General features: G+C 57.5%; 7 protein-coding genes across 10 annotated transcripts; 2 read left to right on the top strand and 5 right to left on the bottom strand.

Annotated features, from left to right (window-relative positions):
• Window positions 1-5,828: 5,828 nt before the first annotated feature.
• On the bottom strand, window positions 5,829-10,014 carry LOC134387691 (adaptin ear-binding coat-associated protein 1-like). Its single transcript, XM_063110089.1, has 3 exons — window positions 9,522-10,014; window positions 7,237-7,400; window positions 5,829-6,680 (listed from the first exon to the last, which is right to left on the bottom strand). The coding sequence occupies exons 1-3, from the start codon at window positions 10,012-10,014 to the stop codon at window positions 5,829-5,831; spliced, it is 1,509 nt and encodes a 502-aa protein (XP_062966159.1).
• A 194-nt stretch (window positions 10,015-10,208) lies between these two features.
• On the top strand, window positions 10,209-15,446 carry CDT1 (chromatin licensing and DNA replication factor 1). Its single transcript, XM_063112590.1, has 10 exons — window positions 10,209-10,436; window positions 11,147-11,269; window positions 11,359-11,501; window positions 11,935-12,132; window positions 12,225-12,370; window positions 12,734-12,834; window positions 13,410-13,598; window positions 13,974-14,126; window positions 14,206-14,407; window positions 15,110-15,446. The coding sequence occupies exons 1-10, from the start codon at window positions 10,209-10,211 to the stop codon at window positions 15,271-15,273; spliced, it is 1,647 nt and encodes a 548-aa protein (XP_062968660.1). The 3' UTR covers window positions 15,274-15,446.
• A 783-nt stretch (window positions 15,447-16,229) lies between these two features.
• On the bottom strand, window positions 16,230-18,618 carry APRT (adenine phosphoribosyltransferase). The gene is made up of 5 exons (XM_063112395.1): window positions 18,525-18,618; window positions 18,325-18,431; window positions 17,208-17,341; window positions 16,813-16,891; window positions 16,230-16,652 (listed from the first exon to the last, which is right to left on the bottom strand). The coding sequence occupies exons 1-5, from the start codon at window positions 18,602-18,604 to the stop codon at window positions 16,510-16,512; spliced, it is 543 nt and encodes a 180-aa protein (XP_062968465.1). The 5' UTR covers window positions 18,605-18,618; the 3' UTR covers window positions 16,230-16,509.
• A 539-nt stretch (window positions 18,619-19,157) lies between these two features.
• On the bottom strand, window positions 19,158-55,424 carry GALNS (galactosamine (N-acetyl)-6-sulfatase). Its single transcript, XM_063111731.1, has 14 exons — window positions 55,305-55,424; window positions 46,242-46,365; window positions 45,593-45,667; window positions 44,462-44,564; window positions 40,861-41,004; window positions 39,722-39,788; window positions 39,520-39,647; window positions 39,041-39,180; window positions 37,358-37,461; window positions 33,262-33,398; window positions 32,118-32,220; window positions 27,342-27,463; window positions 22,935-23,052; window positions 19,158-20,145 (listed from the first exon to the last, which is right to left on the bottom strand). The coding sequence occupies exons 1-14, from the start codon at window positions 55,422-55,424 to the stop codon at window positions 20,059-20,061; spliced, it is 1,572 nt and encodes a 523-aa protein (XP_062967801.1). The 3' UTR covers window positions 19,158-20,058.
• Window positions 55,425-55,595: 171 nt separating this feature from the next.
• On the top strand, window positions 55,596-59,366 carry TRAPPC2L (trafficking protein particle complex subunit 2L). Of its 3 annotated transcripts, XM_063111093.1 has the most exons (5): window positions 55,596-55,701; window positions 56,752-56,924; window positions 57,831-57,918; window positions 58,062-58,141; window positions 59,162-59,366. In XM_063111093.1, exons 1-5 carry the CDS (start codon window positions 55,669-55,671, stop codon window positions 59,205-59,207), a joined length of 420 nt encoding a protein of 139 aa, XP_062967163.1. In that variant the 5' UTR covers window positions 55,596-55,668; the 3' UTR covers window positions 59,208-59,366. The 3 variants fall into 3 exon arrangements, with proteins under 3 accessions (XP_062967163.1, XP_062967164.1, XP_062967165.1); XM_063111094.1 differs by lacking the exon at window positions 57,831-57,918 and having other exon boundaries at window positions 56,752-56,946; XM_063111095.1 differs by lacking the exon at window positions 55,596-55,701 and having other exon boundaries at window positions 56,837-56,924; window positions 57,713-57,918.
• A 4,207-nt stretch (window positions 59,367-63,573) lies between these two features.
• Window positions 63,574-67,110, bottom strand: PABPN1L (PABPN1 like, cytoplasmic). Its single transcript, XM_063113177.1, has 7 exons — window positions 66,865-67,110; window positions 66,329-66,473; window positions 65,969-66,036; window positions 65,232-65,338; window positions 65,070-65,157; window positions 64,294-64,436; window positions 63,574-63,613 (listed from the first exon to the last, which is right to left on the bottom strand). Exons 1-7 carry the CDS (start codon window positions 67,108-67,110, stop codon window positions 63,574-63,576), a joined length of 837 nt encoding a protein of 278 aa, XP_062969247.1.
• A 6,813-nt stretch (window positions 67,111-73,923) lies between these two features.
• On the bottom strand, window positions 73,924-95,029 carry CBFA2T3 (CBFA2/RUNX1 partner transcriptional co-repressor 3). 2 transcript variants are annotated; one of them, XM_063111190.1, is made up of 11 exons: window positions 94,891-95,029; window positions 91,661-91,738; window positions 88,298-88,539; window positions 88,104-88,193; window positions 83,457-83,638; window positions 82,827-83,056; window positions 80,693-80,778; window positions 80,069-80,267; window positions 79,483-79,551; window positions 77,572-77,762; window positions 73,924-76,035 (listed from the first exon to the last, which is right to left on the bottom strand). In XM_063111190.1, the coding sequence occupies exons 1-11, from the start codon at window positions 95,009-95,011 to the stop codon at window positions 75,745-75,747; spliced, it is 1,779 nt and encodes a 592-aa protein (XP_062967260.1). In that variant the 5' UTR covers window positions 95,012-95,029; the 3' UTR covers window positions 73,924-75,744. The 2 variants fall into 2 exon arrangements, with proteins under 2 accessions (XP_062967260.1, XP_062967259.1); XM_063111189.1 differs by lacking the exons at window positions 91,661-91,738; window positions 94,891-95,029 and adding an exon at window positions 90,463-90,539.
• Between the last annotated feature and the right edge of the window lie 30,369 nt (window positions 95,030-125,398).

Here is a 125,398-nt window from a genome sequence, read left to right as displayed (position 1 = left end):
AGAGCCTTCATATTGGGTTGCCTAGTATATCTCCAAGGCAAGAACTACCCAGAAGTCCATCATGGGCGACTGGATAAGTGTACTGGGCTATGGGTGCCCCGAGGAACATTATTCTGCAAGGAAAATCAACAAACAGAGCCACAAACACAATGCAGATGAACCTCACACACCTAAAAGAGAAGCCAGCCCTGCAGAAAAATATATGGGATTATCCTCAATGCCAAGTTTGAAAACAGGCAGAACCAAACTCTGTTGTTTGTGGATGCAACATGAGTGGAACATGGGAAATAACTAAAAAGAAAAGTGTGTGTGTTTGTGACTGTGGGCTTTCACTTTCGGCAGGATGGGGCCACCTGGGGATGCAATGGGGGCACATCCCCTTTCTCCAGCTCTGGTTCTTGTTCTGTGACACCAGTGGTTCTCAAATGTTTTGGTCTCAGGATTCCTTCACATTCCTGAAAGTTACAGAGGACCCCTAAGGTCTTTTGTTGATGTGGGTCATATCTATTGATATTTACCATATTAGAAATTAAAACTGGGGCCGGCCCGTGGCTCACTCGGGAGAGTGCGGTGCTGATAACACCAAGGCCACGGGTTCGGATCCTATATAGGGATGGCCGGTTGGCTCACTAGCTGAGCGTGGTGTTGACAACACCAAGCCAAGTGTTGAGATCCCCTTACCGGTCATCTTTAAAAAAAAAAAGAAAGAAAGAAAAAGAAATTAAAACTGACACTTTATTATTTTTTTTTAGCAGCTTGCCAGAACGGGATTAGTTCTGGACCACGGTGTTATAACACTGTGCTCTAACCATCTGATCTATCCGGCCACACTTCAAAAGCTGACACTTTAAAAAAAATTTATGTATTACATTTAAAAATAGCAATAATAAACTCATAACTCTTTTAAATTAACTTTATTCCCAAGACAACAAAAAGCAGTGAGAAGAGTGGTACCCTTTCACTTTGTGCAAGCGTCTTCAGGGTGTGGCTCCATAGGTGGCAGCCGGGCTCTCCCAGCCACCCCTGTGCAGTCTCCTGTGATGGTCGCTCAGGTCGAAGAGTGTGAGGAAACCCGGCCTCGCGCAGAGGTGCGGCTGGAGGAGAGAGAAGCACTTTAACATCCTCTCCAGATAATTGAAGACATTCCCCTTGATAAATTTTTGAAAACAATTTTGACCTCATGGGCCCTCTGAGACCGGCTCGACCGCACACGTTTGTGTATCTGAACACGTGGGTTGGTGCGTGTAGCAGACACGCTTGGTGGCCCCCCACCCCCCACCTCGTCTGGAGGTCACTCGCAAGCAGTTCTCGTCCATGCCATGGCTTCCTGGGTTTGTGGGCCTAAAGGGGGAGGAGTCCAGACAGACGTGGTGGGCGTGAGAGGCTGATTCTGCCTCTGCGAGCAGCCCTCCACCCAGGAGGGGTGGCCTTGGTGGAGAGATACTCCAGGGCACCCTCTGCGGCTGCTCCCTGTGCACACACACCTCTTAGCGGCCCAGTCCCCATCTCACTTCCCTGAGCCCTACTTCCTGGGACTGTATACCAAGTAAGTGATTTCCCCCAAATCCTTGACTCAGGATCTACTTCTGGGGTCACCAAATGATGACTGTGCACTATGCGTGCATGTATATATTTCACAATAATAAAACGCCAGCAAATGCCCTAAACAAGTTAATTCTCTAAAACTTTCGATTCTCTACATAAGGATTAAGCCCAGGAAGATAAAGGGTCTGGGGAATCTGGAGCTAAAACTCCCAGTTTTTACCTACCCACCCTCTTGGAGCCTAATGTTCTAGAGCGGTCAGACGCTAAGTGAATAAAGAAGGAAAACTTCTGGCATGTGGGATGCTAATGAAAACACAGAGGGTGTTGGGGCCGGCCCGTGGCTCACTCGGGAGAGTGTGGTGCTGAGAACACCAAGGCCCTGGGTTCGGATCCCATATACGGATGGCCGGTTCGCTCACTGGCTGAGCGTGGTGCTCACAACACCAAGTCAAGGGTTAAGATCCCCTTACCGGTCATCTTTTAAAAACAAACAAACAACAAAAAAAACCAAAACAAACAAACAAAAAAAAAAAACACAGAGGGTGTCACCCGGAGCATGGAGAGAAGAGAGGGCAGGACAGAGGGCAGAGGAAACCTCAAAGGTGAGGGAGACAGGGTCAGACTGGGGGGCACGAGCCATATGGGCACCTGGGAGGACGTTCCAGCCAGAGGAACAGCACGTGCAAAAGTCCTGGGGCTGGAGCAAGTTGGAGGAACAGCAAGGAGGCGGGAGCCAGCATGGGGCTGGGAAGCAGCAGGGTGTGGTGGGACCCATGGGCACTGCAGAGAATCTGGCTCTTTCTCGGAGGAGTTTGGAAGCTACAGGTGGGTGCTGATCTGCACTTGAAGGGCAAGGTGGCCACAGGGAGAGGATGCTGGCTGAAGCCAGCAGCAGCGATGGAGCGAGTGAGAAGCGTCAGATCCCTGAGGTGGGTGAAGGCATGCCTGGCGCATGGATGCAAGACTGGATATGGGGCTGAGGGAAAGCCAACTGCAGGCCACTGCAGGGCCTGGGGCAGCCTCTGGTCAGTAGCTCAGTTCAACCAACACCTGCTGAGCGCCACCTGCAGCCAGACACGGAACAGGCCCTGCTGGAAGAGATGAAGCCAAATGGGCCTTTCAGGGAGCTGGTTGGGGCAGGGGGCAGACTTGGGTTCTCAGACCCACGATGGGACTGCCTAGGCAGGCGGCTGGGCACTGGCCAGTGAGGCTTCAGTTTGATCGCAGCCTGCTATTTGCAGGCTGTGTGGCTGGAAGCAAGTGGTTTGGCTCAACCTCTCTGGCCTCAAATTTCCTCATCTGTGGAATGGGAATACACATAGCATCTACGTCCACGGTGGCTGTGAATCGGACACGTCACCACGTATAAGGTTCTCAGGACTGTTCCCATGGCCAGTCAGTGCACACACTTTGGCCATTAACATTCAGTGCTGTATCCCTTCTCCTGGTGGAGCTTCGCCCCTGGGAGTTCACTACCTCACCTCTGGATGGCTCTTGAGACCTGCTTGACTGCACACGTCCATGCATTTGAACACATTTATGCATGTAGCAGACATGCTTGGGACAGGATCTTCCTGTCCCACATGCTCTTTTTGCAAAGCGACCGTGACCTTGTTCCATCAAAAGGCAGGGCCTAGGTTCCTCCCCTGGAGCCTGGGTGGACCTTTGCTCCTTCAGCCCATAGGATGGGCAGAGGTGGAGAGGCAGGACTTCCAAGGCTCCCTCATGAAAGATCATGTGGCCCTACCTGCACCTTCCTCTGGGGAGCCCTGAGCCACCTTGAGGATGCCATGCCAGAGAAACCATGTGGAGAGACCCCCATTTGACTACAATGACATGACACCCTAAACCAGAACTGCCCAGCCAAGCCTCTTCTGAATTCCTGACGCACAGAAACCGTGATAAATGATAAATGATTATTGCTGTTTTAAGCTGCTAAATTTCGGGGCAGTTTGTTACACAGCACAGATAACTAATACACCCTCCTTGGGGCCATAGATATTCAGCAGATATTTGGATGCCTACTATGTGCCACACATTAGTTAAATCAGGGTATATCCCCAACCTTTCATTCACTGATTCACTATTTGCTACTACGTGTCAGGCACTGTGGGATAAAACCAGACTCCTTTCTGTGGCTTTTCAATGGCCCACTGGCCTCCCCGCCCCCTCAGCATGGGCCATCTGTTTCTGCTGCAGGGCCTTTGGACGTGAGATTCTCCTCCCTTGGGTCATCCTGGGGCAGCTCCTTTTTGCCATTCCAGGCTCAGCTCATGTGTCACACCCTCTGAGAGTCCTCCCTGACTCCTTAGATCTAAAGTAGTCCCCTAAGGGCTGGCCCGTGGCTCACTTGGGAGAGTGTGGTGCTGATAACACCAAGGCCATGGGTTTGTATCCCTATGTAGTGATGGCCGGTTCACTCACTTGGGAGAGCGTGGTGCTGACAACATCGAGTCAAGGGTTAAGATCCCCTTACTGGTCATCTTTAAAAAATAATAATAATAATAAAATAAAGTAGTCCCCTAGTCACTCAATCACATGGCTTTATAAGGGCTTTACAAGGATTTTATTTTCTTATCCGAAATTACTATTTATCTACTAATGTGTTTTTTTGCCATGAGAGTGTCAGCTTTTTTTTATATATATATTTTTAATTACCATTATTGCACCAATACAGCATATGCTTTATATACATGTATCTTAAACATTTTCAATTTTTCAGCAATTCAAATACATAATATATTGTCATCTTGAGAATACAAAGAACACAACACGGAGGAAGACTGAGAAAATAAGTTCCCAGTAGTTAGTCACCAATGATTACACATACTTTCCTTTTAGTGTTTTCTATTGGAATTTTAAAATGTCCTGCCATGGCTCTGCAAAAATAGAGCTGCCTGGAAGGGGAGACAATGAAAAAAAAAGACCCAAAGTTAGAAAGAGTTAAGAAGAAAATCCAGGAGACAGAATATATTTTGAAACTAAATATAAGGACTCCCTTCAGCCAGAGTGTACACATCCAAATAGGTGCTAAGGGAAGATGTTCTATCTTCCCATTCCATCCTCAAAATTGCCCACTAACAAACAAAATAGATAGTACCCATTCATCTGAGAAGGGCCACTCTCTACACAGCATTGTAAAAGGAATGACGGGACAGAGGGAAAGGAGAGTGGTGAAAGAGCAACTTGCTTTTTGGGCAAAACCTACACAAATAAAGCTGTGACTCTCCAGTTCCCTTCACAAATGACAATATATGTAATAGCAACTTTCTACTGAAGAGCTAGATGGTTTAAAAAAGAAATGTTTATGGAAAGGGGCCAGATACCCAAGCAGAAAGGCAAATTGGGTACTGAACAAGAGTTAAGTGCTTTCAACCTCTCTGCTCTGCAGATCAGGTTAAAAATTCTAAACTCTTCAACTTTAGGCCAAATAATGGGGCAAACACAAATTAATGCCATGCTTCAAATGCAGCAACTAGATGGAGCTGCAAGAAATTGAACACTTCTATAGAATATAACTTGGACAGCACAGCCTCTTGAACCTCCTTCATCCCAGAGACATCCCACTGGTCAAGATATTGCGCTATTCAATAAGAGAATAGTGCAGGTGCCACCAATACAACCCTCTTAGCACAGGAAGAGACATGTAAACACACAAGAGGGTGATGGAGCTGCACCCAACACTGGATGTTCACTGAATAGGATAAGCCCGAAGGAGGCTATACAGCAGAGACCCAGGCAACAGGTCTTTCTCCCTACCTACCCCTATCAAAATTCTGAACTTGTAAACACTGAGGTCAGCCTCTCCATTTTTAGAGTCTTGGGTTAGTGAAGAAGGAAGTTTCACGGTTTTTGTCTCCCCTGAAATTGCTAAATGGGGCTTCACAAAGAAGCACACAAGAGTCAATGAGATGATTCTGAAATTAGCTAAAGAATTAAAAAGACAGAGAAAAGTTTCATAGACATTAGGGGTCATTCTCCCTCAAATAGACACTGGCCTTCTGAGCCCTGCATAGTCAGCCACAAACACGATAAGATCCACTGTTCGCCTGCCTTGGTAGTGAGCAGGAGATAACAGATACTCTCTTGGCTGTGCAGCAAGTGACAACATGGGGAGTGACATAAACCAGCCTGAATATAATGGGGAAGCTACAAAAAAGACTGTCCAGTAATTTTGGTTCTGCAGAGGGAAGGGGTTCCTAACTTCCCTTACAGATTGGTGCCCTCAAGGTCATTTTTATTCTTCAAATCTGTCTTTAGTGTCCTGCCAATACTATTCAGAACTAGACCCAGTTGGATGGCTGTGGTGCCTGGTTTGGAACAGAGCTGCTGGATGCAGTGCTAAAGTCTCCCCGCAAGTCATTGCTTGCAGAAATTGGGGCTGGTGCTGGTGTCATGATAGGAGCAGGAGAATCCAAATCTAAAAGGTTATCTGCATCACTACCTCCATGGTTAGATTTTGGAATGGGTGGAGGTGTGACATGATTGCTGATGGCAACTGAGGAGGACAGAGGTGGTATAGTGACCTTGCCTCCAGGTGGGGGTGGGTGTAAGCTTAGGCCCCCAGCCCCTGAAGTCCTGGGCTTAGAAGCACCTCCCTTCTTGGATGTAATGTTCCCAATACTCAACTTGATGATCTGTCCTTCCTCGAAGCCCAGATCCAACTTGGGACGAGTATCCATTTCCTGAGATTCTTTGGAACTCTCAGATTCCTGCTTCACCCACTTGAAGTGATCCTGCGACGAGACATTAAAGTCAAAGGCATCTCCCCGATCTGTGAAGCCAATGCCAATGAAAGCACTATGCCCTGTACCATCCTGGATCCAGATTACAAAGTAGCAGCTGGAATCTGTTACTGTCTCCACAGCAATACCAGGATATTGTTCTACTGGTGCCTGAGCAAAGAGCTCTCCTGACACCTTGTCCTGGAGTTTGATGTCGGCAGTCTTCCCTTCTGAAGCGATTCGGAGGCGACCAGTCCAATCAGGCCGGTCTGATTTCCAGTCAGATGCCCTGTAACCATGGTTGGAGGCCCAGGGCGGAATCCGGTAGGTGCTGACGTCCGGCTTCACACACAGCACAGACTCGTACTCCGACTCGGCCACCGTCTTGGCTCCGCTCTCCGAGAGCGTGAGCTTCTTGAGAGCAGAATCTCACCTGTCTTGTTCTTGACCAGGTGCATAGTTGGTCCTCAGCAGCCAGGGTCCTGGTGGGCACTCGTAGATGTGGTTGATCAGATGAATAAAGGCACAGATTGCAATCTCCAGGTTTCTTCAGGGTAAACGCTAACAGACGAGGTTCTAGATCCTTGCTGTCTGGTCTCTCTTCCCCGAAGGCACTCAAGCCACGCTATGTCCTCTTGGCATTTCTATAAGCCAACATGACCCTTCAGGTGGAAACTGGACCCAACAGAGCAGAAAACGGCTTTCACCTCCCTCATTCTAGACTCTACACTTCTGTTAATGAAGCCTCATATGGATCAACCTTTGTGACCATGCTTTAATCAAGGCTCTTTGGGTTGGAAGAAATGAAAACCCACTCAGAGGAACTTTACACAAAAGAGGCAAGTGTTTGGGAAGGAATCGACTACTTCATAAAAATCAATGGCATCATGAAGCACTGTTGGGCCTCACAAGAGACCACATCAGAAACTATTCAAACCCATCTGAATTAGCTGCTTTGCTTGGCTACTGTCCCTGGGGCCACACGGTCTCTCATTTGCTCTGTCTTCATGCCACACATATGGTAGAAGGCGTTGTGCCCCCAGAGGAGGCCGATGAGCACTTCCAAGTCCAGAGTCTCTGTTCCCAGGAAAAGATCTGATTGGCTCATCTGTGCACCTCTCATCCAGTCATCTGTGACCGGGAGGCAGGGTCACACAGCACCGACATGGCCCTGAACTCTACCACTGTCGTCAGCAAGGCAGTCTTCTGAGAAGGACTCTCCGAGGATAAAGTCACCCCAGATGACATTAAAAATATTGAACAGTCGGACACTGGGCCACCAGATGGACACTGGCCACACACTGAGGCAGGTCCTGAGGCCCCCTGCTGTGCCAGGCATCCCCCTTTCCTACTTGCTGGTCATGAGAAATGGATGTCAGCTGTACCCCAAGTTTCCAAACTCCCAACACTCCAAAACCTGGTCCCTCACCCCACACAGGGCCAGACACACCTTAGGTTCATGTTCTGGACTCTCCAAGACTCCTGTGAACTGTCCCTCTAGGATTCAGCTCATCCCTAGAGCTCATTCCCAGGGCTTGGTGGGTCCTGCTTCTGCCTCCAGGCTCGTGCCCAGGGCTGGCCAAAATGATGGCAGTTCTGTTCACGGACCTCCCTCCCAGGGCCATCCTTGGGGTGGATGTCACTGGCAGTGCTGTGTGCATGTCACGTGGCCAGGTGGGAGGGAACCCACCTGATGTGGTCTCTGTGGTTTCACATGCTGGGCCCGCCTCTGGCCCCTGGTGCAGCAGTCTGTGCTGCTGGAGCCCGCTCAGCATGCTGGGGGCCCTGCAGAGAGGCCTCCTGGCAGCATCCGGTCCATCAACTTACTGTGGAGGGCAGGGACTGGGCTGAGCGGGTGCCATGGAACTAGATGTTGAACAGTTGCTTGTGATTATGTCCAGCTGTTCTGCCTGAGACCAGCTGTTTATTTTCTGAAGTAAAACAGAGTGGGGAACCACCATGTTACTAGGGGAGGAGACAGCTCCCTGCTGAACTTGTGAATGACAACGAGCCATAAGATTTACAAGGGTCCCCTTAGTGAAGTTGCTCTTAAGGAGAGGCTGTGCCTATAACTTATGTTCCCATTACAGCTCCAGAATCTACAAGTTTTCCCTCTTTAATGCATAGCATGCTTATACTTGGAGTTCCACTATGACCCTTAGATCACTTTCTGTCACCTTTGAGAAAAGCCAGGTTTCCCAACTTAATTAGACTAGAACAGAATTATTATAGCTGAAAAGACCTGCACGAGGGCCCTGGCTGAGGCAGTAGTGGGGCTGAGATCCACCTGCTACGCTCACCCAGCCGTGGACGCTGATATGGCTGGCTGCCCTCTCTTTCTATTTTTCACAAAGGTGGCTTATGGGCTACCTGTGTCTCGCTGGAGGTTGCCTGGTCCTAGAGGCTTTCAAACTTTCTGGTCCAAAACCCACAGTGAGAAATACGTTGCTTCAAAACCTTCCATTTTGAAAAATTTCAAAGATACAGAGAAGTGGGAAGAATTTCATAGTAAACACTCACATATTTATTCATTAGACTGTATCATTAATATTTTACACTTGTTTTTATCTTTCTTTTTTAAATGGCTGGCTGGTATGGTGATCCGAACTATGACTATGGTGTTACAAGGCTGTCTCATTTGATGCATTTCAAAGTGTCAGACGTGTCACTCCTAAACACCTTTGAATGCGTGCCATTGACTAGAGTTCAATATTTTATAATTAAATTGGAGGTAAATCTTCATACTGTAAAATGCACAAATGTTAATGTACCCTTAGGTTTTGGTAAATTTATGTACCTGTGTAACACAAACCCTTGTCACCATATAGACTATTTCTATTACCCCAGAACATTCCCTCATGCTCCTTCAAGGTCGATTCCTGCCCCCAACCCCCAACTACTATTTTGACTTAGGAAATGCATTTTACCAGGTGGCCCAGAGCCCACACACCAAAACAAAACTTTAACGAAATGTAGCCTTAAGAATGCTGATCTCAATCCTCGACACTGATTTCTTGACCCACTAATAATTTGCTACCAGCTGTTTACAAAACATGGGTCTAGGTACCGACCCCCTAAACACAGATGGGAAACTAACGTCCCCACCAACCCCACTTTCTCACTGTAGGTTTTAAGCGCCAACGGCATCACCCAGCGGACGTTTCTGTTCTTTATCTTCCTTTTTTTGAACAGGGACCATTCATGCTCCCCACGTCCCGACTGTTCCCGGGACGTCCCCTTCTGGGACCGCACCGCGCTTCTCCGCGGCGGCCACCGCCCGCCTGGGGCGCATCGTGCGGCGGGTTGGTGGCGGGCACCCGGCGCGGCGACGCCTCGGGTCAGGAGCTCCAGGTGCCAAGAGCCCGCGCTCTCCTTCAGTCCCGGCGTCGTGCACACAGCCTGTTTCTTCCTCTTCCTTCGTGACAGCCGGGCAGGGACGCAACTTGCACGCCGCAGAGCTCGCCCTCTGACGAGCGTGCCCTTCGGGGGGTCGGTGCGCTCCGAGCGGGGGCAGCTGTCGACCCCGCACTCCCGCCCGCGGCAGGCGGAGGAAGGCTGCAGTCCCGCGGCGCGAAGGCTCGTTCGGCACCGCGTGCGCGCCGTCTCCGGGGCTGCGCTGGCTTCGGCGCGTGCGCGCGGTCTCCGGGAGTGCGCTCACCTGGGCGCATGGGCGCGGCTCCCCCGGGTCTGCGCACGTCTCAGCGCACGCGCGCGGTTCTCCAGACCAGCGCTCGCCTCGGCGCATGCGCGCGGTTCTTAGTGCTGCGCCGACTTCGGCGCATGCGCGCGGCGCGGCCACTTCCTGCTCCCCGCGCTAGCCTGCTGGGCCGGCCGAGGCGGGGTTGGGGGCGGGGCCGGGGCACGGCGCGAAAATCGGCGGGAACCGCGCGCCATCCCTTTCGCCTGCTGCCGCCACTGCCGCCGCCGCCGCCGCCCGCCATGGCGCAGCGCCGTGTCACCGACTTTTTCGCGCACCGCCGCCCCAGCTCCCGCGCCACGCTGCCGCGGACCAAGCCGGCCTGCCGTACGCCGAGCCCCGCCGAGTCCGCGCGCGGCGCCCCGGCCCCTGCCCTGAGCAGCCGCCGCAAGCGCGCTCGCCCGCCCGCCGACCCGGGGCCCGAGGCCGCGCCGCCCGCGCGCAGGAGGCTGCGGCTGCCGGCCGACGCGGTGAGCGGCGCGGAGCGCGGGGAAACTGAGGCCGCGCGGGGGGCGGGGCACTGGGAGACTGAGGCAGGGCAGGGGGGCGGGGCGCAGGGAAACTGAGGCTAGGGTGTAGGCAAGGGCTGGGGAAGCTGAGGCCCAGGGAGCGAGGGTGGGGGGAATTGAGAACAGGTGGGAAGGGAGAGGCAGGCCAGGCGCTGCTGGGCTGCAGCTGCAGGGGCACAGGCAGGAGTGGGACTCCTGGCGGGAGGGCACAGCCCAGGAGGTGGGATGCAGAGGGGAACCTGAGGTCCCAGGGGAGGACTAGCCTGCTTGGCAAGGAGGCAATTGTGGCTGGAGGAGATGGGTCCAGAGGAGGCCAGGGCCCTATCAGGGGGACCCTGTAAGTGCCCTGTAACCGTTTGTGAGGACTTGGGCTTTGACTCCTCAGGTGGGGAGAAGCCACGGAGGACTTGAGCCAGGGGCTGACTGAGCTGGCTGGTGAATCCCAGCTTATCTATGAGGCTGTGTGAGAGGTCACCCTTGAAGCGGCTATGAGAAGGAACAGGCGAGGTCAGCTGGACCCTGTCCTACTGGTCGCCTTCAGCAAAGAGGCCGAGAACCTGGCTCCCAGTCCTTGCTCGTTCTAGTTAACTGAGAATCTGGAGGTCCTCTGTGCAGAGCCAGGTGCCCCTGGGTCTTGTCGCGTGTTCACCCTTTGGGTCTCTTCCAACCAGGTTTCTGGCCCCAGTTCTCCAGCTGCCCCTGGCTCCCCAGCCCGCCCTTCTCTGGGCAAGAAGATAAAGAAAGCTCCCCTCTCAGCAGGTCAGTTGCCTGGCCTGCCAACCCAGCAGGACAAGGTGAGAGGCTGGACCAGGGGCAGAGCGTGGGGTGGCTGTGGGATGACTGGCTGGCCTAACAGTACTCTGTGTCTCCCGGTCCCTCAAAGGACACCACTGCTGAGCTCAAGTTGTGCCTGCAGCGGGCACGGGAGCTGGGGGCACGGGTCCAGGTGCTGAGGGCCAGTGCCCAGAAGAAGGATGCTGGGGAATCTAGCATGCCAGAGGCTGAGGGACATCCAGAGAAGCCATGGTAAGTCCTGGGTGGCCACCAGGCACCCTGGGAGGCATGGGAGGGCAGGAGCTGGGCAGAGGGCCCGGGGCAGCAGCTTCCAGGGAGATGGTTGGTGTGGTCAGTGGTGTAGAGCACGAGGCCCAGCCTGCTGCTCACCAGCTCTGCACTCAGTCTCCGTCTGTGGGAGGGGGTAGTGACTCCTGCCTCAGTGGGCCCTGCGGCTTTCAAGTGCTGTTGACAGCCAGGGGCCACTGAGCATTGGCTGGGTATCACTGCAGCCTCTTAGGGCTGGGGAGACGTTCAGCTTCCCTGGAAGCCCCGGGGCCGGCATGGCGGAGCAGGTGTGTGAGCACCGAGCTCTGAGGGGTCTCCCTGGCCGAGTGGTCTGCTGTTGGGTGCTGGAGAGGTGTGTGCTTGGTGCTTCTGATGGGGCTGGCTCCCTCCCTGACAGTGGGGAGAAGGCCCCTGCCTACCAACGCTTCCACGCCCTGGCCCAGCCTGGGCCCCCTGGCCTCGTGCTGCCCTACAAGTACCAGGTGCTGGCCGAGATGTTCCGCAGCATGGACACCATCGTGGGCATGCTCCACAATCGCTCGGAGACTGCAACCTTCGCCAAGGTCAAGCAGGGTGTCCAGGACCTGATGCACAAGTGAGCGGGCCTGTGGGGGCTGGGGCTTGGCCTTCCCTGGGGTCTGATGTCAACCTGGCCTGGCACCTGACCCCAGCATCCCCCTCCCATAGGTGCTTTGAGGAGCGGAACGTAGGCCAGATCAAAACTGTGTATCCTGCTTCCTACCACTTCCGCCAGGAGCGCAACATCCCCACTTTCAAGGATGGTGTGAAGAGGTCCGACTACCAGCTCACCATTGAGCCACTGCTGGACCAGGGTGAGTGTGCTGGGCCTGGGGCCTCGCCATAGCTGCTGGGCCTCGGTTTCTACATCTGTAATACCACACATTTTTTGGGATAGGCGTATGGCTTTGGCACTGGGCCTGGTCCGGGACCCATGGTCGTGGTGCTGGGCTGGGTGATTGGGTGGGCCTGGTCCAGGACCCATGGTCATGGGGCTGGGTGGCTGGGGGGGCCTGGTCCGGGACCCATGGTCGTGGGGCTGGGTGGCTGGGTGGGCCTGGTCCGGGACTCATGGTCGTGGGGCTGGGTGGCTGGGTGGGCCTGGTCCGGGACCCATGGTTGTGGGGCTGGGCTTGGTGGGCCTGGTCCAGGGGCTCAGGCCTGGACTCTCCCTGCAGAGGCTGGAGGTGCAGTCCCCCAGCTCACAGCCACGCGTCTCCTGCAGCGCCGGCAGGTCTTCAGCCGGAATCTGGTGGAGCGAGTCAAAGAACACCACAAGGTGAGCGGCCCAGCTGCCAGAGGGCCCACCAAGCTAGGTCATCCCTGTCATGCGGTGGTGCTCCTGGGTGTCTGGGCCAGGCTGTGCCTGAGTGCTGTCACTAATCCCTCATTCAGAGCTTGAAGTGTGCCTGTCATCCACATCCTCGTCTCACCCAGAGCTAAGTGGGCTGACAGCCAGGAGGTGGCAGAGTTCTGAGGTTTTTCTCTTAACCATTCACCATGCTGTCTCATGCAGTGGGGAGGGGCCCACTCTGTGCTTGTTAACACCCGGCTGTAGTAGGCACAAAACTGGGCTGGGTCTCCCTGAGCTGAGGAGCTGGTGACCTCAGCTGCAGCCTAAGACCCCAAACAGGCTCTCAGTGGTGTTTAGTAAGTGCTGAGTATGTGCCAGGCAAGGTGCTTTATCTTTCCTGGCTGAGCTCCTGCGGCACAGAGAGGTTAAGTGACTTAGTCAAGGTTGACCAGATGGAACGTGAACCAGACAGCACTTGCCCGACCCTTACGTGCAGCCTGCCCGTTTCTCAGATGTGCCCAGACTCACCTGGTGGGACCCCACCCCCCCTTCTCCCACAGGCCTTCCTGGCCTCCCTGAACCCTCCCATGGCAGTGCCTGAGGACCAGCTTACACGCTGGCACCCACACTTCAACGTGGATGAGGTGCCTGACATCGAACCCGCTGAGCTGCCCCAGCCACCCACCATGGAGAAGCTTGCCACCGCCCAGGAGGTGCTGGCCCATGCCCGCAGCCTCATGTCGCCCAGGGTGAGACTGGCGGGTCTCTGACTCAGCTTCTCTTGTCCTGGGATGGGGCAGAGCCAGCCTGACCCCCGTGGTGGATATAGGGGCCGGAGGCCTTCTTAGGGGTACCTGACATCTCATCTGGCTTCATCCTTGGTTGTAGGGACCAGAGAGGTGGAGGACGCGTCCTGCTGCCACCTTCCCTACATAGGGGCTGCCCCTGGGGAGGGCAGGCTATACACCAGGACCCCAAGTTGGCAAGCACAGACGGCCTGACATGCTGGAGAGACATGGGGGACTCTTGGGCAGAGAGTATAGGCAGAGTGAGGGGCCTTCTCTGGCTGGGGGGGTGCATGTTGCTTCTCATGACCTCTCCCCTCTGACTTCTCCCCACTGCAGATGCAGAAAGCCTTGAGTCAGCTGGCCCTGCACTCTGCCGAGCCCAGCAGCCCCGGGTCCCCCAGCCAGGCACTGCCAGCCACACCACCGGCCACTCCGCCCACTCCCTCTCCCAGTGCCCTCAAGGGGGTGTCCCAGGCCCTACTGGAGCGGGTCAGTCCACATTGATTGGTGTGTGTGGGGGGGCATGGTGACCTGCTGCCTGCTGACCCGCCTCCCACACCCTCTGCAGATCCGGGTGAAGGAGGCGCAGAAGCAGCTGGCACAGATGACGCGGCGCCCAGAGCAGGAGCGCCGGCTGCAGCAGCTGCAGCGGCTGCCCGAGCTGGCCCGCGTGCTGCGCTGCGTCTTCGTGTCTGAGCGCAAGCCGGCGCTCACCATGGAGGTGGCCTGTGCCAGAATGGTGGCCAGCTGCTGTGCCGTCCTGAGTCCTGGTGTGTGTAGGTCGGGGTGGGAGGGCGTGGGCAGCGTGGCTGGGGCCCACTGCTTCGTGTTCCTGACCAGGTGTCTGCATGGACTTTCTCCGTTCACCCGATGTGCAGCGAGTGGCTGCTGTGTGCACTGGTGCATGGCCCCACACTGCGCCCCCCTTCAGTCTCCCGGGCCCCTGCCTGGCCCCTCAGCTCCCGCTGCGTCCTGAGGGGGCTTCCCTGTGGCTTCCCTTCACCCACTTGGCCTGCTTCCCCGCTGTGCTCAGAACAGAATCCTGACTCCTCAGTGGTCTGAGGCCCTGTGTGATTGGTCCACTCCCACCCAGGCCTCCAGTCACCAAACTCTGAGCACTCGGGGGTCCTGGTCCCTCAGCGGCAGGGCACCACCCACCCTGGGGCTTCACAGGCCTGGGACCCCTTCTCCACGGTGTTCAGCAAGTCCTCGTGTTGGGCCTTGGCTGGAGGGTCACCACCTGCCTCCCCGTCTGTGACGGTTCATTCTTTTGCTTCTTGAGGGCACAGATGGGACTCCAGGCCTGGGACTCGGAATCACCTCGGCCCTGAGGGAGGCCTGTTGGTGGGGCCATAGTGCCCTCACCATGAGGTGGCAAGCAGGCCCAGAGCTCTGGGGGCCTGGGCAGAGGTCACAGGTGTGCTGCCCTGTGGTGGGGGCCGGGCCCAGCCTCACACCCCCTCTGTCCACAGGGGAGATGGAGAGGCACCTGGTGCTCCTCTCTGAGCTGCTTCCGGACTGGCTCAGCCTCCACCGCATCCGCACCGACACCTACGTCAAGCTGGACAAGGCTGCTGACCTGGCTGTTGTCACAGCCCGGCTGGCCCGCCTGGTGCGCGCTGAGGAGGGGCCGTGAGCGCTGGGGCAGCCTCGGATCAAGATGGGTGCAGAGCTTGCCGGCCTGGCCCCCGCCTGTCCTATCCCTATAGAAGCAGGATGCGCCTCGCTCCTCCCTTCCCCACTCCCCTGGAGTCGGAGGCAGGACGCTGGGCTGCAGACTGCACAGCCCGAGTGTCTCCTGCCGGTGTGGGTCATGGGTCTGCCCGTGGGTCCCATGTACGGTGTGTTCATATTAAACTGATTTCTGTGGGTGGTTCTGTCTTTGCTGCTGTCAGGCAGGGACCTTGCTGCCAGTGCAGGGTTGCATAGGTGGTTAGCCACACGACATCCATGTCCTAATCATGGAACCTTTACTGTGAGCCACGTGGCAAAGGGGGGCTTTGTGATTTAAGTTAAGGATTTTGAGGTGGGGAGACTATCCTGGATCATTAGATGGGCCCAATGTCACAGGGTCCTTCCTAGCAGGTGAGGATCAGATTTGAAGAAGTCACCCTGCCAAGGGATGCAGGCAGCCCCCAAAAGCTGGAGATGAGATGCTTCCAGAGCCTCCTGAAGGAGCCAGTGTGCTGACACTGGTTTTAGTACTTGGGATTCTAGAACTGAGATAATAAAGTTGTGCCTGAACCACTAAGTTTGCAGGAATTTATCACAGCAGCAATGGGAAACCAACTCAGGTAGCACGTGCCTTGCAGTTGTGACTTCCTGCTTATGAGCTCTTCATCACCCTCCTGGGCCTGTTTACTCCCCTGTAAAATGGGGCTCACAGCTTGCAGGCCTGAGTGGGAGTCAAGGCTCCTGGCAGGAGGTGTGAACCACAAACAAGCCCTGCCCAAGCCTGTGTGCTGCCACCAGCCTGTCTCACAGTGAGAAGGCCAAGGCTCAGCAAGGTCTGGGTCTGGTACTAGGGTCCTGGGGCATCCCTGCCACTCAGGCTGGAGATCCAACAGGAGGACAGGAGACAGCATATAGCAAAGCTGTTTACTTGTGTTCTCATTTGCAGTATTTGGAGCTGGACCTGCTATGGCCTCGTTTGGCTCTGCTCCAGGCCATCAGCCCCAGACTTGAACACTTTTTGGCACTTCCAGCAAGACCTGTGGGCACTGGAATCACTCAAAGAAATGAATGGATAAAATTTTTGTGTGGGCAGCCACTGGCCCCTGGTGGCCAGCACAGGTCACTTCAGCCACCAGAGGCTGAAAGTTCCCTCTCCTGCAGTTGAAGATGTTGGGCTGGGGAGGGGTGGGCATCTGGGTCACTCGTACTGCAAGAGAGAGAAGAAGGGCACGGGGGCCAGCTTCTCTCTGCCCTTCAGTGAGGTCAGCTCCACCAGGCTCACGCATTCCAGAACCTCAGCCTGCAGCTGGCCCAGCAGCTCACAGGCTGCGCGCATAGTTCCTGAGGAGGGTATGGCATGGGGGGAGAATGTGGTTGGCTTGGCAATGAGGCTCTTTCCTGGCCCCACCTCACTTCATGGGGGGTGAGGTGTGCTCTCCCACCCCAGGGCCAGGCTGGGCCATCTTGGAGCCTTAGCTGTCTGTATGGGGGAGACCCTCACCACCAGTGGCCAGCAGATCGTCCACGATGACCACCTTCTGCCCTGGCTCCAGGGCGTCTCTCTGGATCTCCAGCTCAGCCTGTGGACAGGAAACAGGCACGTGGTCCCCATGTCTCCAACAGAAAACAGCCTCCATGTACAGAGACTGGGAGCTGACAAAAGGGCCCTGGCTCCAACCCCACCTTACTGTGTGACCCTGGCTTAGCGTCTCAACTCAGCTCCCACGTCTACTGTGACCACTACCACGTCTACTGTGACCACAACAGCTCCGTTCCATTTTGCTCTACCATGGACCTGGGCTCCCAGACTCCTTTTGGGAACTAAGGGACACTGGCAGCAGTGGCCTGGCCCTGCCTCTCTCTGCCCCCCAACCCCGCCACTCCCAGCCCACTCACTTTCCCGTATTCGAGTGCATAGGAGGCAGACACGGTGGGGCCTGGAAGCTTTCCACGTTTTCGGATGAGCACGCAGCCCAGGCCCAGCTCCTGGGCCAGGGAGGGGCCAAACAGGAAGCCTCGGGAGTCTAGGCCTGTTGGGGGAAGAGCCAAGGTGTTGGCAACAGCTGAGTAGCACAGACGCATGGAGGTCACCACGGGCCAGGGCTGGACAGTGACAAGTAGCCACACCAGTGACAAGAGGCACCAGCTAAAAGGCCAATGACATCCATCCACTCAGGAAGTGTTTAACAGGCACTGCCTTGTGCAAGAGCTGCTGAGTGCAGGAGGTCAGGGATGCAGACCACAGTCGATCCTGTAGGACTGCTTCCCAGCTGTGTGGCCTTGGGGAAGTCACCTGATCTCTTTCCAAAGCTCAGCAGCCCATCTGTACCAGGCTGGTAGTAACATGACATGCTCAGCAGACCAGCTTGGAGTCATTCTTCAAAGGCAGTGCCTGTCCTGGAGTGTCTTGTCCACAGGGGGGCAGTGGCCCAGTACTGGCCATCTCTTGAGGCCACAGGGACACTTGGGGTGTGGTCAGGGAGCACTTCCCGCAGGAAGTGAGGGGGGCCCCCCCGCAGTGCTGGTGCTTCCCTGGGGGGCAGCGAGCCATGGAAGGTTCAGAGCAGAGACAAGACCCACCAGGTGACCCTGCTCGCCCATCACCACCTCCTTGGAGCTCTTCCTAAGGCCTCCAAGCCTCCCTCCGTCTGGTGCATGGGGCATGGCTGCTGCATCTCAACGCTCAGTGGGCACGAAGCAATCTAAGGGAGTCCCCAGAGCCCCAGCGCCAGGAAAACACAGCAGGCCTGGTACACAGCAGGTACTCAAAACGAGACTGCAGCAGGAGAACAAGAGGGTGCGTGGCCCCGGGGATTCTGGTCGGACACTCCTGAGAGGCTCTGGGGAAGCTCATTCCGGGCTGGCCAGGCTTGAACCGGGATGGGGACTTGGAACGTGGAGGTGGCCTCCACCCGGGAGCAGCCCCTGTCAGGGCCACCCAAGGGGGCTGCAAGGGAAGGGGGCAGGTCCATCCGTTAAGGGCAACCCCAAGCACGACCCTGCGGCCACTCGCCTGCGATGTAGTCGATGCCGTCCCCGTGGGCCTGCTGTAGGTGGCGCGCCAGCAGGCGGATGGAGGCGCGGAAGGAGTCAGGGTCCTTCAGGAGGGGCGAGATGTCCCTGGGCACAAAAGGACAGGCCTCGTGACCCCCGGGGGCGGCGGGTCACGAGCCCGGAGCGCCCCCAAGGCGGGGCCCAGGGTCGCGCTCGCACCTGAACAGCACGCCCGGGATGGGGAAGTCCGGAAAGCTGCGGATCCGTCGTGCCACCAGCTGCAGCTCACTCTCCGCCATGGCCGCGTGGGAGGGGCCCGGGCTGGGCTGGGCAGCGGGGCGGGCCGTGCGCGGCGGGGGCGGGGCGTGCCCCGGGGCCGCCCCTGTGACCGTAGGCGGCTTGGGGCTGGCCCAGCACCACGCGAGCGCGGCCTCCGCCGTCCTGGAGAGAGCCGAGGAAGGGGGTTCCGAGCAGGGTGCAGGGCCCTGCGGTGGGAAGAAGCCTCGGGCTGGAATGCTTGGCCGGGCCGGGAGGCCCACCTGTAAGCGCGCAGGCCCTCGTTCTGCCTGTCGAGGTGGTTTGGCCCCCAGGTCCCGCTAGCGGGGGTGGGGAGGAGCTGGGTCTCTAGCCCCCAGCAGAGAGGATGGATACCCAAGGCGGGTGCCTGAGGCCCAACTTCCCCCAAACAATCTCGTCTTCAAAAAACCAAGACAAGGGCCGGCCGTGGCTCACTTGGGAGAGTGCGGTGCTGACAACACCAAGTCAGAGGTTAAGATCCCCTTACCCATCGACAAAAAAACAAGACAATAAAGCTAAATGCTTCAGTTTCTTTTATTCCAAGACTCTTTTTTTTCATAATTTCCCTGCTTTTACAATAATTCTGCTTTGGCTTGACAATCACTGCACAGATGCACCCCCCGGGGGGGGGGGGGGAATGTTGCTGGGGCTCCTCTGACTTCCAGGGTGAGGCCATGGGGCTCAGCCTCATGTTTGGCCAGTGGGTGATGCGGGGGGGTAGGGGGGAGACAGGACAAGAGGCAGGTGCGGCACAGACACGGCCTCACAGTGTGCCAGGGTCAGGGGCCTGAAAAGCCGGGGCCTGGGCTCTAGATCCTAAGGAAGGTGGGAAACCGAGGATGCTGACATTAGTCATGCCCCTTGCACAGAAAGCACATGTGGGTGCTGGATCCGGTCAGGGTGGCCTCCTGCCTCTCCCCTGCTCCATCCCCTCCCCATTCACAGCCCAGCAGTGGGGTGATGCAGAAAGAGCAGGGGTGCCCCAGGGAGCCAGGAAGGTATGGGAAGGGTGGTGCTGCGAGAGGGGACGGGAGCCCCTGTGCGCAGCACTGAGGCCTCAATGTGGCACCGTGGCTTTCAGCACTGGGGCTGAAGTAAACCTGGGAATAGCCCAGGATGGAGCACTGGGCCCTGGACAAGGCCAGCAGGAGGTGGCCAGAGCTACAGCACCTGCACCTTCACAGCCAGCTGGGGAGGCAAGACAGGCAGGGTGTCCTGGGACCTGTGGGCCATGGACCTAGGGCAGCAGGCAAGGAGGACTGGGGAGTGGACTCCAGGGTCAGGTCTTGGGCAGGTGTAGCCTTGCAGGTCCTGCTGCTGGCTGCTGGCACTGTCTGCAGGGCAGAAGGCAGTTGGGACTCTTCCAACACGGGAGCTCTGAGGCCAGAATGTCCTACCCTCAGGCACTTGCAGGGCCAGTTGGAGATTCCAGGCCTGGCCTGGGTCCAAGCAGGTGCTAGTGGGGCCAGGAGCACTTCTCAGGGATAGACTCTGGGGGTTTCAGACACTTCCCTAACTTTTCACAGCCCGGGGGTGCCCAGTTCTGGAAAATGAGAATTCAAGGAAAAAACATGCGATTATTTCAGGCACTTCTGGACTCCGCAACAGTGCAGTTTCTAGATGCTTGCCCCTGCCCAGACCTGTGACTTCCCACCTCCAACCCAACTGGCTGCAGTGTGGAAACCACCTTCGCCACCACTTGGTCCAGGTAAATGCCTCAGGATGTAGAAGACAGGACTTCCCCACTGGCCCCTCAGCTGTGAAGTGAGGGGAGTGGCTAAGAACTGGGGTTGGGATGGTGTGGTGGCCACGGGGCAGGGGAACATCTGATAACTGCCCTCTCGCCCTGGCAATGTTTCCAAGTGGGGGAAATTGGCCAAGGGTCTCCACAGACCCTGCCACCTTAGAAAAGCAAAGCAGTCCTCCCAGAAAGGCCAACCAAGAGGGTTCTTCAGGACACCTTTCTCCAGGGGGAGCGGTTCTCTAAAGCAGCTGCTCGTTTTAGTGCAGCGTGGATTGCTTGTGCAGGTTTGGACTTCAGAGCACGGACTTGCTGTGTGAGCGCATTTTTCCTGGCAACAGAAAGGGAGACTCCTGCCCTTAAGAGGAGCCTCTCGGCTGAAAGGAAGTGTGGCATGGCCTTGCTGTGTCCCCACCCAACTTCCCCTGCACGGACTTTAGAGTCTGGGGATTGCTGAAGCAGAGTGCTAAGGACACTCTCCTGCCCTGGAGGGCAGGGGGCACCAGTGTTAGTGTCCCTGCCTCCCGTCATGTGGGTGCTGGCTGCTGGTGTGTGCGTTGGGTTTGGATGAGGACACTGTTCCCAGCCTCTGAAGGACAGCAGAGGAGCCACTGGGCATGTGCGGACTGCAGGTTCTGGGCCTGGCCTGGGAGTCAGCACTTGGGGATGGGGGTGGGGGGGTCTGTGTTTCTTACGGGCTGCCCAGGTGTCACAAGGCCCAGAGAAGACATCACTGAGCCCTCACCTTGGGCTGGCCTGGAGATTCAGGGAGCAGAGCTGAGTGCGGGGGACTGGAGGAGGGGGCAGTGGGAGGGGCATGGGCCAGTGGCTGTGGCAGTTCCCTGGTGCCCAGGAGATGGCGGTGGCAACACCCTGGCCATGTGCTGCCCGCCTCCCTCCCAGCACTGGCCAGAGGGACAGGCCTGTGCCCTTCTGCCTAAGAGGCCTCGTGGTTCTGAGACAGGGACCCTCCTGCTCTACCGCCCTGAGCCTGGAGGCTGGAACCCCAGCTACCCAGCGTGCCTCTGAGGGCAGGCCTCGAATGTCTTCCTGTGGTGAAACTCAAGGCACCAGCTGCAGGGACAGCAGGCAGGGCGGCTGTCCCCTCTGATCCTTCACTGCTCGGAACATGCCCCTAAGAGCCCACCGACGTTTTCCCACTGCACCTCAGTGTGTGCCCTGCACTATCACTATGACTTCCCTCCCAGGCATAAGTCCACCTGCCGAGCTCCATGTTCGTGGCTTTCAAGGAAGCTGTGGGCCCTCAAAGCCAGCTCCTCACAGCAGGGCACAAAGCAGGCACCCACAGCTGCAATTTGGTCTGACCCTGGAACTGGACCCTAAGCCAGGTCTCTTCTCTCATATGCAGAAGAGTCCGGGTGTCACAACATCTTAACCACCCCACAGTGCCTTTCCTGGAGTAGCCCTGGGATCTCTGGCGGGACAGGTCTATGGGCTGCGGGAAGCACGTGCGGCGGGGTGAGCAGAGGCGCAGGGGGCTGGGACATAGGCGAGGCTCTGCCTGCTGCATTCTGCTGGCTGTGGGGTGCCAGAGAGGCACTGTCGTCTCTCGAGCAGAGTGTGGGCCACACAAGCACATCGTGCCTGAAGAACCTGGCAGCTGCGGGTTCCCCACGGGGTCAAGGCCTTTCCCTGCTGGGACCCATGGTGCTGTGCTGGAAGGGGGTGCCCCTGGGCCAGGCCTTGTGCCCAGGATGGCTGGTCACCCACGCCTCACTTGTGTGGCCCTGACTCCTGTGGCTACGGCTGGAGGAGGAGGACACGGAATCCTTCTTGGCTTAAACGTTGACCTCAGTTTTGCTTCTGAGGCACCTCCTTGCTGTGTTTCCTCTGGTCCTGGTGTGATGGGGCTTTTTTCTACTGAGCATGAACACAGCCTTGTCTTGTTGGGTTGCAGCTGCTCTCAGGGCCACTGTGAGCAGTGTCAGAGCCCGATGTGGACATCCCCAAGAAGGCTTGTGAGCCCTGGGCTGGCCTGGCATGAGAAAAGCACAGGGGAGCCACTCCAGGCGGGCGCGGGGGCTGCGGCTCACAGAGAATGCCATGTTCCGGCCCAGTCTTCCCTGCCCTGGCGCCTGCAGAGCCTGGGGTGCAGAAGTCCTGGTGGGGCCCCCATGTCAGGAAAGAGAAGTGACCCCATGGGAGTTGTGAGCCGGGGGCGCCCTGTGCCTCTCAAGCCCCCAGTTCTGCACCTCAGTGGACGCTGGGCTGGGAGCTGCAAGGGGCAGAGACACCTGCAGGACTCAGTGGCAAGAGGCCCGTGCAGCCAGGGCCTGTCCCACTCCCCTGGCACTGCCCTGGGTCGGTGTCCTCTGGTCTTTGGGGGGTTCTGGCTCCTCCTGTACGTGCAGGGGGCTGAGGGGCCCATCCTCGCCCTTCTGGGCATCTGTGGGAAGGAGCAGCCTTGGTGGGGCCTATGCACTCGACTCCAGAACACACCGCGCTGCTAAATGGCTTTATGTGGGGGATGTGGGTGACACTCCGGGACAAGAACACCCACAGCACACTGGAAACAGGGCCCTCCTGTGCTGGCTGAGGCTCTCTGGGGCCTGGCGTGGGCACTCACTCACCATGACTGCCCGGTTGCACACGTTGAGCTGGGGCTGTCCAGGGACCAAGGTCTCTTGGTGCTGCTGGATGACTGGGGTGACCCTGCGAAGGGCATCTTGGTACTCGGCGCTGGTGAAGCTAGAGACGAGAAGGCACCAGATTACTGTGGGGTCTGGGGCTGACTGGCTCCCAGGGCCCATAGACACTCTAAGATGCGGAGGGGGAGGGGCATGGGCGGTGGGGACAGTGGGGGGAGAGGCCTGGAAAGGCTGAGGCTCTGGGCTGGTCACAGTGGCTGCTGGAGTCTCATAGGCCGGGGACCATGGTCAGTGGGGACATGGGCTCCCCCTGCCGACCCCAGCCTCCCTTGGTCAGGCAGCTCACACCACAGGCGCTCTTGTGTCCTCAGACTCATGGGCAGGGAGGGCACAGCTGTGCCCTGCTCCCTCCCCATGGGGTGACCTGCCTGTAACCAGGACCTTGGAGGCATGGGTGGGAGGCTGGGGCCTCTCTGTGAGGACCTCCACAGCACTCTTAAGGACCGCTTAAGACATCTGCAAATATGACATGCACCTGTTTCATTACAAAGCACTATCTCCCCTGCCGAACTCTGGGAAATGAGGAACCAGTGCTGGCACAGCTCTAGTCTCAACAGAGCAGTCGCACTTTCCCCAGGGACGTTGTGACGGCCAGATGCACCCTGAGGCTGGCCCGGCGATGCCGTGTGGCGGTGTGGTGTGGTGCTGCTGTGATACCATGGCACAATCGTTTTACCTTCTAAAGTCATTTCTAAAATCACCACGGAGCACATGAAGATGCTCAACTACATTTGTCATCACAGAACACAAAGAAAAACCACGAGGCAACACACAGCTGGCAGGATGCAAAACAGGCACACCTGGGCAGGCTGCTGGTGGCCGCTCAGAAGGGTGGGTGCCGGAGGGGCTGAGGGGTGTCCACGTACACCCGCGGCATGTCTGTGCGGTTGGGGCCCCTCAGTGGCCAGGGAGAAACAAACTGCGGCCCACAACACGGCATGACACTTGGCAGCGTGCTGTGGACACCCAGGGCATTTCTGCAGGCACCAGCCAGGGTGAGCTTCCCAGGCTGGCCCGCATGTGGCCCACAGGAGCTTGGTGCTGCGGTGCCTCCTCAGGTCTCAGGGTGGCCCATTGGGTCCATTTCCAAGGGCTGGTGTACCCCCAGGTCAGGACCGCCCCCAAGCCCATCAGCATGTGCTGCACAATGTCGTTTGCCCCTCACTGCTGGGGACACCCAGACCATCCTGTAGACCAGGGGATGGACCCTTACAGGGGGCCATGGCCAGGCTCCCACCCTGTGCCGGGGCCAGCCCCTCTCTGATGGTGCCAGCGCCTGTTCAAGCCCAGCAGCCTCCTGTGAAGAGAGCTGGGATTCTTGGAGCCCAGTTCCTCGGCCCCGGATTCTACCAGACCGGGAAGCAGAAGCAGCTCCCGCGCTGGGGCTTCCCTAGCTTGGGCTGCATGCACAAGCCATGTGGATTCTACAGCCAAGTACAGCTGGTCCAGCCTCTGCCTTGACCAGCCCAGCCAGAAGCGCGGCCTCCCCAGCGCTGCTGGAGGCTGTGAGAGCCACGCTGCGCCTGTGGCTTTCACCTCCTCTAGAGAGGCTCTTCACTAAGCAACCCAGGTATTTATGTCTGAGAAGTGGCACATGGTCAATGAGGCCACGTCACAGCCTCTGACCTCGGGGACTGGTTCCCAGTGACTTGCTGGCCACTCTCTCCCCACAGCCACCTCCAGGGAAGCTGTGCCAACTGCCCCAGGGCTTGCTTTCAATAATTGCACACTTTCTAGCCATGAGGCATGAGGCATCTGGAAGGCAGGGGCTCTGTGGCTGCTGAGAGGACTTTGTGTCCCTCACATGTCACCCAGAGGAAATCCCTGTGTATGCAAACCATGCTGGAACTCGAGGGGGTGCAGCAGGGCCATCCCTGGGGTAGGTGACACTTTAATCTCTGCATGGTCCCCAAGGGCCAATCAGCCTGCTGGGTGTTGTGGGCACAGGTGTGGCCAGGCAGCTCCTTTTGTGTAATTGAGGCCTGGGATCTGCTCCTGTAGTCCCCTCCAGAGCTGCCGGGTCTTCAGTAGCTACAAGGTGACGTCCCTTGGGGGGGCTCTCAGCTTGCTTCCTCCCAGCCAACCTGGTTCAATCCTCCAGTTCCACCGTGGCCCTTAGCTCCAGACTGCCTGTGGTGTGTGCTGACCACTGAGCATGCCACCTGGGCTGTGAGCTCCCGCTTCTGTCTGTGTGAGTGTCCTGGGCTGCTGCAACAAATCACCACACGCTGGGGGGCTTACAACAGACACACATCCTCTCACAGTTCTGGAGGCAGAACTCCAAGGTCAAGGTGTCAGCAGCAGGCTCTAGGGGTGGCTCCTTCCTGCCTCTTCCAGCTCCAACCTCTGCCTGATCCTCATGTAAACTTCTCCTGTGTGTCTGTGTCTCCTCTTTGCTCTGGGCTTAGGGCATCTGTCACTGGATATGGGGCCCACCAAAATCATCTCCAACCTCACCTTAATTATATCTGCAAAGACTCTGTCTCCAGTGAGGCCATGTTGTGAGGGACCTGGCAGGCATGGCTGGGGCTTCTGTTCCATCCACAACACCATCTCCATGATCCCATCCCCCAGTCACTGTCCTGGGCTTCTGAGCCGGATGGAGCTCAAGCAGAACAGGAGATGCAACGAGGAAGTGCTCAGTGGTCCCTGTATCCAGGAGCCTCACCCACACCAAGGGCACAGAGCCTGGCATCACAGCCCAGGGGAAAGGTGGTCATCCCCTCAAGGGCGCCGGAGCTGCAGGGTGGACCTTTCCAGGGCTTTGTGCCCTCTCGTCCTGTGTGCAGTCCCACTCAAATCAAGCCTGTCCCAGTGCTGGCAGTAGCCTGTGCAGAAGGCCCCGTGCTATTCTCGGCCAGGCTTGGCTTCACCTCTGCTTGGCCACTCCCCTGAAGGCCTCAGTCTCCCCAGGATCAACTCAATGGGGCAGGAATGCTGGGGACAACCAGACATGCCCCTGTGGGCACGTGCAGGAATTGGGCACCTGCTTGTCCTACTGGGGAGAACGGGAGAAGCTTCCAAGTGGCCCGAGCCTGGCGAGAGAATAGCTTTGGAAGGAAGAAAAAGGAGCCTGGGGGGGGGGCTTTAGTCGACTGTTGGGTTCTCTGTTACTCCTGAGGAATGGCCAGTGGGGATCTGGGTTTGGTGAAAGAGCCAGGATCACCCGTTCCTTGGTGGCTGTGACCTTCGAGCCTCGTGTGGTAAGTGGAGGTTCAGGGTGGGGGTCCCTGAAAGCCACCAGCGACAGTGCAGGCTCCAGTCTCCTCTGTGAGTCAAGTACAGTCTAGGCAGCTGGACTTTGGGGACTGGGTTGGTGGCTCTCTGCTGTCCCCTTAGTTTGCTGGTCTGATGGCATGGTGGAGTGCTCATGTGTACACCCTGGGGCAGGTCCTCTGAGTGGCCACCTGACTTGCCAGGGCCAAACATTTATGGTGGAGATGGATCAAACACAGGTGCAGAGGCTCCAGAGCCCAGGACCCTGGCTCAGAAGAGACCAGCAGGCAGCCCCCAGCCCCAGCCTTGGCCGCGATGGTGCTCAGGTCTGAAGCCGCTCCGCTCCCAGGACCTGGGCTCTCAGGGGGACCCACTTCCCCACCAGGTCCTCAGCCTCTCCCTCCTGCTGGCCCCAGGGCTGGTTAGCCCACTAGATATACCCTGTGCCTGGACCCCTCACCCTCTGCCCTTGGCCACCCTAGATAGTAGCTCAGAGTAGGGGACACATCACTGGAGCCAGATGGACTGGAGTCTGGAAGGGGCAGAACTGGGGAGATCACTGGTGAGGGGGGAGAGCCCCCAGAAGGAAGGGCAGGCCACCACACGCAGGAAGTGACGAGAGCCCAGCCCTAGCATGTGGGGTGCAGGGGCCCCATCACTTCCCCTGTGCCTATGCATCTTCCAAGATTTCATCATAAGCACACGTTCCTGCTGCAATTAGAAAAATAATTATTTTAGGGCCAGCCCATGGCTCACTTGGGAGAGCGTGGTGCTGACAACACCAAGTCAAGGGTTAAGATCCCCTTACCGGTCATCTTTAAAAAAAAAAAGAAAGGGGCCCACCCCGTGGCACACTTGGTAGAGTGCGGCGCTGGGAGCGCGCAGCGACGCTCCCGCTGCAGGTTTGGATCCTACATAGGAATGGCCGGTGCGCTCACTGGCTGAGTACCGGTCACGAAAAAGACAAAAAAAAAAAAAAAAAAGAAAGAAAGAAAGAAAGAAAGAAAAATAATTATTTGAAAATAAAACGGAGGGCCCGGGCTCAGGGCTTGCATCTGGTTGTGTATGGTCAGCATTTTCTCAGCAGCTCAAAGGCCCCTGTGCCCGACTCACCTGAGGGGGAACCTCTCCCCCGGGTCTCGTCCCAGGTGGAAAATCAGAGGCAGCTTCGTGTGCTCTTTCTGGGTGTGAGTCGTGACTCCCGAGACGTTCTGCCCAGGGCAGAAATCGACTCCCTGCAATGAGGGGCAGGCAAGGGAGGTAAGGCATCTGTCCCTAGCGGTGTCCCCTGTACGTGGCACATCTCAGGATGCTCAGTGAATGTTCAGTGAGCAGATGGTTGTGGACGGGGTGGGGTGGATGTGTGGCCGTACTGCGGAAAGGTGAGGTCTCCTGTCACCCCTGGGCCCCAGAGCCGCTCAGCAAGCACGTCTGTGTCCCTCCCCTAGTTTCTTGGCACCCCCTTTTTTCAGGTGGTGAATGAGCATCTTTCAAATATCTTAGTCAATCTCATATCTTCGTGACTGCCACGAATTTCACAGAAGGAAGCTCCTTTAACACTTTACTCCATCTGCCTAGTGGAAGGGAGGGGGCCCTTTGTTAGAGAACAAAAATCATGATGCTCAGCGTTCCTACAAAAATCACGAGATGGCAAGGAGGAAGGACTGCACGCCTGAAGGCCAGGAAAAAACCCAGACAACAGAAACAGCCCCCCAGGGAGAAGGAATCCAAGTTAGCAGGCGTGGACCTTAGAATAACTACGATTACATGCTCAAGAAACGGGCAAAGATTTCAAAATAACTATGAGTAATATATTTCAGAGAACAGAGGAAAAGATAGAGAAAGCCGGCAACAAGCTAATCCTCCATTTAAGGCTCAGGTGTGAGCCAGCAGCCCCACGCACCTCGGCCAGCAGCAGAGCCAGCCCTGCGCAGCCCCTCCCCAAGTGGCCCCTGGCCCCAGAGACAGCCTGACTCCCACTTGCAATGGGTCCACACATCAGTGTATGGTCAGAGCTGTCCCAGTCCAAGGATGTCCCTGAGGCCCTAAAAGCACTCTCAGGCTGCCCTCGGACTCCCTGATTCCGGAAAGGGGAAGCCCGAGGCACCATGCCAGGGGCCCTGCAGCAGCGTGGTGCGGGCATTCCTGCCGATTCAGGGTACTGTTTGTAGGGCCTGTGGGGAGCAGTCACCACTTCTGCAGCACAGGCAATGGGGCTTCCAGTGGGCGTCAGTGCCGTCTCACAGCAGACTGCTTTCTAACACGTCCCTGAGTCTGCCACGGACAGCAGGTCAGTGGAGCAGTTAGTATTTGCTTTTCAATAAAGCAGGGAGGTTGGAAGCCCATGAAATCCCATTTATCTGCAGTGAGCTGCAGATTTCTGAATCCATGGCTGCATCCCAAGTGGCTCAAGGGGCTGACAATGGATACCACAGTGGTTACAGCAGGTGACCTTGAACTCCTGGGAGCAACCCACTAGAGAACAAATGTGGACTGAACAGCAGGATAAACAACCATATTTAGCATAAAAATGCTACACAGCTAATGGAGAAGTACCCAAGTCTAGACATAAACTTAATTAAGATCATGCTACTTGGTATAGGACCTCTCTCTCACAACTGTCATTGTCTGAGGGGACCTCGTGCTTGGGGCACCTGCGGTGGAGCCAGCCTGGTGCAGAATGGCCCTTTTCCTGAAGGAGAGCAGGTGGCAGCCCAGAAGCCGAATGCATGTGGTGGACGGAGAAAGATGGAGGAAGACATGCAGTTAGGCTAAGGCTTGCAGGATTTGGTCAAGAAACACAGAAGGTCACGTAGACACGTTTGACCTCTCGTGCTCCTCACTAGCCTTTGACACTATCACCACGGTGGGGCACGTCCTCTGTGCTGGGCTTGGCTGTGGCTGCATCCGCCACTTGTCTGGCATGTGCAGGGGCTCACTAACCCACCTGCCATCGAGCAGTAATGGAATGAATGGAAGAGCCAATGAACCACCTGTGGCACTTGGGCAGGTGGCGGGTGCGTGGCAAGTGTGGCGGGCAGCACTGCCCACGGACACACACAACCTAGGCACTCGGGGGCCAGAAGGCTGCGAGTAGCATCTAGGCTCAGGACAAGCCTAGAGCTGAGGAGGCCGAGCACAGCATGGACAGTGGAGATGACTGAGCCTGACAGCAGGGGGCAGCAGGCAAGGGTGGGGGGGGAGGTGGATATCAGGGCAGAAAGGGCAAGGAGAGACCTGGGTGAAGCAGAGTCCATGGAGTGCTCAGGGCCAGCTGGATGTGGACAGGGGCTGCAGGGAGCTGAGACAGGGCAGGAGGAAGACAGTGGGCAGGGCCCACAGGGCCCAGCATCTGGCAGTGACCCTGAGCGGGCAGCATCTGCCCTCCGTCCTGACTGCCTCCTCATCAGGCAGGCACCGCCCAGTGTCCCCCACTCATCCACGGCTGTAGCGCCTCCTCACACCTCACCATTCCAACCCCCACCAGTGGCCTGAAGGGAACCAATGCTGAGACCCCATTAGGGCGGACTGTGAGGGACCCCTGGGTCTACCCAGTGCCATGGGCAAAGGACCCTCAGAATCAGCTATCTGTGGTGATGTCACATGGAGGAAACCCCAGGTTCTCACACCCAGGAAGGGAGTGGACAGCTTGATTCTTGGGATGGGTGCTAATAAAGTCCACTCAGGTGACCCCGAACCTGGGGACTACACACCCGCATGTCCCCAGCTGTGATGCCCCCAGACCTCACCTTCAGAGGAGGAGCCAGCTCAGAACAACAGCGTAGCCCCAGTGGGGCAGCCACATGGACTCTAAACAGAACTGCCTGACACATTCTCCAGCCGGACAGGGCGGGGGGCAGAGCCTTGGGCAGGCACAAGCGATGGCCGTGGGCAGCTCAGGGGATACCACCCTTATTATCTGCAGGCTCCTCCTGCTCAGCCTCACTGAACCCTGGGAGGGAGGAGGCTGTAGGGGCCACAACAGGTAACCCCTAAAGCCTCTCAGGTGAGCCAGGGGTGATGCTGGCTCTTCACCCCCCAGGCTGGCGCTGATCTGGCTGTGTGTGACCAGGTCCTGGCTCCAGCATGATGTTCTCCAGATGGATGCAGCAGGTCCCCAAACCTGAGCTGTGTGTCCCTGAACCACTGAGGTGAGAGCCCGCCCTGGGGCCAGTGGAACCGACTGAACAAACTCAAAGAGCCTGTCACCAATGTCCAGGATGCCTGAGTCATGTGGTGTGTCTCCAGGAGGGGATGAATTTGGCCTGTGCAACCAGTGGCTGCTTGCAGTCAGAGCTGAGTTTGGTGACGGTGGCAGGGCCTCCACAGCATTGCCCAGCACACTGGGGATGGGGGGTAATCAGAGTGAAGCCCCTTCCCTACCGGGATGTCTCCAAGGGGTCTGAGAACTGAAGGGACCACCTTACTGTCCATGGTGTCCTGGGCCCCCATGGCTCCTGTCTGACCCACACCAACTGCACAAGACAGAAAGGGATGAAATCAGCAGATTCCACCGTCTTTGTGTGGATCACAGCAGCCAAAGCCCCGGATGGAATCGGTGTTTCTAATGGGCATGCTGAGTGCACAGGGCCCGGGCCGCCTGGCGCTCCACGCCTTGTGGGGCCTGGGGCAGGACAGGATGTATTCGACAGGCTCATCCTACATGGAAAAGCCTGGCTTTCTCCTAGCATGGCCCTGGACATATGAAGAAAGTCACACGGGCCAACTCTCATCTGCTGTTAGGCTGGAAAACACAAACTCCATTTGTTCTTGTTAGGCTCAAATGAAGTATCTAACTGATAACACTAGAAAAATCAAACCCATAAAAAATCCAAAGAAAGAAAGGCCACGTAGCCCTCTTGGAACACTCCCTGGCTGCAGCGCCCTTGTCCCTCCTCACTGCCCCTGAGCACAGGGGGCCCCGGCCTCCTGCCAGCCCTGCCCCCTCTGACCCCACTGACCCCTCAGGCTCCGGGCATTTATTTTTAGGAACAACCTGTATCTGCGCCACAATGAGTAAGTCCACCACTGAAGGCCCCACTCTGCCCACTGCCACGTGACAGAGAGCCCAGGCCCCTCGGGACGGCGGATTCTGGCGTCAGGGGCAGCCTCTCGCTGGGGAGCGGCTCTGCTAAGAGCCACATGCAGTCGAGAGTACGTTTATGTGCTTCCTACCCCAAGAAGATGGAAGCCGAAGCTGTGGAAACCACAGGCTCTCACAGAAAACAGGAGAAGCTGAGTTCCCCAAAGCGGCCAGGCGGACGAGGTTGAAGTCCCTACCGACCTGCTAGCCGCAGGGCGAGCCCTACCCACTGGCGCTGGGGTGGGCTTCTCCCAATACCCTCTGACCCTACCGGCAACACGTCAGTCAGGACCGGCTAGTGGACACCTGCCAGGCCGTGTAGATAGCAGCTCTGCTGGCAGAACCTTCTGGACTTTACAGAAGCTGACAGGAGCCTGGGGGACTCGGACCAGGAGCTGCTCTGTGCCTTCCCAGATGGAGCCCCTGTCCTCTCTGGACACCAGCCTGGGCAGCGCTGGCTGGGTCCCCCTCCAGGCCTGGGAGGGGCTTCCATTCTCCAGTTTCTGAACTACCCGACCCTCAAGCAGCCAACAGTGGGGCCCTGAAGAGGGGTCGTGCGTGAGATGGGGGGACTGTCCTCACCCCAAGGGTCCTACACCTCCATCCACGAGCAGCCCCCAAGCACCTAATGGAGGGCAGGCCAGGCATGACCTGCTGCTGCTGACAGGGCCTGGGGAGGACCGTGCATGCTCGGGATGGCACTAGGAGGCAGTGATGCTGGGAGAAGATGCAGGAGGGACAGGTGAAGAGGCCGCGGGGAGGGCTGTGCCCACGTCCTCAGCAGACCCCGCTCCCCGGCCCCGTACCTGGCTGAACTCCTCCCAGGAGTTGGTCCACGTCCAGAAGTGAGACTTGTATTGGCCAAGAGTGACCGCCATCAGTGTGTTGCCACGGTAATAGAATATCGGCCTGTGGGGGATGGGGTCATGTAATGACACAAGAAACAGCGAGACCACCATGGTGTTCCTGGCCGGGCATGCCACCAGCTTTCAGTTGAAATTTTACAATGATCACACTGAGATCAGATTGTACAAAAAAGTGAAAGGGCCCATGAGGCTGCCAGGGTTGGGCCCCCACAACTGTCCCTCTCCTCAGCCCTTGGAGAGGCAAAGCCAGGCCTTGGGGGCCAGCAGGTGGGGAGTGAGGCAGATGGGGTGCCCGTCACAGGGACCAGGTGGTCCTGTCGGAAGGCTGGAGCACAGGGTGCGGGGCTGGATGGCACCCAGAACCTTCTTTCCCTGGCAGTCAACAAGCTCCTGGGCCACGTTTCAAGGAAGAAAAAATAAGCAATTCTGAAGAAAAAAAAAAAAAATAGCAAAACCCCTCTAATCCCTCCCCTAAAAGCAGAGGCCACATGCCGCTGGCTCTCTGTGGCTGCTGCTACTTTCTATGCGATTTAACTCTTTAAAATTCAAGCCCCTTCAGAGCTACCCAGCAAACTCAGTTTGAGCAAAACGGTAGCTGGTCTCAGGTGGAAAGAAATGGATTTTGGACCTGAAGAATTTGGGCGCAAGGGTGAATGCAGGATGAGCCAGGCTTAAGAGTCTTAGGGGCTGGTGACCTGGGTAGAGGGACATTTTCTCCTCCTAGCCATGGCCTGAAGCAGACAAGACAAAAACCAGGACTGTAGGTGGGTGAGATGCAGGGGTGGTGACAGGGACGGTGACATGCCTGGCCTACAAGCAGGGACGAGGCCCGACCACCTGGACTTCAGGATGCTTTCCTGAGAGTCAAGGCCTCGCTGTGCCTGGCCACCCCCTCCCCACGTGCTGGTCCCAGGGGCTGCCTGCCACAAGCTCCCCTACCTCCCTCTCGTCTCCCTCATCCGATCACCCATGCTCCCGCTTCCAGACCACCAGAACCAGCTGGGTGAGGAGGCCTCGGCCTTGCTGGTAGCTCCACTCCAGCTCCTGGAGCTGGGGCAGGAGGCTGTGTCCATCCAGCACCCACCTGTCTATTAGCTGGCCCTGTAGGATGGCAGGGAGGAGGTCAAGGCCATCAATCACCCGGTCACTGGGCAGCTGCAGGCCTGCGAGGGCCAGGCTGGTGGTGAAGAGATCCATGATGCTGCCCAGCTGGTGGCTCACCTGAAATGGACATGGCAGTGATGCGCACGACGCTCTGCCCTGACTAGACAGTGGCTGGGGGCTGGTCCCCGGGGTGTCGGCCCTGCTGCCCAGCAGGGTCCACAGACACACTGTACATCCACACCCCATGCCCACAGGGGTCAGGGGTTGAGTGGGGTCACAGAGCCTGTGAGTGGCGGAGGGTACTCAAACCGGCCAGTTTGACCCCAGGGTCAGGCTGTGCCTCCTGCACTTGTATCCTGTGCTGGGGCTGGGTCACAGACAGACAGAAGGAGAGCCACCACAGCCCTTCCTTCAGAGATGCCAGGAGGACCCTCTCGGTGCCCACCTGCCCGAGGCAGACGGCCAGTGTCACTCTAACACTCAGTGCCCCAGAGCCTCTGTGCGATCACGTGCGGGGGGCAGGTGGGGAAAGGCCCCCAGACCCAGAAGCGGTGCAGAGCATTGTGCAGGCCGGACGGGACCACGCTGGGTGGTGAAACCCCCAAGAGTAGCAGGATGGCCCTCTGGACATGTCCTGCAAGCAACAGTTCCGGAAAGGCAGGGTTGTGAGCTGGACTCTGCTGTGCACGGGTGCAGCTGTTGGTGGCGAGCAGCTGTTCCCTGCTCACGCCCCAACACGCCAGAGTGCACGGTCACTGACGACCAGCGGTGACCAGTAGTGACCAGCAGTGAGCCTCTCATGGCTCTGCCTCCTCAGGGGCCCACCTGGGCTCCTCCAGTGGTCCTCAGGGACCCCACCACGTGGTGGCCACGCTGGGGACTGGCAGCAAGCTGTCTCTGCTCCTTAACTCTGGGGCTGGGGGGCATGATCAGTGGGGGAACAGGAGACGGAGCCCTGCTGAGCCGTTGGGGCAGCACATGGTGGTTCAGCCACGCAGCCTCCTCCTGTGTTGGCCAGGAGCGCGAGCCACTGTCCAGGGCAGACGGTGCTTCCTGCAGTCCTGGAGGACCCTGGCCTGGCCTTGTTCAGCTGAGCCAGAGAGAGATCGCAGCTTAGTCACCTAATTAGGTCCCTGGTCTCACTCGGACATTCCTGTACACGAGGAGAAGCTTCTCAGGAGGGTGAACACACACCTCGTGGCGGCTCCTGTGTCCTGGGGTCTGCAGCACCCAGCGTGGGGCAGGGAGGAACAGAGGTCAGTGTTTGGTTCAAAAAATTCTTAGGAGCCTTTCCGGGGAGACGACCACAGGTCAGGCCGTGGGGGCCTTACAGGCGTGTCCCTCCCTGCCAGCATCTTCTTTTTTTTTTTTTTAAAAGATGACCGGTAAGGGGATCTTAACCCTTGACTTGGTGTTGTCAGCACCACACTCAGCCAGTGAGCAAACCGGCCATCCCTATATAGGATCCGAACCCGTGGCCTTGGTGTTAGCAGCACCGCACTCTACCGAGTGAGCCACGGGCCGGCCCGAGCATCTTTTTTTTAAGGACAGGAAAATTTAAAAAAAGAAAAAAAAAAGGAGAAAAGGAAAAAAAAGGAACGCGGACATCTCACTGTGTGGAAAAAGTAAATGAGGAGAGGCTGCCTTGGTGATGTGCGCGGCGTCTGAGTGTCCTGCAGCAGCGCGGGCAGCTGCGGGGCTCAAGCAAGCCCTTTTGAAAAATAGAAGCTCTCGAGATTTCCTTTAGTTAAACGCAATCCCTTAGCTGCAGGCCCACGGCGGGGAGTGGCCGAGGCTGTTATCAGCACTTTCAAGACTCAGCTCTGAATCAAAAGCTACAATTAACAAAGTCACCCCCGCCAGGAGCAGAGGCAGCGAAAGCTAAACATCTGACACCAGGAGGACAAATGCCAGAGCGCTTTAGGTGAAGTCCTCTTGCGTTGTCACAGCGTGCAGGCCTGACACCCATCTAATTCAGTTTAGGCTTGTGCCCCGTGGAACACGGAGGGAAGCGGCCGTGTGCTTTGGCAAGATATGTCCCTTCCTCCTTCAGGGAGCGAGGAGGACAAGGAATCCTCCTCAGCGGGAGCTGTCCCCAAGCCTGCTCCTGAATCCGCTGGACATGGAGCTGGGCGGGCTGGGGGCTCTGGGTGTGTGGGGGCACTCCACCTCCCCGTTCCCGGGTGGGCTCCTCAGCCAGGGAGCAGAGCTGCTGTGGCCTGTCCGGCCCCTGCTGGGTATCCATGCTCTGGGAAACCTCGTGTCTCTCAAGACCTACAGAATGTCCTCAGTCTCACATCATTGTCACAGTGTCTGCTAACAGACTATTGGCCCAGCTCTCCCTGCAAGTGCCCCATGTGAGGCCACACGGCCCCCCTGCCTCCGAGAGTGCTGAGTCTGGGGTGTGCCTACGATCCCAGGTCTGTCTCACACAGGAGGAGCTGGTGGTTGTGACCAGCCTGGGCACCCAGCCTGTGCCCTGCTGGCCATGCTGCTCCCGCACATGATGCGGTCACTGCCACAGCCACTTCTGCCTTTCAGAGGGAGCTGGTGAACTGACGGGCAGGCTTGCAGCTGTGTGTTCAGTGGACCACGTAGTCCTTCTGCCTGCAGTCCTGTGTCACAGGAGACCCAGGCCCCACTTGCTGCTGGGGATACAAATGGCCATCCCAGGCATGGTAGGCAGAAGAGTGGACTCCACAGCCAGATGCCTGGGGTCTGCTCCCGCCCTGCCCACCAGCTGGGGGGTCCTGACAGTGACTTCCTCTCCTTGGGCCTCAGTTTCCTAATGTGTGGAATAAGGGTGGGGGAAGGTGGAGAGGGCCTGCCTGTGGTCAGCAAAGTGATAGCTCCCCAGGGATGTCCACGTCCCAATCCCTGGACCTTACATGGCAAAGGAGAGTTAAGAAAGCTGATGGGACTGAGGTTGTCAATCAGCTAACCTTAAAATAGCAAGATTGGCCTGGATTGTCCAGGTGGGTGCATGTGATCACAGGGTGCTTAAATATGGAAGAGGGAGGTAGCAGACAGAGTCAGAGAGAAGCTGTGCTGCTGGGCTTGAAGGTGGAGGAGGGGCCACGAGCCCAGGGACACAGAAGCCTCTAGAAGCTGGAAAAGTCAAAGAAACAGGTTCTCCCCTGGAGCCTCCAGAGGGAGCCAGCCCTGCCTACACCCTGACTTTAGTGCAGTGAGGCCCGTGTCACCTTCTGACTCCTGAACTGTAGGAGAATCGATGTGTGCTGTTTTAGGCCATCAAGTGTGTGGGGACATGTTTCAGCAGCCACAGGAAACTTATGTGGCTGTTCATGGTGCTGTAAGGGTTAAATGCCTTGACACAAGTGCAGAGAACAGCAGCCTCCAAAGTAGATCATTAGAAGGGAAAAGACCAATAAGAAATTGAGAAATGTGCATATTTACAAACACCAGTCTCATGGGGTGAATCAAGGGTCCTGGTTGGGGAAGACTCCACAGTGTGGGTGCTCAGCTGAGGGGTAGCTTTCCTGGGGCCAGAGGGTTGGTGATCAGGGGCAAATGTGCTGTAAGGCACAAAAGCAGGAGACAGCAGCAGGACACACCCCTCCCCCAGCCAGAGGGCCAGGCCCCCCACCCGATGAGGTCTGCACCCTACACTGAAGACAGACATCAATGAAACCACATTGGGCTGCTTCTGTTCTCTGAGAGTGGGTCCACGGAACACTGGCCCAAGACGCACATGGAAAAAGAAAAAAGATTCTGTGGCCAGATAAGTTTTAAAAATCTCAGCTTGCTCTGAGCCCTTCTGGAAGTTCATGGGACCCATCAGCACACTGAGGGCTCTGGAGGTCCTGCACGGGGAGCCTGCTCTGCCCACTTCACTCAGGACTGCCACGTGGATGGGGCCACAGAAGCCTCCTCACCCCACAGTAGCTACCAGCACCTGTGTGATGCTATTCCAGCGCCCCCCACGGGCCTCCCTGCCCCCTCACTGTGCACAGCCAGCTCCACACGCCCTGGGAGGAACTGGACTTCGAGGACAATGGGGAGGACGAGCATAGGCTGGGACTCTCTGCCTTGCAGATGGAGCCGCCCTGACTCACCTGGCCTGCAGGGATGTGTCCCGGCCACCATGCAATCGCGGGCTCTCTCATCCCACCTTCAAATGTGGTCTGCTTCCCACACAGAAAGGGACCGTTGCTGCCACCTGGAGGAGGACAGTCACCACCCATCAGACCACCTGGACCTGAAGTCCTAGGCCCAGCAGTGAATCAGAGCTGCTCAGTGTCCTCGGCAGGCATGCTCGCCTGTGGGAAGCATGGGCTCACCCCACCACCTCCCTTCCGAGGTAATGCTGCAGAGTCACTGAGACCTGTCATAGAGACAAAGGACCTGGCCAAGGAGTTCAGGCTTCAAGCACAAGGTCAGGAAACCTCAGTAGCTCTGACCCAGGCCCTTGTCTGAGATGCATTGGTTGTAGGGTTCCCCAAAGAAAACAGGAATATTGTGCTCTAAAGAGGAGTTACTGCTCAGAAGTGGAAACGTGGCTATCCTTGTGAGCAGGACTCAGAAGCTCTCTAAGCAGACCACAAAACACACTCCCATCACAGGTAACTGTGACTCTTTCAGTCAGTGTTTCTTAAGTGTTTGGAGCAATGGCCACCTCTGGGGAAGGACGCCTGGGGCTCAGAGGTGTCGACATTCCATCTCTCCTTCTTGAGCAGGGTGGTGGACGTGCAGACTCTCACTGTGTGGTACTCACACCTCACGGACACACGCAGACCTGTTTGTGTGAACTAGTCTATAATTTAGAAGTGAAGACTCAAGGCTGCTGAGGCCTAAAGCCCAGGTCCTCAAAGGCCTCACTGAACCTGGTTGGTGGTTACAGGTGACAGCTGTCAGAGGTGGGTGCCCCTAGAACTCCCCTCTGGGGGGACGGTGGCTGACATCGCCCACTGCCCTCTGGCCAGACCCTCCCTTCCCCGGGAACTGTCCCTTGGCCTTCTCCACGTGCATCAGGGGTCTATGATTCCCGCTGGGCCCTGGGCCCTTGCTGGGAGAGGGACAGTCCCACTCCTTCCTCTGGGTCATCAGCTGTGTGGGGAGGGCCTGTGTAAGAACCAAGCTCCCCTGGCGCAGGCATGGGCCCCCCGCAGGCACTGACGGAGCCCCTGGCCCAGCCTTGAGATGCTGTCCTGTTGCCAACACGCTTATTTTTCAGCTTAAGTAGCTGTGCCGGGTTCCTGTCACTTGAAATCCCAAAGTCGCCTCTCCTCCCAAGGACGCCAGGCTGCAGGGGCCTCCAACATGAGCCTAGGAAAAGATGCCCCATCTTGGATGCAGAGCTGCTCGCTCGAGGGGACGAGGTGGGGGCTCCTGGGTCTGATGGTGTCTGCCCCTAGCCCACCTCTGCAGCACCGTGCCCCTCCCCACTTGGCTCTCCTCCTCATCTGTGCCTGTCACCATCAGCCTCCAGCATGAGGCCTCCAAAGCCTCCTATCACCCAGGGCCACTTTGGGGAGGCGTGCAACCTCCTCCCGAGACAAACCCTGTCACCTCCCCACTGTGGCTCCCCTCTTCCTCCCAAGTCCTGGTGGGGGGGAAGGGCCGTGGGCCTGGCTCCGAGGCTCTCTGGGATCTGGCCCTCCCCAACCCACCTGGGGCCCTTCATGCTTTGCCCACAGGGCTGGCTGATGGACTCTGACTGAGTCATGGCCCGTCCTGGCACCTAGAACAAAGCCCTCCCTGTGGACATGACGACTGTGGGGATGACCACGAACACGTGCCTTGACTGGGAGCAGAGATGAGGGCAGCACCGTTATCAGACGTGAAGAAGACAAACGTGCTCTCCGCAATCCCCAGGCCCTGCAGGAGCTTGAGTATCTTCCCAATGCTGTCGTCAATCTCCCGAACGGCATCTCCGTACCTGCAGGGAGAGGTGACATTTATCAGGCAGGCCATGGCATTAGTGTGATTCAGGGAGCACATGAAGTCACAGTTTCAGAGATGGCCCATGGAAGGGGCCAGCCAGCCTGGTCACAGAAAAGAAGCTCAAGTCCACGTGCTTTACCCAGAATGGAACCAACACCCCACGGCACCCCCTTCCACTAATCCTGGGCTGGTGGAGAGCTTCAGAGGGGCTGGGTGCTTTGGTCTTTTCCATGACTGGTGATTAAACATAACGGTACCCAGTGCCAGTCCCTGTGGGTACCAAGCACAGCGAAGCCCCCAGGGGTGGTCTGTGTTTCTCTGACCAGGAACTCACCGCCCTCGCTGACTGGTGCCCAAGAAAGGCTTAGAAGCATAAACAGGTGCGTGCGTGGCGTCAACGGCCCAGTAGAGGAAGAAGGAGTGTTGCTGTGCCTGCTGAGTCTTGATAAAGTCCAGCGCCTCCTGTGGAGAAGGCCACGCCGTCCTCCTCTGCCCCCACCCCAGAGAGCGCCCAGCCCAACTCAGCTTCCCACCACCTGTAAGTAGATCTGGGTGAGGTTGGCTTCTCCAGTCTTCAGATTAATTGGAAATTCTTCATAAAATCTGAAAATAATACAGATCCAGACAGAAATCAGAATTTAGGCCAATAAAGCCCCCTTCTCCCTGAATTCCCCGGCAGAGTCACGGCCTCATTTAAAAGAAAGATGGAGATGTCTCAATTATGGAATAATCACCCTGGAAGCTTGAACTCTCCTCGGTGGTATGATCTTGTCTAGGACGACATGGGGGCTGAGACTGGATCCCCACCATGACCCCTCCCCATTTGGAAGGTTGAGGGCAGGACAGATAACAAGGCGGGAGGTCGAGGTGTGGTTACTTGGGGCAGGGAGCTAAGAGTTGGGTTTCTTTTTGAGGTGGGGAATACGTTCTAAAATTGATTGTGGTGATGGCTGTACAACTCTGTGACTACATCAAAACCACTGAAATGAACACTTTCAGTGGGTGAAGTGTATGGTATGTGAATTCTATCTCAATAAAGCTGCCATTTAAAAAAAGGCACCAAGCTGGCTCAGGTTTTGGTCCACTGATATGTAATCAGAGTGTCCACCAAAAAAAGAGAAAAAAAAAAAAATTAAGCCAAACAAAATTCAAGAAATAAAGCCCATTTGACTCAGGAGCTGCCATGAGGGAGGCCCCACACCCAGCTGAGCACCAGGCCAGTGCCTCTCGGTCCAGGAGAAAGGGTTCCAATCCCGTCATGTCCTCTGTGATGTTCCTATTTCCCTGGACGTCCAGAGCACAGCCGGCACCCACCAAAGGGCTACACAGGGCCACCAACCCCAGAAACTCAGTCACAACGATGTGAGCCCACCATGCAGGGCAGGGTTTTGGGCACTTGTGATATTTCAAAGGGATCTGTGACCCTAAGAAGTTTGGGAAAGGCCTTAGGCATGAGTCTCATAAGGCTCCAGGGCAAAACTTCCTGAGCGCTCAAGCTGCCAGACCAATGCCCTCATGCTAGGACGGGCCAGCACCCACAGCAGGTGGGACAAGGACGCCGTCTTGCTCCCGGGGCACATCAGAGGCAAAGGGCAGGAGTGCCAGGCACTGCCATCAGCAGGGATGGGGGCAGAAGACGTTCAGGGGACGGGAGGGAAGGAATAGGCTCCATTACCTGCCAACCATCTCCCAGTCCCTGTACACTGGGATGTTGGGCCGGGCTCTGCCGTCATAAGGTCCAAAATGACAGTTGGGGGATCCAAACCACTCATCAAAGCCGTGCTTCAGCGGATGGAACTGTGGCCTGTGACCCAGATGCCTGGAAACGGGAACCCAAGACACTCACACAAAGACGTAGCCCAAGGCCCATGTGGGACGTGCCAAGGTTCTGTGCAGCAACGATCCATCACCTCCACAGATATTTAATAAAATCAGCCCTCCTCCTGCTGAGGATGTGCTAAGCCTGGGCCACCGAGACACAGAACAGCAAGGCCTCACCACAGCATGAGAGCCCCAGTGCTTCCAGCCACATGCCCACCCAGCCACTGCACAGCAGACGGCACACAGGGTGGATGGGCACGCAGAGGCACAGCAGAGGGCCGGGGTGTCCTGCCAGGCTGCTGGGACGGGCCTTGGAGGTGGTCCATGGTGAGAAATCTCCCACCCACCTGGAAAGTGGCTGGAACTCCCCCCTCACCCTGTCTCTATGCTCAGGGCTTCCTCCTCCAGCTTCCTAACTCTCAGGAAAGCTCTGTAGGTGATGTCCCGACACTGGTGATTTCCTCTGGGTTTTCCAGGGTGGAAACGTCTGTAGTCAGGTAATTGTTGTTTTAAGTCTCCTAACAGTAAGGTCACTGAGAATCCCTTCTCCCAGTTAAGGGTGATCCCTGCCAAAAGGGTGGCGGGGTGGGTGCCACCACAGCAGCTCCGTCCCCAGAGCCCTGGGCAGGACCAGGATTGGATGGTTTTAAGACAGCATGACCACGTGCCCAGACCGAGGCTCATCTGCTGGGCTCTCTGCAAGCACCCCCTGCAGGCACCCTGCACACTGCAGGTATCAGGCAAAGCTGCGGGGATCCCCTGCCAGACCTTACCTTATGTTCCCACACCCTTGCCAGACCCCACCCTGTGGTCCCCCACACCCAGACCCCACCCCAAGCTCCCACTCCACATGCTCCTTGCCCTTTGGGGCGCACCTAATCTCATTCCCTCCAGCCAAGAACAGCCACAGGACAACTGGCTGGAGGTGCCCACACCCCTCTCTGGCTCTTGGAGTCATAGCCTAGAGTTCCTTGAGGTTTCCTTGAGCGAGACCGGTGCTGGGAGAATCCTGCTCCCAGCTGCTCCTCAGAACACTGGTGAAGGAGGAGGGATCCCCTTATGGAAGTGTGAGTCTGAGGAAACCTGTAGCTGCAGCTTTGAGAGCAGCGTCCCTGGGGCGGAAGGGTCCTCTTCCGAGCTGCACTTGGGGCAGTCCCTGGGCAAAGGTGGCAGGGAGGCCCTGCCCTGACCGCTCACAGGGGACCCAGGACTGGAGTCACACAGACCTGAGGTCAGCCTGTCTTCACTCAGTTGGGTGAGTTGCAGGGCCAGCAGGGACAAGTGGGTCCAGCCAGCCACTGAGTCTGGGGGCCTCCGTTTGTCCGCTCATGAAGAGGAGACTGGTGCAGGTGTCACTAGAGTCCGGTGGGCTCTAGGGTGCTGTCGCTCTGGGACGGCTGCTAGCCTACACTCTGCCTCTTGAGTTGGCGCTTCAGTCTTCACGTGCTCTGTCTTCTCTCCCTTCCAGGTGAGCACACCTGCTGTGACTTCACCGATCCTTCAACTGCCAGCTCTGCCCTCTTTCCTCTCTGCGTCTTACGTACTCTCAGGGCCACTGCTATAAGGCCCTATTGTTTCTGAACTCCAGCTGGTCAGGTCATTACCTGGCCACAGGTGACAATCCTGTGTGTCTGTGTCCATCAGCATAAAGGCTTTTGCTTAAGAGAAACACATGGTCAAGATCCTGCTCAGGTTAAGCTGTCGATTCAGTGTGCTCATCTCAAAACAATAGTGGGGTCCAGCACTGACCAGCAGGTGAGCTGGGATAGAGGGAGGGTTTGCAGGCCTCTGGGATTTTCTTTTTTGTTGTTGTTGTTGTCTGTACCACGCTCAGCCAGTGAGTGCACCGGCCATCCCTATATAGGACCCGAACCTGCGGCGTCAGCACTACCAGCACCGCACCCTCCCAAGTGAGCCACGGGGCCGGCCCGGCCTCTGGGATTTTCATCCCAGCCCTCTGCACCCGCTGTGTGGCTTTGAGCAGATCAAGCAGACTCTTTACAGGTGTCCAGGCTCCATACCCTACACCCCGCCCCACCCTGGACTTGATCAGGCAGATGAAATCCAGATCCTCGGTGCTGGGGTCGGGATGAAGGACATTAGGGCAGTCCCAGCCATGGCCAACAACACGCCCTCCAGCCCTGTGACTAGACCCCCACCCGAGCGAGGAGCAGCCGCGTGATCTGTCCAGGTCGCCTGGAGCCAGTCCTCATGCTGGGCCCCACTGCTGGGCCCGTATGCTGCTGCGCCACATCCCACATCGACACAGAGCTGCTTCTTCAGGCCTCTGCTCGGCCCCCGCTCCTGGCAGTCACCTCTTTCCTGCCGATGGTCGTCTTGGGGCCACAGTGAGCTGCATGGAGACATACCTCCATCCAGCTCTGGCTGCCCTGTGTCAATGATCATGAACGGGAGCTGCTGGACCCGGTGCAGAGCTGCTAGGCCAGGCACAGAGCGCTCTGGTGGTCTCATGTTGGAGCAGCCCTGACACGCTGTGGCAGCCCTTGAGGGTCAGCCTCTGTGTGACTCCCCGGTACCTGCTGGGACCCTGACCTCCCAAAGGAGGACTCCACAGCCCACCGTGCCCATCTGCTGTGCTCTGTCACCATCGCCCCATCAGAATGCAGCTCAGCTTCCCCTGACGTAAGAGTGACAAGCTCTCCCTAGGCAGCCTCTGGAGTGCCTGGGTTTTCTGCCGATTATTCTCCCAGTCTCTGAGGATTCCCCGTAGTCACGACTGTCAACATCTGAGGAGCAGCTGATCCCCAGGAGGGCCAACAAGAGACCACAGAGTATGTTATATCAAGGACGGCCTCCTGAAGGAAGGGGGCTTGTCAGGCTGTTGGGCATCGAGGAGACACAGGAATCTGACTTCACATGCTGTGCTTTGGTGTCCCAAGGAGTAAACAGATAAAACGTTTCATGTGCTTGAAACAGTGTAAACAGGGAAACAGTGAAGCCATGTGAACTTTTATTAGGATGTTATCACTCAATACCATTGATTCAAAAATGCATGGCTGTTCCTCTACTTCCTGGCTGCTTCTTCCTCATTTAGAATAAAAACTTCTCACACTAGACAGAAGCCCTCCACTGGCTGACCAGGGTCTCGGCCACAATGGCACCTGCGTGTGCAATAACGTGGCTCTTCACGGGACGCTGTGGCAGGAGGTAGCCCAGGGGGTGTGGTGGTAAGAAGCCCGCAGCTGTGAGGTGAGGCTGATGTCCAGCCTGGTACATGACCTGAGATTCTACCCGCAAGACTGCAGGACAGCCCTGGAGGGCTGTGCCCAGCTTTTAAAGGAATGCTGTTGACATCTAAATGGACCTAGAATACAGTTTCCATTTCCCACCTGAGAAGCTTTCCTTGTTTGGAAACTTTTAGTAATGACCCCTTGTAAAAAGGCCTACACGTGGGCTGTACAGAGCACACCAGCAGGCAAGCGTCAGGGACTCACCACTTGCCGACGATCTTGCTGACATAGCCGGCCTCCTTCAGGAGTTCGGGCAGGAGGCGCTCTGAGTCCGGAATGCCGCCCACGATCTCCTGGGGCGTGTACGCTGGAAGAGCAACATGGTTATGTGAGCCGTATGGAAACATGGAGCAGGAAATTGTAGACGGCTTATTCTAGCCTGTATGGGATCTAAACACCGGCCCATTAGGGTCAACGGGCAAAGCCGTGGTAGGAGTGGGCATACCTGCACACACTTCGGGATCTTTCCAGGCATTCCATTACCAGGGGAGGGGTGGGGACATCCTGCTCGGCCTCAGGCCCCACCCTGCCACAGGCCAGCCAGCAGCCCTGGGGTCTATGTGCTGCCCCTCCCCCTCACAGGCTGTGCCTCCCCCATCCTTCCTGTGCTTCCCTGTCTTCAAAGGCCACTTGAAGTCCCGTTCATCGTTGAGACTGTGATCTCCTTGGGCACTGTGTTTCTGCAACACTCACTGTTGAGGACTGCACACCTCCTGGCTTCCTTAGGTCTCTTTCTGGGTGTACAGCTAACTGCCAAAATGGAGCAGGAGCTTCTGGAGGGAGGGACATGCCCAACTCCTCAGGCCACTCTGGGCAGCGCCCCAGAATGCAAGATGGGAGCAGCAGGGGAGGGGCGGCAGGAAAGGAAGCCTACACGCCTGCCCTGGGTCCTGAGACGGAGGGCCGCTTCAGCCTGCTCTCTGCTGCCAGCCTGCATTGTATTTTTTTTTTCTTTTATAAAGATGACCGGTAAGGGGATCTTAAACCTTGACTTGGTGTTGTCAGCACCCTGCTCTCCCAAGTGAGTGAACCGGCCATCCCTATATGGGATCCAAACCCGTGGCCTTGGTGTTATCAGCATCACCTCTCCTGAGTGAGCCACAGGCCGGCCCTACTCTGCGTTGCTTTTGATGAAAGTGTTGCAATCTGTCTTAAAGTCACGTTGTAACAGAAACAAAGCATGTGACCTTGGGTAGTCAGGGGCCACTCTGTAGATCTAAGGCCACACGTGAAATGGGCTGACCAGTGTTCCCTCTCCTGCGTCCGTCCTGGCCCTGGCCTCCCTCCCACCTGAAGGCCCGGGACACCGGCCCTTGCAGAGGGATCGGGGCCTACCATTCCTGGCGTGCGCATTGGTGGTGTAGAAGCCGTTGCGGATGGGCAGCCGTCCTGTGAGCAGGGCCGCCCTGGCTACAGGGAGGTGACAAAAACAGAAACACGGTGAGAATGGCATCCGGGTCGCACCCTGGCCGGCACCCCAGCACTTCTGAAGTGCATGACTCCTGCTGGACTGTGCCTGAACTCTGTGCACCAGGTTTGCAACAGGCCTTTGTGGTTTTCAGCCCCTTTGGCCTCTTGGTGGCCTGGGGATGTGGTGCAATGTCCCCACCGCCTAGGTGGAGGCGTGGACTGCGCATCTGCAGCTCAGCATCCGCTCCCAGGACTCTCCCCAGGACTGCAGGCCCACACAGCCCCTCCTCACATTGGCCCCTTACCCCGCCTTCTTATTCCTTAAGATCAGCACCTGTACATTCATCTGTCAGCAGGAGCGCCCCCCACCCCTGTACCCCACATCCCACGACTCAGTGTCACTTCTCAGCTCCTCTCCCTGAGCTGGCTGCAGCCACTCAACTCGGGAAGCAAAAGCAGCGTCTTCTACCTCGGAAATCCCTGACAGGCTCTGCACCCCTCATGGCAGGAATGTGGGGTGTGCCAGGTCCTGCTCGGCTCACCCCACCCAGGGCCGGGGCCAGTGCTAACTTACATGGTGAGCACAGAGGGTTGGCAGAATAGAAGTTTGGGAAAAACATCCCTTCTGCAGCCATCTGGTCCAAGTTCGGGGTCTCTCTGGAAGGTTCTCCATACAGCCCCAGGTCGCCCCACCCCATCTGCAGGGAAGAGCATGGGAAGAGCACTGAGCTCCTTTTGTAGGTAGCGCTAGTCTCAGGGGAGCTGCCCTCATGCCCCAGTGGGCTGCAGAGCTCCGGCCAAATCCCAGCAGCTCCCCGGGGCACTCAACAGAGCTGCCTTGTGGCCAGAGCCTCGCTGGCGTTCACCTCCACTGCCAGCTGGTCCTCAGTGCAGTGTCTGCTGTCTGCCGTCCTCCCCAGCCTGACACCAATGCTGTGAGCTCACAGGGAAGTGGCGTCTAAGAACAGACATCATAGGCTGGCCGGTTAGCTCAGTTGGTTAGAGCGTGGTAGACTCCAGAACAGAGAGAACACACTCCTGTTGTTTCAGGCCGCCCAGTCTGTGGTTACTTGTTGTACCTCGGGGATCTAACATGCACAGAGAACACTACTTGGCTGTGGGAAGCAGCGCAGTACAGACACACGCCACGGCATGGACAAAGCTTGAAAACGTCAGTGAAAGAGGCCTGTCAGGAGGCCGCCTGGAGGATGACTCCATTCAAACAAAAATGTCTGGAATAGACAGATGGAACAGATGTACGATGCTGTGGATGTGCTATATGTCTCTGAACTGTGCACTTTAAAATGGTGATAACGGCAATTTTTATGTTGGGTGTATTTTACCACAATAAAGCCCCAGAAGCAAGGGGGGTTAACATGTGGGCAGGAAGGGTGGATGGACAGGTGCTTGGCAAAGCAAGTTCAGAAAACACGAGGGCAGAACCTTGGCGGGGAGAGTGGGGCACGTGTTCACTGTGAAATTCTTTGAACTTTGCTGTGTGGAATGTTGGAAAAAATACTTTAAAAAGGGCCATGGGACACGACTTGCTCTACAACCAGAGGAGGGAGGACAGCCCTGACAAAGTGACTCCCCTCTCTGCCTGCTGGACCCTCCTGCTGGGGTGAGGTCCCTGCGAGCTGAGCCTCCTTGAATGTCTACCTCAGCATGAGCCCAACAAGGGCACAGTTCTATGTCACTAAACGCCATGCCCTGCCGTGAGTCCCTTGCCCCCTTCTCCTGCAGGAAGATGGGTAGAGGGTAAGGGTCACCTACAGGGAGGAGCCAGGGGCCCGGACAGCCAGTGCTGCTCTAACCACCTGGCCATGGGGCCAAGGGCCCCTTAACCCGAGTCTGGTCTTCCTTCCCCAAGCGACATCCACCCCTACTGCACAGGTGCTCTGAGCTGACATCAGGGAAGTGACCATGAGCCGCCCCACGCAGCTTTAGGGGCACACGCACCCAATGCCCAGAAAAAACACAGAATTCCAAATACAGTTAACTACTTTTAAGAGACCCAGTTGAATTCAACACATTTTTATTTTTGGAACCAATCTGAATGCAAATATAGATGCTTAGAGCTGGGGTCAGCAAAGTTCTATAGCAAATATTTTTGGCCCCATGGGCCATGTGCTCTCTGTTGCAACTACTCAAAGCTGCCCCCGGAGCAGAAAAGCAGCCACAGGCAGTATGTATACAAACAGGTGTGGCTGTGTACCAACAAAATTTGACTTATGGACACTGACATCTGAATTTCATATCATTTTTCATGTCATGGAACATTACTCTTTTGGGTTTTTTTTAAAACTTATATTTAAAAATATAAAACCCATTCCTGGCTATGTACAAAAACAGGCGATGGGCTGAATTTGACCCGCAGGCTGTAGTTTGCTGACCTATGTCTTAGTGAAATGTCACTGGCCTACTTAAGAAGGCAGCACCAAGCACATTTTCAATGTAGCTCTGAGTTATTAGCGCTTTTCTGCCTTTTCCCAGGATTATACCCTGATCCTTGTACTCTACACAAACTCGTACTAAAGGCCTTAAGAGGGAGTTCAGGGCCTAGCAATCGACTCATACAAATTTATACTAAGGAAATAATCATGGCTATGCATAATACATTAAATATACAGATTTATGATCATGGCTGAGACACTGGAAACAAAAGAGATGTGGTTAAGTAAATCATGGTTCAACACTGTTAAGGGCTGAATTGTGTCCCAGAAGATATGCTGAAATCCTAGGCCCCCATACCTGAGGATGTGACCTTATCTGGAAATAGGGTTGCTGCAGATGTAATTAGGTAAAATGAGGTCATTAATGTTAGTTAGGGTGGACCCTAATCCAAAATAAGTGGTGTCTTTATCAGAGAGACACAAGGAAAAGACAGCCATGAGAACATGGGGGGCAGAGACTGGAGTGATGTGGTCACAAGCCCCTGAACGCCTGGGGCCATCAGAAGCTGGAAAAGGCAAGAAGGAGTCTCCCCTACAGGTCTGAGAGGGAGCGCGGCCCGGTCCACACCTTGACTTCAGACTTCTGGTCTCCAGAATGTGAGAGATTAAATTTCTGTTGTTTTAAGCCCCTGGTTTGTGGTACCAGGAGACTTGTATGATCAGTAAGATGCAGCATGCAGCTGTGGATAACTGAGGTTATTTGTTATGAAGAGACAGTTACAACCCTCTGCTGTGTCCTGGTCATCTAAAAACACTTGGGAACACACCTGGAAAGACAGGGTGAGCAGCTCCTGTCCGCAACCCGTGCCTGGCCACCTGCCCCCCAGCACCCTCAGATGTGGGGAGGAAGAGGGGACAGATTGCTAGCGGTTACGTAATTCAGGGCTTCCTCAGTGTGCTGATGGCTTCTCTGGGGCCCAGATGATCAGGACATGCTGACTAGTGGGCATGGGTCAGAAACCCAGGAGCCCACCACCACCCAGGAGCCCAGGAGGGACAAAGGCCAGACTCACTGGTTCCCTCCTCGCCTGGGGTCCAGCTGCTTATTAAGGGATATGGGTTGTCATGGAGACAGGAAGGGGGTTGTTGTGAATGAGCTAGGGGAAGACATTTGGCCTATTCATACCTTCTCAAAAGTTCATGCCTCTGGGCTGGGCCTCCAACGAGGCGCCACTACCCTATGCCCACACTGTCACCACCACATCACCTGGGGACCCAGGGAGGCCACAAGGAACCAACAGGAGGAAAGGGCTTCTGTACCAATAAAAATCTATTCATGGAATCATCTAGAAGAACAGGTAGTGTTAACAGTAGAGACCATAGGTATCTCCAGGTGTTGGGACCACAGGTGAGTCAGCTATGGTTCTGTTATCCACTTTCAGATGGAAAGTTTAGTGTGTAATTACACAGGATTTGCTGTGTGTGTGTAACTGTGCTTGTGTAGGTCAGAAGGACAGACAGACAGGAGGACAGGAAGGCCACATGTCACAAATCAACACTGAGGACTGCTCTGGGCAGTGGCTTTATGAGTGGTTTGGGCTTTTTCTCTGTGCTTTTCTCTATTTTTCAAGGTTTGTGTTTACTTTTTTTTTATATTACTCACCTCATTTATGATTCTTTTTAAAAAATAAAGGTTGTAGGAGAAAGGACTGCTCCCCAAAGGTCAGGCAAGGGAAGCGGCATGCACATTCAAGGGACAGGGACGGTCACTCTGCATGGCTGGGAGGCGGGTGAGAAGCCACCCTGCGGCCCAACATGGAGAGCCGTCAGCTGTGGAGGGGACAGCTCAGCCAGGACTCAGTAATGGGCTGGCGATGCTTTTGAGGGGGAAAACCTAATGTAGAGAGCCAAGTACCTTCAGCCCTTGCTGTACTGCATTTCAGGTCAGGGGGCAAAAAGCCCTTAGAAGGAAACCAATGGTCAGACTATTTCCACACTTGTAATATTTCAAGGGAAATCCAGACAATTATACATGTTCCTCCAAAGCACACCACAGATGCCACACCTATTTTTTCATTTTTAAAATACTTTTCTCCAAGTTCATCCCATCCAGCCTCTCCTACCACACACGAGCAGCCGGGACTCCCCACAGCACGGCCACAGCCCGCAGGGATGGCCAGGGGATCCCGAAGGAGGGCTTCGTCTGAGGTTGGTGGGACCCAGGCTCACGCTTGCCTGTGCTTCCACCCACTTGATGCAAGGATCAATGGAATGTAGGACATTCAGGCAACGAAGTATTACTGGAATATTAGTCAGCCACAAAAAGGAGGGAAGCTCTGACAAGTGTGCGGCGAGGCAGACCTCTAATGCCCTCCACGTGGGCAAGGCAGCAGTCCCGGAGGACAGTGGGGCTCTGTGCACGGAATGTCCAGAGAAGACCCACCGCAGAGACAGGGCAGATAGTGGCTGTCAGGGGCTGGGGGAGGGGCAAAGGGGAGTGGCTGCTCACAGTGCAGGGCTTTTGAGGCGGTGAAGGTGACCTAGTGTTGACTGTGGTAGCGGCTGTGCAACCCATGGGTACCCTAAAAACAGCCACACTCTACATTTCTACCAGGCGAGCCGTATCTAATAAACTGGTCATAAAAAAGAGGAAAGTGGGGCACCCTGGTTTTCTGGGGTCCCCCACCTCTCCTGGGCTGGGGCAGTGGGCTCTGGTGAGTAACGAACAAGAGCTCTTGGGGCTGTGAAGTGACAAGGGTTTGGATGAGTGGGATGAGCCCGCTTAGGCTGGGCATCAACCCGGGAGATCCAGGAGGAGAATGAGAAGGGCCGGGGCCTCAGGAGGAGAGCCGGTCACCCCAGGCCTCCACAGCAGAAACGTCTCAGTCTGCCCCAGACAGACAGTTTGGTCAGTTGTCTGATGTAATCATTAACGAACCCTGTGCAGGAGAATAGAGCATATGGCCCCCTGCCTGTAAGGGTCAGCCCAAGAGTGTGAGCCCGCCTCTCCCAGACCCCAACCCCCTGCTTCTCCCAGGGGAGGCTTTCTCACCTCGTCCTCTGCCCCCCAGCTTTAGGCCCATGGGAATATGCGGGGTCCCAAGCTGACTCAGGCCTGGCTTTTGCCTCTTGAAGGCCCTTTAGAGATCATTTATTTTGAAGTCATTGAAGTGGCTTTTCCATTTAATGACAATAGAAGCCGGAATGAAGTGAGGCTCCTGGGGAGGATGGCGGGGGAGAGAAAAATGGGCAGGGCGGATGAGATGCTTGCGGGCTGAGCGTGGACAACGCACTCAGTGCTGCAAATCCAACAGCGGCATAGGCTTTACACCAAGTCCGTGTGTCCAAGGACCAGGCAAATGCACCCACGCAGGGGGTCAGGAGCATCCTCAGGCCACACCCCACTAACCACAGCAGGAGACCTGCAGTGCAGGCCTAGAGGCCTGCCCGGGGCACCCGCTGCACGTGCACAGGCTTCTTCCTGCCCCACCCCAGCATGTGGACCATCCTTGAGGCACAGCTGGGCTGCTGCGCCTCTGGGCAGAGTCCATAGTCCAGGTAGGAGGAGCAGAGGAAGGCAGAGGGGCAGCTGCACAGGGACCTCTGCCATTTAGGAAGGGACACCCACTCACCCACCACATTTCAGAGGCTGCCTGGCTGCAAGGGAGCCCGAGCAGGTGAGGAGCCTGACCTGGCACAATCGCTCAGGAAAACCTGGCATCCTTCCAGGGGGCAGATGGAAACAGGGTTGGCGATTACAGTGTTGCCAAGAGATGTCCAAGACAGCATCCAGGACTCCCTCCTGACTCTCTGCCGTGGGGGCTGAGGGTATGTGTCTGAAAACTGGGTGCCTCACTTGAGAGCGGGGCTGGAAGAGCCATCTGCAGTCACCGGTAGCAGCCTCTCCTAAGCGTCAGTGGTGGAATGCCAGCGGCCGGTGCAGCTGCGCCTGCATCTGTTCATGTCCACCTGGGTGATTCTGCCTACCTCGTGCCAGGCCTTGGGGAACACAACTGGATGCGGCAGAGAGGTCGAAACAGACAGGCTTGGTTCTCATCACCGGCTGGTTGGGAGATACTAGGAGGTGGAACACTTTTGCAAGGAGGAGCACAGATCTCAGAGTTGTCGTGCACACAACTATGATTTACTACAGGGAAAGGACAGAGCAAAGCCAGCCAGGGGAGAGACCAGCACACACCATGCGTGTGCACATCGACCTGTGACAACACGTGTTAGTGCTGTCAACCAGGAAGCTTGTGAGAGACTCGATGCCACGTACCCAGACTGCAGACACCCAGGAGGAGGAAGGTGTTCCACATAAACCATGACATCTGCACAAACAGTTCAGGTACAGCAGGCCGCTCTTATCAGGGATCAGTGGGAATGCTTCCCAAATCCCAGTTCACAGGCGCCAGGAGAGGGCCACCTGCTGGTCCCTTCTGAGGATGGTGGTCACAGGCCTGCCATGCTGCCACACTTCTGCACAACACCCCGTCTTTTATCACGTAGTGGTTAGCTCCCTCGGCTGTAAAGGTGGGGATGTGAACACCCCCTTGCAGACTTGTCAGGGTTAATGAGATGACCACCTTGAACACCCCGCACAGGGTCCCACACAGAGTGTGGAGCACCTTTGTTCTCTCCCTTCAAAAGTCCTCACAGCCCCCAAACAAAAATCATCTGTGTTTGGAAGGAGTAAGAGCCAGTGTGAACCATGAATCACAATCCCCCTACGCCCGTGGCCTCTCCTCTACCTAGTGAGAGTTCCAAGAGTTTTGAGAAATGCGAAGTTTTCCTTATTGCTGGCTACTGTGTGATTTTTGTAAGGACAAGCAGGCCACATGCTCATGTTTCAGGTGTACACACACAGGCACCCATTGGCTCTGGTGGCTTCAGTGCAGTGTCCCACTTGATGAGAACACCACGGTGTCAGGAGTGCACCCCTGTGCAGCCCTGATACACTGCACATCAGGGCTGGTCCTTCTTAACCCCACTCTGCAAACAAGAACCCGAGCTGCAGAGAGCTCTCTGGCCCTGGGGAGGCAGGAGTGGTCTGGGGGCATCAGCAGGAGGGCCCTTTTGTCATTGGGTCACATCCGTTTTCAAGGCCCCCACTAGCTGTGGAGAATGGAGACAGTTCTCAACATTTTCTAAACCTGCTGCGCCCGGCATCGCTCCAAATTTAGGGGTGCACTAAGGAACCACAGACACTGCCTCTACCCTCAGCTTCCTCTGGACAGGTGGGGGGGTTCCGCAAGCTGCACTCATTACCCTGCCCTGTCCCCTGACCAGCCTCCCCATTCTAGCCCCCGACTCTGGCGGTGGGGGCTGGGGAGTGGTCCTTTCACAGGTCCGTGTGATTGGCAGGGGAGTGGGCTTTTGACCATGCACAGTGCTGTAAACTGGTTTTGGGGATGTCCCCTTTTCTAGAACTGCACCCTCTCAGAGGCAAAGGGTGGTCCTGGCACCCACTTCCCTGACCACAGACAAGTGGACCAGGGCCAGAGGTGGGGAGTAGGACTTGGGCTCAGAGTAGAGAAGGCGGCCTTGCGAGCCCTGTGCCTGGTAGCACCTCCTCCCTGAGCATGCTGGAGTGCCAAGGGCTCCGTTGCGAGCCTCTGTCACTCTTACCTGCCAGCATCCCCACCCACATTGGACAGTTGCCCTGTGGGACCCTTCAGAGAAACACCTTCCTGCTTAGTCCACGTAGGCGAGATGAGCCAAGGAGGACTCCCCTTCTAGGGGTGGGCCTAGGCCTTCTGGTCAGGTCAGCACTTCCCTTCCCCTGGTGCACTCAGCTCGGGGTCATGGCCCAGGTCAGGCTGACAGGATTCATGGGGCAGGGCTGCCCTCCACTGGGTCTGTTGATTGTAAAGGGTGGTGAGCCTGAAGTTTCCTGGGGCTGTCACAAGGCGTCACGGGGCCAGAGGCTGAGTCAGGACACAGCCAGCTCCAAGTCGGCAGAGCAGTGGGAGTGGGGAGACACTTGACCACACCTGCCTGAAGCTGGGTGGTCCTGGGCTGTCTGTTAAGAGGGCCAGGGAATGCACACTCTGCTTAAGTCTCTTTAAGTTAGTTTTCTGTCACTTGCATCAAAAAGTCCTAGCTGATACTCCCCTGAGCAGAGGAGAGGCTGCTCCATCTGGAGGACATGTCTCTCGGTACACTGTGCTCCTTTTCAAAGAAAAATAAATGCTAGAACAGTGAAAAAAAAAAAAAAAAAAAAAAAAAAAAGTCCTAGCTGATACATTTTTGCTGACCAGGACAGAGTTCTTCCAAAGAGAGTTCTTTGGGTTTCAGCCGCGGAAGAACCCCACAGAGCCACAAGTAAGAGCCCACACTGGAAAGACCCCACACACGGGGCCTCCCAGCAGCTGTCCGGTTTCCTGTGTACTGCCCAGGCTGCCCGGCAGGTGAGGGCTTCCCAGCCCCCTCCCTTGAGTGAAAACACTCAAAACCTCCGAGTCTAAAACAGCACCATCCAGCAGAAACACGTGTGTCCTGTGAGCTATTCTGACATTTGCTAGTAGCCACGATAGAAAAGTAAAAAGGAGTAGGTGAGGTGAGGCTAACACTACATTTTACTTAGCCCACTACATCCAAAATCTTGTCATTTCTGCCAAGAGGGGACATAACTTGCTTCCCACCCCCACCTGCCATCCTGGTAAGAAGAGGAAAGGAGCAGAGAGTGCAGAGTGAGCCCTGCGTTGCAGAGCCCAGCTCATGCAGAAGAAGCCACTTAGGCCAGCCCGGAGAAAAGACTGCACACTGACACGGGAAGTATCTTTAGGACCGAGACAGTGTGCACGGCCCGCTGGCCGCCAGGATGTGCTCCCGAGAACCGCGGGACCGGCTGCGGGAAGCAGGTGCTGTCTGAATAGGTTTTGGGCGTCCAGGTCACCAGCGGTTCCCTGGGTGTTCCCTGGGTGATGGAATCAGGGATGGTGACTGTTATCTTTTCAGGCCTATCCGAACGTCGTCAACTTTTCATTATAAGGAATCACTAACTCAATAACAAGACTCATCACATGAGGCACTTCACACGCTTTCCCTCGTCCCAAGTCTTTGCCACCGCTCGCTCGTCTTCCGGAGAGCCGACGGGTGGCGCGCTCACGCCGGCCGGAAGAGGGCAGGGCCCGGGCGGGCGCGTCTGGGAGCGGGCTCAGCGCCCATCCCGCCCGCCACCGCCCGCGGGGTCCCGGGTCTTCCCCCGGCAGCAGCCCCGCTGCGCCCGCGCCCGCACTCACGTCGTCCATGAGCAGCAGCACGATGTTCGGGGGCTGCGGGGCGCTCGCGGATTGCAGCCTCGCCGCGCTCAGCACCAGCAGCAGCCGCCACCACCTCGCCGCCGCTGCAACCGCCGCCATGGAGACCAGGCCGCGCGCCCGGCCGGAGGCGAGAATCCTGCCTGCGCGCCCGCGGCACTTCTGGCCGCGCGACGGAGGGGCGGGGCCTGGGTCCGCGGAGTGACGGGAGGGGTGGGGCCTGTGCCAGGCGGGGGAGGGGCCTTGGCCCGCGCAGTGACCGGAAGGGCGGGGCGACGGTGGAGAGGGCTGTGCCGGCGGCCGCGCGACCGGCGCGCGTCACGTGACGCGGCGCGGGTCTTCCAAGATGGCGGTATGCATCGCGGTGATCGCCAAGGAGGTACGTAGGGATGGGGGCCCTCGGGATCTCTCCGGCCCGCGCCCTCCCCGCCCTGGAGGCGCCTTAGGGAATGGGCTCGCGTCAGCCCCCATCGCGCCTGGCTCCGCGCCCGCGCTTGCAGCCGCCGAGCCCCCTCCCCAGCCGGGCGGTCCGCCGCAGCCTGCCTCCGCTCGCATCCTTCCTCCCGCCTCCCGGCTCCGGGCGCTGAGGTGCGGCTCCGCGGACAGGCCCTGCCCTCTGGCCTCCCGGCCTCCGCACCTGGACCCCCACCCCCAGCTCCTGTCCCCTTCACGGCCGGCGTTATGTTTCCTTTTTTCTGGAAAGAGATTGAGCCGAGCTGGTGGCGTCCACATGCTCCTATCCGGGGACTTGCGTGGGACCAGGCTTAGGAGGCGGACCTGTCACTGCCGTGGCTGCTGCGAGGCTTCTCGTGGGCCTCCCTCTTCGCTCGAGCCACGCTTGTTTGCTTGAGGGTTTATTGATCAGGTATCATTAAGCCCCATTAGGGCAGCGACGATGTCTTGTTCACCATACTTCTGCAGCCCCCGGTGCCGAACAGACACGAGATGAATTGTGGCTCTAGGAGCCCAGGAAAGCAGCGGTCAGCTCGGGTTAGGATCGTCAGAAATGCAGAGATGAAGGGGATTTGAGCTGAGCCTTGAAAGGTTTAGTAAAAGGGCCATGGCCAAGGTGCAAAATTGAAGTAGGCAGTGTGTTAGGAAACAGTCAGTATTTGTGGTGCCAGCTAGGATGACTTCATACAAAATGAGGGGTGGCCGAGGCAGAGTGGGCTCCAGCAAGGCTGCGCTCAAACCCATGAGTCTTCTCTTTTCTGCCCACCCTACTGAAGCCTTTTTGCAAGCAGCATATGAACCGCTTAGATTCGTTGGGTGCCCCAAAGGCAGTGCCCGCAGCAGTGTAGAGTATTCAGCAGTGGGTCTTGGAAAATGAGGGTACATTCCCCGTGGAGCACTCTGTGGTGATGTTGTTGGAGCCGGTGTGCACCGGGTGTGTTCTCATCCTTTCAGTTACTGTCCTCTTTTCTTGCAGAATTACCCTCTCTACATCCGCAGCACCCCCACGGAGAACGAGCTGAAGTTCCACTACATGGTGCACACGTCCCTGGATGTGGTGGATGAGAAGATCTCCGCAATGGGGAAGGCCTTGGTGGACCAGAGGGAGCTCTACCTGGGCCTGCTCTACCCCACAGAGGACTACAAAGTGTATCCTTCAGTGCCCAGCAGGGTTTGTGTCGGGGAATGCACCTACAATTGCAGGGTGTGCTTTAGGGTCAAATAGCCTTGAAACACTTGAAAAGAAAAAGAAGAAGGTGAGGGTTTTGAGACAGCCAGGGAATTGGAGCAGCCTGGGGCTAATGGAGGCCTTTAATTCTTCTGTCTTTAATTGGCAGAATCATTTGGGAAAAACTAGACTTTAATTTCCTGGAGAATGTAGTAGGATACACTCATCCATCGTCTGGTTTATTGAGGAACGGAGGGCTCCTCTGCCTTGTACCTGCAAAGATTTCTCTCTGTGCTTTTCATGGGGGCCACCACCTTTGAGCAAGGAATAATTATTTTATCCATTATTAGATCCAGCTTCGTAAGTCACTGGAAACTCTTGACCACTTCCTTGGGACAAATTGCATGAGGCCATGGAGTTCAAAGACATTCCCACGAGCAGTGATGTAGCTTTCCGTGCTGACATTTGCCTGGGAGCCACTTTTACAATATAACGTGGCCTCTGGAAGGGGATTTGCCTTATTCGTGAAACCTGTGGTTTTCCAATTAACGTCCCCGGGCTGGGCATTGATTCAGAAAGAGGGTGAGGGGTCCCAGGCACACACACTCAAGTTCTGGGCACGTCAGCCCCTGAGTGTGAATTGGGCAGGGCTTAGCTGCCTGCCTGCCCTATGCTCCTCCAGTAAACACCAGATGCCACCCCCAGGAAGTGTCCAGGCTTCACCTGGTGAGGTTGCTGCAGGACAGGCCCAGTCTGGGCACTTCTGTAGTTCCAGGTTGTCAAGTTTCTCCAAAGCTGGGCACACAGAGGGCCCCAGGCTGGCACGCTTTTCATTTGCTGTCACAGCGTCCCTGTGTTGAAAGCACACTCCCTAACCAGCTGTACAGATATGGCTATGTCACCAACTCCAAGGTGAAGTTTGTCATGGTGGTGGATTCCTCTAACACAGCCCTACGAGACAATGAAATCCGCAGTGTAAGCGCAGGGGACTGGAAGACCACCCCTGGGTGGTGGTTGGGTTTATTTTATTTTCACTTTGTTTTGAAATGCTGAGAAGCCAAAAATCTGGCAATTGCCATGTTCTGTGTTGATTAGAACGTTGTTGGTTCTTGTTTCAGATGTTCCGGAAACTGCACAACTCCTACACAGATGTGATGTGCAACCCCTTCTACAACCCGGGAGACCGCATCCAGTCCAGGTGGGCCCTGCTCCTGGTGCTTGCTGTTTGCTTTTTGTAGGACCTGCCTTGCTAAGATGGAGCCATTTGGAAAGTAGGTGAGGAGAGATCTTTTTTAGCTATGAGCGCTGTCCCCTAAGGCAGTGATTTAAAGCAGCCAAACCCTGTTTTTCCAAACAAACTCTTACGTAGACCTCCAGCGTATGAAGCGGATCAAAGGAGAGAGTGGAGTGAGGGCAGAACTTGCCCATCTGGTTCCCAGATGTGCCCGCCAGGTACCCAGCACCTCTACAGAGCTCAGTAGGGGCCTAAGTATGTGGACAGTAGCCTTCAGGGAGAGACGTCCTCTTGTTGTTGCCCGATGTGTCTTTCACCTTGAACTTGGCTGGTTAGGATTTTGGACTGCAAATGTCTTCCACGTGGCCTTCAAACACGCAGACATAACGTTTGAGCACCACGAAGATGCTTCATAAAGAAACATGAGGTCCATGTGCACACTCCAAACCCACTTCCGGGAACTCCCTTGTTCCCAGACATTTCCCAAGGGGCTCCGTGCAGTCTGTAGGCAGGGGCGAATCTCTGTAGTGAACCAAGCCAGGCCCTTTCCAGGGTGCCTTCTGTCAGCTGGGACACTGTGTCTTAGGTCATCCTGCGCCCAGATGAGAGCAGGCAGGTGAACGTTTGCAGAACCTGGTGTCTCTGGGCTGTGCAGGGCAGGGACAGCCATTGTTCTCACTGCACCGTGGCCCTGCCTGCCCACATGCTCGCTCCACCCCTGCCTGGTAGCCTTTGGGCTTCGACAGTGGGAGATCTGGCCAGCGACCATGGAAACCGCCTGGGAAGCATGGAGGCAGGAGACGGGTTCACATAGCTGGTGGCGGGACTCCCATCCTGGCCTCTCAGCCGAGTTAACTTATTTGGACCCTGGAGAAGGCCCGAACATCCTGGGGTCGAGACTGGTGCAGCACCTGCCTCTCTGTGCCAGCAAAGGGGTGAGGGGCCAAGTCTGCCCTGCTCTGAATTGGTCATTTCTCTTTGCAGGGCCTTTGATAACATGGTGATGTCTATGATGATACAGGTCTGTTGAGCGACATTGCTGCCAGTTACTTCAAGGAGATACGTCTGTATATGACTGTGCTGTGGAGATGCATATTTATTATCTTGCCTTTTCCTGAACGTAACTCACATGCCACTTGGGGCAAGGCCTTGTGCATGGTGCCTCCCAACTAAAGGTCTCGTGAGATGAGATTTGGTTTTTTCCTTCTGTGTCAGCAGAAGTTTAGCTAGGGAGAGGTTACCTAAGGACCTTTTAGGGACATGGGCAGAGGTAAGGGACTGGGCACAGCAGGAACTATGTTCCAGACAGGGGAAGGGGTGCCTGGAACCCAGAGAGCTTGGAGCCTGGCAGGAGTCATGACCACAGGTGGGAGAGTGGAGGGTGGGCTCCAAGGGCACAAGGGCGGGCTCTACCTCTGCTTTTGCTGTGGCCTTCCTGTGGTTGAATGGGTGGGAGGTCAGTAGGGGTCAGCCTCCCCAGCCCAGAGCCAGCGTGGAGGGTGGAGATGATCTAAGGACCAAGGGGACAGCTGCATCCCTCCCATGTGGGCTGAGGGCCCTCCTCTCTCTGCACTTGGCATCGTGTGCATCTGGCCCAGCGACTGGACGCAGGACTGGTCTCAGAAAGAGCCCTGGTGAAGTCTGGACAGCCTCGTGGGCGCACAGCATTGGGTCAGCTGCTGCTTGCTTTTTAAATACCAGGATGAGCAAACTCGCAGAGCCCTCTTCCTGCCTGTCAGTGCCTATCAGGTTGGGAGAGGAGCTGCTGGCTGCCGCTGCAGGCCCTGGCAGCCTGCCCTGGGGCTCACACCGGCCCAAGCCGCTGCGATTGGATCTCCTAGTTGTGCTCCCCCATGAACCTGTGCAGCCAAAGTCCAGGTGACAGGATTGAGGTGACAGCTTCTTGTGGGGATCAGGCACCAGGGCTGGCCCCCCTCGTCATCTGACAGTGTGGTCGGGAAGTGGCGGAGGCACTGGGGACCCCGCTGGACTGAGCCCCATCTGGGCCTTTACCTGCTCTGTGCATACTCAGTGCTGTGGCTTCCTTGAGCTGAAGGACACAAGACCAAGACGGGGCCCCTCCAGATGCCCCCCATCTCACCCCTAGTGCTGGTCCGGGAAAAGCCCCTGGGGAGCCGCGGAGGCGTTAGCACCGCTCAGCTGGGGCTGGAAGGTGGACTTTCTCCACTTCTTTCTGTTCCTTCCCTTCTGATGAGCACGGTATTAATTTTTTAAATTACAAGAAAAAAAAAACCTAGGAGTGTATGTGTGTGTTAAAAACTCAAGCCCCAAGCATCTTTCTTGCCCCAGGTTGAATCGAGAGGCCTGGAGTAGGGCCGAGGGACACCAATGGGCCTGCAGCCAGTCTGGTGCACGTGGACCACAGGCAATACTCACAGGAGTTTAAAATCTTTAGTGATGGCCTCCTATTTGTTAACAGAAGGGAGGCTGTAGCCCAGTCCCCTCTTCCCTGCAGTCCTGCACCAGACCTTGGGTTGAGCTTTCCATAGGGAACACGCCTGAACATGCCTTTCTGAGCACAGGCTGTGGTGGGGGCTGCACGTTGCCAACTCAACATCTAGTCTCCCTTTCTTCCCCACTCACAGAACCCCCATGTTACTGGATCATTGGCTAGATAAAGATATTTCCAGCCCTCCCTAGCATACCAGAATAGATGGGTGTGTGTAAGCAGGTGGTGGCAGGAGAGACTTGCAGGAAAGAGCCTTTAGAAGGGGGTTCAGCTGGCACATGGAGCACCCTCATCCTGCCTGGAACTTGGATGTGATGGCTGGAGCTCAGAGAGCTGTATTGCGAGCATGAGGACAAAATTTATACTGTAAGTGTCAGGAGCAGAAAGCAAGAGAGCTGGGCTTTGCCAACATCCCAGCCTAGACTACTTATGTTCAGCCTTTTTTTATGTAAGAAGATAAAATACACCCCTTTCTTGTGTGAGTCACTGTTTGGGTTTTCTGTTAGGTGTAGCCAGCACAATCCCTAAGTGTTTTTTACATAAAAGAGTTTTCAGATGCAGTGTTAGGAAGCACCCCATTTTAAGCCCTAGAAAACAAGAGTCAGAAATAATCTGCTCGCTTTCGTTCTGACAGAACCGCCAGGTGGCAGTTTTGTGTTACTTCCACCGCGAGGCTGGCCTCTCAGGGTGGCAGCCCCGCCTGCCTGTCCCCTGCCTTCCCTCCACGCGTGGGCTGAGTGCTGCCTTGGGACCGTGGGTGGTGTCTCTGATCAGCCAGTGGCTCTGACTTCAGGCAACTTCCTTGGCCTCACCTGGCAGCAGCCGCAATGGTGCTTCCTCTCCTTCCTTCTGCCCCAGGTGGGGGCAAGAGGAGCCTGCTCCTTTGTGGGTTGCCCACCCAGGACAGCCAGAGCACCCCGGCTTTCTCTGGACACAGCCACGCAGGCCTCAGCGGCTCATGGCTTGGCATCCTGACCACCTGTGTGGGGTCCTGCCCAGGGCTTCTCTCAGTCCTCCCCCTTGGCCTGCTTAGTCCTCAAGTACACAGGAAAGGAGGGACTCCCCGGGCTCCCTCTGCCATCTTCTTGCACTGGCCACAGAAGGATCAAAATGGACAGGAACTAACGTCTACACGGGCTGGAAGACTGCTGGGGGACCACCTGACCAGTCAGTGGGCACGATAACCGCATCAAGACCAACCCCTATCCCCTCGCCAGGTCGGGGAACTTGGGCACCAGGGTGCTGGGCCGGCAGGAGTTGTCATCTGCAAAGAGCCACAGAAACTTCAGGCTGGGAACTAAGTCCCTCCCATAGTCCCCTAATCATGAGTGGTCTGTATCCTGGGCTTCTGGGCAGCCCTGGCAAAGCCCCCGACCCTTAGCTCCTAGATCCCCACCTTCTCAGGATGGGCCTCGCGCTCAGCCACCAGCAAGACCCTGTCTTGGCCCACACTGATGCTGGGGGAGGGGGTCGGCCCCTCAGGCCCACTCTGAAGCCAGACTCAGTCATTAGCATTCAGGAGCAGACCTGAGGCTGGATTAGGGCGCGGCTCCTTGGTCAGGGAAGTCCTCACAGTTCTGTCGGACGCATCTGGGCCTTTTTGTCTCCTGGGGCTGCCCTAACAAAGACTCACAAACTGGGGGGCTTAAAACAACAGTAATATTCTCTCTCCTAGTTCTGGAGGCGAGAAGCCCCCAAACAAGCTTTTCTTCAAATAAGATCGCATTCAGTTTCTGGAGATGAGTCTGGCCCGTAGCTCACTGGGTGAGCGTGGTGCTGACACCACCAAGTCAAGGGTTGAGATCCCCTTACCGGTCATCTTTAAAAAAAAAAAAAAAAAACAAGAACAAAATGTTTCTGGAGATAGACAAAATGTGGACAAGTTTTGGGGCACCACCATTTACCCCACTACAAAGGCCAACCTTGACCCAGGACCACAGGGAGTGTGAAGCTGGCGGGGGAGGAAGGTCACGCTCCCCAGGCAGTGACCTCCCCTGTGAAGCACGGGTATCTCTGTCCAGGGCTTGAGGAACAGATGATAAAATGAGCATAAACAGGCGATAGAGTTGCTGCAGAGACACCTGGGAGAGGTTTCACTAGTAGTCGTTGCCAGAATTGAGTGTTGGCACTGGGGCAGACCTCTGACCCGGCACATGGGAGGAAGGCGTGTCATGCAGCCAGGGGTGCCTGTGCCTGGTAGGCCACCAGTCCTGGTGTGAAGGTGGGGTCATAGGCGCAGGAGTCTTGGACTAACAGGCGGTCCCAGCCGCCCTGGGGCTGGTGGTGACATTGGTGACACTGCCTTGGCCCTGCACACTGTCCGCTCACTGCTAGTCCTAAAGTGGGCAAAGGGCCCTGTACTCTTGAACCCACAACCACATCCCACCAGCTGCCTTTCTGTAGAACCTGCCCCAGAGAAGATGCCAAGTGTCAGAGATAGGAGAATGAAGGCAGAGACATTATCATGTGCTTTTAAAAAATATTCAAATTTAATAGTTTATGTTTTGCCATTAAGACACGTGTTTCTATTTTTCCTTAAAACAAGCTGGTCAAAAAGCTGAGAACGCCAGCTCCGATCTGACCCTGCCCAGTCTCGGCCTCTCCACCCCCTCCCTCCTAACCTGCCCAGCACCCTCCAGAGACCCTTCCCTGTGACTCCCCACCCCATGCTGGGCCCACCCACCGTGCCATGGCTTGTGACTCGTGGCAGGGGGGTGGGTTCTGTGCCACTGTGGGAGGTCCTGGCAGACTGTCCTCCCACCGAAGTGGTCTCTCCTGGACACATCTGGCCTCACTCTGCCTCCCCTTCCCCACTGGCCACATAGCACCCCTAGCCTGGCCTGTCTGGAATAAATGATCCTCTGTGGAACACAGCTGTTACCCCTGACCCAGCCCCCAGCCCCACTTTCAAAATCGGGGCCTCCCTTCAATACGGTGAGAACCATGGTGGGAATCTTCCACGGTCCCTGCACAGAAAGAGAGCGCAAAGTGAGGGGATGGAGGGTCATGGCCCAAGACCCCCCAGGATAGCAGGATAAGAATTAAAGGTAGGTCGGTCACCAAGGAGCTTGAGGATATGCTGAGGGGGCTTCCTGGGGGCTCTCAGTGGCTCTCTGGGGAGGGTCCCAGGACAGGGAACAGTAGCTGATACCAGAAGAGGCTGGGGTTTGGGGGCCACCCCTGATGTGATCTGTGGACTGTGGCCACAGCCGCACCTGTGGTCACCAGAAATGCCCACCTGCCCCGCCCAGGCCTGCTGTGCACGGCCCATAGAACAGCCCTGCTGTGGACCATTGCCCCAAATGGCAGAGACTTGGCTTGCTTGGATGCAGGCCACTACTAGCACGTCTAGAGCCTTTGTGGGAATGAGAAGAGGTGCCTCCAGGAAGAGTTGTTGTAGAAAGCCCCCTCCAAGCTGATGCAACACCCTTGGGCCTGACTCAGGCCCCTTGGCTGAGCACCTCTATGCAGCCGTGTCTAAGGCAACTCTAGTTAGTGTGATGCAGCAGAAAACCCCTGCTGGTACTCCAGCTCCCACCAGGATCAAGCTCTGGGAGCCCCCTCCTTCTGATCTCCAGGCTCCAGATAACCCCTGTGGCTTTCACCCCCAAGCTGCCCCTGAAAGCCCCCACAAGTCCCCACTTACCGGGTCTGTGCCCGTGGTCTGAACCTGGGCCTGCCCTGTAGGCTGCTGCGGAGGAAAGGTGCCCCCCTAGTGCTTGGGTGTACCCTCAGGCCCCCACGGTCTGTAGAACTGATTCCTGGGAAGTTGGTCCTCTTGGGCAGCACCTGGAACCATAGGCTGAGATGGTCCCTCCTCCTTACCAGTGCAGCCAAAATCCAGCCCCCAAGGCCAAGCCCAGGGCTAGAGCTGCCTCCAGGAAGCCTTCTTGGGTTTCTCTGCTTACAGCACACAGGCAGGTGTGAATAGACCCTCATGCCCACTAGGCCCTCTGCTTGGTATTTACAACCCAAAGACCATTTTCTAAGCACAGGCATGAACCCAAGGCCCCCCAGAACATCTGGTCCCAACCTTATCAAGCTCCCCATTTAGGCCTAAACTATCCCTCCACCGTCACCCAATGCAGCCATGGCAGACATGTGGCATCACTGTCAACATCCCCTGAAGAGGAGGGTCAGTCAGGCTTGGGAGGGAACACATCCCTCATGCCACACCCAGACCAAAACAGATCCAGGTCTCAGGGTCTCAGGGTCCCTGCCACGCCCCTGCCCTGGCCAAGCACAGTGATATGACCGAGGTGCACAGAGAGGAGTCAGGTGGGGCAGCTGTGTGTCCCTGGCCAGTCCTCCAGTCTCTCTGCCTGTTTCCACAACTCTCAGGGACGCATGGATTAATGTACAAGAGGCACTTGACACCACGATGGAAGGGCCAGAGGTGCACAGTGACTCCTGGGCACGCACCTTGATAACCCGGCCTCGGAAGACACTCTCATCCATTTCCACGGCAGCCTGGGCTGAGCTCTTGCTGGCAAACTCTATGTAGGCATAGCTGGAGGGGGGCGGGGAAGGTGAGGGCTGGCTCCTCCAGCACACGCTCTGGCCCTCCCCCACCCCTGCACTGACCCCTTAGGGTGGCCGGAGTACTTGTCACACAGGATGGTGACACGGTGGATCTCCCCGCAGTGGTTGAAATAGGCCTCCAGCTCCTCGGCCGTGCCCCCGTAGTCCACCTGTGTGGCATGAGGACAGGCATGTGTGCCAGAGTTCTGCAGAGAGGCCTCAACCTCCCTTGGGGGGTTCTTGGTAGAGTGGGGTCAGAAGAAACCCCAAGCTTGAGCCCCTGTCCCAAATGGTGCCTCCACCCCTTGCCCTGCCCACGGCAGATGGGAGGACAGAGATGACTTTGAGCGGGATACTCCACTCCTGAGAGTTAAAGCGCTTCATACCTGGACACCTCAGGCTGTGCCCCCCACGTCTGTATAACCTATGCAAAGCGTGTGTGGAATTTTAAAAGTGGAATTAGTTGCCAATGATTAGCCAATGGAGAGATATCACGTGGTAATCCCTAATTCCAGCTCCTGCTGAGAAATCGGAACATCTATCTGACAAGGCCTGTGTTTCCTCGAAGGGACGGCCTGGTGCCCTCCTGGGTCAGACCCCCCCCTGCCGCTCCCTCCACCTGCCTGTCTGGCCCTGGAGGTGGCTGAGTTTGCGGTCCAGACACCCTCCCTCCTTCACCCTGCACGGCCAACCAGCAGGACGGTCAGCCGAATCCATAGAGAAGAACCCGGGTGGGACTGCCTGGTCGGTGCCCACTGAAGGGCCCCCACTCTGCCCGCCCTCCCCTCTGTGGCACTCACGTTGCCCACGTAGACGGACCTGTGGTCAGCCTCCACCTTCTCCTTGGGGGCCGCAAGGAAGGGGCAGCCTGTGGAGAGAGGGGCCTGAGGACCAGCAGCCCCTGCGGTGGCCACCGTCTGCATGCAGTCCTCACACCCCTCAGGGGAGAGGTCACTCAGGCTGTCAGGGAGGCCACAACCCGGGGCCGCCAGGACCAGCCCTCCTGGAAACCCCAGAACTCTCATTCAACCGCCTTGGAGGCGAGACTGTCCCCAGCACATCTTGATCTTCAGAGGAGGTCAGAGGAGGGGGGGTGCAGAGCCTGGAGCTGTCGGTCCACGGACTGGGGCGGGGGAGCAGTCACCCAGGGAAGTTCCTACCCGTTGTCTTGGGGCTCAGCAGCTGTCCGGCCGGCACGGCCCCAGCACCCTCCTCTGCCCTGGCCTCGCCCTGTGCGCTGGGTGGCGCCGGTGGCCCCTCGGCCTGCTCCATGGCTGACAGCTTCAGCTCGATGGCTTCTAGCTCCTGCCCATACACGGCCCACGGTGAGCCTGGGGTGGGACAGCCCACAGGCTCCCCTTGAGGGAGGTGGGGAGGGTGACCTGCCAGCCCCTGCACAGGGTCATGGCCCCTGGGGGACACCCACTTCTCTGGACGCACTCTCCTTCCTGAGGAGCCCCTAGAACCCTTACCCCAGGGGCCCCTCCCTAGGCCACAGAGGCCACCTCAACCCCTCTGGCCAGTATGGCACCTGGCCACACTGCCGCCCTCTCCCCACAGGTGGGCACAGCACTCTCACTTCCCGAGTCAGCTACAGCTGCCCGTCTCCTGTCCCTGCGTCTCCCCTGGCCCCAGTGCCCTGGGTCCCCTGAGACCCCCAGGCCTGCTTCCACTGGGCGCTCCACTCAGCCGTTACCTGGTCAGTCACCGGGCACTTGGCCAGGTCTTCCTGCTCCAACAGAGACAGCGGGAAGCCTGCGTCTTCGTTGCCATCTTCGTTGTCACTTTCCTTCTCTTTCCCATGTCCAATTCCTAGCCCCAGAGGGGTCTTCTGGGTCCTGCTGCAGGCCCCCCAGCCCTGGGCCTCGGGGTCTGAGGAGACCATCTGGAGCCAGGCCTCGGTGGGGGGTGGGAAGAGGGAGCGACTCAGGAAGGGCCACATGGTGGGCGAGGAGGGGGGTGGGCTGGGCGCAGCGTCCCCACTGCTCACCTCCACGGCTGCACCTGCCTGGGCCTGCCAGAGTTTTAAGCCCTCCCATGAGGCCAGCTGTTCCCACTAAAGCACTTAAAAAGGCCTCCGGGTGGGGCTCAGCTTCCAGCCCTGTTCCTTCTCCCTCATCAGGGCAGGCACCACCAGGACACTCACGATGGCGAGGAGGGAGGCTGGGTCAAGTGTGGGGGGTTGGGCCTTGCCTGCATCAGCTGTGCCATGCTACAGGCTCACGGGGTCCTTGCCCCTTCTGTGGTCCACATGCTGTGCTCATAATTACACCTGCAGTGGATTAATCATGTCATCCCAAGACTCACTGAAGCTTGAATTGTGTCCCCCAAGTTTTATGTATTAGAAACTTAGCCCCCGCTGTGACTGTTAAGAGGTAGTTGGAAGGTGGAGCCTTGAAGGGGTAATTGGATTGTAGGACCGTGCCATAGTGAGTGGATTAACAATGGTGGCCAGGGGCGTGGTTCTGAGGGCTTTAAAAGAAGAGGAGAATCTGTCTCTGCTTCCACTGTCTCATAATGTGATACCCTGAGTCACTAAAGTTACCACCAAGACCCTCACCAGATGTGTTCCCTGGACTCTGGACATCCCAGCCTCAGAAACTGTGAGCAATAAATTTTGTTTTCTTTGTAAATCACCAAGTTCCAGGTATTTTTTTATAGGCAACAGAAACGGAGTAATACACACCTCCAGCAGTGGGCCACAAAGAACACAACACAGGCAGGAACAGATCGGAGTGTGCAGGAGCGGAAGGGATGTTTCTGACATACAGGATCAAATCCGGCTTCCAGGGGAGGGGGTGTTGGAGCCTTTCTTGATGGACCGGGTCCCACCCGCTCACTGGGCCCTGTTTGGTTTGACCTCCAGAGAGGAGGACTGGAAGCTGTGCAAGTGTCCCCCTGGCCCATGAGGAAAGGACTTCTTGGGAGAGTCAAGGGCCAGGGAAAAACGCAATCTGACCGCAATCCACCTCCTGCCTGGGACGCCCCTTCTCTCTCGGGTGTGCACGACTCCAAGGGCACCACTCCCCTGGGCTCTGCCGCTGCTTCCAGGAAGCCTTCCTGGGCTGCTCCTCCTCCCTCGAGTGGCCACTGTGCCTGGGCTCTGCCTCTCTCTGTCCTGGCTCAGTTACTCACCCCAGGTCTCCCCTGGCAGCCCAGAGCGCCTTGGGGCAGCGTCCACCTCTGACTGAGGACGGGCTGGCCGCCCAGTGCTGGCTGGATGAGGGTGGACGTGCGGCGCAGCCCCTCGTCCTCCTCCTGAGGTGGATCAGGTGCCCCCCCATGTGTCTGGGGCCCCCCGAGGGTCCTGCCTGGACCCTTCCCTCTGCCTCCACGTGGGAGTCAGGACACCACATAGCCCGTGTGCAAGCCAAGAGTCGCTGGACTTGGGCCCAGCCCCTGGCCACCTCCCCCTGAGCTCAGCCCTCTGCAATGGAAAAACTTGGTCATGCCCGCTCTATCCTGAGAATGCTGACACACCAGCTCTGCTGGGGCTCTCGCCAGCCGCCTGGCTGGGGTCAGGCTTGCCCCCACGCCAGCCTTTCCAGTGACGCCTTCAAAATACACCGTGTTCCAAGCCTGGGCCCAAGTATTAATAACAGCCCCTTCCTCCCAGGCTGCCACCAATGCCAAGTCCTGGCACCTGATTCTGGATGGGACCGGCCTCTGAGCCAGGACACCAGGGTTGCCACACCCTGGCTCCTCAGAGGGACGAGGCATCCCTTCCCATTGTGCCCACCCTCAGGGTGGGAGGTCTCGTGGGATGTGGCCCCAGCACTGTCCAAGCCTGGATGTGCTCAGGCAGAGGGACTGAGGCCCTCCCTGCCATTGGGGTCATCTCTGGGGTCTAAGGTTGTCCTAACTGCCTGGAAGGCCCAACCTTCGAAGGCTCACCCAGTTGCCAAGCACCGCAGAAAGCTGTGTGTGGACGGCAGTCACCCCCTCCCATGCCCCAGCCCTGCCTTATCCCTGTCACCCCCAACACTGTGTTGTACACCGGTCTGTTTGCCTCCCAGAATAGGAGCTGCATGGGGAGGGGCCTGTCTATCCTGCCCGACACAGAGAAAGCCCTCACCGTGTGCCTGGTGAACACATGTGCGAGGTAGCCGGGGACCCAAGAAGAGTCAGAGCCACGTGATGGCAAATGCTCACTTTATTTCATGGTACAGAGTGAACCTGGTTGCCATGTCCACAGCATCCACAGGTCCCACATACAGTACATCTGAGGATGGGTGGCAGACCTGTGCTAAAGCTCCTGCCCATACCGTGTGAACAGCACCCCAGTGCAAAGAACACCTGACATCCAGGCCAGCTCCACAGAGAGATTTAAAAAAAAAAAAGCAAAGAAGAAAAAAAGGAGGTGGAAAGTAAATCCGTTTCCCTCAGGCCACGCATGCTGGGCCCCCAGGGCCGCAGTAGGTGCTGCGGGTGAGCTGACTCTCATTCACGTGGTGCCTGCAGCCTTCATTTTAATATGTAAAAACCAGGCTGCACTTTGACTACTGATGCTGGGTTACTGTGACTCAGGGTCTTTGGCTCCTGCAGGGGCCAGCCAGACTGAGACAAAAGGAACAAAAAGCATGCAAAACGGGATTTTCTGGGATGCAGGTAGCAACATGGGCCACCTCAGGCCTTGTGTGTGCAGTGTTCCCAGAGCAGGCAGTTCCCGGGCGTCCAGCTCTCCCTGACCCCTCTCTCCTTACCTTCTCTTTTTCTCTGGCCAGCATGGTCATAATTCGGGGCTTTGTCGCTAGTCCCATTTCAGAAAATGCCCACACGGTGTGGGGCTGGGAGAGAGCTTGGCAGAGGGCTGAGAGAACACCCATCACTCCTGGTATAATTCAGCCTGTGCCCTAGATGTGTTCCTACACCTGTCCAATCTCAGATCTGAAAGGCTCAACTCTGAGCCTTCTGGGACCCCAGGAAAGAAGAAGGGAGTGAGGTCCCCCAAGCACCCCCCCAGCAGGAGTAGGGCCCCAGGAGTCCTGGCATCTCAGTCCTGGGGAGCCCAGAACTGACCTGCCCTCATTTCCTGGGGACACCTCCTCCAGGCACTGACCCCTGGAGACAAGTACAGGGAGAGGGCAGCCCCGCCTGGACGTGTTGGGGTCTTGCCAGGGAATGTGCTCACCCTAACTGGCGGCCCTGGTCACAAGAGTCCCTGGCAGGTGTATGGGCTGCCTCCCAAGGTGCACTCTTGGCCCCTGGCCACCGCTCTTGCCAGGAGGGCCCAGATTGGCCAGAGCTGTTGCTAGGTCACTGGCCCAATCTGCTCACAATGCCTGCAGCAGAATCCTACCTGTCCCTGGGAGGGGGCCTGAGGCAGGCCTGGACCACGGCTTGGGCGCTGGGAGGGACTGCTGCTTACAGCAGTTTCTTGAGGGCAGTCCTGATGGCCCAGGGCAAGAAGCAGTGGAGGTCACGGGAGGGACCAGAGTGCCCTTGTGGCTTTGGCACATGGAGGATATTAGCGATGCTCTGTATTCAGTGGATGGAAAGGCAGATGAGGCGGACGGACTGAAGACAGCCGTAGGGGGTTAGAGAACATACAGGTAGACACGTGCATGGTGTGTACAGGGGCTGATGGGAAGACGAATGGATGTGGGAATGCGGTGAAGCTGGGATAGAGGAATAGACAGATGGATGGACAAAGGGGCAAGTGGATGTATGGGTGAGTGAGTGGGTGGGCTGATGGATGGAAGGATAGATAGGTGAGTGGATAATGGATGGATGGGTGGTTGGATGGATGATGGCTGGATGGAGAGATAGCTGGATGGATGGATGGATGGACAGATCGATGGATGTAGGTAGATGGATGGATGGGTGGATGGATGATGGATGGAGAGGTAGGTAGATGGATGGATGGATGGGTGGATGGGTGAACAGATTGATGGAGAGGTAGCTGGATGGATGGATGGATGGATGGGTGAACAGATCGATGGAGAGGTAGGTGGATGGATGGATGGATGGGTAGGTGGATGGAAGGATGGATGATGGATGGATGGATGGATGGACAGATCGATGGATGTAGGTAGATGGATGGATGGATGGATAGATGGATGGATGGATGGATGGACAGATCGATGGATGTAGGTAGATGGATGGATGGGTGGATGGATGATGGATGGAGAGGTAGGTAGATGGGTGGATGGATGGATGATTGGATGGATGGATGGACAGGTGGGTCAGAAGGACAGACCAGTGAGAGAAAAGCATCAGTCACTAGCTGTAGCAGGCTGAGGGGATGGGCAGAATAATGCACAGACATGCTGGCTAGAGCAGGGCTGGAACGGGCAAAGTGGGCAGATGCCAGAGATGGGCCTTTGGTGTCAGCATGAGGATCTGTTTGGAAAAACTGGCAAATGGGAGAAATTTAAGTCCATCCTGACCTGTCCACCGTGTCCCTTGGGTGATCCCCCTGCTGGCTCTCTTGTCCACTCCTATCCATCACTGACCCTCTCAGGGCCTTTGCTGCATGTCCTGCTGGGCTGAGCCCTCATGGGCCCTCCCAGGAGGCTCCTCTTGCACTGCAGCCCCCAGCCTCCTGCCCTGGGGCCATACTGACAGGCAGTGGGGCTGGGGGTTGGGTGTAGTCCCACCTGTTCCAACCCCCACGCTCCTGCCTCCACCTGTGGAATGGGAGGTGCTGGTCTCTCACTTTGTGCAAGTCAAGGACAGGACTGGCCAGGAAGGAACCCTCCTGGGTGGGTGGCCAACAAGGCATCTACCAGACACCATTTGGGGATGCAGTCCCCTCTTCTGGCCAGCCTGGGCCCAGGGCAGGACAGGACAAAGAGGAGATAGGAAGCGGGGGTGGGAAAACCAAGGGTCACATGCCAGGGGTCTCTTTCCAAACGAGAGGGGCCTGGGGGCCAGTGTCCGCCTGCCATCTGCCCTTGGCTGGGCCTTGGGGGCTGGGAAGTCCTGGCTGCTGTCCTGCTCAGCCTCTCCGTCTCTGCTTTGGCCTCAGAACAGGAGGTGAAGCTACCGCTTTGATTTGGGGCTTGGGGGTTGGTTCTGTGAGCAGCCGCGTCTCAGAGCGCTGGTTCGCCTGTGTGTCCGAAGTTAGCAGTGGCTCGTGGGGAGGAGAGTCTCGCACACGCACCTCTGGGTCCACAGTCTGTGACTTGTGGAGTTATTAGCAGGGAGGGAAGGCTCAGAGCAGAAGGACAACAGGCGCAGCTCTCCCCAGCCCCAGGCATGACTCCCACCCAGGCCCTATGTCTAGAGCCCTTGGTGCCCAACACAAGGCAGGCAGATACCCCAGGCACAGACTGCGGGGCAAGGCTACCAGCACATGTGTTTATTGCTACCAGTCGTACAGCTCCTAACACAAAAACACTGCCCGTCCCCGTCCCTCTCCAAAGCTATGAATTCTGTGTTTGGTTCTGCTGTGAGGCCTCTGGCCGAACAGGGCCTGAGCACAGGGACCAACAGGAACGCCAGTGCCCAGAGCTCCCGAGGGGTCAGCACCTTCCCCAGAGCCTCTCTGGGCCACAGGGAGCTGCCTTGCTTCATTGGACCTGGGCAACACTGCCCAGAACTCCCTGCCACAGTACACACCGGGACACACCTCTTGCTGTCTCTGGGCCTCAGTTTCCCCACTGCAAGTTCTCACCCCCACCCTGTCGCTATCCCAATTCTGCAGTGCTGTTGGCTGTGGGGGCTCCATCTGTTGCCTCTGGCCAGCCCCTCGATGCCGGGTCTGTGCAGTCCTGCTGGAGGTGACTTCCTAGTGCACAGTGGAATCACCCTGGGCAGACAGCATTGAACAGCTGTCTTCCTGGTAGCTGGGGTACGAATGCCCGCCACACCCTCAGCCTGTGGTCTGGCCCCTGAAGGCTGGTCTGGCTGGATGGGGCCAGCTGGCCAACATGCTACTGTCCCTGGTACAACTGCTTAGCCCCAAACAGGACCTGGTAAAGGGAAGAAAACAGAGGCCTTTGCACACAAACTAGTAAGTCTCCAGGTGAGGCTCCCTCAAGACGCGCCTCAGACCAGAGTACCCCACTGCCCCAGAAGCAAGCACCCCTGATGCCAGGGACTGGAGTTATCGGGGAAGCTGCCAGCAACACCCAGGCCAGGTGGTCTCTGGAGACTCACCGCTCTCCCGCACATCATTAGAACACACAACCCTGAGGTCCAGCTTTATTCTCCTCCAAAAGCAAGGTGCCCAGCTCCTCCTCTCTCGGGGTCCTTTGCTAACTGGCCTACGATCCTGCCCACCTGGAAGGACACGGGGCACACATGGGGCAGGGCAAGGGGATGAGACGAAGCACCAAGGGGGACAAAGGGGAGAGCAGTCCCAGGATGTCAGCTCCAGGAGGCAGGGCCGCTCCACGGCACACTGACACCGCTGGGATGGCAGGCTCCACTGGACTTGAGAAAAACAGCAGGCTGGAAACAAGAACAGGCGGCTTCCACTGTCTAATCGAGAGCCACATCCCAGAGCAGTCCTGGCTTCCCTGAAACCCACAAAGCAAACCTCTACGAGCTGCGGAGTAGAGGTGGTGCTGGTGCCTGGGGAACCTTCTGGAGGATGGAACAGATCTGTCTCGGCCTTCAGAACGAGGTTTCTGCTGTCAGGCTTGGCTCCGGACCTGGCTGGTGGCAATCTGGTGGGATCCCTCCTTGTATGCTTAAAGAACATTTTCCATCTGTGAAAGGACCTCCACCACCAAACCAACCACTGCTCCCGACAGGACCACGGCTCAGATTTCTCTGAAAATCTATTTCCTACACTTTACATACTTCCGTCGTTTCTCTTAACTTTTTTTATTTGGCAAACATCTCTTCTTTATTATCATCACACATATCATTATTTGGACCTCTGTAAAGACTATATACATTCACATTGACGTACACTATGGACTTGGTGCCCCGTGGGCCTCCCGGAGCCCGGGTTCAGTAGACGGACACTCCGTATTGCACTCGTGTCCTGGGGACTTTTCACAGCAAAGCACAGAGACGCGGGTCCCGGACCCCGGCTGCTGTCGGCTCTTCCATTAAGCACAAGTGTGAGTTTCCTTGCTCCTTATTTCTTCCTTGATGTGGTAGAGGGTGATGAGTGGGGCGGAGGGGAGGGTGGGCAGGTGGTGCGCCTAGGGCGCCAGGGGACAGAGACACGCGTTGTGTGTGCACAGTGGCTCCAGCATCTTCTGCGGCCAGGGTGGGGCCAGCGGCTTCTGCATGTAGGGTTTTTTTGTTTGTTTGTTTTGTTTTGTTTCTGCAAAGGTTTGGAAAAAAGGAGAGTAGCCGCAGCAAGACACTGGGTTGGGAATGGCGGAGGGCAGTGGGAGCGGAGAGAAGAGAGGTAGAGAGCAAAGCCGAGAGGAGGGGGCACAAGCGGCCACTGGCCCCTGTGCTCGGACAGCAGTTGAGACCAGCCCGAAAGATTGTCACAGCTGTGTTTCCGAATTATGCTCTCTCTGGGAAGAACACTTTAGCACTTCTTTTTCACAAGTGGAAGAAGAAATATGGAAAGTCACAGAGGGCGGGAGGACAGACGCAGATGGTGCCGTGGCACCGGCTTGCTGGGGACACGCACAGGCACATGGCATTGGCCTCCCTGCTCACCCGCCTTGACCCAGTGGGGGTCTGCCAACTCCTTGAAAAGCAACAAAAGTTCACTTCCTGTTGGGCAAAAAACCCTCCAAACCCCAATATCCCACACCCCACCAACAAAATCTGAACAGAAATTTTAAAAAAGACCAGCATACAGACCAACCCAACAGTGGAGTAAAACGGTGAACACTTTGGCAGTGACAAAGAAAATTTGGATTTTGACTTCTTGTGTTTGCTTTTTGGGTTTCCTTTGGAGCAGAGGTGTGTCCGGTATCCTTGGCTGGCTAGCTAGCAAGGTAGTTTGCAGGTCCGCTTTGTTTGCTTTTCTTAAAAAAACTTTTTGGATTTTTACTTAAAGCCAAAGAGTTTGACATTAAAGGAAAAAAAAATATCTGAAACCAAAGATACTTCTTGAGTCAGAAATTGAAATCTTTCTTACCGTCTTTGCTGCGTCTGCCAAACACCCCTGGGGTGGTTTGTGGACACAGCAGGGCACCAATCTCTGGCTGTAAAACAACTGTTTCCTTTTCCCTTGTGATTGGTAAAGGGGAGAACCCCCACAGTGCTCTTTGTCCATTTCTGAGTAGTTCTTTTGTCAACAAAACAAAATCTCAAAAAATTCTTAGCTGAAAATATAAGCCACTAGTTAGACTTTTTTCATTAAAGAGAAAGCGTGTGAAAGTCAAAGACAGAAAAACAAGAAAGAAACAGAGAGGGAGACACAGTGGGCGGCCAGTCACGCTCTGGCCGGCAGCGCTCCACTGTCTAAAGCTCGGTCAGAGGTTTCTGAGGATGCTTGCGCAGAGAGGTGTCAGGAGGTCGTCGCATGGGATCATCAGGTAGCTGGGGGAGTTGCATTGAATGCAGTTTCTGTTGGTTGTGTTTTCTTCTGCAGAGCAGCAGCAGCAGTGACTCCAGTTGGTTAGCCCCCCGGGGCTGGGTGCAGCATCCGGCAGCCCTGGGGTCAGCGGGGCACGGCGTCCATGGGCTGGGTGTCAGGGTCTGGGAAGGGTCAGCGGGGCACGGCATCCAGCGGGCCAGGGGAGCCAGGGCGAGAAGGCCCTGCAGAGCCGGCCTCACTGGGGCTGGCGGCGCCTGTGGGTGGGGAAGGGCCCAGGCTGGCAGGAGCACAGGGCTGTCCGGGCACCGGGTCAGCCACCACGGCAGTGGAGCCCTGCAGGCTCTGGCCACACACGTGGTGGTGCTTCTCCCAGTCCTTGTGCTGGCAGAAGGACCCACAGTAGCGTGCCGCGTTGCAGCCACTGCAGGTCTCGCTGGCCTTGCGCCCGCAGTTCCAGCAGCTCTGGATTGGGGGGAAGGGAGAGGGGATGATTGGGGGGGGGCCCAGGGCCAGCCCACTCCGAATCCCCAACATGTAATCCAAACAAAGCCACTCAGACCCAGCCACACAGTCATCAAGCAAGAAGAGAAAAGCCCAAAGCTTGTGATTCCCAGACATAATGACTCACTGGGCCATTTTTGGGATGCAGTCTCCCACTGCCACATCTCATAACTCCAGCCCACTCAGATAGGTTCACACTGTGCTTCGAGACCACGGCTCCTCCCTACCTTCCAGGAGACCCTCCTGAGCTTACCAGGGCTCCAAAATCGGAAGGGGCAGTCCCAGCAGGACCTAGATTGCTGAGACTCCGACTTCCTGCCTCTGCACTCCCTACTCTACCTGGGCCTCTGCTCCTTTCCACAGAATGAGCAGTAACCTCAGGTGCCCAGGTGAGCAGAAAGCAGTCAGGGACACTCGTGCAAAGCCCAGGGCACTTGGTGGGCCCAGGCCGCTCTTAACAGCTCAACTGGAACTCCCAGGGAGCAGCTAGGCTGTGGCCGGGGAAGCCTCCTTGCTAGTCCCTGCACTGCCAGGCATGGTACCCAGATGCCTATGCGCTTGCCTCCTCCTTCCAGGCCTGCTTGGTGTCACCTGCCATGAGGCTCTTCCTGACACTGGCTCTCCCTCCCACACACCCCACCTCCTGGAGTTTTATCTGCTCCACTTCTGTTGTAACTGGTGACTTCTCTCTCCTCCCACTCAAACGCTGGGCTCTGTGAGCTCTTTGTCTTTTGTTCTAGACTTTTTCTCCAGAGCTGAGAGTATTTGTCAAAAGAGCTGGCACAGAGAGGCGCTAGGTGATGGAGACTCCTCCATCCCCCCGAGGCCAGCCCAGGCTCATACACATGCCGGGGGGTTGTAGACCTGCCCCTTCTCAAAGGACAGTTCCAGGACTTTCCTGGAAAGAGTATTTTCCTCTCCCTGACTTCTCTGCTGTCCGAGTTCTTCTCGAACAAGGAGGAAATGGGTCCCACAGGGGCCTCTGGCAGTGTCCGGTACACCAGGCACCAGCAGGGTAACAACTCCATGCCCTTCCTGCTGAGCACCTGCTGCGTGTGTGCAAGGGGCTGAGTGAGGCACATGAGAAGCCACCTGGGTCCTCATGGCTCTTCTCGAGCCTCCTGCTTTCACTGGTTGGAGAAGAACATAGGCTTTGGTATCAGCTGCCTGAGTTCGAATAATGGCTCTGCCATTTCCCAGGGCTGTGACCTCAGACAATCCACCTCCCCCTCGAGCCCTCAGTTTCCCCATGCATGCTGGGGGTGCCCACAGGAAGCCTCGCCCAAACAAGCACAGGGCAGGGGGGACTGTGTGCTCACAGTGCCACACCCGTGCCACCACAGTGACAGTGAATGGGGCGCAGAGAGTTCACACAGGTTACCCAAGGTCACATGGCTAATGGGTCCCAGCCCAGGCTTGGTTGACCTGTGTCTCACTCCCAGACCATGCTGGATGCAAGGCAGGGGACAGGGTGCAGGAGGGGCTGGGTGGCCCTACCTCACTGGAGTCCTCCTGCTGGTTGATGACGGTCAGGGCATCCTCCGAAGCCTGCCGCTTGGCCTCGGCCAGAGCCCGCTCCATCTTGGCGCGCTCCGTGGTGATGAGCTCGTGGGCTTTGCGCTCTGCATCGGACACGGCCTTCTGCAGCTCCGACATCGCCTGCCGTTTCACCTCATTCACTGCCTCTTCTGCAAAGGATGCAGGCGGCCTGGCGGTCACATGGGCCAGCCCAGTAGGTCTCTGGGCCTCCACGTCCACAGCCTGGGCAGGGGCCACGTGTACATCATAAACCACGTGTGTGTGTGTGCACAACACAGGAACTTGTGGAGAGCCCTACGCCCATGCAGACATGTTTGTGCAAATGAACACACCCTCCCGGGCTTGCCTGCACTGTGTGTTGTGAGAAGCAGGATACTGGTGAAATTTCTAAATCTCACCCTCTACTGTAGTAGTTCTGAAACTCCAGTGTGCGCTGGGGGTTTGGAGACTTGCCCCTCCCTCTCCCCTGGCCGGGCCCTCCCCCAGTCTAAGCAGGCAGACCTGGGGGTGCCTGGGAACATGCATTTCTCCCATGTTCCAGGTGAGGCATCAGCTGTTGGCCCCAGACCCCACTTTGAGAACCACAGCTCTGCTGTTCTGCCTCAGGTCAGTCAGCTGGCACCTCTGCCCTGTCCAGAAGCAGCTGGGACATGCCCCTGGTCCACTCCCCCTAGCCACACCTGCCATCTGTACCTGCTCAGTTTCTGCAGACCAGGCTCACTGATCTCAGTCTGATGGTTCTGCTCTGAGCCCCAGGGAGGCACTGCACTGGCCAGCCAGAGAGGCCAGTTTCATCTCCACTGGCCGGCAGAGACTATGAGGCCACGTGGGGATCTCTGCACCCACCACCCAGGCCCGCCTGGGAACTGGGAGGAGTCAGCGATGAGTCCGAGGGCCCACGCCCAGTGCCCCCCAATTGGATTGTGCCATTCAGCACTGGGAACAACACCCCAACCCCTTTGAGTCCCTGCTAAACTACTCCACTTGCCTCAGTTTACCTGGCAGCGCTGTTCTTCTAGTCTGGTGTGAGGATCGGCCCCAGTGGGGAGGGGGTGGGATTAAGCAGAACCCCGTGTAAGGGGCCGAGACACTCCCAAGGGCCTCCCCGTCTGCCTGTTTGCCCAGTGTGGTCTGCCTGCAGGCCCAATGGGAACCACCTGGCCTGACAGCTGCTGATGGACACTAGTGTCACTGTTCAGGCCATGTGAACATCAGCAAAGGTCCCACAGGACCCACCACAGGGCCAGACAGGGGCAAAGGGAACAGGCCAGGTAAGTGAGGGTCCCCGTCCTCCAGTCCAGGCTGCAGGTCCAAGCTTGCCCCTGCCCCCAGCCTGGCTCTGGGCAGCCACGCCCTCGCCTCCACTCCAGGCTGGGCCCCTCTACCCCCTCTGCTTTCAAACCTCGGAAGTTCTCCTCTCTCTTCCTTACACCACATTGGATCCATCCGCAAACAAAAACATATGGGGCCCCACCAGCTGTCTCCACCACCTTCCCCTGGTGCCAGCGTGCAGGTCTTGCCCTGCCCAGCCCCTCCCCCAGCATCAGGCTCCACATTATGCCCAGGAGGCCTCGTGGACTCCAGCTCTAAGTGCCTGACCCCCAGGTGTCCAGTGTGTGTGTGTGTATGCTTCTTCCTGCTGAGCGGTACGCTAGCGCACTCATTTCTCAGCAGAGGCTGGGGGCAGCCCTTCCCTGATGATAAATGCTGTTCTGACCCTCTGTGAGCCGCAGGGCAGAATGTGCAGCCCCAGTGGCTTTGCCACATGCAGGCAGCACAGCTGAGTTCCCAGATGCAAGCTCCTCATAGACTGAACTGGCGAGGGGGGTCTGCCCTGACTGCTGTTCCCCGGGGTCCATCCCCACTCACCTGCCTTCCTCCAGATGTCCTCGGGCATGTAGCCAGAGAGGGTCCTAGGCATGAAGTCCTGGTGGACGTCTGAAACGGGGTGGGGTGGGGCCATTGTCACCCACAGAACAGGGCCGTCAGCTGCCCCCCTCATGCTGGGGTCCCATCTCACCCTGGCTGGGCCCTGAGGGCAGGTTGTGTATGCACACTTCCTTGGGGGAGGGGTCCCCAGGTGCCCATGGGTAGCTGCCGAGGAAGGGGGATGCCCTGGAGCTGGTAGCCTTGGACTCGGGCTGGGGGCTGGGCATGTCCCTTGGTTTCTGTATTCATCATTGGGTGGGTGAATGAGCCCCTTGGCAGCCTCCCAGCTCTGAGCCCCTGGACCACCAGACCCCATGACTTCCAGCTTCTTGGCAGACCAGGTGGTGTCTCTGTGCACAGTGGGAAAGGCACTTGCTTCAAGTGAACCCATATTGGCTCGTTGTATTGCACCACCTGTGTGATATGACTCTTCTGGGTGTCAGCCCTTTCCTGTGGCATTATGCAGGACCGGCCCGCATGTGCCAGCTGGTATCCCACGCCCCCATGCCATCCCCCCAGTGCACACCTAGCTGAGACCCCTCGGGGCCAGTGGAGCTGCTGAGGGGCCGGGCTGCAGGAGGCGTGGGGCCCTTCTTCATGTCCTCGGCGTCACTGTAGCGCCGTATCCAGTGGTTGAGCTCCTCGCGGTCGGTCTCCTGGCACCGGCGCAGCACCGTGAGTGACCGCCGCGTCTTCTCCACCATATCCATGATGCAGTTCAGGAGCTGCGGGCAGTGGGTGACCTTCAGCACCTTGGGAGGCTGGGGTGCAGCCAGAGCCCTGGACTGGGCAGGGGTACCCACGGGGTAGGGTGGGTAGGTTCTGAGGAAGCTAGCTTCTGGGGGTGCAACAGGGTGCAGCCTACCCACCCCCAAACCCAGGCGCCCCGACATCCTGTGCAAAGAGGCCCTAAGACTGCTTTTCCCCAACGTCTCAAGACTCAGGTTCTGCTCTGGGAAGAGCCACTGAGCATGAGTTGAAGTGGAGGGAAGTCTGGGTCTGCCCAGATGGTTTTCCAGATCTTTCTCTGTGTTCCTCCCATGATGCCTTGCACAGGCCTGTGCTCATGCAAAGGGACAGGTGGCCAGAAGGGGACGGGCAGAACCCTTGGGAGTCACTGCAGAGCCTGCGGCCCCACCTGGACACTCACGTTGTTGAGATGCTTCCACTCCTCGGCCCACTCGCGCTCCGTGAGCCTGTGGTCAATCACCTCTTCCTGCCGTGACCCGGGCACTGCTGCAGGAGAGGAGAGCATGCTTAGGCCTCACCCACACCCAGGCCCCGCTCCATGCTCTCCAAGTCTTGCCTACACTGCACAGGCCCCACCCATGGCCTGTGCCCACTTTGAGAAGATAGACAGGGTGAGGCAGGGAACCTGGGCACTAACCCTCTGCCCACTGTGGGCAGGGGGTGTAGGTGTCATGAACAGGCTCAGCCCATCTCTGGTTCCAGCCTTGGCCACCCCTTCTCTGCTTCCTGGCCTCCAAATCCAGCTCCTCTCACTCTCTCTGCCCCCACTGCTAACGGAAGCTGCTTCAGGCCCCACTTCGAGGCCTTATCGCTAATCAAAGCCTGCAGAGGCTCCTTGTGACTGCCTGGTTCCAGCCCTTGCTCTGCTGCTTCCTCTAGACCAGCTGGACTCCTGTGCATCCCTCAAAGCCCGGGTCACAGTCCCCTCCTCCTCCTCAATAGCCCAGAGTCCTCAGAACTCCTTAAGCCCTGCGTGCCTCTTCAGCTTAGCCCCTGCAGAAGCTCCCATGTCTGCTCCAGGCCCTGCCGACAGACTGTGTCAGCTCCACGGGCAGGGTGATGCATCCCGTTCACCTGCAGTCCCCATGACAAGCTCCACCTGGCAAGAGGAGGTGCTCAGGCATGTCTGTTGGATCATGAGCAAGCCAGTCTCAGTTCCGTGGGGAGACAGTGGGGTCAGAAAGAGCTGGAAGCCAAGGTGCTTATTCCCCATGGGAACTTGAGCCCTCACCCTGATGTTTTGGGCCTCATTTTCCCTGCCATGCCTACCCCCTGGGGGTCTGAAAAGACTTTCAGGACACATGCACAGGAAGCACGTTGTGGAGAAGAGCTCCAAGCTGACTCAGTCAACTTGGAGGTGCCCATGAGTTCCTGAGCCGCAGCAGGGCCCATGTGAGGTGCTTCACCCCTTCACCCCATGCTAACCTCGGAGGGAGGGCCTGCGTATCATTCCCACTTCACAGATGGGGAGACTGAGGCTGGCTAGGGGTGTGTTTGACCAAGGTCCCCAGACAGGGAGGGAAGGAGCAGGCTGTGAGCTGAGGTCAACCCAATGGAGCAGTGCCGAGCCCCCGGCCATGAGGCTCCCGGGACTGTGATGTGAGTGACATCCAACAGCATCTGCTCTTCCATGATGGCCCCTCCTGTAATTGCTTGAAATGTCAAGTGCTTCTAGCCCCCTCACTGTGTTTGGTGCCCACCACGGTGCTGCCTCTGCCTGTACAGGGTGACCTGGAGCTGACCCACACTTCCTGGGGGCCAAGGACTTTCTGTTTCAGTCTTCTTCAGCCCCTAAAGATCCCCTAGCTCCCCAAACCCAGAATGCCTCTCCCAAATTACAGAAGAGACGGTGGCCTCAGCTTGCTGTCCACCACCCTGACCTGTAGCCTGGGGAGCCAGGGCCTGCGCCAACGCCCCAACCAAAATAGTGGCTGAGATCTGCCCGACAGCTGGCGTTTATTTTTGCATTAGCAGAAGCGGGTGGGAATTAGCACCTGCCTGACCCCCAGCCGTCGCGAGCCAGACGCTGTCACCTGCTGCCTGGGCCCAAGCCCTGGAAGCTTCCGCGGGGGGGTGGGAGGGGGAGATGGCCTTGTGTGGGGTGAGGCCTCTGCTGACCCTGCCTCTGGGCCTCCATTGGTGCCCTGGGCCTCTGTCTCAGCATCGGCTGTTTCCAGGCTTCCCCCTCACAATACACAGGGGCTCCTGGCGTGGGGGATCTGCACCTCTGCAGCCACAGCCCTGACCCTCGGGGAGTAGGGCCCCTGAGCCCTGAGGGATGCAAGGTGGCGCATGTCAGGCTGCTCCCAAGATAGAGGTCTGAGAAAGACGGATCCTCCTCAGGTTCCCAGGCTAGCCCCCCTCCCTACAGCCATCTCCTCAGCGTCCTTCCTGGAGAGACAGGGCCAGGGGCACACCCACCACTGGTACCCACACGTACACGCCCGGGCTCGCACATGTGCACATGCAGGCACACACGTGCTCCTGCTAACACGGCACACGTGTCCACACCCCCGCCCCAGCACACTGCTCACCAAGTTGCCGATGGCGCTCCCGCAGCTCCCGGGGGTCGGGGTGGCGGTAGGAGTCACGGAAGTGGTGTGCCATGGCCATGTCCTCAAGGCGGTAGTGCGGGGGAGGGGGTGGCGTGGGGCGGGGCAGCCCGTTGCTGGGACTGTAGCGCTGGCCAGGGCTCAGGGTGCATGGCCGTTTGCTGAGGTGGTCGGAGTGCAGCGGATCACGGTCTGACCCGTTCTCTTTGGTCCTGGCCCAAAAGGCAGATGAAGGACAGTCGTTATGGGGCCACAAGTCGTAGGCAGAGGTGCAGGCAGTGGGGGTGAGAGGAGACAGGCATGGCAGAGAGAGAGTAAGCATGAGGGGAGACAGAGACACAGAGAGATTAGACCAGCCCCACAGGGCCCAGTCCAGTGCCCCCCACTCTTCCCTCCTCCTCTGGGGCTCATGTCTCAAGCCCGGCCCCTGGCGTGCAGGCTCCTGGGCAGCCTGTTCAGCAGCCTTGCAGGGAGGGCTGGTCTTCACCAGCCCACCGGCTTCCTGCCACAGAAGGCAACATCGTATCGTATCGACCACGTTCTCTCAGTCCTGGGGCAAGGCCTGGCTGAGTTATGGTCCCAGAGATGGTTCTCCAGGGGGCAGCCGGATACCTGTCAGGTGTCCTCCTCTTGCCGTTCTCATTGACTTCCAGCAGGAGTTCTGAGGAGTCGACGGGGGAAGAGGCGTTGGCATCCAGCAGCAGCTGCTCGTGCTGGGCCAGGTACTGGGCAGGGGTCTGCTTGGCCAGGCGGGCACAGTGCAGGAGTTCCCGCTGCAGCAAGGGGAGGTTGGCCTGTGAGGGCAGGAAGTGGGCCTCAGACTGGCTGCTGACAAGGCCGGAGGGCAGGCTGCACAGTCCGCTCAGGTCCCAGTGGAGGGATCCCTGGGCTGGGCAGCCATGGCAGGCTCAAGTCCCGGTCTGGCCCTTGTGTGCCTCTGAGCAAGTCGCACGAGCTCTCTGGGCGTTGAGTTCCTCCACTACAACCTAGAGATTGCTTGTCATTTCCTCACATGCCACGGAGTTGGGAAGAGAGGCTAGGCCGGATGACACCTTGCCCGGGGCACACAGTGATTTGGGTGCCTGGAAGCCCAGATCCCCGACTCCCGGGCTGGAGCTTTTCCCCTCCACCAAGCTCCATCCAGAGAAGGGGCCTCTGAGAAGGCAAGGAGGGGACGATAGTGAGGAAGATCGTAACAGTATTCCCTGCCTGCATCCATCCAAGCAGGCACCATGGCACCCGCGGCAGGAAGAAACGAGGTTCGGAGATGGAAGCCACCAGCCCAGGGCACACAGCTAACGGTGAATGGAGGACCCGGGAGCAGAAGCCGTGTGCGCACTGGTAAGAAAGCCCACAAAGCCAGCCCCCTGCCCGCTGGCTACCAGCCTCTGCCCGAGCCAGCCTGTGCCTCTGTGGCTGCGCTGCTCTGAGCCTGCCACCTCCGCCCGGCTCTGGGGCCTCCTGGCACACATGGCTAGGCTCCTCCTGTGCCTTTGCAAAGTTTCCCAGAGCCGCCATGGAGAGGAGGGTGGCAGGCTGGGCCCCAAGCACGCTGGAAGGGGGCCCAGCTGCAGGCCACTCGGGAGAGCCAGCGGTTCTAAGTATTTGTAAATAAACAGTTCCCAACTTTCTCATGCGTTTCAAAGCTGCCATGGCGGCCCTCTCCTGCCAGCGCCACCCCAGCACTGCCCCATCAGTGCATCCACCCAGGCCCGATCAAGCAGCCGCTGCATTTCTGTCAAGCAGCACCGGCTGCCAGGCCTGTTTTTCTATTTGGATAACTGAATGGGAGCCAGCCCGCCATCTGCTGAACACGTTAGGACCATAAGCTGGGAAACGAGGTCCCGGGAGGTCTGGAAAGCCAAACATCCTCCCCTCTCTCTTGACGGCCTCCTCTCCCAGGTGGCCTTTCCTGGGCCATCACAGCAGGGCGGGGCCCAGGCTCTGACTGGTCCCTGTTAGAGTGGTGGAAACATCTGGATTCCCCACCAGCTGGGGCCAGCTGGGAGCTGGGCTATGGGTGGAGGCCGGCTGGGCAGGGCGGTATCTCCCGGCTTCTGGAAAGCCCTGCCATTCAGCCATGCATGGGGCAGGCTCAGAGAGGGAACAGAGGACCCAGGGGGCCCAGGGACTGGGCAGCACCAGCTGCATGTCCCAGAGGCACAGCAGCCCTTGGCTGCGGGATGCAGAACGGGGATTCCTGCTCACCCAGACCAGAACACTGGGGTAGGGGCTGTGGAGAGCCTCTTCTCAAAGCCTCCTCTGAGTCAGTGGTCCCCATTCTGTCCCCAGGATCCCAGGGTGCCCAGGGAGGTGGCTGCACTGGACAAACCAAGCTGGTCTCAAGGCACACCCGGACCCAACCCCAACGTGCACAGAGGCTCTGATGCTGCAGAGAATCCAAATCCCCTCTCCACAGGTGGGAGCTCAGGCCAAGGGAAAATTAGGGTTTGCACAAACGATGGCCACTGCACTCAGTGGAGCTACGAGGTTGCGCCGTTCCCACCACTCTGCCAAATGCCTCCCCGAAGCCTGCCCGACTGTGAGCTTGGCAGACAGCACACCTGGCTCTGCCACCAAGGGGCTGTGTGGCCTTGGGCAGGTCACCTTCCCTGAGTCCTGCCTTGTCTGCAGACTGGAGCAGTGAAAACTCTGGGTATGGCAACTCCGGTTAGCTCTTTGTGAATTAACCCGGTCCCTTCCTGCCACACTGCAGGTGGCATCATTGCCCTGTTTATTGAGGAGGGGACCTAAGCCAGTGCTGGAGCTCTGGCAAGGCCATGGATGAGAACACCAGGCTGGACAGGGCAGTGGTGTGCCCGAGGTTGCTGCCTGACGGCCAGGGGCCACTCTCACAGGCCCCTCTTTGTGTCCAGCCTTGTAAGGCCGGGCTCCCCCACCCCCGTGCTCCCCTTAGGAAGCAGCTGTGGACCTGCAGTGAATGGGGTGGGGACCCCTCCCAAGGCGGGACCATGCATCAGGGTTCTGGCAGTGCTGGTTCACAAGCCCTGGAAATAGAACCAGCTGCAACCTCTTTTATTTTTGTTTTTATTTTTGAATCTTTCTGTCCTCCCCCCAGGAGCTCCATGTCAGGGAGACGGCTGACTTTGTGTTCCTGACCATCCTGCTGGCCTGGGGCCCTGGGGGTTATGAGGTGGGCAGACCCCTTCCTGTGGCTGGCCCTCATAGCCCTGTGAGAGCACTGTGAGCTGAGGAGAAACTGAGGCAGAGAGGTCCCTTGACAAGGCAGTGCTAGGCAAGGGGCATCCTGTCTGGTGCCTACTGAGGGTTGGCGCCTGGCTGGGGTGTGGCTGGGTGGAAGCTGGGGGCTGGTGGGCACAGGGGCTGCAGGCCTGGCTGGGCAGGAGCAGAGGACAACGAACGCCTCCCTGCCCTGCTCCTCAGTACACAGGGCAGCTGAGGCCCGCTGGGGCATCTGCTGCAAATATTTGATCTGACAGAATAAGTGGGCACACTGTGCCCCCAAAGCTGGAGGTAGTGGAATCACAGTAAGTAAAAGAAGAAACAGAGCAAAGGCAGAGCCTTGGGTGAACTGCCAACGGTGCCAGACGGCCCAAACCCTGGCTGCCCTGCCCGTAGCTCTGCCTCTGAGCGTGGGTGTGAGCACACAGGGCGTGGTGGGAGGGCAGGTGGGGGGCAGGTGGGGGGCAGGTGTGGAGTGATGTTGGGTCCTGGGCATGGCCTGTGCAGCCGTGTGGATTTGGAGTCTGACAGATGCAGGTTTGAACCCTGGCTCCATTTCTCTACCAGCAAGGGAACTTGGGCCTCAGTTTCCCCACCTGTTAACTAGGAACAGTGATAGAGCCTACGCCACCCCCTTGAAGGGGGTCCATGGGGCGGCTACGAAAGAGCCTTGTAAAGCATGCCTCCTGCATGGACGAAGGGTGCTCAAAGTGGGTCGAGAACTGCCAATTCCTTACACGCCCCTCAGGCAGGCTTCCCTGTAACCTGAGAACCACCCCCATCTTACAGTTGCAGAGACTGAGGCACAGGGGAGCCAGCTTGGCCCAGGCCAACAGTTGCTAAGTGGCAGGGTCAGGGAGCATCTGGATGGTCTGTCCTCAAGACCCCCCAGACATGCAGGTAAACACTGGCCCACCTGCCAACAGGCCTGTGGCTGGGAGCACTGCAGCCAGCCAGGGAACACAGTCCCACAGTGAGCAGCACTCGGGGGAGGCCTGCGTGCGGCCAGACTGGCATCCCCCAGCTGAGCTCCGTGGCACCCAGGTCCTGTGAGGTGCTCAGCAGAAAAAGGGCCATGTGGTTACACTCATCTGGGAGACGCTTCATCCTCCTGCCTCAGAAACAAGCAGCCCTTGCTAGGGAGCAAAGGCCTGCAGTGAGGATGCTGGTCTGACCCTCTGTGGGTCTTGCTCATGTCGTTTTCGTGTGCACACAGGCCACCAGCATCTTTCAAAATGCAGATTCTGATTCAGTGGGTCTGGGTCTGGGCCTTGGCCCGAGAGCCTGCATTGCTCGAAAGCACCTAGTGGTGCCACTGCTGCTGCCGTCGCGACACTGCTGTGTGTGTGGTGAGGCCTCGTCTGTGGTTTGGCCACACCACTCTTTTCATCTGACCCCTCTTCATCCATCCGCCCGCCCAGCAGGCAACTGCCCCCGCTGGCCATCCATCTGCCTTGCTGCCTCCTCTCTCCACCACCCTGACTCTGTGAAGCCACTGGCTCCCTCGCTGGTCCCCAAGCACAGCAGGCACCTCCTGCCCCAGGGCTCTGCATGAGCTGTTCCTGCTGTCTGGAAGGCGGTATCCCCAGCTGCCCACCTGAACCCCTCCCTCAACCTCTTGGCCCTCATCGAAATGCCCCCTCCTTAAGGGGCTCTCAGACTATTTCTCCGTGGCAGACACTTCCAGATTCTATAGTGAATGTTGATTAATTGTCTTTCCCCCACCAGGGCGCTGGCTCCAGGAGGGCTCTGCCGGCTTGTTCATGGCTGTGTCCCTGAGCCTCGCACTGTACCTGGCACATAGTAGGCGCTCATAAGATATCTGCTGAGTGAATGGAAGCATTTGGCCAGTAACAGCACAGAACTGAACGGGGGGGAGCTCTGTCTTTGAGTGCTGGATCTGGGGGCTGACTAATCTCGTCTGGTAACTAGTTTGCAGCCTTAACTAGTAGGAGTCAGCTCTGACTGGTTAGCACTGAATGGACGCCAGCAGGTAATGAGATTTGGGGCCTTCTCAGGGGAGGCCCTGTGGCAAAGGGTGTGAACTGGCATTACCTTCAGGAAGGGGATGACGAAGGGTCGCAGCGGGAAGTTGGTGGCCTCCTGGAGCTTGGAATGGAACTCTTCGATGGTCAGCGTCGAGTTCTGTGGGAGAAGACCAGCCTCCTGTGAGCACGATCCAGCCCGAGTGCCCGCACTGTCCCACCCATGCTCTGGGAGGGGCTCCACGCCTGGGCCGTCCGACTCACCACCAGCCCTAGCACCAGTGTGCGCACGCGCTCCCCGGTCTCTGGGGAGATGTCGCCACCAAACTGCCGCAGGGCGGTGAGAAAGCGCTTCAGTTTGCTGAGCTGCCGCGCCCCGCAGGCAGGGGGCGGGTGCTGTGTGCACAGGGCAGCCGTGGGTGGGGAGGCCGGGCTGCTACTGAGGCCGCTGGGTGTGGACGGGGCACCACTGGTGGCCGTGGGTGAGTGGCTGCTGCCGTTCATCACTGTGGGGGGAGGAGAAATGGTGACACACGGGGACAGTGACAACAACCAAGATGACAGCAGCTCAGTAGCAATGACAACACCTACCCTGATGACGAGGGGGCCACAGGCCTTCGTGGGGGAGCCATGCCCGGGCAATGGGTACATATGGGCCATCTGTCCTCGTGGCCACCCCATGAGGCATCACAACACCCTTCACAGACGTGGAAACCAGCACCCAGGGAGGTGTGACCCCTTGCCCCAGGCCCCCGCTGGTGATGACTGCAGAGACTGTGACCTGCGTGTGGCCTCCTGGCCTGGGACAGCCCCTTCAGCCTTGCTCTGGGCCCAAGGTCAGGCCCTTCACCCCGAAAAGGATGCTGGGACCCCACGCGTGGCCCGGCAGATGCCCAAGCCCACCAGGCTGGCTCAGGTCATCACTGTGAGCAGGCAGAGGAGGCTTCTCCACGTATCGGAGATTCTCTGGCTCACTTCCTCTCTTCTGGGGGATGAGGGGGTCTCAGGAAGTGAGAAGTTGCTCATCTCCCCTGAAAGGCCAGCAACCCTCACCTCTGCCATGACGGCCCAAGCAGTGCCCACCCCACACAGCCCCAATGCCTGGGCTGATGGGGCTCACGGTAGGGCAGGGTACCAGGACCCCCAGGACACACTGGGCTGTCTTGCCTGGGGCTGCTGGGACATGTGTGCACACAGGCCACAGGCTGGTGTGTGTTGAGGACAAGCAGGTGACCTAGGGACAGCTGATAAGCATGCTGGAGGGGAGCCTTGTTGGTCACTGAGAACGGCTGCCTGGCTGTGCCCGCCATCAGGGTCAGTGTTCCAGGGCACTGGCCGGTGCCTGGGAGAAGTCCTGGGGCAGGTCCTCCCCCTCAGCCTCGGGTGACGGAGGCAAAGGCCCAGCCTGCAGCAAGGGGGGCTGGAGCACAGGAGGGCCGTGAGGACTTGGAGACGGACACTGCCCTTCCCGTAATGGCTCAGCGGAAGCCATCTGATTAGGAGTGGGCTCAGAGGTGCCGAGTGGGTCAGACTAAGGGCCTGGCCTCGGTTTCTTCACCTGCAAGCAGCCCCCAGACCATCCTGGCGTTCTGAAGGGGGCTCCAGTCCCTGGCTATAGATCCTGCCTATCCTTCCACCACCCCCCATCAGCTGGAGCTGCTCTGCCTCAATTGGTTTTTTGTGGGGACGTTGTGTAAGACTGCTCATCAATACCTGCCCCTACTTAGCAGAAGTTTGGAAACCATTAACTAAAGGTCAGGGTTGGCGCAAAAACACGAGCGAACGTGATGCCTCTGCCTCTCCCAAGGGACAGGCCGCAGTGATCAAGCCCAGCACCGTGCTACTGAGGCTCTGAGTCCTTCTCGACACAGCTCTCCGAGCAGACGCTCCCCTCACCCGCACACGGCCATGTGAGTTGAAGCCCATCCGCCACCCCTGGTTTGCGTTATCTCAGAAGCTCCTTCTGGGGCTCAGCACAGACACCCCAGTTCTCTGGAGCAGTCATCACACGGGCAGCGATGGGTCAGCAAGAGGTGCCATGTCCAGAGCTGCCTCCCACTCTTGATGGACAGTGAACATGAGACACAGGACGCCGAGAACCCTGGTCTCTCACCCAAACTGAGGCTCTGTCCAGAGGACCCCACTGGGCCACTAATTTTCTTTCTCACTGCAGAGCTCCAGCTATCCCCAAGGTGGATACTGACACCCACATGCACCGGTTAAGACGGAGGACAGTCACTTGCTGAACCACAGACAGGTCAGGAGATGGCCCATCATCAGGAGACCTCACCACAGCAGGGCTTGCTTCTCATAGCCGAGCTGGACTGTCCCCACAGGTCTGGACCTCCCAGAGACTTCTAAGACACGCCACTGCCCACGCGGCCTGGGCCCCCGCCCGCCCGACCCCGACCTCCCTGAGGTCTGCTTACCGGCCTTGCCCCGCATGCCTGGGTCTTCCCGGCAGCCCGGCCGCCCCCGCTTGCCCATCGCTACTCCCTCTCGCAGGCTGCCCAGCAAGTCTCAGCAGCTTGCTAAAGAGACGCCGAAAATAACCCCCGGACAAGTGCTTTCATTCCCGCAACAGGTGTGTTACTAAGTTAGACTGCACACGTGTCCCCGGCTGAGGTTTGGGGGCACGCACTAAGCACCCCGTGGCTGGGACGGAGCAGCCCTTCCCGCCACCCCCTCCTTGCCCAGGGGGCACCTGGGCAGCTCCCTGGAGCTGGGAATCACCCCCATCCCCACTGGTGAGAATCACACAGTCAGTGACAACAGCCATAGTGCAGAGACGACTGCCAAGTGCCGCCATGGCCAAGCACATCACAGGTAATGGCGGTGGTAAGGACGGTGCTACACAATGTAAATAACTCCCTCGGGCTCAGAGCCTAGGAAGTGCACGGCGGCCACACCTGGGCTGTGCTGCAGAACTGGCCAAAGTCCACCTGATGAACCAAAGCCTGGCTGCAGTCCATGGCCCACAAATACTCTGAACGTTGCCCTATAAGAGCTTCCATTTACCAAACATCTGCCTGGGCCAGGTGCTTAGTGATGGAAATGTCCACTGAGTGGCCAGGGTGCACCAGGCCTCATGACGACGGCTCCACCAGCATGACCCTGGGCACTAGGTGCCGCAGTCACTTTCATTTCACAGGTGGGGAAATGAGGCACAGGTGGTCACACCTTTTCAAGGTCACCGTGCCAGGAAGAGAGCAGGAGCTGGGTTTCCGCCTGGGCTGGGCTCTGCCCTTGGAGATGGCTGAGTTGCAGACCTGTCATGGACACATGTCCTTGTACTTCTCCCGCTAACTCTGGGCTCAGCCTTACTAACCCTGTTTCGCTGTTGGAGATAAAGAAGATCAGAGGGGCTGTGCACCTGCCTGAGGCCCCAGAGCTAGTGAGCGGTAGGATGTGTGGGACTCAGGGACCTTGGCTGCCCTGTTCTCCTGGACCTGCCTCCTCCCGGATCCTTCTCCTCTCTAGGAGGTAGGACTAACAGCAGGTGCACTAACAGGGTGCTGAGGCAGTGAGGCAGATCGCTGTGGCCTACCCCAGGGCAGAGGGCGCTGGGTCCGGCAGTGGGTGCTGGCAAAGACCAAGGAGGCCCACAGTTTTTGTTATTTTACTTACAAAGACAGACCATAGACCATTTTAAGCAGCCATGAAAACGGCCGTGGGGCAGAGACGTCGCAGGCCCGTCCTCTCGATCTGTAAGCAAAATAAGAAAAACACGCCATCAGGAAGGGCGGCAGGTGGTGGAGCCCTCTGCTTCTCAACAGCAGTTTTGGGGATTAGACTCTGTCACCACCACCTGGGGCCAGCCCGCTCCCCTCTAGGCCTCGGTTTCCTCCTCTGTAAAATAACAGGGTTGGATTAAGTGATTTCTAAGGGTCATTTCTGGAAAGATCTTCCAGAAGTCACAAGAGTTTCAGCATCTCCAGCAGCATTGGGGGGACACCATGGTTCTTAAAAAGCTGTCTTCCCAGAAGGTGCCTGCTGACCCACACACCATCCTCAAGGGACCTGGGGCCCGAGATGTGTGTTTTAGAAGTGACTTGAGACTCAGGGTGTGGAGTGTCCACACGAAGCCCACCATCAAGCAGCTTGAAGATCTAACATGTCTGAGCTGGAGTTAGAGGGATGAGGCCCCAGGGAGCCGGGCCGTGAGCACGGGCGGTGAGTCCCCTCCACGGGGCCATCAGGGTAGGGGGCCTCAGCCCCTTGAGGCTCGGTCTGGGCCCTGCTCCTCATGTTCCTGCCCAGAGCTCTCTCTTCCTCAGCCCTCCTGCCTACCTCCCTGGCTACGCCACGACTTCAACCCCAAGATGAATCTGTGTCCAGAGCGGTCACTGGGCAGGAAAACCCTTAGCCCTCCAGCTGAGGTTCAAGGCCAGTCTCTCTCAGTGTGGCTGGGAGGCCAATTCCCAGGAAAGCTCTGGAGGCTCATGGCAGGAATCTGCAGCTGAGCTGCAGGGTCCTCCGAGAGGACTGCGGCCAGCCAGGTGCATGGCCGTGGTTAACCACTGGTTAATCACGTGGATTAGGGAACAAATCTGAAGCCCCTTCGGGGGTGGCTGGAGCCTCAGATGGAACTAAAGTGTCGGCTTAGAAAAGAAAAAAACTGCTTGTCTCTTTTGTAAGCTTCGTGCTCTTTAAATAAAGCCAGGACTTCCACCCAGAAATGGAACCCCACGGTGGGGTGAGGGCCAAGGGGATGGGAAGGATGCATGGGGACACCTGAGCCACGCTCACACCAGTGCCCTCACATCTGTTCACAGGCCTCACGAAAGCAAAGCCCGCAGGGTCTCAGTTGATCCCAACCCATCCCCAACAGGAACATCTGGTCCATAGACCAGCGCTTTCAGGAACATGGGCTTCTGATCCCAGGGAAATAGTAGGGTGGGAGGGGCTGTGCCCACGAAGTCCTAGGGAGCCCAGCACACAGCCCAGGATCAGACCATCAGGAGGTCTCTGCTCCTCCTGCTTGGGTCCTGAGACACTGGAGGGGCCTCACTACTCCACGCAGTCTCGGCCTCGCTTCTGGAGCTGGGGCCGCTCCCCCGGGCTGAGGGAACACTGGCAAAATCCATGCAAGGCCAGCAGCTGCCTGTGGTCAGAGCAGCTCAGTGCACAGACTGCCTGTGGTCCAGCCCAGAGGGGAGGACTGTTCTGAAGAGACAGAGGGGCGATCCCTGCCAGGCCTCGTTGCCATGGGAGGACGATATATGAAGAGAGGTGCAGCCAGCCTCTGGCACTATAGGACTGCAGCCCGCTGGGCAGGCTGGGGCCTGCATGCTGAGGACCACTGCCCTTCAGGACCAGCAGCTGCCGTGGCCCTGTCCTGTCAATGGCAGGCAGGGCGGGGGTCCCGTCTCCACCACATATCAGGACCCTGGCTGGGATCTTCTGAGCAAGTCGAGGGTGCAGGGATTAATGTCAGGCCATCAAGCGCCTCCTCTGAGGCTGGCACATTCCTGAATGTGCCTGCCTATAGGCAGCTGCACCTGGGGGCAGGTGGTGTCACCCCATTATCAACTGAGTCGGGAGCTTGGCTTGAAGCCAACATCCTACTAACAAGGGGACAGGCCTGGATTTGGACGTGGGCTGCCTGACCCCACAGCCACTGTTTTCCTGCAGGTGGAGAGTGGGTGACGCCCAAGCCCTCAGTGAAGCCAGTGCCTGGCCTTGGAGGGCAGAACCAGCACCCACCTGGCCTGCAGCCACCTCAGCTCAGGTAGAGCCATGGGAAGAACAGGGAGCCCTGGAAGGGCAGAGAGGGGTGCCAGGGAAGCGCTCTCCACCAGGCCAAGGGACCTGAGGCTCCTCTTCCAGAGAGGGGCTTCATGTGGGTTTCAAAGCCTGGGGAAGGGTCTCCCTTGTATGGGGCTTTCCGGCCTCTGCATGTGGGGGTGGGGGTGGTACGTGGATTCACCACCTACCAGAGACACTCAGGACACACTCCCACACCTCCGATCTTGGGGGCCAAGGAACACGTCCCGCACACTGGCCCAAGCCTGGGGGTCTCCTCTTCTCAACTGCTCATGACCCTAAAAGTCACTGAATCACCAACTTCCCTCCTCAAAGGAAAGGTTCCAGTGGTGGGTGTGGATGAGAACCAGTGGCTCCCCACTCCAGAGCCCCCAGAACCCCCCAGAGCAGCTGCATGGGCTGAGCATGCACAGGCCATCTGCCCAGGACCAGCAAGACACGCCCAGGGCTTGGAGAGAGTCGCACACGCCGGGGCCAGTCCTGCACCTCCGCCCCTGGCCGAGCCACATGGTCAGCTGCCCAGGTCCCTCGCCTCAGTTCTTGGCCCGTCCTCACAGCCCCTGGTATCTGAGCCCCTCCATAGCCAGAGCCACCTCAGTGGCCCCTTCAGCAGAGCCTGTACTCAGGCAACCTGCTATGTGACCTCGGGGAAGTCACTGTCCCTCTCTGAGTTCCATGTTTCTTCTGGATTGGGTCTGGTCCTGGGTGCGGGGTGGGCGTCCCTGAACCTCAGGAAGTGGAAAGTGCACAGCTCCCTGTGATTCAGTGCGTCTGCTGTGCCAGCCACTGCTGTGAGAGTGTCTGTGATCCTCGCAGCAGCCCCCTCACAGATGAGGAACCCCAGCCCGAAGAGGTAAGGTAGCTTTCCCAAAGTCACACAGCTAGGGAGCAGAAGAGCTGGGATTTGAACCTGCAAAACCTGGGCTCTTGGCCATGATGGGGCCCCCCCACTCAAGAGCCCAGGGTAGAGTTTATCCCTTTAGTGCAGAGTCCAGACTTTTAAACAGCTCAAGAGGCTCCCGAAGACGCCTGTCCCCTCTGCCCCGCCCTCCACTGCTGGGGTGGGGGTGGCAGGGCTGGAGGTTACTCACGTGTGTGTGGAGTGAAGGAGGGGGGTCGTGTGGCTCCCTGGGACGCAGTGGGCGGCGGGGGCGGCATGCTGGGGGGCGTGGACCGGGGCTGCGTCTTCACCTCGGCAGGGGAGTCGGGCATTGCTGTGGCCTTCTCCTTCCTGTCTGCTGGGCAGTGACCAGGGAAGGAAAAGAGAGAAGATGAAGCAGGCCGAGGGACAGGAGGGCTGGCAGCCACCCAGTCCCGCCTGGTTCTCAGCCCCACCTGGTACATGGCCAAGACCCCACCGGCAGCGGGTTGGGGCCTGAGCTCCTGTGGACGCAGGTGGGCTCCTGGCTCTGCCCAGCCCGGGGACTCAGCCTGCCCCAGATAAGCCCCAGCTGCCCTCCCAGGCAGCTGACATCTCACCTGCAGGTGACTGCTGGGGATAGAACCAGGCCAGAGGACGGTTGGAGTCCTCATTGTGCAGTGGCTCCCCAGGCTTGAGGTCTCTGTAGACCAGGGAGTTGGCAGCACCCCGAGGCGGTGGCTCTCATGTTCCACTTCCACCAGCACCCCCCAGAGGGTGTGTTCAGACAGACCCAGCCTCCCCAACCCCAGCTATGACCCAACAGGGGTGGGCTGTGCCTGTGAAGCGGTGTTTCTGACACCTTCCTAGGTGAGGCTGCTGTCTATCAGAGCCCCTCCAAGAACTGCCCCCCTCTGGAAAAACCACAGTCCTAAGACCCCTTCAGCGTTCAGGAGGTGGGCCCTCTGGCACGGTTGGAACCTCTATTTTAACCTCTTCTGTCTGCATGATGAACATTGATTCAGGACATTCTAGGCATGGCCACTCAGTGTGGTCCACAGACCGGTGGCTGGTGCCCTGGACACTTGGGGCCTCAGAACCCACAGGTTCACAAGTTTCCCATGTGGTCTGAGGCTCGCCAAAGCTGAGAAGCTTGGCTAAGGGCCACGTGTGTGGAAAGAAGGTGGAGACAGCAGGAAGACGATGAGGACAGGGGTACCGGGAAACCCACAGAGCAGGGCCCTGGAGAAGAGGCTCCCAGGGTAGTCCACGGCCCGCGGCGAAACCTCTCCAGGTACAGGGAGGCCTGAGCCAGCAGCGTGTCTGGGGCAGTCTGTGCAGAGGAAGTGCGAGCCCCATGCCTCCCCCTTCCTCTCAAGTCAAGATCTGTCAGTGCCAGGCCAACCAGGTAGACCTGGAGCAGCCCAGCTGCAGGGGACGGAGAGGTGGGCATCAAAGCCTGCATGGGCCCAGTGGCTGTCCCAGCACACTCGTGCTGCTGACATGTGTAGGTCTCATGCATGGCCGGGGTGTGAGGGAGGCAAAGCCATGGCGGGGGCTGGATCCCACCTAGACATCGATACCAGGGCTGTGGGTGTCACCCCTCTGCTTCTGCTGCCCTATCCCCAGGGCCTGGGCACCATTGGCACAGGTCTGGCTGCCTACTAATCAATGACATCTCCCGTCATCACTTGTCAAGTACTGGGCAAACCCACCTCATCTCCCCACTTCCCCATTTTACAGAGAGGGAAAGAAAGCTCAGGGACTAGGGATATGCCCAGCATCCCACACTGGCTAGTGCCTGGGCAGGACTCTAAGCAGTTCTCCTGCTCCTGGGCCTGTGGGGTGAGAGTGGAGAAGCCCCCTCCCTGCTGGATGCAGGGGAAGAGCGGGGGAGGGAAGCAGCCGGTAAACAGCAGCCACCCCGGCCGCGCGGCACCTGCCATCCCTCAGCTGCAGCCCCTGGCCTCCCTCCTGCTGGGCCCTGCCCCTCCCCTCTACCCCGCCTGTCCCAAGGCTGATGGCCGGGCACATGTGCGGCCGCAGCTGTGGGGACCCATCAACACCGTGTCTGGCTGCAGGGCCAGCAGCCAGTCCCTGGTGACAACCAAAGAAGGCCAGTGTGGCCGGCCGGCCTGTGGGGTGCAGGCCTGTCCTGACCAGCCCTTCATCTGACCAGGCCGCCCTTGGGCAAGTGGTCAGACTGGGCACGCCTGGGGGAGCGCAGGCAGGGACAGGGCTAAGTGTTTCGGATGCCCAGCTGGCAATGGAGGCACGGGCCTGGGCACTGGGGACGCTGCCTGTTGGGACTTTCCAAAGCCCTTCCACAGAGGTGGCTTTACATGAGCCTCAAGGATCGCACACAACAGAGACGCCCGCGAGGGCAACCCTGGCACGCCTGTGCCTTGCTGGTGTGCAGTGGCTTCGGGCAGAAGAGGAGAGCAGGCAGGCCTGAGGCCACATGCCTGCTCTGAGACACGACACATGAGCCGCGGGCCCTGCCCTCCCTCTGCACTTGGGGACATGGACTCGCACTGTCCTCATGGGAACTCTGTGGGGTTGGTGCTGCTGTCGGCGCATCTCACAGGGAGGGGCCAGGCTCAGAGGGGAAGTGATGTGCCCAAGGTCACACGCCAGCAGATGGTGCCAGGGTCTGAACCACGACTCAGTGAGGCCTCTGAGGGGTAGCGGTCATCAGCACACTCTCCTCTGGGGGCTCAAGGACCAGCAAAGAGGTAGCAGGTCTGAGATTTAAACCTGAGGCAGAAAGCCCCCCCCCGCCCCCAATGGCACCCGAACACCTGCTGGGAACTTGGTGGCACCCTCCCTTCCCACTCCTGGGCCCTGCCTCCCACCCTGGTCGTGGTCGGGGTGGCAGCACATGGTGGGGGGACCTCACAAATCTCTACTGAATCTCTGTTTTTCAAGTGCTCCTGGCTATGTGGCCTGGGGCAGGCCACCTCTCCTCTCTGCGCCTCACTCTCCTTCTCTGCAAGTGAGGGGCAGCGAGCACCATCGCAGCTGGGCAGTTGGGAGATCAGACGAGATGCGTGTGGTCAGTGAAACTGGGCTTATGGAGCAACTCCTGTGACAGGACGCTGGGGCTGCCCTTGGCACAGACCCCCACCCAAGAAAGCAGAAAAGGACAAGGGCCCTCAGGTAGAAGGAGAGGTGGGTGTGGAGACAGCAAGGAAAGAATCTGCAGTCAAGGGAACAGTGAGAGAGAGGCTCAGCATGGGAGCTGGACAGGATGTGGGGGTGCTGGGAAGGAAGACGGCTGGGTGTATGGGCAGTAGGGAGCCACAGAAGGTTCTGCACAGCAGCCAGAGTAGGGCTGCAGAGGGTGCATCGTCTCTCTCCTGCTTAGGACCTTTCAGCAGCTTTCACTGCACCTGGGGCTTCCCTGGGCTCTGGGACCTGGCCCATCCTGCCCATCCCACCTATCCCCTGACCTTCCCCCAACACTCCAGGAGCGCCCCAGCTCACAGCCATGCACGCCCTGCCTGGAACACAACTCCTTCCCCACTTGGGGGTTTGGCTCAAACCTCATTCCTCAAGAGAGGCTGCCCCCTCCCAATTCAGTTACTCTGGAACGTCACCCAACTCTGGGATGATCCTGTTTCTTGGCCGGCTTTTTGCTGGGTCTCTGCACTGGACTGGGACCCCTGAAGTTGGGGACTTGGGACAGAGCTCACCAATGGCAGCCCTCCAAGAAGAGGGGTCCCCTAAGAGAAAGTGTTTCTCTGGGGTTCCCCTGCTTAGGGGCTGGAGGGGGCAGAGGGAAGCCAGGGGCAAGATGGAGAGCCGTGCTCAGGGGCAGGGCTCAGGGGAGGCGGGAGCTGAGAACTGGTTTAGGGTCAGGCGGGAAGGTGGCTGAGTCCTGCCTGCCTGGCCTCCACCGATAAGGTGGGGACGGATGAAAGGAGGAGAAAGAAATTTGCTCAGCAAAGGGCCCAGCTTCTGCTGCGATCTCTCAGTAAACAGCGGTGGCTATTAATTAATATTACTAATTATTGTGCTCCTAACCACTGTGCCCCCAAGCTGTGTGGGAGCCCCCAGCAAAGAAAGGCCTAGGCTGGAGCCAAGGCCGACAGGCCTTCAGGGCTGCCCACCCATGGCAGGCCCCTCTCCAGGCTGACGACTGCCAGTATGGGCAGCCTTGTCCTTCCTGGCCACTGGCTCCCTGCCCTGCTCCCCTCCAAGATCCTGTGCCCCAGTCAATGGCTGCTCCCACCCCCTAAGACCCACCGCGAGGCTTGGACCCGGCGGCCTGAGCCTCGGCTCTGGTACAACCTCATTGACCACAGTAGCAAGCGTCCAGCCGTCCAGGAAACTCTGCACCCATCAGCATGAGCAGGAGTTGACCAGGGCTCAGGGCTTCACCGGCAGATGCCAGGTTCTAGAGCCTGTGTGCGGGGGGCAGGGGCAGCTCCCACTTCCTGCCAAGGCTGCCCAAGGCTATCAGTGAGGGCCAGTCCAAACGCCACCCAGAAGCCCCGGGCTGCACGGGGGATGCTCTTTCTTCTCCATTCTCAGGTCCCCCATAGGGTCCATTCCCACCCATTCTCAGCCACTCAGTCTCTCCGGGCCAAGATCTCATTCAACCCTTCATAGCCTTCCCAAAGGCACAGTCATGGCCCCATTTCACAGAGGGGAAACCGAGGCTGGAGAAGTGACTTCCTCCAAGTCACCCAGTCTGTGACGGGCAGAGCTAGGTTTGATCCCGTCCATGTGACCCTGAGCCTGCACTATCCCCTCTGCACCCACCTGTCCATGCCCCCGTTTCCCCATCCTGATCCTGGGGGACCTTGTGGGAAGGCTCTGCTTTATGGATTTGGACTTGGCAGGTCTGAGTGGGGACCAGGCAGCCGGATGTATGGGCTTTGACTTTTAAGTTAACTTTTTCTTATCGTAAGATTAGCATGAAATAATTAAAATAACAGTTGCCCTGGACACTGTGCTGACCACACCTCCACGGGGTAGCTCCCTTGCCCAGACATAGGGCTCAGATGGCAATGCTGCTCACCAAGGCCTCCAGCCTGTGGGGGTGAAAACCATGCAGGGAGGGGACCTGGGGGGCAGCTGAGTCCGAATCCCCTCCCCAGCCCCGTCTGTCTGTAGGATGGCCCCTTCCAGACACAGAAAAAATAAAACCGCCTGACGTAACAAAGCCCCTTGTGCTTTGTAACAGAGCGGGAGTCCTGCTGTGGGACCTTAGGGACTGCAAGGAGACTCTACAGTGGGGTCTGGGAACCTGTGGGGGCTGAGAAGTTCCAGGAGAGAGGCGGTCTCTGTCCTCAGGGGGTTTGTGGCTTGGTGGGCTGACTTATCGAGGAATCCCATGCTCGCATCTTCAAGGCAGTCCTGCAAGGCAGGTCCCGTTATCACAGCATTCACAAAGAAACTGGGGCTCAGAGAGGGCAAGTAGCTTGTCCTGGGTCTCAGAGCCAGGAAGCACCAGGGCCTAAGCCTGGGGCCCCCATGTCAGTGCCCCTCGAGCTCCCTGGAGTGGTCCAGGGAGCCTGCCCCACGCTGGGGAGCGCTGCACTGTGATGCTGCCTCGGACCTGAGGTTGGGGGTAGGTGGCCTGTCATTGTTCTGAATCAGGAGTGACACCCTACCCGGGTGCCTGAGGTGACTCTGAGGCATGTGAGTGTGAGGACGACGTTTCCAACTCCATGGGATTTTCTTTCCAAATCTCAGAGGGCCCATGAAAAAGAAAAAACCCAGGCACCAGGTCCCTCCCTCTCTGATTCAGCAGTGGGGGGGGGCCCAGTGTCCCCAAGGGAGCTCCTGTATCTTTTCAAACAGTCGTGAGGCCCAAATTCACATGTGTGGAAGAAAGCGCGAGGTTGGGAGAAGGGACACCTGTTGTCTGGTCCCCAACACATGGGGGTCCTCAGGGCACCTGCCATCCCCAGCCTCGCCAGTGCTATTAGACCTGGCACGGGGTCTGCTGAACCCTCCTGGCTCAGAACAGCACTGTGGCGCTCATGCTGGGGCAGGCTGGGGTCCCCTCTGGGGGTCCTGCCCCCTTGCGCTGTGGTCCTGGCTCAGAAGTGGGTGGGCAAGAGGCGTGGGGCCCATGGAGAGTCAGGAACCCAACAAGAAGAGCCGCAACATCCTCAAAAAAGAGCATTTCTTTTTTCTTTCTTTCTTTTTTTTTTTTAAAAGATGACCGGTAAGGGGATCTCAACCCTTGGCTTGGTGTTGTCAGCACCACGCTCAGCCAGTGAGCTAACCGGCCATCCCTATATAGGCTCCAAACCCGTGGCCTTGGTGTTACCAGCATCGCACTCTCCCGAGTGAGCCTCGGGCCGGCCCAGAAAAGAGCATTTCTTACACAAACAGCCATGCCAGCCTCACGGAGCCTTCCAGCAGCTATCTGAGCTAGAGACAGCTCCCCTCCATCTCACAGATGGGGAAACTGAGGACGGAGAGGCCCAGTTACCTGCCCAGACCCTAGCCATGAGAGGAAGAGCCCCTGGGGGCATCTGAGCAGGCCCTCTCCCCGCGAACCTCAAGGGGCCAGCGCTCCCCTCCCCTGTCTAGCACTGAGGGGACACCCTCCCCTGCTGTCTGTCCCCGCCCCGCCCCTGGACAGTGGCCTTGTCTGTCTTTCCCACATGAGCTCCAGGACCAAGCAGCGCTGGGTGGAGAGGTGGGTGCCCTGATGTTGGGTTTCAGGCCCTGGGGTTCCTTCTAAGTGGCTGCCCCCAAAGGGTCAGAGCAGAGGAGCCGAGAGGGCGCCGGCTCCTCCTCCACCCCCGCCGCAGCCTCTCCGCTGCCTGGCGTTCCTGCCCCTGGAGGAAATTCCCAGACCCTGGCGGCCGCTCCACAGGACCCATGGGAGACCCTGTGTCTTTCCCAGACAGCGTATCCCGTTCCCAGCTAAATGTCATTAATCCGTTGACAGAGGAAGCAGCTCTCCAAGGCTGAATAGAGCTGGTGGGAAAGAACACGGAATGTGCCGGAACAAGCCACTCCATCCATCACTGTCCCCATCTGCCTGTGGTTCCCAGCCCGCCCTGTCCAGCTGGGAACTGGCCATAGCCCAGCACTCTCAGCCCAGGGGTTCCAAAACCCTCTGCAGGACAAGGACCCATTAGCTTAGTCTTCCTGGCTCTGCCTTTTCCAAACCTTGTTGCCTCCGAAACAACAGACCCTTGTTTTGATATTCTACAATACGATTTCCGCTGTAGCCTCATGTGACCCTCATGAAAGCCCTGGGACGTAGGAGGTGGGCAGGGAATAGCAGGTAACAACAGGAAACCCACCTCAGTGCCTTTGCACAGGTACTGGCAGGGAACACGTAACGTAGCTGTGGCAATGACTGCGTGCCAGGCCCTCACCTGAGCACTTTGCACAGATCACCTCATTTTGTGCCCACCACAGGTCTATGAGGCCGGCAGATGGGGAAACTGAGGCATGGGGGGAACTGTGTGGCTCTGGGTGCTGCTTGAGAGGTCCTGGCTGTCCCGGAATGCAGCTATATCCTGAAGCCGACCTGCAGGCAGGGGGTCTTGATGCGGGCTCCTGGGGCCTGTGGGAGGCCAGGGAGGGGCCTGCGTCTGCAAAGATCCCAAGGCCCCGAAGTTTCCAGGCCTCTCCTCCCGCCAGCCCAGTTGAGCTCCTCCCATCCCTGGGATGACTGAGAGCCCAGCCACAGAAATGGCAAGTCCGTGGGCAAAAGCCTTTCCCAGGCCACAAAGCGGGCATGGCTTGGGGGCCCTGCACCCTGAACAACAGTGCTGGGCCTCAGTTTCCTCCTCTGTGAAAGGGAAGAACAGAGGGGATCTTCGTGGGGATGACCTCGGACTCTGGATGAGCGACCTGGTGGGCAGCCTCAGTTTCCACATCTATTAAGTTGGGGATAAGGAGGAGTGTTAAATGTACACAGGATGGTCACTGCCAATCCCAGGAAACTAGCATTTTAAATGGCTGTTTATCTCCATTTTGAATGATGAAAACACAGCACTTTCCTTGTGGGGAAAGTGCAGATGATGAAAAGACGACAGGTCCCCAAGGTCATCTGACCAAGAACGTCTCTGCAGCCTGACAACCCGGTGGGCAGATGGTCCGTCCCCACTGTACCCACAAGGGGTGAGGTTAGTTGAGGTCACTGGCGCCAGATGCATGGTGGGTGAGGGGAGAGCCCCAGGCCCTGGATTCCGACCCCTACCCTTGGCTGGGCAGTGGTCCAATACTGGGACCTGGGCCAAGGTGAACCTGTATGCCTGGCTTTCTTGGGAGCCAGAGGGGTAAGCTGCCCTCCAGGACATATTTCCCAAGATAAGCACATGGTGGTTCCCCTGCCCCTAGGCCAGCACCTGAGAGTGGCCCATCCTCTCCCCCTCCCTCCCTGCTCCAGCCCTGTGGCCCCTGCCCCAGGGTCTTTGCTCTGGTCAACCTCTGCTGGGAGTGCCACCCTCCCCCCAGGCCCCATGGTCTGCCCCCAGCCTTCATGGCTTGGCCACAGGCCTCCCCTGCTGCCCCCAGCCTCCCAGCTCCCCTCCTGGCATTATTTCTCTCCACGGCTCTCCACCAGTAGGTGCCCAGTAAATGCTTGTCGAGTTAGGACTGAGAGAATCCAGGCAGACACAGCCCACTGATGATGGAACTGTCCTAGCCGCCCTGTGGGTAGCCCCCCTGGAGGGGAGGGACACGGGGAGCAGCCTCTGCTCCAGGTCAGCTGGGGCTCCCAGGACCCTCTGCAGAACCGCTGTGGTCTCCACCCTCTTCCCATGCCACCCTCAGGGAGGATGCTACTTTACCCTATTTTGCAGATGAGGAAGCTGAGGCCCAGCAAGGACAGTGACCTGTCCTGTCTCACAGCAAATAAGATGACCTGATGGCCTCGGCAGAGACCTCCGGAATCCCAAGTCTACCATGACTCCCTAATTCCTCCTATGCAGCCTCGCCTCCAGCTATTCGTCAGCACCATCCTCTGGGCCTCCCTACCACTCTGAAGAGCAGCGCCTGCCCCTCCACCAGCTCTGCCGTGGCACAGGCCGCCGGGGAAAGACAAGGAAATTGAGGGGGCTGCCAGGCGGCTCATCAGAGACCCTAGTCCCCTCAGGCTACCCAGCTTCCTGTCCTGAGGCCCACACCAGCCACTGGGGATCCCTGCCAGTATTTTCATTCACTTGTCCATTCATTAATTCACTCACTCATTCATTCATTCATTCAGAGACCTCCCATCACAATGGCTCTCACTCCCCTGTCCAATTACAAATAACCCCCAACAACCCTCATGGTCTGATGTCAAAACCCTGCTGCCACCACTCGCCTCCATGAACCATGCAAGGCCGTGAACAGAGAGACAGGTACATTCAAAAAGGGAAATCCAGTAAAGCAACACGCCACAGTGCCACGCGGCTGCAAGGCATCCCGCAGAACCCGCTAGCAATGGAACGGGGACACGGGGGGGGGGCTCTGCTTGCGGGTACCGTGTCCTCCAACGTCGGCAGCTCTGGGGAAGGTCGGAACCGCAGGCAGTGTGGCCTCCCGCGGTGAACTGAGGCACCCATGGGCCACACAGAGGGGACGTCCATCCAGGCTCCCACAGTCCCAAGAGGGCTTTCTGGCTTCATAACCATCGGGTGGGACCCTAAGCCCTGAGAGATGTGGGTGCCTTGAGCAGCAGCCCCACCCTGTCCTTACACTGGGGTCTCTATGCCCCAAATGCCATGAGACCCCCATCACCACGATGACCCAGAGAGCCCACAATGTTTGAAAATGCCCATGGTGACACACTCACCTTTGAGGCCACGGACACAGCACGTGTGTCCGCGGGCCTCGGCGCAGGTGAGATGGCTGTACCACCAGCCCCGAGTGGCCAGAGTAGGGTGCGGACGCTCACACAGCCATGGGGCGGCGTGGAGGGGATCGGAGCCTCTGGATCTTTGCTTGGGCAGTTCCCGCCCTGAAAATGCCCTCCTCCTCCCTTCCCAGGCTTTCCGGAGGGCTGGCCTTCAGGGTGGGCCACAACTTCTGGAGTCCCTGGGGGTCTCACATAAGCCAGAGCAATCTCCCCACTTGAGGACAAACTTCTCGGGGTGGGAGGATGCCATCTCTTCTGGAGCCCCCAGTGGGAACGTGAAGAATGAAAGGAAGAGCGAGGTGCCGGCCACAGGGAAGCCGTGCTTCTCAGAAGGCCCCGGCCAGCGCCAGGCCCGGGGCTCCCAGGCCGAGGACGGCCACGTGGAGGGAGTGGGGGCTTCCGTCTGGGCAGACCCAGGACATCGGGAGCTCCTCGCCCAGGTGAGCAGGTCTTGGCCTGGAGGCTGAGCTCCCTCCCCAGCCCCTGCTCCAAGGTCAGTGTCAGGGGAGGGCTCGTCCTTGACCCCTCAGTTTGTTTGGGGGGTGGGTGGGACCAGCCCTAATGAGCCCCAGCGCTGGAACTGGAGCCGCTGCCACATCTGGTTTCTGTTAAGGCCTCCACTGCCCTGATGAACAAGTAATAATATAAAAATAAAAGGATTAGTATTTTCTCCTCCATCGGTCCAGTGGGCCTCCTGCCCCCGCCAGGACTTTGAGCCAAGTCCGGATTCCTCCCGTCCGGCCCTTCCTGGTCCTCGGTGTCCTGGCCCTGGGTGGACCACTGCTCTGGCCCATTACGCCACCACTGCCCAGCACCAGGCCACCACCGGGACAGGACCCATGGACCCCATGGTGCCCGCGCCTGCGGGGGATGATGGTGAAAGCCTCAAGGTTGCCATGGCAACAGCACTAGGCTGGAGTCAGGAAGCCCGGGTCCCACCCACTCTGCTCTGCTGCTCCCACTGGGAACTCAGGGAGGAGCTGCCCCTGCACGTCTTTGAGCCTCGGGTTACCCACTGGTAAAGTGGGGGCACCTCTGGGGGCTTCATAAACTCAAAAACCTGTCATGGCTGGTTCTGCCATCAGGAGGTTCTGGCTGGCCTCCCCCCTAGGTCAGTGGGGTGTGGGAGGGCAGGCAGAGGTGGCTCAGGCTCTTGGTGGGAACAGAGCTGGCTCCTCCTTGTCCTACTCTGGTCTCAATCTCCTCATCTGTAAAACGGGACAAGAACCCACCCAAAGAACCACAGACAGACAAAATGCCTCAAGAATGAAGCGCCAGGCATGCGTGGGATGCGACACGTGCTCAGGAAGTGCATCTTCCAGGGACAGGCACGTGCAGGCAGGAGGCTCTGTCCTCTGCTGAGAGCTGCTTATCACCAGAGCTGAGGCCCAAAGCCACCTCTCATTGCATAGCCCCCCGGCAATGCCATGAGGTGTTAGAGCCCCAGTTTACAGAGGGGGAAACCGAGGTACAGAACTGTGGTGTCACTTGCCCTATTACCCAGCCATCACACTGAGGGCCCGACGTCTGCCCAGGTCACTTGGCTGGCCATGGGCAGCCCAGAGGGTGACAGTGATCATCTGTCAGGGTCGTGAGGACCTCTTGCAGCCACAGACTGCACACAAGCTAGCCCAGAGTTGGCCAGTAGTGGCTGGGCTGGCTCCCTGCAGGGGGCTACTGTCCCTGTCACCACCAGTTGCTCAGGCATCCCTTGGGTGGCAGAAGGCTGACTGGCCTGTCTGCAAAGGTCCCTTCTGGCATGGGTGTGTTGCAAAATCCTATCAGACAGATCTCATGGAAACTCCCCTTGGGGCCCTGGCCCAAGGATCCCCATTGAAAGGGAGAGCAGGAGGCGAGCCTCTGCCTTTAGGCTGGGCCCACCCACCCACCCACCTACCCACCTACCCCTTCTGAACTGTCACAGGCTGGCCCCATCCCAGACAGACCTCCCCCATGGGTGTGTGAGGACCAAGGAGGATCTCTGGACTGTTACACCCTGTAAATGAACCTGGGGATCCCCAATGAAACTTGGAAGATGGGACAAAACTGTCCCCTTCTCATACTAGGGCCCGATGGCTGACAGACAGACTGAACCCCACCTCGTGCCCTGTTCTGGCCGGCCACACGGCCGCCCTTCAGTCCCTCCACCCAGCGCCCCTCCTGTCCTGTCTCAGGGCCTTTGCACCTGTTGCAATGCTTACCCCAGATCTCTGCAAGGCTGTCTCCTTCTCATCGCTGAGGTTTTGGCTCACATGTCCCTCCTCAGAGAAGCCTTCCCTGACCACCCACCTTGAAACTGTCCCCACCCCCAGCACTTTCTATCAAATCACCCGGTTTTATTTTCTTCAAGCACTCATTAGTACCTAAAGTCACCATCTGTGTTGTCCCCACATTGACTGATGTCTCCCCAAGGACAGAGTCCAGGACAGTGCCAGACGCTCAGCAGGTGCCCAGCAAAGGGCTGCTGACTGGCCTGTGCGAGAGTCTCCACCTGCTGTCTACGCTGCCTGGACCCTGTCCTGTTCAGGGGCTTGGCTCTCTGTGGCTGGGCTTGAATCGGACCTGCCCCTCTGCTGTGTGATTCCAGGCAGCAGCTCCCCTCGTCTGTAAAGTGGGGAGAAGAACACCCCCCAGAGGGTGTGTCTGAGCCTATCCTACAGCAAGGGCTCCACACATATTGGTTATTTAAGACCCTCCCCATGAGGTGGATTCACGGCAAACGGTTCCAGTGCTTCACCTGCCTGAGCCACGGCCCTACAGTGGGACCACATCTTTCCTCGTGGAGAGATGGAGTTGATCTCCACAACCCTGGGGTCTGAATTGGCTAACAGGATGCTGCAGAAGTGACACAACACTGAGACTGGCTCCGAGAAGCACACTGACCACAGACCCAAGAGAAAGCCCAGTGGAAACCAGAAGAACCACCTGGCTGAGCTTGCCTAAAATGCCAACCTAAAGAGCAGTGAGCCAAAGAAAAGAAATTCTTTTAAGCCACTAAGTTTTGGGGTGGCTTGTTACACAGCGATAGCTAACCAATACATTTTGGTATCTAGAATCTCAACCTGTTAGATCTGGAAGGGATGTCAGAGTCCAACAATCAGATTTTACAGATGGCAAAATGCAGGTTGAGAAGCAGGTGACTCATCTCACCTCCGGGTGAATCAGGCCCCAGGGGCAAAGCCAATGCCCACTCCTCCTGCCTCTCAGCCTCCAGTCCTCCGCGGTGGTGTCTCAGCTTTGACTGAGCCACCCCACCTGCAGCAATGTGTTCTAAGGAAACAATCACGGAGTATATAAACATGCATCTGCAAGGATGTTCATTACAGCACTGTTTGTGAGAGGGATAAGCAGGGAACAAATGAGACCCGAGAGAGGGCCGGTTAGACAAATCATCCCATCAGTGTAATACTAAGGAACCTTCAAAGTCATGCTGCAGCTACACTCTGCAGAACTGTGTGTCAGCATCTGCTAACCTGGACAGTCACGCTGCGTGGCACAGCAGCTCTCCTCTGGGTGGAGAGCCAAGAGAAGGGGGAACACGTGCCCAGGAGCTGTGAGCAGGAGCACTTACTGGCCACCTCACCAGGGGGCCCGGATCAGGGAGTGCCCTAGTGCCCGCCAAAGCGTCAAAGGGACTTGTGGCACACCCACATGGTAGAACACTACACAGCAATGAAAAATGACAGGTGCAGCCAAGTGTAACGGCACGGACAAATCTCACACACACGCAGCTGAGCGAGAGACTGGACCCCAAAGAGCACATGCTATGAGGTTCCATTCACAGCTCAAAATCAGGCAGAACCACTCTATGATCACTGAAGTTAGGATGGTGGTTTCCCCTGATAGGGGAGTACCCTGGATGGGACAGGGAACCTGGGGGGCAGGTCAGGTAAAGTTGTTTGTCAATCTGGCTGACAGTCACATGCACGTGCACACTCTGGAAAGTTACCAAGCTGTACGCATTTCTGTGTGTTACACTTCAAGTACACATTTACTTGCAAAAACGATGGCACGGAACACTTTCTACTGATACAGAAAAACGACCCACGAATGAAAATCAGAAATGTGTGATTCCATCTTGGAAATAAACATGCATAGAAAAGTGACCAGGAGCAGAATGCGGTGGAAACTGTCACCGTTATTACACTCTTGCCTGAGTTGCTAAAGAACAGTCTGGGGTGCATCTGGGGCCTGGGCTTTGGTTAGGCTGTGGAGCCCAGAGCTCCAACCAATCAAAGCACCCACCGAACCCTCAGCCCCAAGCTCTGCGGATGGCAACCAGAGCACGGTCTCCCACAGCATCTCTGGGTAGAGCAAAGCGTTTGAGGGCTGGGGCGGGCGGAGAGCTTGAAGTGGCTGGAATTAAAACCTTCCATGCTCTCCCAAGGGCTGCAAATGGGATCCAGATGTCCTGGGCCTGCTCGCCCTGCGACTGGCGCACAAAGGAAGCACATTCCTCGCCCAGCTGCTGGGCTGTGGCGCCAAGAACAACTCCCTGAGAGCTGTGGGGGAGGTGGCTCAGCCATCTGGGCTGCCTGCTGCCAGGCTGGGGGAGGGGCAGTGGGAGGAAGGGGTGCCCTGCTCATCCGGCACCAGTCCTGGCACTCTGGGAGTCCTGGGTACATCTGGTCCTTTCCAAGGGTGAGTGGCCCATCTGCAGACCGGCACAGCTAGCTGAGTATGATCGGGAGAGTGGGTGGGTGGATGGGAAAAGAATGGATAGATGGGTAGGTGGGTAGATAAATGGATGGATCTGTAGGTAGATGTGTGGGTAAGCAGATTGATAGGTGCATGGATGTGTGGGTGAGTGGGTGGGTGGCTGGCTGGCTGGCTGGCTGAATAGATGAATGGATGGATGTGTGGGTGGGTGGATTGATGGATGGATGGATGGCTGACTGAATAGATGAATAGATGGATGGATGGATGAATAGATGGGTGGATGGATGAATAGATGGGTGGATGGATGGATGTGTGGATGGTGGACGGATGGATGGATGGGTGGATGGATGAATAAATGGATGGATAGATGGATGTGTGGCTGGATAGATGGACATATGGAAGGATGGATGAACAGACGGATGGATGATGGATGTATGGATGGGTAGGTGGGTTAGTGATGGGAGGGTGGGTTAATGGGTGGGTGGGTGTGGAGGTGAGTAGGGGAGCTAATGGTGGTCATCTCCCACTCCTCATTCTGTGCATCTGAGTTAGTTCACCAGTCTGGCCCCAACTAGGCAGGGTGGGAACCTCTCTTCTAGGAGATGAGGGTCCATGGAGCTTGGGAGGTTGAGTGAGCAGATGGAGAAGCTGTTGAGTGGGCTGTCACGGGTGGATGGGGGTGCCTTGGTACATCATGTGGACAGTCACCGCAGTTAGACCCTCACCCTCTGGACCACCTCCAGTAATGATCCCTGCCCCCTTTCTATCTCAAGAGTGTCCCAAATGCGGCTCCCCGTCCGTTCATCCAGAGATGTTTGTTTTCCCAACATCATAGTGCTTGGCCCTGAGCTGGACACTGGAAGCCAAGCCGGAAGGAGATGAACTGATTCCCGGGCCCTCACAGGTGGTGGGAGCCGCGGATGCACAGGGAGTGCAGTAGCCAGAGAGGCAAGCTGTAGGGTCAGGCTGGCCCGAGTTCAATTCCTAGCTCCACCACTTGGGTGGCCTTGTGCAAATCTCTCCGCTTCTCTGAGCCTCAGTTTCCTCACCTGTACAGGGGGTGATGACATCGGTATGGGAAGATTGTGAGGATTAAGTGAGTGTCTGTTTACTGAATATCCCACACCTGCTTGTTTACACAGACACACCTGGCTACGATGTGGGGGAGTAGGGGCTGGAGGATCTAGAAGGGCGCCTCACCTAGCTGCAGGGATGGATCAACAAAGGCCTCCTGGAGTGAAGTGCACCTACACAGCAGTTCAGTAGCAGAGTTGGCGCCCCTCCCTCAAGAGGGGCTGGGACAGGGCATTGGGCAGGGGGACCCCATGTGCAGAGAGCCAGCAGTAAAGATGACAGTGCATGTGAGTACTTGTGTGTGCACATGTGAGTGCGTGTGTATGTGTTTGTGTGTACATGTAAGTATATGTGTGTGTACTTGTGTGTGCGTATACATGTAAGTATATGTGTGTACTTGTGTGTGCGTATGTAGGCATGTATGCACGAGTGTGCATTTGTGTGTACATGTGTGCGTGGGTGCATGTGCAAGTACATGTGTTCATGCATGTGTGTGTACATGTGTTTGTGTGCATGCGTGTGTATTCATACGTGTACATGTGTGAACAGCTGCATATGTGAGTACAGGTGTGCATGCAGGCTTTGTATTCACATGTGTGCGTGTATTTGTGTGTGCACGTGTACACACATGTTCGCATGTGTGTGTGTACATCTGTGATCATGTGCATTCGTGTATGCGCATGTGAATTCATGGGTACATGCGTGCGCAAGTGAATTTGTGAGTACGTGTGCATGCGAGCATGTGTTCATGTTTGTGTGAGTGCATGTGCAAGTACACATGTACATGTGTGTATCTCTGTGTGCGTGCATGTCCACGTGTGTGTACGCGTGTATTTGAGTGGGGGGCAGTGTATACATGTGCATTTTCTCCGGTGTGGTATGTAACCCTAAGAAAGGCTGCAACCTGGCCTGTTTACAGGATGATCTCACGTGTACACAGAGGAGCTCTTGCACTGTCTCTGGGGAGAAGAACGGGGTGGGGGGCAGCTGGGGAGGAAGCTTCCTGCTCTCCCATTCCCTCTGTATATTCTCCCACGTTTATTTTAAACTGCACCCCTGATTTATTTAAAAACACCCGTTGCCCAGCAGCACCGAGCGGCCTCCCTCCAGCCCCGGGGATGAAGAACTGAGGCTGCTTGGGCTGGAGGCTGAACTGGAGAAGACACAGCGAGTAACAGGCAGACAATCACAAGTTGTCGCCCAAGTTACTAAACAGATACATCACTGCAGATTCTTAGGGAAAAACAGGCAGTGATGAAATCGAGGTCCTCTTGTGCTTATCTGCCAGCCCGGGGCTGGGGCTGTGGATGCAAAATTGCCTGGCCCCGCCCTGGGAGACAGCGTGTGCCTGTGGTCAGGTATGAAGTGGAAGGTCCCACAGAGCACCAGACACAGCCGATGCCAGAGAGCCTTCTGAGAGAGGGTGCTGCAGCCGGACCCTGGCGGCTGCTGAATTTCCCAAGAAAGGCAGAGGGGAAGGGCACTCCCAGGGGAGGCACAGCCGGCCAAAGGCGTGGTGTTGGAACAAACAAGCAACAAGGAGGGGTGAGGGAGGGAGGCTGGAGGGGAAGGTCTTGCCACGCGGGGGGTCTGGAAACCTGGGCCCCCCAGCCAGGATTTCCCTCCTCCGGCAAGGAGGCGCCACCTCAGGCTTAACCGATTCCCAAAGTGTTTTCATTGTTTGAAAAATGTGCAAATTCGCTGCATATCACCTTGAACTCTCCAGAGAAAGGCTGCCAAAATTTAAAATAATAATGCTGCTCACATGAAAACTAAATAATAATTAGGGACTGGCAGTTTATCGCGCATGACTGTCAAATCAAGAATGTTTTTCCTGAAGCGCCAGCAGGTTCTCCTGCCAAACCCAGGAACACCGTAAGTATGACATGTGACATGCACATGTGTAACACAGGCACAGGGTGAGGGCATGTTCTGGCACCAGGACACAGATTTGGAGTCCAGCCCTGGGTGACATCTCTGAGGAGCTGGGGACACAATCCCCACTGGCCACAGGGCATGGAGGGACCTCAGGTTGACGATGCTTGCACAAACCCTTGAACACTAGCAGCTGGAGCAGGATGGGAGTAGCCGCCCCGGGAAGGCAGGGTTGGGGGCGGTTGGGCAGCTTTGCGTCTGGGGTTTCCCTTATCTGCTTCTCTTCCTCCCAGGCATGAGGGTGTCCTGGGATCCGGTGTGGCTTGAGCTGTGCAGAAGTGACGCCACCCTAACGCTCACAGAAGGGAGCCCCCATGAACCCCAGGAACCAGGGGACAGGACGGCCGGTGGCTTTCTCTCTCACTCCCACCCAGACACACACACCCACACTCCCCTCTGGTTTCTTAGTTTTTCAATGTCAAAGGTACCAACCAGGGCCCTGCCTGACCCCACACACCCAGGGATGCAGGGAGGCCCGGGAGAAGGCCCCACCCCAGCAGGGGAAGCAGCCCCAGGGCCCTGCAGCTCCCTGACCCTCCATCAGAAGGGGCCGGTAGTATGCCTGCCTTTGCAGGGAAGGCTGGGGCTCCCCGAAAACCTCATGAATTTCAATGAAGGCAGAAGGCCAAGCCCTTCTGGGGGCCAGGAGCTGTCGAAATGTCCCCAAAATTCCAACTGCTGGTCACCCAAATGGTATAGCCCCAAGTCCCCCGCTGCAGGGGCCACAGCCAGCCTCGGGAACACAAGTCCTGGGTGAGTGGTGCAATGGGCCTCTTGAGCCCTGGCCTTGGGGAGTCCTGGCCTTGGGGAGGCGTGGCCCATGTGTTCCCTTGGGCACTGCCCCAGGAACCCCGTTATCCACCCTGCTTCACAGGTAAGAAGTCTGCAGCTGAGACATGAGGCCGTGCTCATGGTGAACTTGCAGCCTGCCCCCAGAGCCAGCCCGTCATCATTATAGAGGTGAAGCCCACTTCTCAAATGCCCCAAATGGCACTGAGACACAGGGTACACTGTATCTCCAAAGCCACAGTAACCTCTTCTAATAGCTTTTGTGTACACTTCTAGTCATTTCCGTGTAAACACAATCCTGTGCATGTTTATTCTTTAAAAAAAGACAGAAACAGGCACCTACAAGTCAAACTGTTCCAAAACCGGCGTTTCTCTGGTTAACGCAGTGGAGGTCCTTTCCATTACAGACCTGGAGGCCACACCAGACCCGGCCCCACACTGCAGGCTTCCAGGCCTCAGTTTTCTCATCTGTACCATGGGGACAGTCAGGATCCCACCCTCGAGAGCTCTCGTGGGAAACACTGTGAGGATCAAGGTAATTAACAAGCACATGCGGCAGGCCAGGCACACAGGCAGTGCATACTTACTGTCAACTTGTAAACAGGGCAGGTCTTGAGCAAGCTCCTGACTCTCCAAGTGTACTGATGCATACCCACCTCCCTCCGTCCTCAGGCACGAAAGGACATGCTAGTCTGGCCACAGGGCCCGCTGTCCCGCCCCACTGCAAGGGACCTGCGGAGCACCCTCCTTCACCGAGAAGCTGCGACCGGAGCTGAATGCTGAAGCTTCTGCGAGACAGATGCTTCAGGTTGGTGTTTCCTAGTGGCCGGGAGCCCCACGTGGCTGCTGAGCATTTGAGAGGTGGCTGTCCGAGGGAGGAACTGGATTTTTCATTTTATTTCATTTTAATTAATTTAAATTTCCATCGCCACATGTGGCACCAAACCTGCCTGGACCTCCATGATCGGCCGGGCAAGACTGGGTCCTGGGCCCTTCCCATCCCTGCCTGGGCTCACCATCCCCAGCTGGGTGGTCTTCTCTTGTCCAGCCTGGCCCACTCGAAAAAGGCTGCTTCCCATCCCCCTGACCTGGCCCTAGGAGGTGACATTAAAGGGGGCTCAGACCCTGAGAGTCTGGGGAGGGGCCGCTGTGTCCTCACAACCTGGGAACAACATATCCTTTCTCTGAATTTAAGGAAAACGGCCTCCTCTGGACGCAAACCTTTTAAACAGATGTTTCCTCTTGGCGGGGACCTTCTCGCCGCCCCACTCCCCCCGTGGCGCGGCTGCTCGGCCCTCACACGGTGGAGGCCGCCACGCAGGGGAGACCAAGTGATTTCAATTCTTCTTTTTAGGAAGGGGGAGGAAAATATTTTTTAAAATGTGTTTTACAAGCCTGCCTTTGCCATTGTTTATGTAAACAGGTAAATTGTTTCCTGCTTCAATTAAAAACATCTGCCACATAAATGAATACCAATTAACTCATCCTGTTTTTAATTACTCTGTTAATTACATGCAGGCAGCAGAAAGGGTGGCATGGGAGTGGGGAAGCCAAGTGCGATTCCCCCACTCCTCCCCCCAGCTTGGCAAGGATCCGAAATATGTCTGGCCCGCGATGGATAGGGGTGGCATGCAGGTGGTGGCGCCCTGCCAGCCGGGATTTCCTGATCTAGGACTGCCCAATGGGCACCTATTCCCAGGATCTCCCTGGATGAGGATTTGGCCAGAAACCCCCCTCTTGCCTGCCCTTTCTGCTCCCACCACCCTCTGCCCTCTCAGCCTCCAACAGCCCCACAACTCTGCCTTTACGTCCCGCTGCCACTGGGGAGGAAGGAACGGGGACCTTAGGATTCCCCACTCATGTCTTGCTTGCATTTTGCTGGGGGAGGGGAGGGCAGAGGCCTGGACTTTGTCCAGGAAGCCCTGCTGTAGGGCTCCCTTGCTGGGGGCGGTGGGGCGATCAGATTCACCCTACACAGGACCCCTGGGAATTACAATGGTTCACTGGGCCCTCACGGGTACAAGGTGCTGGGTGTCTTATGGCCGAACGCGCACCTTCCCCATTTGTTTTTTTTTTTTTTTTTTTTTTTGCACCTTCCCCATTTGAAGTCACTTCTCGGGAGTACCTGAGACGCCCTCCCGCCACTTGTGATCGGTTCATTTGGTCTTCCTCCGTGGTCTTTTTTGTAATTACAGATGCTCCTGGACTTAGACAGTGGGATTACATCCCGATAAACCCACTGTAAATTGAAAATACCTATATCGAAAATGCATTTGATACCCTTAACCTACTAAACATCATAGCTTAGCCTTGCCCCTCAAGTGTGCTCACATCACACACAGTAGCCTGTAGCTGGGAAAAACCATCTGACGCAGAGTCTCTTTCATAATAAAGTGCTGAACATCTCATGGAACGTACTAAGCACTGCACTGAAAGTGAAAACAGGATGGCTGCCTGGGTGCTCGGAGTGCTGTGCTGTGGAACGTCTATCTAGAGTCCGGGCCGTCTGTACACGGCTCCTCAGCTCAGTGTGTGTCCACTGCAGGAGCAGGGATACCTTGTCCAGCTCAGCTGGTGCTCTCTGAGGGATGCGCTGTTACTCCCATGTCACAGACGTCAGAGCTGGGCTCACCAGGGCAGCGGCCATCCAAGGTCATGTCGCTGGGGCAGGCCAGACAGGACGTGAACCAGGACTCTGGTTCCAAGGCCAGCGTTGGGCACCACTGAGCCACATCAGCGCATCAGACTCACAGGCTGAGGTCATCCTGGATCTGGCTTCAGGGACTCCCAAATGGCCCCTGAGCTGCATCTGACAGGTCCCAGCAGACCCCCGGCCCTGGCCAACTTTGAGCAGTGGGGAATCTACCCCTGGGTCTCTCCTTCCAGGGGCTTCACCCACGAGGGCACCTCACGCCACCCTGGAAAGCAGCCCCCCACAGATTCCTGCAGCCGCAGACACCACCCCCCATTCTTACAGGTGCTGAGACGGTCAGAGCTGGCTGGGCCCTCAGAGCCCATCCAGCCAGAGTGGCAGATAGGTTTCCGCTTGCATCCGAGTCTCATCAAGCCTGGGGCCTGCAGCCTCCCGCCAGAGGATGCTGCTGCCTTACGCAGCTTGAAGGAGAAGGACCAGCTATTGACCAGCAATGCCTGCCTCGGGAGGGGCACCCACGCCTGGCACATTAGGACCTGCCTGCCCCTCACTTCACAGACAAGGAACCTGAGCCCAGGGCATGGAGGCCATGCTGTTTTCTAGAGGAGTCCACCTCTCCTGCCACCTGTGGGTGCTGCACTCAGGGGGCTGCCTGCACTAGGGGGCCTTCCCTGAGGGGTGAATCAAAAATGCACAGATAGACGCCCGTCTCCAGGGCAGATCTTTCCTCTAGGCCATGTCCTAGCCTGCAGTCCCCAGACACAGCCGAGAGCCCCACCTGGAATCCCATCCCAGCCTCGGAGAGGAACAGCCGGTGGTTCCCACAGCACCACGTCTGCCCCAGAGTGGTTCTACATGGCCGGCAAAATCTGAACTAATTTAATCCTTGCCAGAGCCCTACAAGGTTGTTCTGTTATACAACAATGATGAAAACATAAAACATTTTACTATTCCCATTTCACAGATGGGACGATTGAGGCACAGAGAGGGTAAGGAGCTGCCCAAGGCACACATCTAGAAAAGGACGAAGTTGGGATTCTGGTCCAGAAATTTGGCTCCACACAGGCCCCCAGCCTTCATTTAACTGCCTGGCTCCAGCCTGGTCCTTTCAAATATCGCAAGTCTCCCCAACTTGGCATGTGTGGAGGAGAGACTTGGTGGAGCTTCGTAAGTGCCCGAGACAGCACAGCAGGCTCTCAAGGAGGAGAGCACAACTTTTGACTTTGAAATCAATGACCAGTGGTAGGCGTGAGGATTCAGGGCTTTCCTGCACATCTTTCTGCTCACTTTTCCCTGCCTGCCTCCTCTTCCAGGCAGGCCACCAGGCTGAGCTCCTGCATGTTGCCTGGTGGTTTCCTGAGCCGCTGGTGGCCGAGGCCAGCTTGCTGTTGGGGGACTTGCACATCAGACCTTGGCCTGAGTGGAGGGCGGGGCTCTCCCAAACCTTCCGCAACCCACATTTCCTGTCAATACCCACCAGGCACCGTAAGCATCTGGGCCATTTCTTTGTGGCCTTTTCACCAATTTAAGCAATGAAACATATGTCCTGCTGCAGGAGCTGAAATAGCAGCCAAGTGGTTAAGGACAGGAGGCTCCATGCAACCTGTTCCTGGCTCATGGCACATCTCGGGGACAGGAGACCCAGCCATGCCCTCCTCCGAAATGTGGCTAGGCATCTGTTCTTCCAGTACCAGCACTGATACCATACGGGGCCCTGAAGCGGGAGTCCTGCTTCTGAATGCAGGTGCTGGGCTTGCGGGCTCCACAAGGCACCTTCTTAGTGGGGTTGGGGGGGCTTCCCAAGAAACAGAGTCATCCCCAGGCCTGTCCCTGACTCTCAGGCTTGGGGGAGGAGTTCAGACTCATCAGCCAGGACTTTAAATCGTAAATCACTACAGTGAAAGGACCAGGGAAATCCTCAGGTCAGGCCCACCCCATCCTGCAATCTGAGGACTGAGGGTAAAGGGCAGGGCGGGGGTACAGCAGGACCTGCGTGGTAATGTCTGCCGTGCAGAGAGCCACATGGCTGGCCTTAAATCCTGGTGACCCTGGGTGAAGATTTAACGTGTCTGTGCCTCACTTTCCCCACCTGTGCTGACTGCCAGGGTCCCCGGCTTCCTATGAGGATGATGTGCATGAAGCCCTGGGCTGTGCCGGGCTCTCCCAGGCCCCATCAGGTGCAGGGGCCTGGGCAACACGTGAATGTGGGGCTGGGGCTGGGGCAGGTGCGAGAGAGCATGCCCTGGCCCCACCTCCCGGTGTTGCCAGTCCAAGGGCAAAGCTGAACACGAGGAGACAAAGGCCCCCAAAACTAAAGGAGCAGGATCCCGAGTCCAGGAAGATGAGTGGAGGCCAAGGTTGTCAGGGATGGTGGCTGGGATGACCTCAGAGAGGAGTACGGGCAGACCCAGGTCACAGTGGACAAAGATCCGAGGGGCTGGTGTGGAGTGAGGGGGTAGGGTGAGGGTTAGGCTGTTGGTGGGGTGGGGTCTGGGAAGCACTCAGTGCTTTGCCGTTGGTCAGGGAGATGACTGCATGGGGCAGGTGATGTCCCTGGAAAGTGGTCCCAGGACAAGGCACATGGCTCCTCAGGGCAGAGTCTCCATGGCAGACACAGCGGGGTCCCAGAGCCCCCCAGCTGGCCGGACACAGTAGGGACAGCCTGGCACCTGGTGCCCACTGGGAGCCTGGGAACCTACTGCTGAATGGGTGAATGAACCAGAGGCCGAGTGGCTACCCCTGCTCCCATTCAACCTGATGGGGCAGAGCATCCTCCCACCTAGGCCACAGAGTCTCATCTCCGCACAGGGATGGGGCCATGGGGTAGACAGTTAAAACAGAGGGGCAGGCCTGGAAGAAACCAGAAGCCACCAGCCACTGAGCAGTCACTGTGGCCAGCCCCGGGCTTGCAGGGTCCGAGCACTGTCTCAGCTCTGCGGCACCCCGACAGAACCACAGACAGAGGACAGGAGCCTGCCCAGAGCCACACAGTGACAGCCTCGTCCTGCACCCCTCACTCCTGTGACCCCAGAACAACAGGCCGTGTCCGTAGTGGGCAGAGGGTCTGTTTCCAGCCCTGCCTGAAGATCCTCTCCCCAACCCACAGCCTTGGGAAGGTGCCAGGCAGGCAGATGGGCCGGGCGCTGGTGTGGGCGCAGCACAGCCGGGGCGGCAGCTGCTCTGGGGGAGACACGCGAGAAGCCTGCTCTGCTGCCTCCCTCCTGAGCGGGAACCTTCTGGATGTTTTGACTCATTCCACCAAACGGTCTCAGGGAACCTCGAGGAGACCTGGGGGTGGGCCCTGCTGAGTCAAAACAGCCTCAGGGAATTTTCCCCAGGAGGGAGCCCCTTCCTCATGACAGGCACAGGTGACATGGGATGGCCCTGAGGCTTTACAGGGAGGAAAACTGAGGTTCAGGACCTGCCTAAGGCCACACTACTGGCCTGGGACAAGACCTTCAGTCCAGGGCTTCCACTGGCTGGCGGTGTACGTTGGGGCACCTTGTGTGCATGCAGAACCTGGAGGTGCATTTTCAGGGGTCTCTGAGCTCCTGCTGCACCTTGACCCTCACCTGCCCCTCAGGATGGGCTGGTCCAGGCTGCCAAGTGGGGAGCCCCATCACTGGGGCTGTGGATGTGTGCGGGGCCATACCACCCTCTCCATGCCAGGCATGTGAAGATGTTCAAGATGGCTTTTTTTCTTCAAGAGAGAGGCTGAGGAAGACAGTGAGCAGAAACAAGACTCTCCCACCTCCAAAAGGGCCCCAAGCCCAACATGACTGCACCAGGTGAGCTCTGCAAGCGGGGGTGGCCCCGCCCCTACTCGCCTTCCCCATATTCCACCGCTGCAGGAAGAGTCGAGCAGAGGCTGGCATAGACCCACAATGGCTTTCAGGAGCCGGGGTGTGCCCGTCTGACCAGATGAGTGGCTTGCCTGATGTCCCCCAAAGCCCAGCTTCATTCCCTGAGGTGAGGAGCAAGGCTTCACTCAGTTCAGGGTCACTTTGGCCCCTAGAAGATGTGACAAATTCCTCTTCCAATATCCAGCTTGACAGACCACCTCAATCCACCTGTCTGGGTGTTGAATTGTGCCTAGTGTCCAGACAGGCCAGAGGAGGGCTGGGGCCCCCAGGGAAGGGGGGGGTCCATTTGTTCTTCTCTAGGGGTGCCCCTGCTCTGTGTGGGGTCGTATCAGCCAGGTGCCAGCCTGGCCTAGGAGCCCCAGGTCTCCCTGCGAACTGTGAAGGAAAAAGTCCTCATCTCCTGCCTGTTCTGGGGGGGCCGTCCAGGAAGCCAGTTTGAGTGAAATTGTGCCTCTGCCTCGCCACCTTCTTCTCTGCCCGGCTGTCCATCACCCTCTCCCCTGCCACGGAGCTGACCCCTGCTGGGCCACCCTGCCCAGCCCAGGCCCCAGGGGGTCTGTCCTGACTCCCCAGACAGGTCAGTCCTGGTTTCTCACCTTCCCCTTTGGGGGTCCCATCCCCGCCCGCCTGCCTGCATGGGTGTCCTATGCTTCCACCCGCGGCCACCATGGCAGGTGCCACATGACTGTGCAGTCAGCTCAGGAAAAGCCCTGGATGCTCGCCTGGGGGGAGCCAGTCCTGATAGACAAGTCTTCTGTCCTGGGGCTGCCAGAGGGAGAGCTGCGTGCAGTCGCTCTGTGCACAGGCTGCTGATACCCGGCACCAACCACCTGTGAGCCCCAGGAGCCTCCCATGCTGCCAAGGCCACCTGGCCGCGGCCCCAGACATCCTGAGGCAGAGATGCCGGCCCACTGGCCTGTCCCAACTCATGACCCAGGAATCTGCGAGCCCCGCAAAACGGCTGTGCCACGCCTCTGAGTCTGGGGGGTTTGCTCTGCAGCGACCGGAACTGGAGCAGCTCTCGACCTGCCAGCAGCACATCTGTCCTCAGCAGTGGCTTCAGGGCTTGCTTGGCTGGGGGGATGCTACCTCTCCTGTCTCTGGGCTGTTTGCTGTGGAAGCCCAATGACCGACCTGGAGTGAACTCTTGAGAACTGTTTGTTTAGGGACAAACGATTTCAGGTGTGGAGACAAACTGTCCAGGTTGACCCCAAGCTGCCTCTGTGGCCAAACACCCCGCTGCCCCCGCGCAGGCAGGATCATGGTCAGACTCTGGGGCTGGAAAGCTGACATGGGGACAAAATAGCTGTTTGTGGAATCAAATGCGATGACAGCTTGCAGGCAGGCGGGCGTTGTTGTTCAAACAACCCCCTGCACGCACTGGGCAAGGGTGTCCCTGAGCCAGCTGGTGACCCCAGGCATCCCTGCCTGTGAGATGGGGGTGGGGCCACCCCACAGGCAGGACACAGTGCTTGTTTACTGAGGGCCTCCTGTATGTCAGGTGGCACAAACAGACAAAAATCCTGCCCTTTGTGGGCTGGTCTTCTAGGAGGGGAGACCAGCAATCACAGGCCAATGGACGTCACTGTGGTAGGGGTGAGAAGCACGGTGAAGAAGACAAAGCAGGGGACGGGGAGAGGCATTGTCCGGTCACTGAAAAGGTGACATTTGGGTGAGACTTGAGGAGGGGAAGGAGGGAGTCATGCAGGTAGTGGGGGAGAGCTTTCCAGGCAGAGAGGACCAGCAGTGCAAAGGCGCTGAGATGGGAGCGCACCTGCTTGTCTGGGTGACGGCGACAGAGGGGCACCAGGGCAAGCAGCGGGAGGGATGGGGAGCTGATGTGGTCTTGGAGGATCTCGGCTCTGTTCCTGAAGGGCTGCGTCTGACCAGCTGCCATGAGCAGAACGGACCCTGGGCGGGGGGTGGTGGGGATAAGGGTGGAAGCAGAGAGGTCAGGTACAGAATCTGGTTCAAACTGTGAGGTTAGGAAGCAGGTGTTTAAGAGATCCAGTGACTGTTTGCGGAATCAAATACGATGACAGCTTGCAGGCAGCTGGGCACTGCTGTTCAAACAACCATCTCCAAGCACCCGGAGAGGATGTCCCTGAGCCCGCCGGTGACCTCGGGCAGTGGACTCACCACCCCAGGCCACAGCACCTGTGGGAAGGGGTGGGTGGGAAGGGGAGGACCAGGGAGCAACACGATAAAGCCCCTGGCCCACCAGGGCAGGCAGCTCTCTTGCTAATCCATCCCTCAAAACCCAGCGGCATAAAAACAGAACAAAAATAAATAAAAAGAAAAAGGAAGAAAACCCAGTGGACGAGAAGTTAAACTTAGAGGCACCACATTGTTGCTTTGCCTCACACGGATTTGTCACTTTTCTTTCCCTGGGTGACTGGAGCTGCAAAAGGATTACTCAAAGCCCATTTCTTCCAAGCAGTGAGAGACCCCAAGGGGGTTAATTTCCCAGAACCCTCAAGAGAGAGGCATTCCTTCTTTTTGGGAAATTAACTCCTTGGGGAAAAGAAGTGTCACACCACATGACTCAGCGGTTCACTCCCAGAAATCCACCCGAGGGCAACGTAAACACACGTCCACGCAGAAACTACACACAAATGTCCACAGCAGGACAATTCACAATGGCTAGAAAGGTGGACCCAACCCACGTGTCTGTCCACAGATGATGGACACACATGATGGGGTCCATCCACACAGTGGAGTATTATCAGCATGAACAGGAATGGAGTCCTGACACTACAATGAAGATGTGCCTTGAAAACATCACCCAAGTGAAAGAAGCCAGACAAAGAAGACCACACTGCATGGTTCCACTACATGAAACGTTCCAAATAGGCAGGTCCACAGAGACAGAGCAGATCAGAGGACGTCAGGGGCTGGGGTGTCGGGGGAGAGACTGCCAGTGGGTGTGGGGTTTCCTTTTGGGGTGATGGAAATGTTTGGGAACTAGCTGGTGGTGATCACTACACAACATTGTAAATGTACTAAATGCCCCTGAATTGTTCACTTTAAAATGGTAAATTTTATATTATGTGAATTTTCCCACAATTTAAAAAAACTCACTGGGGAGACTGAGGCAGGCAGCTCTTCATGCCCCTCCCCCAAGGACCCAGCATGTTGCTAACAGCACAGATGTGGGGCCTGACCTCTGCAGACACAGGGGCTTGAGACGGCTGCCTCTCTAACTCGGGAGCGCCAGGCTCCCCTCCCAGCTCCTGTTCATGTCTATCTGGAACTTAACCCTAAAGCAGACAGGTAGGGGACTGGCAACTGGCAGGGGGGCAGAGAGAGGCCCCACATGCAAAGGTCTGTGGCAAATGCCTTCTAAACCTAAAGTCTCTTGGGTGGAGGCCCCTCTGTGTGGTGATGGAGGACCAGAGGCAGGGAAGGGTCCCTGGGACATGTCCACATGGGAGCCAGTGGCCTTTGGACACTGGCCCATCATCAAGGCCTCTGCTCGCCTTTCTGGGCAGCTCACCTGGGTCCCCAGGGCAATATGGTCCCTGGGTCTGGGCAGTTTGGTTGGACTTAGGTGCTATGGGCCCTGTCTGAGCCTGGGTGTAACAGGTCACGCTTCACAAACTGCTCTCACGGGGTCACGGTGCAGAGGGAAGGGCCTGGGGGTGGGAAGGGTGAGCACTTTGCATGCACTGCTACTGCTGTGATATTTCTGGAACATTCTCTGAGGCCAGCCCCAGGGCATGCGACCTCTGGACAGCCAGGTCGGGGGTCACACGCCCTCCTGGCCTGGTTTTCACATGGTGCCACACCACACACACACACCATTGAACACACTCCCACACAGAGGCATCTGGGGCTGCGGCTTCAGTCCAGCCATTGTCCACAGAGAGAGCCCTGCCTGGGTCACTGCCCTCAGCTGGCTGCCCGTCCTTCCTCATCCAGGCAAATAGGTAAAGCATACCGCTGGGGAAACACACCTTTCCAGGAGAAAAGCCACCCCCAGCTTCAGACCTGTACTGGCCAATGTGCTGATCAACTACAGAGAATGGCCTCTTGGGCCAGGTCCTGGGAGCCTGGGGAGATGGACTGCAGGAGCAGTCCCTTCATCTGGATGCCCACACATCAAGAGGCTGACCAGGTCCTCAGGAGTGCAAAGCACCAGCTCCAGGTCACCCTGGGCCCCCCCACCCCCCAGCACCTACCCTGTGCTCCCATCTAGACACTGCAGGTGCCCCCGCATGGCCCGTTTCCCCATGATGACCTTCTCAAGACACAGCCCCCACCCCAGCCTGGCCCAGAGGGCTTTGCTGGGCCTCTGTGGCTCAGGACAAACCAAGGCAAGAGTTTTCCCTGCAGCCTGGGTCATGTGGCGACTCCCCTGTGCTGTCCAATAGAGAGCTCAGTTTCTGAGTGGGAATCCTGCCTCTGCCGTAGAGCAGCTACAGGACGTGATCGAGCCCAGCATCAGTTTTCCCTCTGTAAAATGGGTCCTCAGTTGGCATGGTACACACTGAGCCCAGGACTCTCCACAGTCGCTGGCTGTCCCCATGAGTGGGAGGAAGGACAGTGGGCATTAGGATCTGGGCTAAGATCTCTGGATCACCCCATTTTGTGAAGGCAGACATAAGCACAGTGGTATGGGTGGCGGGGACGAGGAGGAGGGAGAGTTTGGGTGCAGAGCCACCAGATGTCCACATCTACCAGCAAACCCAGGGACAGCACTGGGGTCCCCCAGGGAGGGGACATGACAACCACATCCATGTGGATGCTAACGACAGTCCACACCACATGCACACACGTGCCTCACCACAACCTGAAGAGGTGGGCAGGTGCCCTTGAGACTGCAGAGGCACAGAGAGGGAAAGTGACTTGCTGAAGGCCGCACAGCTGCTGGGAGGGGATTCAAATGCAGATGGGGCTCAGAGAAGCCAGAGCACTGTCCCCCCCCCCCCCCCCCGTCCCACCCCCACTGCCTCAGAGAACAGGGCTGGGACTCCCCATGCTGGGCAGGGGCTGTGGCCTCTCCAGCCCTGGTCCTGGTGGGGAGCCTCTTGACACCTCCCCGTCCCACCTGCAAGACAGGACCACAGTAGCCAGAGCAGTTTCCTCTGCTGGCTTGGTTTCACCCTGGCCTTCCTGGGTGCTCTGGAGGGTTGGGACCACTGCGCCAGGGCTTCCCTGGGAGTCCCACACTTCCCAGGGCCACTGGGCATACAAGGAGCCCTCCCAACCTCCCCTGGGAGTGTCCTGGAGCGTCTCCTGACCCGGTCTCCTTCTGGTCCCATCTACTGCTTCCCCATGTGGATTTTTCTCTGCCTGACACCATCCCCAAACCTACTGGATGAAACCAGCCCCGGAAGGCTGAAGGCATGTGTGGTAGTGAAGGGCAGGGCGGCAGGCGGCCGAGAGTGTGTGGGTGAGCGCAGGCTGGGCTGCTGGCGCCTTGGCCCGCAGAGATATCTTCCTTATTGCGGCCAAATTCATCTTTGTTTTTTTTCCCAGTGACATCTGGCTCTCCGTGAGGTCCTTCAAATTACAAAAAGCAGAAGTCTTAACTTCTGTTTTATTGCCCCAGGAAATGTGCTGCAAGCAGCATAGGCAGGAAGCCTGATCTCAGGTTCCAGCCCCATGTCAAGCTGCGACTCAGAAGTGGGAACCAGGACCCGATTGACTTATCACACTCGACACCGCATGCTTCCATCACAGATGCCAGGGTCTGCTCGAGTCCTTTTCCACTGATTCTACCAGGGCAGTTTCCACTCCAGGAACTTTTTTCCAGACAAGCAAGCCCTTGTCTGCAGGCACTTTCTTGGCTGAAGGAGGCCTCCACAGCGGCTGGGGTGGGCCATCTCCCTACACCCTGCCCTCTTCAGGCTGCTATCGGGCTCCATATAAAGGAGGGCCCCAGCCTCGGGGAGCCTTAGATATGGGATCAGGCCTTCCCATTTTGCCCAGGAGAGATGGG

Source organism: Cynocephalus volans, chromosome 10 (assembly GCF_027409185.1).
Source record: "Cynocephalus volans isolate mCynVol1 chromosome 10, mCynVol1.pri, whole genome shotgun sequence".
Taxonomy (NCBI): Eukaryota; Metazoa; Chordata; class Mammalia; order Dermoptera; family Cynocephalidae; genus Cynocephalus; species Cynocephalus volans.
This window is presented reverse-complemented; position numbering and strand designations above follow the sequence as displayed.

Bases quoted from the DNA above. Each gene is read 5' to 3' on its own strand.
- LOC134387691 (XM_063110089.1), bottom strand. From the start codon at position 10,014: ATGCGCCGAGGCGAGCGCTGGTCTGGAGAACCGCGCGCGTGCGCTGAG. The intron at 7,401-9,521 runs GTGCGGTCCCAG...TCCCGGTCACAG, and splicing joins GGCCGCCGCGGAGAAGCGCG to ATGACTGGATGAGAGGTGCA. The intron at 6,681-7,236 runs GTAGCCAAGCAA...GCTCTCAAGAAG, and splicing joins ACCGTGTGGCCCCAGGGACA to CTCACGCTCTCGGAGAGCGG.
- CDT1 (XM_063112590.1), top strand. From the start codon at position 10,209: ATGGCGCAGCGCCGTGTCACCGACTTTTTCGCGCACCGCCGCCCCAGC. The intron at 10,437-11,146 runs GTGAGCGGCGCG...TCTTCCAACCAG, and splicing joins TGCGGCTGCCGGCCGACGCG to GTTTCTGGCCCCAGTTCTCC. The intron at 12,133-12,224 runs GTGAGCGGGCCT...CCCCTCCCATAG, and splicing joins GTCCAGGACCTGATGCACAA to GTGCTTTGAGGAGCGGAACG.
- APRT (XM_063112395.1), bottom strand. From the start codon at position 18,604: ATGGCGGAGAGTGAGCTGCAGCTGGTGGCACGACGGATCCGCAGCTTT. The intron at 16,892-17,207 runs GTGAGTGGGCTG...TCCTGTCCACAG, and splicing joins ATGCACTCGAATACGGGAAA to GCTGAGCTGGAGATCCAGAG. The intron at 16,653-16,812 runs GTGAGGGTCTCC...TACCCTCCTCAG, and splicing joins CGATCTGCTGGCCACTGGTG to GAACTATGCGCGCAGCCTGT.
- GALNS (XM_063111731.1), bottom strand. From the start codon at position 55,424: ATGGCGGCGGTTGCAGCGGCGGCGAGGTGGTGGCGGCTGCTGCTGGTG. The intron at 33,399-37,357 runs GTGAGTCAGGGC...TGTCCATTTCAG, and splicing joins GACACATCCCTGCAGGCCAG to GTGAGCCACCAGCTGGGCAG. The intron at 27,464-32,117 runs GTACGGGGCCGG...CCCTCATTGCAG, and splicing joins CCTGGGAGGAGTTCAGCCAG to GGAGTCGATTTCTGCCCTGG.
- TRAPPC2L (XM_063111093.1), top strand. From the start codon at position 55,669: ATGGCGGTATGCATCGCGGTGATCGCCAAGGAG. The intron at 57,919-58,061 runs GTAAGCGCAGGG...TTCTTGTTTCAG, and splicing joins GAGACAATGAAATCCGCAGT to ATGTTCCGGAAACTGCACAA. The intron at 58,142-59,161 runs GTGGGCCCTGCT...TTCTCTTTGCAG, and splicing joins GGAGACCGCATCCAGTCCAG to GGCCTTTGATAACATGGTGA.
- PABPN1L (XM_063113177.1), bottom strand. From the start codon at position 67,110: ATGTGGCCCTTCCTGAGTCGCTCCCTCTTCCCACCCCCCACCGAGGCC. The intron at 66,037-66,328 runs GTAGGAACTTCC...CTCTCTCCACAG, and splicing joins GCTGAGCCCCAAGACAACGG to GCTGCCCCTTCCTTGCGGCC. The intron at 65,158-65,231 runs GTCAGTGCAGGG...GCCCCCCTCCAG, and splicing joins TACTCCGGCCACCCTAAGGG to CTATGCCTACATAGAGTTTG.
- CBFA2T3 (XM_063111190.1), bottom strand. From the start codon at position 95,011: ATGCCCGACTCCCCTGCCGAGGTGAAGACGCAGCCCCGGTCCACGCCC. The intron at 88,540-91,660 runs GTAAGTAAAATA...CTCCCCCCACAG, and splicing joins ATGGTCTATGGTCTGTCTTT to TGATGAACGGCAGCAGCCAC. The intron at 80,779-82,826 runs GTGAGCAGTGTG...CCTCTCCTGCAG, and splicing joins GGAGCGCCATCGGCAACTTG to CAGTGCCCGGGTCACGGCAG.